The sequence below is a fragment of the Neoarius graeffei genome, chromosome 14, assembly GCF_027579695.1.
Source record: "Neoarius graeffei isolate fNeoGra1 chromosome 14, fNeoGra1.pri, whole genome shotgun sequence".
In the NCBI taxonomy this organism is placed as follows: Eukaryota; Metazoa; Chordata; class Actinopteri; order Siluriformes; family Ariidae; genus Neoarius; species Neoarius graeffei.
Window position 1 is genome coordinate 22525822 of NC_083582.1, and position 144179 is coordinate 22670000.

The following is a 144179-nucleotide window of genomic DNA, read 5'->3' on the forward strand; positions in this document are numbered from 1 at the left end:
TTAATGAAAAAAAAAATGAAAAAACATTGAATTAGGTGTGTCCAAACTCTTGACTGGTACTGTAAGTCACCACAATATATTTTCCCTGGTCTAGGGTTTTTAGTTGTATACCATCCACTGCCATTCAGAGAAAAAAATCTCAGGACCGTATCAGTCCCAAACTATGACAGACAGGATGCTGTGCCTACTCCTCACATCCAAACAAGGCCTCCTGAATACCCCCCATAAATGTAAGAAGACAGTGTGTGTTATATGACCCCAAGGTGGTATGACAATAGAGAACCCCATGAATATTTATGGCTGCACAAAGTACCATGTTGCCACCACACTGGCCAGGAACTTTGACAATGGCCAATTATGTTCCAGCCTCTCCTCCTCCACATCAAATTGAACCCAGCTTCAAACACAAAAAATGTATTCATGGAGTTTTTCCATCCATCCATTATACTGCTTAGCCATCAGGGTCACAGGTGAAGTTGAAGTCAATCCCAGCTGACTTCATGTGGGGGTACACCCTGGGCAGGTACACCCTGGGCAGGTTGCCAATCTATCACAGGGCTAACACACTCACATTCACACCTATGGACAATTTAGAGTAGCCAGATGCTCTAATCCGCATGTCTTTAGACTGTGGGAGGAAACCAGAGCACCTGTAGGCATGGGAAGCACATGCAAACTCAGCACAGAAAAGCCTCAGTTGGCTGCAAGGTTTTAACCCAAAACTTTCTTGCTGTGAGTTGACAGTACTAACCACTGCATCACCATGTCATTCCATGGGGTATTTCCATGGAATCTAATTCAGAGAATGGATATGGATATAGTTTTGTTACAGAATGCTCCAGAAAGACAGACCTATGTTGTAGTGTATGCACTCCTGATTTACATACATTACAATGTAATGCAGCTTGACAGTAGTATATGGTATAGTATTGTACTGTAAAACAATCAGCACTGACTGTCTGTTTGAATGTACAATTACTGTACTTCTGCATAATAACATCCTTGATCTTTGACCCTTTATGACTTGCGCTCAAAGGGTATTCTGTACACTTGCTTCATGCACACCCTGTTGTATTGGAAAGGTGGTCAATGATGGAAAGTCTGATACAGTTGAGTCCTTATTTGCATTGTCTTCAATAAACCTGTGCTGGATTTCATGCATTATAATGGCATTGTTTTGAAGGACCATTTCAACTATGAGAGCCTCTTGCTCTGTTGGGAGAACACAGGAGTCCTTCTACCCTCACATGGCAGTCTTGCAGTTCTGTAAGAAGGGAATGTGCAGTTACAAAAATATATATGCAGTAAAAACAGTGATTGACTCCCTGCCCTGCCCCAACTGGTCTCCTTTATTGGCAAGGTGATGTCCTGATGTCTGTATATCGTAAACTTTCAATGGCCAAAAAAAAATCTGTTCCATTCTCTGAATCCCTTGAGATTGGGTTGTACTCTTTGTCCTGCTTCCTTCATTGTTATTCCATGAACAAGAACATGGTCTGTTACAGTTGCTCGAATTTCATCTGAAATTACTGTTCTTGATCTTCATCTTCCTCTGCTTCGCAGATAGTTTCCATCTATTGTTGGTATCAACCTTCAACTCACCCATTCCACCTGTGCACTCTGCACTGGCTTATATTGGTTTCATCACATCATTAGGAACAAGTGTGAACAATTTTGTAAGCTGTGACGTCTGTTCTGTAATTGCGTTTAACTTCTGCCACCTGTAGTTACCATTATGCATCACAAGAGCATCACTGTGCAAAATGTGTTTGTGAGTAAGAGTTTGGAGTTTTGCTAAAAAGAGTAAATAAGATCTGCAAATTGTTTCTAACTAGGTGAAAATTGTTTACAGCTTTGCCAAAAGAGTAATTGATTCAATAAATGGGTTCAGGCCACTGAGCAGTTGGTTCAAAGAACGTGTTTTATCAATACAGACAAACTGTAAAAGACAAAATTCTTCTTTATTTATGATCTTTTGTAAGATTTTATTTCCACCTCTGCTTATTTGACTGTTACTTTGGAATCACTATCCATCCATTATCCATAACCGCTTATCCTGTGCAGGGTCACGGGCAAGCTGGAGCCTGGAATCACTATAATGAATATTAATTGGACAAGAGCATGGCCTTTACCTTACAAATCCTCACTATAGCCAGAAAGTTTCGTTTGGAGATTCAACATAATATAAGCCACACAAATGAGGTTTAAAAAAAAACCTTCTGCGGCTTTTGTCAAGTGGAGTACAAGTCAGTGCATCATTTGTTTGTTGTTTATCCTTTTGTTTTCTTTGCAAGCAAATATGAAATTTGGTTGTATAACAGTATTACTATGTTAGATGGACACAAGTGTTTTATTGGGAAACACGCCACTCATATTTTTCATCCGAGCTCTATCCGGGACATGGAAAACCAAAACCATGACATAAATCTCTATATATCACTCGTCAGGAAATCAATGAATTGTTTAGATAAATTTGGATACATTTTGTTGGTGAAATGTGTCGATATAATAAAAAGAAAATCACATGTTGGCTTGAAGATATGAAGTTTATCTTCTCGTGTTGACAAATTCATACGAAATACATTGCAGATCCAAGTGACCTATTTCACTCCAATAATGTCACTCTCAGCGTTTTACCTGCTAACTAGACATGAGTTGTCAAAATGGCGAACTGGTTCAAAATTAAAATTCTTTTGATTAACTGGCATATTTTTCTTTTGTGGATGTATCCATATAATATAAAGAACATTACATGGTGGCATGAAGATATGAAGTTTATCTTCTCATGTTGAAAATATTTTTACTCATTTGCATTGCTCACTTGTGAATATATTCACCACTTGAAGAGAAACTTAATATCTTTGCACAACCCTGTAATATCATATAAAATCTGCTTTGCAGACAGCTACAGTCTGCATGCATATCAAGCACTTGGTTTATCATTGGTGTGGTCTGGTAAAATAAAACAAAATCTGATCAGTCCAATCAGATTTGAACTGACAGGTTTTCTGGTCAACACTCACTCACTATCCGTTTTGAGTCAGTTGACACGTCAGATGTGCGTATCTTTTTAAATGTTGCACTTTTTCATGCAGGTCATGTTCTTGGTTCAGGACAGTTAATGATTATCTGTTACTTATTAGTAATAACAGGTGGAGATGACAGGTGGCTTTAGTTTGCTAATCAAGGACCATAGAGAGCACACACATCTTCCGATGTCTATACATGTGTAACGAATCCTGATGTGGGTGGAGCACAGAAGCACAGCAGGCGAGAGTTGTTCATGCAGAGACTTTATTTTCTTTAGCTTTTCAGCTTTTCTCAGTCACACACACAACACACACACATGTTCTGGTGAGGAGTGACTCTTCTTTGCTCTCCCCCTCCTTTTATGCTCCAGCCCCGCAACACACACACACACACACACACACACAAATTGACACCAGGTGTAATGACTTGGCCACTTACCTTCCCTGACCCTGCCCTCCATTCACAAACTGCTGCTTGGCCACGCCCCCGTCGCTACATACCCCCCCCGGACGGGACAGGAAGTCCGTCACCACCATCTGTGCCCCCAGCCTGTGGACCACCTCGAACTTAAATGGCTGGAGGGTGAGATACCAACAGGTGATACCATCCTTCATGCGGTGGAGCCACTGGAGGGACACATGGTCTGAACAGAGGGTGAAAAGGCTCCCCAGCAGGTAGTATCAGAGGGTGAGGACCACCCACTTGATGGCAAGGCACTCTTTTGATGGTGCTGTATTTGCTTTCACGCATTGAGAGTTTATGGCTGAGGTACAGCACAAGGCGCTCCTCGCCCTCCACCTTGTGGGACAAAACGGCCCCCAGCCCTCTGTCCGATGTGTCAGTCTGCAAAATAAAGGGGAGAGAGAAGTCAGGGGAGTGTAAAAGTGGCCCCACACACAGTGCAGCTTTTACCTTCGAGAACACCTATTGGCACTACTCCGTCCACTGGATCGGATCTGGAGCCCCCTTTTTAGTGAGATCGGTTAATGGGTTGGTGACATCCGAATAATTAGGTATAAACCTATGATAATAGCCAGCCCCAGGAACTGTCTCACCCCCTTTTTGGTCTTGGGCCTCGGGCAGGCCGCAATCACTGCAGTCTTGTTAATTTGGGGACGCACCTGCCCATGACCCAAGTGGATCCCCAGATACCGTACTTCCACCTGCCCAATTGCACACTTTTTTTGGGGGGGGGTTAGCTGTGAGGCCTGCACACCTCAGTGACTTTAGAACTCAGATATTCCAGGTGCTGCGGCCAATCATGGCTATAGATATCATCGAGGTAGGTGAAGGCAGAGGATCCTGTCCATGAGCCGCTGGAATGTAGCGGGAGCCCCAAACAACCCGAAAGGAAGCATGACACACCAAACGGTGTGGAAAAGGCCGTTTTTGCTCGGGATAGAGGAGTCAGGGGGATCTGCCAATATCCCTTCATTAAATCCAGTGTCGAATAAAAGTGAGCAGAGACTAACCAATTGAGCAACTCATCAATGCAAGGCATTGGGTATGCATCAAATTTAGACACTGCAATGACCTTTCTATAGTCCACACCGAATCGACCCATCGGTCTTGGGGAAACAGGATCACTGGGCTGCTCCAGTCACTGTGGGACTCCTCAATTATGCCCATCTCGAGCATGGCCTTGAGTTCGTCCTGAACCACCTTTTTTTTGTGTGTGTTTTCAGGCAGGCGGTAAGGGTGGCTATGCACTACCACCCCTTGGGGCATCTCAATGTGGTGTTCTATGAGGTGGGTGCGGCCGGGTAGGGGTTCGAGAACACGTCGGAAAATTCCTCCTGCAATTTGGCTACCTCCGTGAGTTGGGTCGGTGAGAGGTGGTCTCCACAATGGACTGGAGTGCTTTGAGATGTTGCTTTTTTTACCTCCAGGCCCAGCTCCGCCTTCTCTGGAACTACTGACATCAATGCCACGGGGACCCCTCATTCCAACATTTTAAAAGGTTGAGGTGGTAGATTTGCAATGCCCCGCCCCATCCATTCACCTCACCTCATAGTCGACATCCCCGACTAGCTGTGTGACCTCGAAGGGCCCTTGCCACTTGGCGATTAATTTAGAACTCAACGTGGGCAATAATACGAGTACTTTGTCTCCCGGCGTGAACTCTCTAAGGCGTGTCCCCGTTATACAGCCGGATTTGACATTCTTGTGCCTGCCGCAAATTCTCCTGGGTTAAGTGTGTGAGGGTGTGGAGTTTTGCACGCAAGTCAAGAACGTATTGAATTTTGGTTTTGCTCGGCGAAGGTTCCTCCTCCCAATTTTCTCGTAGCACATCCAAAATGCCACGTGGCTTATGCCCATATAATAATTCAAATGGAGAAAACCCCGTGGAGGCTTGCGGGACCTCTCGTACTGCAAATAACAGGGGCTCAAACCACTTATTCCAATTACGTGCATCCTCTCTTAGAAATTTCTGAATTGTTTGAGTGTTTGATATTAAAACACTCCACTAAGCCATCTGTTTGTGGTTGATGGACACTGGTGCGGATAGACTTAATTCCCTGTAACCCATACAGTTCGTGCAGTGCATGTGACATAAATGTAGTGCCTTGGCCTGTCAGGATTTCTTTTGGAATCCTAACCCGGGAGATAATACAGAAGAGCGCTTCTGCAATACTGCATGCTGAGATATTGCAGAGAGGCACTGCTTCTGGATATCGTGTTGCATAGTCCACCAGAACTAAAAGTGATATCCCCATGCTGACCGATCTAATGGCCCAACAAGATCCATCCGAATTCGCTCAAACGGGGTCTCGATTAAAGGGAGAGGGCGCAAAGGTGCTTTTAGAGTGGCTGCAGGATTTACTAGTTGGCATTTGCGGCACGCTGCACACCACCGACCGACATCCCTGCGAATCCCTGGCCAATAGAACTGGACCATTATTCGGGCTAGTGTTTTATCCTGCCCTAAGTGTCCAGCCATGGGATTAAAGTGAGCTGCATGGAATACGAGTTCCCTACGGCTCTTTGGAATTAATAATTGGGTTATTCGTTCACCAGTTTGAGTGTCCTGCATCACTTGGTTCAATCTATCTTTATTAATAGCAAAATAAGGGAAGGCTGGTGTCGCGCTTGGCTGAAGAGTTTGCCCATTGATTACTCTCACTTGGTCAAACGCATGCCACAGAGTCTCGTCTTGCGACTGCTCTAACAGGAAATCCTCAAGGGAATCCCCGAGAGAGGGAGGAGGAGCGGGCTGCTCCTCACTCCTTGTGTCGCTCTGATGCAGTGCTAACGTAGACGGCTCTGTGATAGCTTCTCCAGTCAACACCACACCAGGATCTTCCTGTGACATACTAGTGCAGGACCCACTATGTGTTAAATGTTCCATCAGCTTTTTAAACCCTGGCCAATCAATTCCCAAAATCGAGTGGGTGAGACGAGGATTAACCGCTGCCTTTATTCTATGCATTTGGCCCCAGAATAGAATACGGACAGACACTAAGGGATCATTGTGAACATCCCTGTGCACACACAACACTTTCACCGTTTGTGCTCTCCCCAATGCCTCACCTTGCACCAGGCGTTGGTGAATTGGGGTCTGATTACAACCGAAATCCACCAACGTGTGATATGTATCCCTTTGAACACTTATGCGATACGTTCCTGCCCGATCGGGGGCGGTCACTGGCGAGTCGGGGTTCCGGATCACAGCTCCCACCTCCCTTGCGGAGCTCCGACTCTGGAGATGCTCCGACTCCCCACCGCACTGCACCCAGGCTTTCCCTCTGCACTGGCGTTATGGGAGTCACTCACCTGAGGAGGAGACAACACAGACACGGAAGAGGGAGATGGGCAGACACCACGGATGCGACGGGCCGGCTGGGGAGGAGACGGCCACCGCCTCCATGGTGGGGGAACGGGGTGGGGAGGGGAAAGAGAGACAGAGGGGGGAAAGGGGAGAGAGAGAGAAGAGCGAAGAGAGATGCCTCATCTGCCTGCTGTCGGAGCTGCCTCCAGATGGTCCTCTGCCAACTCGATGGCTTGTTCTAGCGACACCGGGCGATGACACTGGACCCATTCTGCCATTCCTTCTGGAAGTCAAGATGGACTGTTCCATTGCCACCAGATCGATGATCTCGTCGGCGTCGCAATCATCCACCCTCAGCTACCACCGGCAGGCGTCCCGGAGTTGTTGGCCGAATGCAAACAACCGACCGGCCGACCTCCTCCAATGCCAGCGTCCGGAAGTGCTGGCGATTTGTTGTTCTGGGGAGCAGCTGACGCACTGCAAGGATGGCTTTCTTCAAGTCAGCATCCACCAGTCAGCTGTCAGCAGGGAGCTGATGCACCGTGAGCTGCGCCTCACCAGTCAGGAGCGGGAGGAGGTGTGCCGCACACTACTCAAGCGGCCACCCCCACGTCTCGGCTGCTTGTTCGAAGAGGGCAAGGAATGCTTCCGGATCATCCTGCGTGCCCATCTTCATGAGGGTGCCGGCTGCAGTGATGGTCATCGTCCGTGCTGACGCGAGCAGATGCCAGAACACCTGGCAATCTTCCTGCTGGGCCAGCATCAAGGCTTCAAAGCGTTGTTCTTGTTCCTTTTGGAGGGCGATCAGCGCTTGATGCTGGTTCTGCTGGGTGGTAACGAGGGCAAGGATGAGCTCTTCGAATGAGGAGGACTCCATGGGGTGGTTCCCTTCTGTGCTCCCGGGTTTTGGCACCACTGTAACGAATCCTGATGTGGGTGAAGCACAGAATCACGGCAGGCGAGAGTTGGTGTTCACACAGAGATTATTTTACTTATTTTCTTTCGCTTTTCAGCTTTTCTCAGTCACACATGCGACACACACGTGTTCTGGTCAGGAGTGACTCTACTCTGCTCTCCCCCTCCTTTTATGCTCCATCCCTGCAACAAACAAAAACAAACACACACACACACACACACACACACACACACACACATTAATTGACACCAGGTGTAATGACTTAACCACTTACCTTCCCTGACCCCGCCCTCCATTCCCAAACTGCCACTTGGCCACGCCCCTGTTGCAACAGCATGCTTTGCAGCATAGGTCAAGTGTGAAGTCAAGATGAGGTCAAAATAAATTAGAGCAGTGCACACTTTATTTAAAGGGCTGATGACACGAACATGACTCTATGCAATTTCTTAAATAAACTATACAACATGGCAAACATGTTAGATTTCTGTTATAATTACGTGAAAAGAAGCTGTTGTTACACAAATATCCAACTTTTAATTGCACAGCGCAAGAAAACTGGGTCCGTGGCTCGCGGTCATGTTGTGACGTCAGCGGGAGAACACACTGCAGTTCACTGGCTGTTCTACTCTGGTTCTACTCAATGGAAATGGCGCATGAAAACGCCGGTGAACTCTCTAGTGCTAGCTCTTCCTCTTCTGGGAGTCTAGAATTGTGTTGATCTCTTCCGAATAGAATCTATGATAGCCTACCCTCTTTACCCTTTGCCTCTCGTTGCTAGGCGGCAGTTACATGAAAGCCGCAAGCTTTCATAAGCAAATACATGACTGATATCATGCCGACTTTATGATTACATTTATGATTATCATGTAGAATCTATAGCTCTACGTACCTTTATCTTATGTCGTTTCACAACACATGTTCTGACAGGAGGACTGTCTTTGGATCCGGCATAGCTACTAGTAGAGCCCCTCCGGAATACTGGCAGTGTTGCCAGATTGGGAGGAATCCCGCCCAGTTGGGCGGTTTCAAGTGCATTTTGGTGGGTTTTGAACATATTTTGGGCTGGAAAACTTCAGCAGTATCAGATACTGCTGAAGTTTTCCAGCCCAAAATATGTTCAAAACCCACCAAAATGCACTTGAAACTGCTCAACTGGGCGGGAAACCTCCCAATCTGGCAACACTGTGTAGGCACTGCTGATGGTAGTAACACACGTTTGTGATGAACTGAACACCCAAGAGACTCTTTTAAGCTGGGAAGGGTGTCAAAACAATCCAAATCGAAGTGTTCAGAGCACAGGAAGGATGTTGGTGAGGGCTCCCACTTGTCACGAGTGCGCCTGACTTGCTTCACCCACTTCGCATGCAGCTCGGGATCTCTGGGAAACTTGAATAAACTTACCCCATCCTTGTGGGTTTTGGAGCAAAAGCTGGCAACACAACGCGAAGGCATAATAACTAATATATATATATATATATATATATATATATATATATATATATATATATATATATATATATATATATATATATATATAATGTATAATAATAATACTAATAATGACAAACTGAACACCTGTCGCATCAACAACAAACTGGTAAGTTAGGAAGAAGGTTCTTTCGCTGACGTCATATAGCTCCTCCTCCTCTTTCGTCTCCTGGGTGCTGCAGCCCTGTCAAATTTGCCCAAATAGCCACGTTTTTTATCATAACTTGTAAAATAGGCGCCTTCGTGAATTAATATATGGATCATCGGGAATTACTTTTTATGTTATAAAACATCGCCAAAGATGTCAAAAACGTGTCATCAGCACTTTAATGTGTTGTTATAGATGTGTTGGTGCCAATGGGTCAACATGGGCCAGACATTTGGTTCTTGTGGATCGGACCTGGTCTGCGGGCCGCCATTTAGGGTTCAGGGGTTTAAAGGTTAAATATTATAGACATAGTGTAAATTTTTCACAGTGATAAATATTGTTAAAATAATTTGCTTCACTAATAAACACAAAATGAATACCAATGTAGTCTGGTAAACAACAAGAAATGCCTAAAAATGGACATACTGTCACATGGTTTTGTTTTTCTTTTATGTTTAAAAAATGTTTATATAGTTATGCATGTTTTAACTTCTTAATTGAATGTGTTTGAACTATTGCATGGCTACAAGTAGAGGCTTATATAATTTTCATCTCATGTCAAATGGGTTTTTCTCATTCCTCTATATAACTTGTATAAATTGGAACGAAATGTTCCAGGCCCATTGTGCAACACAGCAGCGCACACACCTACATAATGTAGTCATATACAACAGTGTGAGATAGGAATAGAACAGTAAATCTACAGAGGGGCAATTCCATGTAAATGTCAACCTCACCATGCAAAAATAAAGCAACATGTAATACATCAAAACCACTCCCAGAGATATCACCTAGGCCTGTATTTTACAGATGTGAATAAGTTGAACCAATTTGTAACCAACCTAATATGTCACTGTCAGTCTTTCTTTCTTATAATATAAACCCCAAGCTAAAATCAACTTTGATCATGTATTATTGCCACAAGCCACAGAAACATATGCTAAAATCCACAAAACAGCAAAACAATAGCCATCCTAAATATTATTTAAGAACTTTGATAGTTTTAGCTGATATTTAGAGAGTTTTTCAAAGGGTTATGGTGGTTAAATTGCTGATTTTCTAAACATATGCCATGTCTATTTCAGACGCGTCACATCCATAACGCTGACTTTTCCTTCCGAAACTCTGCATGAAATACAAAATATTTTAAACAAAGATTTTTTAATATTCACCTTGGACCCCTCTATCAAATGGATATCTCCATTTCGACATTAGGTTTACAATTTCACAGAGTTTGATAAAAATGTACAGTCACCCAAGAAAAGTGATACTTTTTCTGTCACATCCATAACGCATCTTTTATTGGCATTTTCTGGCATGCCCTAGATGTACTATGGGAATTGTTCTTGTTCTATCACTTCTCCAGTATGGTACAGCCTTAAAATATGCAACACCTGTTTAAATACTGGGAGACAATAAAACATGCACTGGGTCATTTGTTGCCATTTTGAGTTCAAGTGTCACGTCCATAACGCTGGAATTGCTCAGAACAATAAGTGCATAGGAGAATAACTACACAGAACATGGGCTGTAACTGTAAACTATTGTGTAGTGTAGCAGCTATAAATATAACAGCAATATTGGCTGCCAAACGAATTCCATAAATATAAAGTGATTAATGCGGCTTTGTAAAATGCAGGTGTGCAATGTTTTTGAGCCATACTGTGTTAGGTGTTTGACTAGCCCAGGTGAGTGTTGAGAGGCAGCCAGATGTTGAGTAATCTGACTGCCTCAGGGAAGAAACTGTTGCAGAGTCTGGTGGTGGTGGCACTGATGATCCTGTACCCTTTGGCAGATGGCAAGATGGTGACAAGTCCACGGGGATGGATTAGAGGGGTCGTCCGCAATGCTGATAGCTTCTTGTCCTTACTAAAGAGCCAGTGTGGGTTTTTTGTTTTTTACTGTGGACAAAAAAATTCCATTGAATTTCACTTCATGGTGTCTTCAACCACTTCCTTATTTTTAAATAAATTTCTGAGTGGATAGTATCTCCATCCTTGACTCTTGTATGCTGCATAAATGGGAATAAAATAAATATATTTTTGAGAATAAAAATCAACCGCAAAGTTGTCATTCGAGCTGCCCCGCTGAGCCAGCCAGCCCTGAGTGTGTGATGTCACAGCGATAACCGGTTTTAAGACCAAGGCCTTTTACAGCTATCGACCAAAGTCTCATAAATAAAAAACTTATGGTGAAAGTAAGAAATACCATTACCAACTTCTTCAACTAAGACTGATTTGACTTCATTGATTGTGGGTTGACTCTCATTAAAACAGGATAGGTGTTATAACTTGTGCAACATACATGTACATGCATGCATTTTCACTGATAAAATGTAAAAGGCTAATTAAATAATCAGATGAACCAAGACAATCACATTCTGAAGTAAATTAAATAATCTTATACCGGTAACTTAAACACACAATACAAGTTACATGTATTAATCTAAATGCAGGTCAACAACGTGGTGTTTTGGGGTTTTTTTGTTGTTGTTTTTTTAATCCAAATGAGAGGTCAGAGCTTACCCATCTGTGTTCTCGCTTCTTGAAGGCCAATTGTTTTTGAAACAATCTGACTTTCAGTTGTTTGTTTGGTTCTCCATTTGTTTGCTTCTTCCATGTAAGGGCGAGATGGCAGCAATATCCAGTTTAGAAATCAGACAGCTGCTCCACTCATTCACTTTTCTTCATACTGTATAGACCCCTTTCACATGACGTCACCGCGCCGCGAGATTTTGTTAGGCGCCATATTGGAAGACCAAGTACATGCACTCACAATATAAAACAAAGTACGAGCGAGAGTAAAGTGACACGATGGCTGATAATTCTGGTTATGTGAGTACATTACCAGTTGCAGAAAGGGCACGGTATGTGGAGAAACTGGCTGTGATTGATGGGTTTGACCCATATGATAAGACTCGGGGCAAGGGAGAATGGAAACATAAGGAGGACCTGACACCAATTCTGCCATCTGTTTGCTACCCAGACATTGTAAACTATTTGTTGTTTACACCCAGTGCCTACACTCAGTGTTTGAACTATGCCGATATTTTCGGGGGGCCCCTTTTTTTCCCTTGGGGGTGTGTGTGCTTGCTCTTGTCTCGGAGCGCGGATCTCCAAACACATGAAAAGCCTATCTTACGCACATATCACGCGGACTCCACACCTCCACACACGCATCGCGTCTGAAGTCATAACTCATCAGGGGAAATCGTGTCCGCATTGGCATGTTCAAAAAACAACCTCGCATCAACAATGATACCACACGCAAGGAAAAAAAAAAAACAGTCAGGCTACTCAACAACCAACCTGGCAGCAGCGAGCAAGCCCCAAACCATCCTAAATTATTATTATTATTAAATTGTAGAAGTCTGGGAGGCTTGCTCCTCATACAGTTATCAACTTGGGGCCACTTTAGCATGTTTTAAATCTGAATTTCTTGCGTTTGCTTACCTCAAAGTGTCCGCAGATCATGCACAGACTTATCCATTATATCCACAGTTTTTTGCCAAGTCTCACACAGGTTTCTTTCAAGTCTACTGTTGGGCCAATAAATCATAAATAAAACAGCTCAGATTTGTTTGTTTAAGTCATTTGCCACTCCACTTTATTCTCGTGGGTTCACATACCGCTGCCGTTATTATCCCCTTATCACGAGTTTGTTGGTCTTCCAAAATGGTGCAGGGTCTGTTTACTTCCGGTTTCGGGTGACGTCAGTGAAAGGGGTCTATAGTCCACCATTACTGCTGGGCTCAGGCAATTACTAAAACCTGGGACGGAACAGGATGTCACTGGTTTTAGCAACAACTGCAGGGAGGTCACTGCCCGAGCGATATTCCCTTCCCGTTCCATCCCAAGTTTTAGCAACAACCCTCGGCTCACTCCAGGAGGACTGGTGCAACTGAACTCACTTTCCTTTTTTAAATAAATAAATAAATAAATAAAATGCTTTCCTTTTCTTGTAGTTTTATTTAATTGTTGGTACAACACCCTCTTTCAATACGGGCTTATAGCCAATGCTGCTCAACAGATCAGAGGTCTCATATGAGTCTTCAGTAAAATGTGCAGAGCAGAGGAGAGACCACTTTGTAGGTGCCCAACGTGCCCATGAATTTCTTGCAAAACGCGTCCAAATCTTTGCAGTTTGAACATTCTTGGTCCATGAATGCAATGTAAGACTACATTCAGACTGCACCCTGAAACGACCCATATCCGATTTTTTTGCCCATACGCGACCTGTATCCGATTTGTTATTGACAATCTGAACAACACAGATCCGATTTTTTTCACATGCGACCCAGGCCGCTTGGATATGTGGTCCTAATTCCGATGCATATCCGTTATTTTCACATGCGACTACAGTCTGACCGGACAGGTCGCATTCATGCGACCTACATGTCATCAACAAGAGACAAACGTCACTATTCTATGTTGGCTAATCCCGCCTCTTTGGTGGAAAACAACAACATTTGTACAGTTTTCAGAATTTAAATAGACTTTTATAGAATTGATCAAGCTAATCAGGGCTTAATTTGAGGGGGAGCAAGCCGGAGCGCGCTCCGGAACCTCGGACGTTGGCTCCGGCAGCTATTTACACTGGATCCGGTGATCCGCCACCTCTCTTGACTATGTAACAAAATAAAAAAATAATAATAATTAAATAAATAAATGCAAGTTTATTTAGTGTTAATGTCTGATTTTGATATCTGTCTTATTGGTGATTTCTCTCATGAAACGACATCCACAAAATATCTGTTTGTATATTACGGAAAAGGAGGGTGCACACTTCCGTGGCCGCGGGAGGAAGACGCGCTGTTCGGGGAAAAAGAAGTGGAAGCGCTCTGCCAGCAGTTTTGCATCAATGACCCACAACATGTCATCAGGGCATTCAGGGAATTCAGGGAAAGTAATGGAGAATTCATCCCAGATGAACTGAAGAGCCTCTTGGCCGCAATCAACACTGTCCCTATCTCAAGTGTAGAGTGTGAGCGGGGTTTTTCGCAGATGAACTTCAGTGTTATTACAATACATGCCCAGAAGCGCCCCCCTTCTTCTTTTTTTTCGCACCGGAGCCACTCATCCTCTGCGCTCCGGGACCTCCCACTTTACAAATTAAGCACTGAAGCTAATGGTGGATTTGGTAGGGACCTGGATGTTAAACCATCCTGTATTACAAGATTATAAGATTGTTCTGGAAATTTCCAGTAATTTGACACCTTCGGTCTCATTAGTCTGCTGCCCACATTAATCAGATTATTCTGTGAGTTCCGCTGCCGCCACAAAAACCACATCGCCAGGTCTTGCCTCATCTCCATGCTTTAATTGCAAACTTGAAGAGTGCGCTTTTTTTTTGTTTACGTATTATGTAGATGTGCTTATATTATGTGTCAATTTGCGCATGCGGGACACTTTTGGGTCGTTTTCCGTTCATATTGGAGATCGCATACAAGTCTCATATAATTGGTAATGTGAACGGCCTAACAAAAAAATCAGATTTCACAACAAATCGGATATGGGTCGTTTCAGGTTGCAGTCTGAACGTAGTGTAAATCCAGCTTCTGTTGTGTTGCTGCACCGGCCAAAAACACATCTACGTGGCATGGTGATAAATTAGCTCAAAATGGAGGATCAGAGTTGCAGTCAGCTCTGTGTTTTAGTATATCGGAAATGGCGATGAGACCGATAGACTTCCTGCTGTGATGTTACGGACGTCAAGGTCATTCACTCAGACCGCTACCTATATAAATCACTTTAATCATAAAAATTACTATATTAGATTTATTGTTAACGCTTAAAACTATTCCTGTGCCATTCTTGAGGTCTCAAGGCATTTATAAACGAAAGTGAGGTCATGGCTATGCGTATATGCTTTAAATAAGGAAGTGGTTGAAGACACCCTGAAGTGAAATTCAGTGGAATTTTTAAACAAGTCCACAGAGCAGTATTACTAAATAAGATGTGTTGATACAATGGCATCATTTCCACCAAACTTAAGATAAAGGCCACCCTAAAACACATTAAGTTTATATATAAATTTTAATGAGTAAAGATTGTGATGCTTATATGTTCCCATGACAAGATAACTAATGTGTCTCACACTGATGTCACATGTGAACATTGCTAGTGCAGTGTAGCGGTTCAGTATGGGTGGGTGGAGCACAGAGGACGGCAGGACAGAGATCAGGTTCAAAATAGCGTTTATTGCTATACTTTTCAGTTAACAATCTTTAACATAAATCAACACGCACACCCGACTGGCGTCTTGTTCAGGGATGAGCTCTCTGCTCTCTGCTCTCCCTCCTTATATAGGGCGTGGTCACTGGGAAGACACACAAACACAGGTTAATTGCTCTCAGGTGTCGTGATTCTGCCACTTACCTTCCCTGACTCCGCCCTCCTGTCACAGACCGGCGCTTGACCACGCCCCCACTGCCACATGCAGTTATAATGGAATTTCATAAGTCAACAATCACAAACATTGGGGATAACAATCAGGGCTCTCTTTTAGGTCCTAAAAAGAAAAGTGCAAGAGCTTCTTGTCTTACCTACCATTTTCCAGACCTGTCCAGTGGGAAGTTAAATGTAGAAGTAATGAAAACAGCAAATGTTGGACTCAGAGTTCCAGATGCAATGCAGCCATATGATGCTGAGCTTCTGAGTTACAGTTGGGATTCGGCTAGCTAGTGATCTAAAAGCAGACCACTGTCATGACATTGATGGAAAGCATTGTAGGTAATGTAGGAAAATGTTATCCAATGTTTAAGCCAAAAGAAGTAAAATTTTATGAATTTAATCATAGAATAAATCTTTTGCACTACTGGATATCAGGTATCAGTTATAAATATGGATATGCAAGTCATTCAAGGTGTATTTGTCCTTTAAGCTATTACTCAGTCGATCTACAAACACTTACAATGCAGTCAATCAATGAAGAAAACTAACATAGATCAACTCAATGTTTTCTTCTGATATGTGTTGTAACATTATGCAATTCCTTTGTTTCGAAGTGCTGGTTTGGATGTAAGTGATGTTTAATTACCTTTCCCTGTGTCTGTCTTCTGCCTCCTAGTATTTCCCTCAGAGATATCTGTGCATCTGAGCTCCTCTGTTTCCTTGCCATGTTCGTTCCATCTTCCAGACAATGATGAACTTCTCAACATCACCTGGTCTTTCAACAGATCTGTCATTGCATCCAGTAATCAAACAGAAAGTTTGAAGAAACATTACTTGACCACATCAGCCAGTGGACTCAATGGATTTTTCCCCCTGATGTTGTATAATACCACTCCACACAGTCAAGGGGTGTATGAGTGCCATGTAAAGAGCAATCTAACCAATTACTTCAGCAATGTCACACTGATAATTTTGGGTAAGTTACATATCACCATGAAAATGATTTGTGGTGCCTTGTAACACTTTTAAAAAAAATGTTTATTTTATTAAGTCATGTTCAATATTGAACATAATGATTGCTGAGAAGCCAGCAATCATTTGCCAAGGTGACAGTGGCTGCATTTTGCTCTTAAATGAGTAAAACTTGATTTTTTTTTCCTTGCAAATACACCAAATAACCAAAATGTGGTTAACTAGCATCCATGCTACTAGCATGATGGCATTAAGGGCATTCTAATAAGCTACTTGAAATGTTTAATAATAATAATAATCTCATCTCATTATCTCTAGCCGTGGCGGCACGGTGGTGTAGTGGTTAGCGCTGTTGCCTCACAGTAACAAGGTCCGGGTTCGAGCCCCGTGGCCGGCGAGGGCCTTTCTGTGCAGAGTTTGCATGTTCTCCCCGTGTCCACGTGGGTTTCCTCCGGGTGCTCCGGTTTCCCCCACAGTCCAAAGACATGCAGGTTATGTTAACTGGTGACTCTAAATTGACCGTAGGTGTGAATGGTTGTCTGTGTCTATGTGTCAGCCCTGTGATGATCTGGCGACTTGTCCAGGGTGTACCCCGCCTTTCGCCCGTAGTCAGCTGGGATAGGCTCCAGCTTGCCTGTGACCCTGTAGAACAGGATAAAGCGGCTAGAGATAATGAGATGAGATGAGATGAGATCTCTAGCCATTTTATCCTGTTCTACAGGGTCGCAGGCAAGCTGGAGATGCAAACAAGATAGCAGAGGCAGAGCGAAAATGGGAACATGGAGCAGGTACAGGATTCAGGAAACCAGGACCTCAACCTCAAGTAGAAAGGCTCGGTAATGCGTACTGACATCGCATAATACTTCGCACCGATAGGGTGTCTGAACTAGCCTGGGCCCGCCCATCCTAAGCGTGATGCAACACGAGGGCCTGTTCCGAGCTTACACGGAGTGCAGAATTATTAGGCAAGTTGTATTTTTGAGGATTAGTTTTATTATTGAACAACAACTATGTTCTCAATCAAACAGAAAGACTCATAAATATCAAAGCTGAATATGTATGGAAGTTAGAGTGGGGTGTTTTTAGTTTTGGCCATTTTAGGAGAATATGTATGTGTTCAGGTAACTTTCACTGTGCAGAATTATTAGGCAACTTAATAAAAACCAAATATGTAGCCATTTCACTTATTTATTTTCACCAGGTACACTGATATGACAACTCCAGATTTGCAAATAAACATATCTGACATTCAAACACAAAACAAAAACAAATCAGTGACCAATATAGCCACCCTTCTTCATGAGGACACTCAAAAGCCTTCCATCCATAGATTCTGTCAATTTCTTTATCTGTTCACGACCAACATTGTGTGCAGCAGCAACCACGGCCTCCCAGACGCTGTTCAGAGAGGTGTACTGTTTTCCCTCTTTGTAGACCTCACGTTTTATAATGGACCACAGGTTCTCTATGGGGTTTAGGTCAGGTGAACAAGGGGCCAATGTCATTATTTTTTTCACCTTTCAGACCTTTACTGGCTAGCCACGCAGTGGAGTATTTGGACGCATGAGATGGAGCATTATCCTGCATGAAAATCATGTTCTTCTTGAAAGATGCTGACTTTTTCCTATACCACTGCTTGAAGAAGGTTTCTTCCAGGAACTGGCAGTAGGTCTGGGAGTTGAGTTTGAGTCCATCCTCAACTCGAAAAGGTCCAACAAGCTCGTCTTTGATGATACCAGCCCATAGCAGTACTCCACCTCCACCTTGCTGGCGTCTGAGTTGGAGTGGAGCTCTGTGCCCATTACTGATCCAGCCACAGGCCCATCCATCTGGTCCATCAAGAGTCACTCTCATCTCATCAGACCACAGCACCTTAGAAAAATCAGTCTTAAGATATTTCTTGGCCCAGTCTTGACGTTTTATCTTGTGTGCCTTACTCAGTGGTGGTCGTTTTTCAGCCTTCCTTACCTTGGCCATGTCCCTCAGTATTGCACACCTTGTACTCTTTGACACTCCAGGAATGTTGCAACTCTGGAATATGGCAGAACTGGATGCTAATGGCTGCTTGTTAGCTTCACGCTTGATTTTCCGCAGATCATGTGCAGTTATTTTGCGCCTTTTTTTTCCCCACATGCTTCTTTCGACCCTGTTGACTATTTGCAATGAAACGCTTGATTGTTCGGTGATCACGTTTCAACATCTTCACAATTTCAAGAGTGCTGCATCCGTCTGCAAGACATCTCACAATTTTATACTTTTCAAAGTCTGTCAGATCTCTCTTCTGACCCATTTTGCCAGAGGAAAAGAGGGTGCCTAATAATTATGCACACCTGATATAGTGTGTTGATGTCATTAGACCACACCCCCTCTCATTACACAGATGCACAGCACCTGATATACTTAATTGGTAGTAGGCTTTCAAGCCTAAACAGCTTGGAGTGGGACAACATGCATTAAAAGGATGTTGTGGTCAAAATACTCACTTGCCTAATAATTCTGCACTCAGTGTAGTCTGGCCAGGCAAGCTATCTACAGCATTTCCAAGCTCCCGAAAAATCGGGAACCAATCAACTTTGAGCATCTCCAACGGCCCTGGGTAGAGGCATGTTCAAGGCACTGAGGTAGTAGAACTGCGACCGGAAGCCATAGATTGTTTACAGTGGTAGATACTGTATTGAAAGCATTCAATGGGAAGTTCTCATTGAAAACAGAGCAAAGAGCAGCCCTGGAGGTATTTATTGAAAGGAAGGACGTTTTCGCCTTGCTCCCGACTGGCTTTGGTAAGAGTTTAATCTACCAGTTACTCAAGCAGTTTCCGTCGCGTCACATACGTCAGAGGAAAGAGTGATGTGATTGGTTTAAGCTTCGTCACAGCCTTTTCTGGCTTCGACCAGTAGCAAACTGAGGCATTTCAGGGAGGCAGGTCAACCACGGGCTCTGGGAAACGGTTTGGCTTAATAGCTTGGCCAGACCAAATGCTCGCAGAGCTTTGAAGTCGCGTTAGCCAGGCTATGTCTGAACAGTCCTTATGTAGGTGCACTTAATTATGTTCGGGTGCGTGTCGTTAATAGCACACATGCTAGAGTCCACTCAATGCGCGCAGCCCAGGGCACGCCTTCAGGTGCATGTGCCACAGCATGCAAGACTGACACAATTTCGTAACATCTTATCATATGGCAGCCAAAGAACACGTTCCCCTCAAGAAAAAATAAAAACAATGAATCCCTTGGGAAAATGATGAAATAAACAGTAAGAGATCTTGATGGATGGATCGTGATGATGGATCGTGATGGATGGCATTGGACGGGTCAAGTTAATCCAAGTTCACTTGACCAATGATGATTCCATAGGGGTGAATGTGTTCAAGTAACGGTTGAGTGAATTTTGTGGGACATCAAAAAATAATTACATCTTTTTCATAAACTATAATGGATGACTCATGGAAAAAAAATATTTTTACATACATATTTGTGACAAGTCATGGAATCCAAGGACACATGTCAGCCAAAACGAATTAATTAATTAATTAATTAATTAATTAATTAATTAATTAATTAATTAAAAGAAATAATTAATTTCTCGGATTCGTTTCGGCCAACATGTGCCCGTGGATTCCATGGCTCGTCACATATGTAAATTTACTTTCAGCGGTACATAAATGTAACCTCAACTGTGGAATCAGCTCGGAAATCTATATTCCTGTAAACTACCTATAAGCACTGGGAAGAAGAACAGATATAACATAATGTCTAGCAGCAGAAAGTAATGGCAATTTAACTTCTGGTAGAATTTTGAAATTGCTTCATTACTCAACTGATCCGTTCAGCTTCAATAGTTCTAGATTATTCTCTACCACAAGTCCATACATCCATCCATTATCTGTAGCCGCTTATCCTGTCCTACAGGGTCGCAGGCAAGCTGGAGCCTATCCCAGCTGACTATGGGCGAGAGGCAGGGTACACCCTGGACAAGTCCCCAGGTCATCGCAGGGCTATCTACCACAAGTCCAGTCACTTAAAATGATTTGAACAATTAAATACCTTCATGTGGCAGTTCCGTTGAGTGGGTGGAGCACAGAGGACGGCAGGACAGAGATCAGGTTTGCGTACAGGCTTTATTGCCACACTTTTCAGTCTAACAATAACTTTCCCAATAGAGAGAGACACACACACACACAGCGTCTCGTCCAGGGATGAGCTCCCCTCTGCTCTCACTCTCCCTCCTTAAATAGGGTGCGGTTTACTGGGGAGAACATACACAAAACATAGGTTAATCACACTCAGGTGAAGCGATTCTGCCACTTACCTTCCCCAACTCCGCCCTCCTGTCACAGACCGGCGCTTGGCCACGCCCCCGCTGCCACATACCCCCACCGCCCGACTCAGGCTGGGCGCCCGTCCGGCCCGCAGCCGACTCCCCCCCCCCTTGACGGGAGAAGAAGTCCGCCACAACCATCTGTGCCCCCGGCCTGTGGACCACCTTGAAGTTGAAAGGTTGGAGCGCTAGATACCAACAGGTGATCCGCGCGATGGCATCCTTCATGCGGTGGAGCCACTGGAGGGGCGCGTGGTCCGAACAGAGGGTGAAAGAGCGCCCCAGCAGGTAGTAACGGAGGGCGAGGACCGCCCACTTGATCGCCAGACACTCTTTCTCGATGGTGCTGTAGCGCCCCTCACGCACCGACAGCTTTCGGCTGATGTATAATACTGGGCGGTCCTCTCCCCCCACCTGCTGGGACAAAACGGCACCCAGCCCTCTGTCCGACGCATCCGTCTGTAACAAAAAAGGGAGAGAGAAGTCAGGGGAGTGCAAAAGTGGCCCCCCACACAGTGCAGCCTTTACCTCAGAGAAAGCCCGCTGGCACTGCTCTGTCCACTGGACCGGATCTGGCGCCCCCTTTTTAGTGAGGTCAGTCAGCGGGCTGGTGACGTCCGAATAATTAGGTATAAACCTACGATAATCGCCAGCCAGCCCCAGGAACTGTCTCACCCCCTTTTTGGTCTTGGGCCTCGGGCAGGCCGCAATCGCTGCTGTCTTGTTAATTTGGGGATGCACCTGCCCGTTACCCAAGTGGAAGCCCAGATACCGTACTTCCACCCGCCCAATCGCACACTTCTTTGGGTTGGCAGTGAGCCCCGCCTGCCTCAGCGACCTAAGGACGGCCCTCAGGTGTTGCAGGTGCCGCTGCTAGTCATTACTATAAATGATGATGTCATCTAAGTAAGCGGCCGCATAGGTGGCGTGGGGCCAGAGGATCCGGTCCATCAGCCGCTGAAACGTAGCGGGCGCCCCAAACAGCCCAAACGGAAGTGTGACAAACTGGTGTAAGCCGAACGGTGTGGAAAAGGCCGTTTTTTCCCGGGATAATGGAGTCAAGGGGATCTGCCAATATCCCTTCGTCAAATCCAGTGTCGAGTAAAAGCGAGCCGTGCCTAGTCGATCGAGCAGCTCATCAATACGAGGCATTGGGTACGCATCGAATTTAGACACCGCGTTGACTTTTCTATAGTCCACACAGAACCGGACCGAGCCGTCGGCCTTGGGAACCAAGACCACCAGGCTGCTCCAGTCACTGTGGGACTCCTTGACGATGCCCATTTCGAGCATGGCCTGAAGTTCTTCCCGAACCACCTTTTTTTTGTGTTCGGGTAATCTATAAGGACGGTTACGCACTACCACCCCCGGGGGCGTCTCTATGTGGTGTTCTATGAGGTTGGTGCGACCGGGCAGGGGCGAGAACACATCCGAAAACTCAGCCTGCAACTGGGCGACCTCCGTGAGTTGGGTCAGGGAGAGGTGGTCTCCACAGGGGACCAGAGAGGTGCGAGATGCCAATGACCCTTTTTGGACCTCCGGCCCCAGCTCCGCCTTCTCCGGAACTACCGACACCAACGCCACGGGGACCTCCTCGTTCCAGAGCTTCAGCAGATTGAGGTGGTAGATCTGTAGCGCCCCCTCCCTGTCCGTTCGCCTAACCTCATAGTCGACGTCCCCGACTCGCCGTGTGACCTCGAAGGGCCCTTGCCACTTGGCGATTAATTTGGAGCTTGACGTGGGCAACAGGACGAGTACCTTATCTCCCGGAGTGAATTCTCTAAGGCGCGTGCCCTTGTTGTACAGGCGGGTTTGCCATTCCTGGGTCTGCCGCAAATTCTCCTGAGTTAAGTGGGTGAGCGTGTGGAGTTTTGCGCGCAGATCCATAACGTATTGAATTTCATTTTTGCTCTGCGAAGGTCCCTCCTCCCAATTTTCCCGCAGTACATCTAAGATGCCGTGCGGCTTACGCCCATACAATAATTCAAATGGGGAGAATCCCGTGGAGGCTTGGGGGACCTCTCGCACTGCAAACAACAAGGGTTCAAGCCACTTATCCCAGTTACGTGCGTCCTCACTTACTAATTTTTTGATAATATTCTTGAGGGTGTGGTTGAACCGTTCGACTAAACCGTCCGTCTGTGGGTGATACACGCTGGTGCGGATCGGCTTAATCCCCAATAACCCATACAGTTCGCGCAGTGTCCATGACATGAATGTAGTGCCTTGATCAGTCAGAATCTCTTTTGGGATTCCGACTCGGGAGATAACGCGGAAGAGTGCCTCTGCAATACTACGTGCGGAGATATTGCGAAGAGGCACCGCTTCCAGGTATCACGTTGCATAGTCCACCAGAACCAATATAAAGCGGTACCCTCGTGTTGACCGATCTAATGGCCCGACGAGATCCATCCCAATTCTTTCAAACGGGGTCTCGATTAGTGGTAGGGGGCGCAAGGGCGCTTTTGGAATGGCCACTGGATTTACTAACTGGCATTCGCGGCACGCCATACACCACTTACGGACGTCGCCGCGAATCCCCGGCCAATAGAATCGGGCCATTATCCGGGCGAGTGTTTTATCCTGCCCGAGGTGTCCCGCCATGGGATTAAAGTGAGCCGCCTGGAATACCAATTCCCGGCGGCTCTTTGGAATTAACAACTGGGTGACACGCTCCTTCGTCTGAGTGTCCTGCGTCACTCGGTATAACCTATCCTTTAAAATGGAAAAATAGGGGAAGGTCGGGGTGGCATTCGGCTGGAGCGTTTGACCATCGATTACTCTCACTTGGTCAAACGCGTGTCGCAGAGTTTCGTCTCACGATTGTTCCAGTGGGAAATCCGCGAGGGATTCCCCAATAGAAAGAGGAGGGGCCGGGGGCTCCTCACTCTGTCGCGGAGATGACGTAGACGGCTCTGCGACCGCAGCTCCAGCCAAAACAACACCGGGACCCCCCCCGCTAACCGGCAGGACCCACTCTTTACTAGGTGTGCCATCAGCCCCCGGAATCCCGGCCAATCAGTCCCCAAGATTAAAGAGTGGGTAAGGCAAGGATTAACCGCCGCCTTTACTATGGATTTGTCCCCTCTGAAATGTATGTGGACCGACACCAACGGGTAGCAGTGAACATCCCCGTGCACACACAACCCCTTCACCCCTTGTGCTCCCCCCAATGCCTCGTCTTGCACCAGGCTTTGGCGGATCGAGGTCTGGTTGCAACCCGAATCCACCAACGCCAGATATGTCGCCCCTTGTACACTTACCGGTATGCGATACGCTCCGGCCTGATCGAGGGCAGCCTCTGGCGCGTCGGGGATCCGCACCACCGCCCCCACCTCCATCGCGGCACACTGTTGCTGCAGGTGGCCCGGTTCCCCGCAGCGCCAGCAAACCGGCCCGGGCCTCCCCTCTGCAGCTGTGGTTTGAGGGTCACTCACCTGAGGGGGGGGGAGAGACAGACACAGAAGGGAGAAACGGGAGGGCGCCACGGATGCGGCGGGCCGGCTGGGGTGGAGCCGGCCCCCGCCTCCGTGGTGGGGGAATGGGGCGAGGACAAGACACGGGAGGAGGGGGAAGAGAGAGAGAGAGAGAAGAGGAGAGAGAAGATGATGACATCCGTTGTCCTGCCGCCGGGACAGCCGCCAGATGATCCTCCGCCAGTCCTACGGCCTGATCCAGCGACGCCGGGCGGTGGCACTGGACCCACTCGCGGTTCCGGCGGGTAGGCGGGCGATGAACTGTTCCAGCGCCACCTGGTCAATGATCCCCTCGGGGTCGCGATCTTCGGCCCTCCGCCACCGCCAGCAGGCGTCCCGGAGCTGCTGGCCGAACGCGAACGGGCTGCCGACTTCCTCCATTCGCAGTGCGCGGAAGCGCTGCCGCTGCTGCTCCGGCGTGTGCCCCACGCGCTGGAGGACAGCCCGGTGAAGGTCGGCGTAGGCCAGCCGGTGGTCAGCGGGGAGCTGTAGTGCGGCTAACTGCGCCTCTCCCGTCAGGAGGGGGAGGAGGCGCGCTGCGTGCTGCTCCATCGGCCACCCCGAGGCTTCGGAGACCTGTTCGAACAACGCGATGAACGCCTCGGGGTCGTCCTGCGGGCCCATCTTAGTCAAGGTGATGGGAGATGGGCCCGCAGCCGGGGCGCTGGTGGACCCCGCCGACGCGAGGAGGCGCCGGAACGCCTCTCGGTCTTCCTGTTGAGCCAGCACCAGGGCTTCGAAGCGGCGCTCCTGCTCTTTCCGGAGCATGACGAGTGCCTGGTGCTGGCTCTGCTGAGCCGTGGCGAGGGCGTGGACCAAGTCCGCGAACGGGGAGGATTCCATGGGGCTGCAGGACAGGTGCTCCACTTTCCCGGGTTTCGGCACCACTGTGGCAGTTCCGTTGAGTGGGTGGAGCACAGAGGACGGCAGGACAGAGATCAGGTTTGCGTACAGGCTTTATTGCCACACTTTTCAGTCTAACAATAACTTTCCCAATAGAGAGAGACACACACACACACAGCGTCTCGTCCGGGGATGAGCTCCCCTTTGCTCTCACTCTCCCTCCTTAAATAGGGTGCGGTTTACTGGGAGAACACACACAAAACATAGGTTAATCACACTCAGGTGAAGCGATTCTGCCACTTACCTTCCCCAACTCCGCCCTCCTGTCACAGACCGGCGCTTGACCACGCCCCCGCTGCCACACTTCATTAACAAACAAAGGATTTCTGTTTAGCATTTACTTTCTCATCTAGTGAGTGGCAATTCTATGGGTGGAAAATCTTTGCTGATCAGAGAATAATGTCTAGACTTGCTGTCAGCTTGAGCAAGTCTGTAGTGACTCAAATAATCTTTTCCAATCTTCAGCTGCCTAGTTTTAGCTAACCTGTGCCAAATATAGCCTCAGATTCCTGTTGTTGGCACACAGGAGTAGAATCTGGTGTAGTTTTCTGCTGTTGTAGAGCATCACCTAAATGTTTGACATGTTGAGCATTCATGGGGCAGCAATGGGCCCAAAGCGTTGCCAGTTCGATTCCTAGGACTGGTAGGAAAAATGTAAGGGGAGTTGAGTGAATGAGCAGCACTTAGCCCTCCCTCTGTATTATGACTGAAATGCCCTTGAGCAAGGCACCTAACCCCCAACTGCTCCCCGGGTGCTGTAGCATAGCTGCCCACTGCTCTGGGTATGTGTGTGCTCATTGCTCACTTGGGTGTGCTTGCGTGGTCACTGCTTCAGATGGGTTAAATGCAGAGGAGGAATTTCACTGTGCTTGAGTCTGTACTTGAGTGTAGGTGTGATAAATAAAGTATTCTTCTTCTTCACGAGATGCTTTTCTGCTCATGCAGAAAGTATAAACAGAGTGGTTATTTGAGCTACTGTAGCCCTGTCCGTTTGAATCCACTGCCCATTCTCCTTATGGACATATCTCATAAAAAAGATGTTTCCAATCAAAGAAAAGTTCACTACTTGGATAATTTGTTCTAATGGTGTGAAAAACAAGCAATGTCAACTGTAGAGACTGTTGTGTGTAAAAATCCCAGGATATGGCACCAACAGCCATGCCACAGTTAAAATGGCTGATTGGATAAATACATGAATGTACAGTATTCATGTTTTCCTAAATCTCATTCTTCATTCACAGCGCCACCATCCATATTCGTGCCTTCTTCAGAGGTGGTGTTGGGGCGAGAGAGTGCAGTAGAGTGTTGGGCGAAAGGCTTCAGCCCTCCAAACATCACATTCTCCTGGACACGAGCAGGCAAAGAGATCAGAGCTCCTCAAAACTCCCAAACAAACCACACAAAGGATGGTTTATACGAAGGTCTCAGCCAGCTGGTGTTCATTCCTGAACTTGCTGATCGAAACACTATATATGCCTGTGTGGTGAAGCATGAAACTCTGGAAAAACCACTTGTGAGAGAGTTCAGACTAAACATCACCAGTGAGTTTCTTGTATTACTGATAGCCCAGGGAGTAGTTCCTGGAGTCTGTTTTTTTTTTTCCCTTAGGTTTTTTTTTTTATTCATATCTTTTGCAGAAACATTGAAAAAGGGAACCTTAACAACATTCTAATGATTATTTTTTTCTCTTGTACATTGCTAATGTCTCAAAATGTATGTACTTAATAATGGAGCTCTCCACATGATTTATGAGTAGAGTGGAGCCCCATACTTCAGAGAATGCATCAACCTGATTTTTGATGGTTTGACCGTGCAACATCTGTACATACAAATGTGTACCACTACAGGGTACCTGACTGTAAGTGCAAGGCAATATATCTTATAAACATGAAAAAATAACATGGGATAATTTACTAACCTATTTTACTTATTTTTCTGTCATGTAAGGGCAACAAATGGAAGTAAGTGCAAGAAGAGTTTTGTTTAAAGCATGCAAACAAACAGATCCAAAATGTAGACAAAGGCACAGTTGAAAAACAGGTAGTGGTTGAACGAGGCAAAGACAGGATATCAGAGGTAATACAATACTCAAAGTCCAAAAACACAAACAGGGTCAAAACCAGAAAAGCAATATAAAATACAAGGATTAGTAATGTCAGACGCAGGGCACAGAGCATATACTTCACAAAGTCTGTGTGTTACTGGGAGTCCTTATATGTATGTGCTGTGATTGCACTCTAATCAAGAACAGGTACATGGCAATTAGTCCTAATGGTGCTGTGCAAAATCAGGCTGATTGTGTGCCCTTGCAAATATTTTGCTCATATGCTCATCAGGAGCTCCACTTTTAGGCAGTGCCGAAATAAATAAATTAATTAATTAATTAATTAATTAATTAATTAATTATATTTCAGCTGGATAGTACAGTGGTAATGCTTACTGACTACGACGCGGGAGATCGGGGTTCGAATCCCAGTCGGGGCAAAACATCATCCAGTAAGGGTCCTTAGGCAAGACCCCTCATGATATATCAGCCTACCTCAGGAATGAGTGAAGACATAACTGATAGAGTCATACCAGCTCAGACGTCACCCGGGTCAACAAGGTCTGCGTCAGTTGCTAGGGAACCAGGGCAAACTGATGAGAAATGGGCTACTGGAACAAGACATCGATGGACGAGGACAGAAAATACGGAATTGCTGGAATGCTACTATACAAGCAATCCCAGAGAGAGGGGATACATGCAGCAAATGTGGGACCATTGGATACTTCGAAACCCACAAGCAAGGCTAACAAAGAAACAGCTATTAGCCCAGTGTTCCAACATCCATAATCGAAATCTACTATCACAACTAGAGATTAATGAAATACAACAATGATGCTACAGCAAGGGGGAGCCAGGAAGACAGGTCAGTGGGGAGATGTCATCATCATCCCCACAACTAGAGAATGGGTACCAAGCCCCAACAGCTAACAGCCTCAACACAAGAGCTGCTGACCTGAGAAGGAAGATCGTGACCCAACTGGAAACCTGGAGCCCCCGACGAATACCGAAGCTGAGTTGCCAAGTACCTTCAGAAGATCTACTAGTAGATGTGAATGCTGCTCTGAAGACAATCTCCACAAGAACCATCACTGAGACCAACAAGCTGATACACAGTACAGCAACAGTAATCATGGAGATGCTTGGACACAAGGTGGGCTCGGGACATAACAAACAGTATCCACCATGGAAGAGACGATTAGAGGCCAAGATAAAGGCAGCACAGAGAGAAGTTAGCCAGCTAGCTGAACTACAGAAAGGGAACATGGTGAATAAAGGGGCACCCAGGAAGTACAACTCACTCTCCATACCAGAGGCACTCGAAACTGCCAAACAGCGACTAACAGCTCTGGCCACCTGGTTGAAGAGATACACCAAGGAGGGAGAGGCCAGGAGAATAAACAAGCTGTTCTCCACTGAACCAGCCAAGGTGTACTCTCAGTGGCAGGGAAACAACAACCGGTCAGACCCACCAAGAGCTGAGGTGGAAAAATACTGGAAAGACATATGGGAAAGAAAGGCATCACACAACACCGATGCCCAATGGTTAGTGGACCTAAGAGCTGACCACAGCAACCTCCCAGAACAAGAACCAGTAACCATCTCAATGGCAGATGTCCAAGAAAGAGTGTCAAAGATGAAGAGCTGGACAGCACCAGGCCCCGATATGATCCATACGTACTGGCTGAAGAAGCTAACTGCACTCCATGAACGCCTAGCAGCACAGATGAACCAGCTGCTGAGGGATGGGACCCACCCAGAATGGCTAACCCAAGGCAGGACAGTCCTAATCATGAAGGACCCCCAGAAGGGACCCATCCCATCCAACTACCGGCCAATTACCTGTCTCTGCACAACATGGAAGGCCCTGTCAGGCATCATTGCGGCAAAAATGAGTAAGCATGTGGCTCAATACATGAGTGAGGCACAGAAAGGAATTGGCAGTAACACCAGAGGAGCCAAGCACCAGCTACTGGTCGATAGAACAGTCGCCCGAGACTGTAAGAAGAGACAGACCAACCTGTGCACTGCCTGGATTGACTACAAGAAAGCCTATGACTCAATGCCACACACATGGATACTGGAATGTCTGGAACTGTATAAGATCAACAGGAACCTAAGGACCTTCATCCAGAACTCAATGGAAATGTGGAAGACAACCCTAGAGGCCAACTCAAAACCCATTGCCCAAGTCAACATCAAGTGCGGCATATACCAAGGAGATGCGCTATCACCACTGCTGTTCTGCATAGGCCTGAACCCCCTCAGTCAGATCATCACGAAGAGCGGCTACGGGTAACGATTCCGTAGTGGGGCAACAATCGGCCACCTGCTCTACATGGATGACATCAAGCTGTATGCCAGGAACGAGCGAGAAATAGACTCGCTGATTCACACCACCCGGATCTACAGCGATGACATAGGGATGTCATTCGGATTGGACAAGTGTGGCCGGATGGTCTCAAAGAGAGGCAAGATGATCCGGACTGAGGGGATTGACCTACCAGAGGGCAACATAGGTGATATCCAAGACAGCTACAAGTACCTTGGCATCCCACAGGCTAATGGAAACCATGAAGAGGCCACAAGGAAGTCAACCACAGCCAAATACCTCCAGAGAGTAAGGCAGGTCCTGAAAAGTCAGCTGAATGGTAAGAACAAGGTCCGAGCCATCAACATGTACGCACTACCAGTCGTCAGATACCCCGCTGGTATCATAAACTGGCCAAAGGAGGAGATAGAAGCCACAGATATCAAGACTAGAAAGCTCCTCACCATGCATGGAGGGTTCCACCCCAAGTCCAGCACCCTGAGACTATACACTAAGCGGAAAGAGGGAGGCCGAGGGCTAGTGAACATCAAGACCACGGTCCAGGATGAAACATCGAAAATCCGAGAATACATCAGAAAGATGGCCCCAAAGGATGAACTGCTAAGTGAATGTCTCAGGCAGCAGAACCCTGATGAGAGTGCAGAGGAGGAGGAGGAACAGACAACCTGGAGGGACAAACCCCTACATGGCATGTACCACCGTCAGATAGAGGAAGTGGCTGATATCAAGAAATCCTACCAGTGGCTGGATAATGCAGGACTGACAGACAGCACAGAGGCACTAATCATGGCAGCACAAGAACAGGCCATAAGCACAAGAGCCATAGAGGCCAGGATCTACCAGAGTAGATCAGACCCAAGATGCAGACTGTGCAAAGAAGCCCCTGAAACAGTCCAGCACATAGTAGCAGGGTGTAAGATGCTAGCTGGATCAGTGTACATGGAGAGGCACAACCAAGTGGCTGGGATAGTATACAGGAACATCTGCAACCAGTATGGAATAGAAGTACCCAAGTCCCAAGGTGGCTGAGAACAACAGGGCCAAGGTTCTGTGGGACTTCAGCTTCCAGACTGACAAACAGATCCTGGCTAACCAACCAGACATAGTGGTGGTGGACAAAGAGCAGAAGAGGGTGGTGGTGATAGATGTGGCGATCCCAGCTGACGCCAACATCAGGAAGAAGGAACATGAGAAGCTTGAGAATTATCAAGGGTTGAAAGAGCAGCTGGAACGGATGTGGAAGGTCAAGGGTTGCGTGGTCCCCGTGGTAGTGGGAGCACTTGGGGCAGTAACCCCCAAACTGGGAGAGTGGCTCCAGCAAATCCCAGGAACAACATCTGAAGCCTCAGTCCAGAAGAGCGCAGTCCTAGGAACATCAAAGATACTGCGCAGAACCCTCAAACTCCCAGGCCTCTGGTAGAGGACCCAAGCTTGAGGATGACATGGATACCATTGATTTACACAGCATGCTTACCACTTTAAAGGTGGAAATTGTTTTTAATTGTGACACAAACAATAATTAAAATGTTTTTTTTTAAACAGAAATGTGGAGTGTGCATAGGTATTCACCCCCTTTTGTATGAAACCCCTCAATAAGAGCTGGTCCAACCAATCATAAGTAACAGAATTAGTTAATTTAGATCCATATGTGTGCACTCAAAGTGTCACATGATCTGTCACATGATGTCTGCTTAAATCAACCTGTTCTGGAAGGACCCTGGCTCTGCAACACATCTAAGCAAGCAACATGAATACCAAGGAGCACTCCAAACAGGTCAGAGACAAAGTTGTGGAGAAGTATAGATCAGGGTTGGGTTATAATCTCATCTCATTATCTCTAGCCGCTTTATCCTTCTACAGGGTCGCAGGCAAGCTGGAGCCTATCCCAGCTGACTACGGGTGAAAGGCGGGGTACACCCTGGACAAGTCACCAGGTCATCACAGGGCTGACACATAGACACAGACAACCATTCACACTCACATTCACACCTACGGCCAATTTAGAGTCACCAGTTAACCTAACCTGCATGTCTTTGGACTGTGGGGGAAACCGGAGCTGGGTTATAATATATATATATATATATATATATATATATATATATATATATATATATATATATATATATATATATATATCCCAAGCTTTGACTATCCCAGGGATCACCATTAAAGCAAATTGGAAAAAGTATGGCACCACTACAAACCTGACAAGAGAAGGCTACCCACCAAAACTCACAGACCGGGCAAGGAGGACATTAATCAGAGATGCAACAAAGACACCAAAGAAAACACTGAAGGAGCTGCAAAGATCCACAGCAGATATGGCAGTATCTGTCTATAGGACCACTTTAAGCTGTACACTCTACAGAGTGGGGCGTTATGGAAAATTGGCCAGAAAAAAGCCATTGCTTAAAGAAAAAAAATAAGAAAGCACTTTTGGAGTTTGCGCAACAGCATTTGGCCGACTCCCCAAATACATGGAAGAAGATTCTCTGGTCAGATGAGACTAAAATTGAACTTTTTGGCCATCATGGGAAACGCCATGTGTGGCACAAACCCAACACTTCCCATCACCCTGACAACACCATTCCTACAGTGAAGCATGATTGTGGCAGCATCATGCTGTGGGGGTGTTTTTCATCTGCAGGGACAGGAAAGCTGGTCAGAATTGAAGGAAAGATGGATGGCACTAAATACAGGGCAATTCTGGAGGAAAACCTCTTTGAGTCAGCCAGAGGTTTGAGACTGGGACAAAGGTTCACATTCCAGCAGCACAATGACCCTAAACATGCTGCTAAAGCTCCGCTGGAGTGGTTTAAAGGGAAACATTTAAATGTCTTGGAATAGCCAGACCCAGACCTCAATCCAATTGAGAATCTGTGGCCTAACTTGAAGATTGCTGTACACCAATGCTGTACACCATCTAACTTGAAGGATTTGAAGCAGTTTTGCCTCGAGGAATGGGCAAAAATCGCAGTGGCTAGATGTGCTAAGCTAATAGAGACCTACTCCAAGAAACTTGCAGCTGTAATTGCAGCAAAAGGTGGCTCTACAAAGTATTGACTTTTTTTTTTGGGGGGGGGGGGGGGGTGAATACCTATGCACACTCCAGATTTGTTTTTCCATTGTAATTACTGTTTGTGTCACAATTTTTAAAAAATCGCACCTTTAAAGTTGTAGGCATGTTGTGTAAATTAAATGGTGCTAACCCTCCTCCCTCAACGAGCTTGTAATGTGAAAAAACAGGACAAACAACAAGGGGGATGAATACTTTTGCAAGCCACTGTATCACAGCACTGGGGAATTCTCTGTTCTGAGTGTCAGAAGGTCTGAACAACACACCTGACACTTGTGAACAGCAGCTCTGACAGTATCAGTCTCGGCTGTGAGACAAATCATTTCTAGGACATGTCACTATAAACAGACATAAAAACATACATAGATAAAGCAGTTTCTTTAAGTTTTTTTGTTTGTTTTTTTGTTTTGGGTTTGTTTGTTTGTTTGTTTGTTTGTTTGTTTGTTTGTTTGTTTGTTTGTTTGTTTGTTTGTTTGTTTACATCGGAGAGTCTTCAGAACAGACGGCTTTGCTTTTTCCAGTTTCTGGGTAACATGCTAAGTCTGAATATCTTTTGACTTTCTAACTTCGAGAGATGAAAATGAGTAAAGTACTATTTATAGCTGTTATAACAAGCGATGACAGGAACAGACTTGTTTCATGGATATTCCACAACATTAAAGTAACTATAAACAGATTTTAAAAAAGCAATTTTTTAAAATGCTCTGGTATAAGACAAATACAATATGCTGTTATTGGAATGTTATTGAACAAGCATGCCCTCTTCTGTTTTATTTGCCAATGCTAACAGGTTTTATTTTTTAAATTTATTAAAACGTCATAATTTTTAAAATCTATTTAGAGTTAAATGTAATGTTGCAGAATACTCTTGAAACAAGTTAGTTCCTGCTATCAGCAATCAGCTTTATCTTCATGTGTATAGTATCAGCCACCTATCAGTACACCTACTCATTCATAGGTTTTTCTTTATTTTGACTATTTTCTACATTGTAGAACAATATTGAAGACATCAAAACTATGAAATTACATCTGGAATTATGTGGTAAACAAAAAAAAGTGTTAAATAAACAAAATATGTTTCATATTCTAGATTCTTCAAAGTAGCCATTGTTTACCGGTACCTTGATGACGCTTGCACACTATTGGCATTATCTTAGGCTACGTTTACATTACGTCGAATCAGCGGATCATCAGATTAACGTTCTTAAAACGATTCGCGTTTACACTAAAACCGTTAGCCGTGCACACAGCAACACCAATACGCGGATACGCTCGGCTCCGCAGGCATCCTGCGCTCCAAATCACTCCGCCCTGAACAGCGAGTGCCCTCTGGAGGGTGCGCACTCCGGCCTTGCGCAGCTCACAGAGCACGCGAGTGAAGTGAACAAGCCACGATTCGGGACTGAGCCGCTGTGTGTGAGATCCCAGCGCATATCACTTATTACTTGCAAGTGGAAGGATGGCAAGCCTAAAGACAATCATAACTACACAATGGGCAGTATTTGCATCAGTATTTGCAGTATTTTCATACTTTTATACTCTTTAATGAAAGGTGATACAAGGCGGAAGTCTGCGCCGTTTTTCAGCAGTCGCGTCACATGACCAACGCCAGCGAATCAGGAAGGTGGATGTCACAGTGACGTTGTCCAATGAGACGCCAGCTAGAGCTCAGCACAGCGTATTCGCGTATTCTCAATGTTTACACAGCACCGGAGCTGATACGATCTAGATTGAATACGTGGACGCTGGCGGATTCCCGTTTCCCCGCTTTTTCAGGGGGGTTAATGTAAACGGACAGTGCATCCGCGAAGAAAACGAGACAGATACGGTCTAGTGTAAACGTAGCCTTAAGCAGCTTCATGAGGTAGTCACCTCGAATGCTTTTTAGTTAACAGGTGTGCCTCGTCAAAAGTTAATGAGTGGAATTTCTTGCCATCTTAATGTGTTTGACATAATCAAATAGTAAATAATAAAAATACAGAAAATAGCCCTATTCTTCAACTGTAGTAATCCATGTTATGCCCCATATCAGGCTGCACAGTGGTGTAGTGTCACCTCCCAGCAAGAAGGTTCTGGGTTCGAACCACACAGCCAACGGGGGTCTTTCTGTGTGGAGTTTGCATGTTCTCCCAGTCAGGGGTGCCGCCAGAAATTTTGGGCCCCATGAAAGATTAGAATTTTGGGCCCCCCAACTTTGCCCACCCTCGTCACAATTGCACTATTGTCATTATTTGACTTTTGATAGCCCATGGACCTTGAGTTTGTGACTTTGTTATTACGTTTTATGTATTAGCCTACCAGGGACTAGATGAAAACTGGTCAGTGACTAATTCTGGTGCATTTACAATCACAAATGAAAATTCAAGATTTTGCCACATGCCTTCTTGTGCTAGGACAATTGGTAGTGAAATGTGTGATGTGACTGCTAATAAATCATAGCAAAAGTTTTCTACCCAGCATCAAATGGAAATCCCATGGAAATCCCATGGATTGTTATGTGTTAGGTAGAAAGCTGTGTGTACTGTTCTGCAAAAAGGGAATATGTTCAATTTGAAACCAATGGTTTAGAACGTGTGAACATTCCACACATAACCATGTCAAACACTTGACTGGTGTCCGTTATTAGCAACACTTTAATCTAGCAAACTGTATATGGCGCTCGCTCATTAAAAACTTCAATCCTAAAGCATTTATGGGTTGTATTGCTGCTTACCTCCTTCTCCAAAGGGGGGTTCAGTGGTTTGGTAGGGCGGAGGTCCCCCTGAGGCTGAATCTGTGCTTATTTAGGGCACCCCATTAGTTATGAAACTGGTTATTAACACTAGTTATTAGCACCAGCATAACGTAATATTTCATCTTGTTTATCACACAAGTCAGTTCAGTTATTAAAATGGAAAAAATGTCACTGTACAAACTGTAAAAGTGTTCTCTTGATAGGCTAATCCAACCACGTTCATACTGTTCATTTACCATTCGCTAATATTTTGAACACACGTGAGCGATAGCTACCTTTCTTTGGGAAAAACTGAGTGACCAGTTGCCTGCCTCTCCGGTCCCTCTCAGCTTTCAGCTGCCTTTCTTTACGTTTTTGACAGCCACTCTTCATATTTAGCGATCATAGACTGTACGCACTCCACTGCTGGCTGGCTGGCTCCTGCACCGCGACACAGCAGCAAGTAGCGTTGCACTGATCAGCACACAGATTTAACGCATCGCACTTCTACCAGAACTGGACCGTACCATTTCACAAAAGGGGGAGGGTTAAATGACAATATGTTGAAGAACTCAGACAACCTTGTTCAATTAGCTCATTTTACCAAATGGAATATTGCATTGTTGTTATTTCAAAAGTCTTATTAAAATCATTAAAAGCATATTATCAGCCCCTTAAAGGGCCCCATGGCAGTGCTGGCCCCTAGAATTGTTCTAACCTTTCCACCCCTGGCGGCGCCCATGCTCCCAGTGTCTAAGTAGGTTTCTTCTGGGTGCTCTGGTTTCCCCCACAGTTCAAAGACATGCAGATTAGGTAAAATACCCAGCCACTGGGGTTGTACAAGACAGTGCATACTTCGTGCTGGTCCTAAGCCCAGATAGATTGGGGAGGGTTGCATTAGGAAAGACATCTGGTGGGGGAAAAAATAACCTATGCCAAATCAAATATATGGAACAGATCCAATATGGCAACCCCTAATGGGAGCAGCCGAAAGAAGAAGAGTAATCCATATTATATCAAGAACATCTCAACTAAGTAAAGAGAAACAACAGTCCATCATTACCTTAACTCATCTCATCTCATCTCATTATCTCTAGCCGCTTTATCCTGTTCTACAGGGTCGCAGGCAAGCTGGAGCCTATCCCAGCTGACTACGGGCGAAAGGCGGGGTACACCCTGGACAAGTCGCCAGGTCATCACAGGGCTGACACATAGACACAGACAACCATTCACACTCACATTCACACCTACAGTCAATTTAGAGTCACCAGTTAACCTAACCTCCATGTCTTTGGACTGTGGGGGAAACCGGAGCACCCGGAGGGAACCCACGCGGACACGGGGAGAACATGCAAACTCCGCACAGAAAGGCCCTTGCCGGCCACAGGGCTCGAACCCGGGCCTTCTTGCTGTGAGGCGACAGCGCTAACCACTACACCACCGTGCCGCCCTTACCTTAACTCTTTACCCCTTAATGATGACATATGACGACCCCGTGTATGCACCATAATGACGACATTTGATGACTTTTTTTTTGTAAATATGTTCTAAGGGTGAAGAGTATATACATATACAAGGGTGGCTGTAGCAACTGCTTTAAGGTGTAAAGAGTTAAGAAGCGTCTTTTAATTAATAAAAATAAAGAAAAAACATTGAATTAGAAGGTGTGTTCAAAATTTTGTCTGGTACTATATGTGTGTGGGTGTAAAAATTGGATAGAAATTGGACTGACTGCCTTTGTTTCACTTTACCTGCTTTTCCTATTTTTCAGTCCTCCCCAAAGTCACTGTGTCTGTCGTGCCATCCTCTTCACATTCATCCCCCCTCACTTTAGCGTGTGAAATCAATGGATTCTACCCACAGAATGTGTCTGTGCTGTGGATCAGGAATGGCACTGTCCTACCTGAGTCTCCTCAGATCCAACAGAACAATGATGGAACATATAGAATGCTCTATTTTCACACTCTCAGTCTGGAGGAAAGAGAGCAAGCTGAACAAGTGCAGTGTGTGGCTCAACAACCTCATGTATCCCAACCAGCTTTGAGTTCCATCAACCCATCAGCGGCTGATTCATTGGGTAAATTTCATAAATATATTGCATGTTAAATGATTTTCACCTAATGATCTTTGTCTCTGATTCTTGAAGAACATCAGCAATTTTGAACAATGTTAATACTGAATTTGGGAAAAATTTACCTTTTCCATTTTTTATTATCTTGTGTTATCTTTAATAAGTAAAAAGGGCTACTGGCATCTCATCAGCGTTTATTGTCCTTTCTCAGTGCAGAAGCTTGTTCTGACTAAATCTGCAAAAGCCTCAGTGGCAATGATGATAATCTCCCTGGTACTCGTCCTTCTGCTTTGCTTTGGCTTCTCCTGGAAGAGGAAAGATGGTGAGACAGCATAGAGAAACAAACACACCTGAACAATAATGTTCCTAGTTTTTCATACCATTATAGATTTTGTGTCGCCACTGTTTAATTGGGACATCAGATATGTGAGGGTGGACTGCTATGAATCTCTATACCAGGGACTAGGGGTGTTTTAAACTCATTTTAGGCAATGGTCCACATTACACTTAGTTCAATGTCAAGTGGGCCTGACCAAAAAAAAAAGTTTAGTACACCAATAACACATCAAAAACCACCTCAAGGTTTGTTGAGATGCTTTTATGCTCACTGGAATTGTATAGAGTGGTTATTTGAGTTGCTATAGCCTTCCTGTCTGTTCAAACTATTCTTCCAGTGTTGCAGACTCAAGTCACTTGGAATTGGCTTGGACTCAAGGCACAAATTTTGACTTGCCTTAATATTATCAAAGAAGACTTGCAACTAGGTGGCATGTTGGTGTAGTGGTTAGCACTGTCACCTCACAGCAAGAAAGTTCTGGGTTTGAGCTCAGTGGTCGACGGGGGCCTTTCTGTATGGAATTTACATGTTCTCCCCGTGTCTGCATGGGTTTCCTCCAGGTGCTCCAGTTTCCCCCACAATCCAAAGACATGCAGATTAGGCTAATTGGGGGCTCTAAATTGACCATAGGTGTGAATGGTTGTTTGTCTCTGTGTGTCAGCCCTGCGATGACCTGGCGACTTATCCGGGGTGTACCCCACCTCTTGCCCATAGTCAGCTAGGATAGGCTCCAGCTTGCCCATGACCCTGCACAGGATAAGCAGTTACAGATAATGGATGGACGGCTGGACTTGCAACTAAACTATGACTTGTGACTTCACTTCGACTCAGGCTCTTTGACTTGGAAAGACTTTATACATTTTCAAAACCAAAGATTAAAAATGATACATTTAATAGTGTGCAGTGAATCAGCTATTCTCTTTCTAATTTTCTAATATTAATAACTATTCTAATTTTCAGCAAATCAGCACTATTCTTTATTTCCAAGGTCAGCATTCAACTAGCCAGTCAGCTTTCACTAGACTGTGACAAAGTTAAAAGACTGCTCATTCACTGACAAAAGAAGCACTTTTGCAGGAGCCATGCTCCTGAAAATAGTTGTCAGGAAACAGGTGTGGACACCATTGCAGGTAAAAGAGAGCCTTATTAAAGCTGGCAAACAAATCCAAATCAGCAGGCAGAAAAACAAACAATCAATGGACAGGTAGAATTCAGGCAATGAACAAATAACATGAACTAGGCAACTAATCAGAAAACCAGTAAATCAGAACAAGGATCATAAACCAAACTAACAAGACTATGAACAAGGCTTGGTAATAACAGGTATGGACAGAGGTGGAAAAACTGGATTGACAAAGTAAAAGTCCTGCTTAGGTTTTCCTTCTGCCTGTGCTCTCAACACAGGTGATTTCACCAATTAGCTCATCAACCTGGCTTAGGGGATGTGGTAATTAGGATCAGCTGGTTCATTGAATTGGCTGGAACAAAAATGTGGCAGGGTTTTTACTTTCTGCACCCGGGTTTTTCCACCTCTGGGTATGGAACACTGAGTGTATACTTCACATTGAGTGAGTGAAGTGAATGTCCTTTTATACTGTAGCTGTGTGACTGTCAAATTATTGAGTCCAGGTCTGTGTAATCAGTAAGCTGGGGAATGTGAACATGAGAGGGTTTTGGTGCTGTAGTTCTTGGCAGCCATGTTTGTAGACCATGCTGTGTGCTGGGAGTTGTAGTTTGATGCAGATTCCAGAATGAACATGACAGGACCCCCCGAAGCATTACCTCTAGGAGCAAGGTTTCTTCTAGGCCTCCACCTAATCCATGAACCTGAGCAATTCAGGTTGCGTCCACTAAAATCTTGGCAGAGTAAGAGGTTGAGCACTTCATGAGCTGGGGCCCAGCATCTTTCATCTGGCTTGTAGTCTTCCCACTTGATTCAATTAAATTGTAGCCTTCCCACTTGATTCAATTAAATTTTATATATAGTGCTTTTAACAATGGACATTGTCACAGATCAGCTTTGCAGAAATATATAAATAAATAATGAGGTACTGAAGCTTACCTTGCCTGCACTGTGAATCAAGAATTTCTTTGAGAGTAATGATGCTTTGCCTTCTATGTCACTGGGTGCTGGGGGATGGAGGAAGGAATGCCTTCTGTGAGGGGACCTGGCGTGACTGATTCCATGCAGGAAATGTGAAAGAAGGGGGATAGGTGGGTGTGGCGTGTTAAGTCCAGCTTGTATGTTACCTCGTTTGTGTGCTGGAGGACTCTGAAAAGGCCAGTATAATTGAGTGGCAACTTTCGGCATCCTTCAGTGACTCATATGTCTTGAGTAGAGAGCCATACCTGGTCTCCTCGTTAATAGCTAGGTGTTTCTCCATCTGCAAATTCTTTAGTTACCTGGGCAAAGTGCTCTAGATGTTGATGTGCCTGTTCCCACACTTCTTTGCTTCTTCAGAACCAGCTGTCCATTGCCAGTAGGTCTGTGGAGTTGATATTCCAGGGGAACAGAGGTGGTTGATACCCAGGAAGCAGTGGAAAGCTGTGAACCTGATGGAAGAGTGCTTGAGGGAATTCTGAGTGGATTCTGCCCATGGGAGAAATTGTGGCCAGTCCTCCTAGTTATCAGCAAAGAAAGTACACAGGAAATACCTAGTCCCTTTGTTTGCTCTCTCCACTTGCCTATTAGCCTCTGGGTGGTAACCTGAGGTTAGGGTCATTGAAATGCCTAGCTTCTCCAGGAAACCTCTCCAAATTTGAGATGTGAACTGAGCTACCCAGTCACTCACAATGTCCAGTGCCAAAATACCTGAATATGTGGTTGAACATTAGCTTAGTGGTTTCAAAGGCATATGGCAAACTAGGGAGTGGTATGAGGCATAGTGATTTGGAGAAATAATCCATGATGATGATGGTGATGAAGATGATGAAAACTGTTTTGCCTTGAGATGGGGGAAGGCCAGTGATGAAATCAAGGACAATGTCTGACCAAGGTCATTGTGGTAGAGGGAGGAGTTTGCAGGATGCAAGGGAATTTGGCATGGGTGCATGTAGAGCAGGAGGATGCAAATCTATGGATCTTCTGAAGCATGTAGTGCTACTAGAATTTGCTTTGCAGAGGTTGATGGGTTTTGTGAGTGCCGGGAAATCCTGTCACTGGGGAGGTGTGAGCCCACATGATCAGCTTGTCTCTGAGAGGAGGTGGCACAAACCTTTTCCCCATTGGGCACTGTGAAGAAATTCTCATTGCTGAAGAGTTGCCCATCTCCCAATGTTCCAAGTGAAGGTACCTATGAAGTGAGAGTCAGAATACTTTCCTCTGAGGGCTTACTAGGTGAGGCTGGATACAAATGGGAAAGGGAGTCAGCTTTGTTATTCTTGGATCCTGGGCTATAAGATATGGTGAAGTCAAACTTCTAGAAAAACAAGGCCCAGTGAAACTGACAGGAGTCTAGTCTCTTGGCAGCTTTGAGGTATTTTAAGTTTTTGTGATTGGTATAAATCATGAAAGGGTAAAGGGCCCCCTTCAACCAGTGACTCCATTCTTCCAGAGCCAAAAAGTCCAGTTGCCAATGTCGTAGAAAAATCTCAGGCAGTGGACTTCTTAGAAAAGAAAGTGTAGCTTGGGCTTTTCTCCCAACAGCTGAGAGAGAACAGCTCCAACACCAGTTTCAGAGGCAGCTGCCTCCACAGTGAAGGGCTTGGGGAGATCAGGGTGCTTTAATATCAGTGCTGTGATGGAAGCCTTTTTGAGGTGTGAGAATGGTGCAAGGCTCCATTTGGTTCCTTTCATGAGGAGAGCAGTAAGGGGCAATGCTAAGGTGCTGAAACCTTGCATGAAAACACTGATAGAAGTTGGTGAATCCCAAGAACCACAGCAATTCCTTAACTGTATTGGAAACAGACCAGGTTGTGACTGCAGTGACCTTGTTCTGGTGTATAAGACCCCCCTCTGGTCCTATGATGTATCCAAGGAAAGCCACATTGTGAATATGGAACTTACAGTTGTGGTCAGAAGTTTACATACAGTGACATGAATGTCATCTTGGATATGCAATATCCAGCAATATTTGGGCTTTCAGTAATTTCTTTGAACTGTTCTTTTTCTGTGGCAGAATGATTGTACAGCATACATCTTTAATAAAAAAAAAACACTAGAATTTGGTGCACAAGTTTTAATTTTCTTTGGGTTTACTGAAATCAACACAGGGTCAAAATTATACATATATGGTCAAAAATTTACATATGCTCACTTAGATTATTAATTCAGAGGTGCTGAAACTTCCAAAATGTCTTATCTTGCCAAAGCTGAGGTCTCTTAACTTCCTGTTAGTGATAATGATTGACTACAGCTGGTAGCATCTCTTTGCTTTCATAAAAAGGGTTTGTTTACAGCACTTGTTGGATTGACCAACACACAGAAAAATGGGAAAGTCCAAAGAGCTCAGTGCAGATCTGAGAAAGAGGATTGCAGATATACACAACTCTGGAATGTCTTCTGGAGCCATTACTAAACAACTGCAAATTCCAAGATCAGTTCAAACAATTGTATCCAAGTTATTGTGAGGTGTAGTCACTTTGCCAAGCCACTTTGCTTCAAGAAAACCCAAACTGTCATCCTCAGCTGAAAGGAAATTGGTTTGGATGCTCAGGAACAACCTGGGAACCGCCATGGCACAGCCCTGCCATGAACTGGAAGCTGATGGATCACTGTCTACAGTTCAGATCACCATGGACTAAGAGGCTGCTATCCAAGAAATAACCCCCTGTTCCAAAATTGATACCTTCAAGCTTAACTAAAGTTTGAAGCTGACCACACAAAGACAAAGCCTTCTGGAGGATAGGTGTATGGTCAGATGAGACAAAGATTGAGTTGTTTGGCCACAATGACCACCATGTACAGAGGGACACTGTAACAGCTGATGGTGGTGGTAGGATCATCATGCTCTGGGGCTGTTTTGCTGCCAGTGGAACTGGTTCATTGCACAAAGTGGATGGAATAATGAAAAAGGAGGATTATCTCAGAATTCTTCAGCATAAACTATCAGAAACTTGAACACAGCTTGGGACTTGGGAATTACAACAGGACAGTGAACCCAAACACGCATCAGAGCTGGTTGTGGATGATAAAGCAGACTAATATTAAGCTTAAAACAAGTCCTGACTTCAACCCTATTGAAAATATATGGATCATGCTTATCAAATCAAATCAAGTTTATTTGTACAGCACTTTTAACAATAAACATTGTCGCAAAGCAGCTTTACAGAATTTGAACGACTTAAAACATGAGCTAATTTTATCCCTAATCTATCCCCAATGAGCAAGCCTGTGGCGACGGTGGCAAGGAAAAACTCCCTCAGACGACATTAGGAAGAAACCTCGAGAGGAACCAGACTCAAAAGGGAACCCATCCTCATTTGGGCAACAACAGACAGCCTGACTATAATATTAACAGTTTTAACAGGTATAACCCTCAACTGTCCTCATGGGGCCGTCCTTCACAGGAGTGGGGCGATAAAACTCCGACCAGACACAGGGCACCAGGATGGATCAAGCAGGTCCGAGGGGCAGAAGAGGCCAGCATCTCAATCCCAGGATCAACATGTAACTCAGAGGGACAGATGGGGGGGGGGAGAGAGAGAGAGAGAAAACACGTTGTTAGGTATGCCCTAAAAATGACAAGTATTAAATCTGTGTGGTAGGCTCGCAGAGACGAGAGTCTTTACATCAGGCATAACACACAATGGCATGTTAATATGGTAAAAAATATATCATGACCTGCTCTGGCTGGATGCTTGATTGGGTGATGGGAGCACACTCCTCAGCAATGATGAGATGCAGATGGGACCCTTAGGCCTGGCCAAGACAATTCAGTTACATTTCACCGGGTCTGGGATATGCGACAGAATATCTGACGGCCGATTCCCTGCAGGCTACGATAGCCAGTCGAGGTCCCCACCGTCTCCACCAAAAGATTTCCTGTTGACTCCATGTAACTCAGAGGGACAGATTTGGGGTGGGGGGGAGAGAAAGAAAACACAGGTGGTTAGGTATGCCCAATGTCACCTGAATAAGTAGGAACAGTATACATATTGCACCGAGTACAAGCAGGGACTCTGGCAACTAACTAAGACAGCATAACTAAAAGGAGAGAGCCAGAAGGTAACACAGGCATGAGGGAGCCCCGGGACATAAAGCAGCCAGCCACTACACCGTCAACAAACTCGAGTGAGCAAGCGAGTGGGGACTGACAGCATCCATACATCCCAGTTTACCAAAACACTCTATGTCTGAGGACCCTCCAGATCTACTCCTTTACCTCATAAACACCATTAACAAAAGGCTTGACTAAACAGATATGTTTTCAGCCTAGACTTAAATGCTGAGACTGTGTCTGATTCCCAAACATTACTTGGAAGGCTGTTCCATAACAGTGGGGCTTTGTAAGAAAAGGCTCTGCCCCCTAATGTAGCCTTCACTATACGAGGTACCAGCAGATAGCCTGCACCAGAGGTGGAAAAACTGGATTGACAAAGTAAAAGTCCTGCTTAGGTTTTCCTTCTGCCTGTGCTCTCAACACAGGTGATTTCACCAATTAGCTCATCAACCTGGCTTAGGGGATGTGGTAATTAGGATCAGCTGGTTCATTGAATTGGCTGGAACAAAAATGTGGCAGGGTTTTTACTGTCTGCACCCGGGTTTATCCACCTCTGGCCTGCACCTTTTGATCTAAGTAGGCGTGGCGGGTCATAGAGGAGCAGAAGTTCACTCAGGTACTGTGGTGCGAGACCATTTAGTGCTTTAAAGGTCAATAGTAGTATTTTATAATCAATACGAAATTTGATTGGGAGCCAATGCAGTGTGGATAAGACAGGCGTGATGTGGTCATATTTTCTAGTTCTAGTAAGGACTCTTGCTGCTGCATTTTGAACTAACCGGAGCTTGTTTATGCACTTATTGGAACATCCAGACAGTAAGGCATTACAATAATCCAACCTGGAGGTAACGAAAGCATGGACTAGTTTTTCTGCATCATGCAATGACATTAAATTTCTTATCTTTGCAATATTTCTGAGATGAAAGAAAGCTGTCCGGGTGATGTTATCAATGTGAGTTTTGAATGAAAGACTGGGGTCAATAATCACTCCGAGGTCTTTTACTGCTGCACGTGAAGAAACAGAAAGGCCATAAGTAGAGTCCATGCCAAGAAAAAATAATAATAATTGAACTCTACCAATTCCACCATAAAGAATCATGAAATATGGTAAACAAAAATGTTTGGTCAAGGTGAATCTTGCGAAGAGACATTTTACCCAAATATTAGGTGTGCTGTAGGTATATTTTTGACCCTGTAAGTATAATTTTGACCCGCTGTTGATTTCAGAAAACCAAAAGAAATTTAAAACTTGTGCACCAAATTCTAGTGGGTTTTTTTTTAATTAAAGATGTATGCTGTACATTCTGCAACAGAAAAAGAACGGTTCAAAGAAATTTCTGAAAGCCCAAATATTGCCATGACATTCATGTCGCTGTATGTAAACTTCTGACCACAACTGTGCACGTTTCTCCTTTTATGTAGAGTTGGTTTTCAAGCAGTTTAGCCAGTACCTTCTTGACATGTTGGACGTGCATGGGCTTGTTGGGGGAATAGATCAAGATATCAATGTAAGCTATGACAAATTTCCACAGCATGTCCTAGGATGTCATTAATGAGACACTGGAAGACTGATGGTGCTGAAAATAGCCTATATGGCATCACACACTACTCTACATGATCAGACCTGGTGCTAAAGGCCATTTTTCACTCGTCTCCCTCCCTAATGCTCACCAGGTTGTATGTGCTCCGAAGGTCAAGTTTGGTGAAAATTCTGGCCCCTTGTAGTTGTTCCAGAGCTGCCAAAACTAGAGGCATTTGTTAGGACAGTACGAGGGCCAGCATTTAATCTCTCATTCTTTCCAGGAAATCTGTAGGTCATGGGTCTGCATCCCTGTAAAGCCCAGTTTGGTTGTGACAGTAACTCGGATGGAAATGTCCTCTTGATGCAAGGCACTAACTTGGAGATAGACAGGCTCAGTGCAAAGGGTGATTGCCCCATCTCCGATGAGGCCTTTGTCTAGAGCAGGGGTGGGGAATGTCTGGCCTCCGGGCCATATATGGCCCGCGAGACCGTTTGATCTGGCCCACAAGATGATTCATAATTACTCACACACAAAAAAAATTAAATCTGAAAAAAATGAGACCGCAATTAATAAAATAGGCGAGTGGTTATCTTTCCGGGCCAAGGACAGGGTCCTGAACCCCACATGAGCAGAGTGTGGTCATGTGCGGTCACGTCACATCATTTAGCGGGCATAGACAGACTATTTAACGATTTCACCAAAACACACCATAGCAAGTACGAAGAAGGGAAAGGTAGATGCGGAATGTCACACTTTTCAGGAAAAATTGACAAATGATTATTTTTTCATACAAGTAAAAAGCAAGCCAGTTTGCTTAGTTTGTGGGGATGCCCTTGCAGTGATAAAAAAGGCTAATCTGGAGCATCATTACAGCACCAAATATGTCAAGTAGCAAAGCAGTTCATGGAGATGAAGGGCAAACCAGTCATTGAACTCAGTGATAGCAAGTGGCTGTGTGATTTGGGCTTCATGGTGGACATTACCAAGTACCTCTCAGAACTGAATGTCAAGCTTCAAGTGTCAGAAATGGCGAGCTGAGGTGAAGTGAGGACCCAAGAGCAGACTCAAGACAGGCAGAGTACAGAGAAAAGCTTCTTTAATGAAGTAGAGGGCAGAGGTACAGTAGAGCTCAGGCAAAAATCAGTGGTCAAAAAACAGGCCAGAAGGTCAAAAACACAGAGGAGCAGGTAAACACGGTCAGGGACAAAAACAGATCAGAAAAATCTTAACAAAAATCAAAGAACACAGGGACAAGGGAGATCCAGGCAGAAGAAGCAAAAACACAATCCAAAGGAACAAGCAGGTAAAACGAGCAAAAAAAACTAGGCAGAAGACTAGACAAAAAAACAATTCAGGCAGGGGGAATCAAGAAGACCCAATACCAAAGGGTTGTAGCAAGACAAGGAGAGTCTATGAGAGACAATCTGGCAACTGGAGTAGCTCCAAACAGTTCTTAAGAAGGCCCTGGCTGATGGGACAGGAGTGGTAGCAGGTGTGCGAGTGTCGCTTCAGGGAAAATGGCCTTCAGCAGGGCAAGACTGAATTCCTGTCCCGGATCCAGCCTGGAGCCGGCATGGAAGTCCCACAAACTCAGGCATGGATGGACTGGACCAGATTGTGACACCAAGGTCCCAACCAGCTTTTCAGCTCACTGTTTTCAAATGTGAAATCATTGGAAGTTAAACTGAAGCTGTGGCAAGTGCAACTGGAAAGGGGAAACACTGTGCACTTTCCTACTTTGCAAGAACAAAAGCCTACTGTGACATCTGAATTAGAGCCCTGCACTCCCGCGGGAGTCCCGCGGGACCCGATGCAAAGCAGTGCGGCGCGGGACAAATTTTGAAAGCTCATTGCGGGCGCAGGCGGGAGGAGGAGTGCACAATGCGGGAGCGGGCGGGAGAGGTGATAAGCTGCAGTCCCGCTAACTAAAAACGTGTTTAAAATAAAATGTATAAATTATTAATTTATGTCTATCATATATAATTTGTGCTGGATATTTTATTTGGCATTAATAAAAACATTTTAAGATGCCTAAATTTGCGGATGTGGTCTAATCTCGCGTACGTTTCCAATTCCTTTACGCACATGTTTTTTCAGAGGGGACACACACACACACACACACACAATGCTAATGCACTACTGCCAGTGTGCAATTTTAATATTTTTGCCTGTGTGTGTGTGCGTGCGTACATAAGTGTGTGTGTGTATGTATGTGTTTGCATGTGTGTGTGTGTGTGTGTGTGCGTGCATGTGCATAAATGTGTGTGTGTGTGTGTGTGTGTGTGTGTGTGTGTGTGTGTGTGTGTGTGCGTGTGTGTAAAGTCTTATTTTTTATTTTGTTCATACACTGACACTCTCATTCTCTCTCTTCTCTCTCTCATGCACTCATTTTATTTGTTCTTTCATTTGTTGTTTTTTCTCTTCTTTCTTCCTCAATGTCATAGTCTCGCTTTCTTCTTTTTCACTTTCAAACTCCTTTCTTTCTTTCTTTCTTTCTTTCTTTCTATTTATTTTTTCTTATTCCTTTTTATTTTCTTCATTTCCTGTGTGTGTGTGTGTGTGTGTGTGTGTGTGCGTGTGTGTGTGAGAGAGAGAGAGAGAGAGAGAGAGAGAGAGAGAGAATAGCCTCAGTGTAATATGACACTCTGGCCAAACGCTGTCAGGGTTTTGCCCCAAGACTAATTCTCACCTTTGGATTTGTTTCACACACACACACACACACACACACACACACAACATGTGGACAGATAGAGAAAGATTGAGAGAGAGAGAGAGAGAGAGAGAGAGAGAGAGAGAGAGACAGACATACAGATAGACACAGACAGACAGACAGACAGACAGATAGATAGATAGATAGATAGATAGATAGATAGATAGATAGATAGATAGATAGATAGATAGATAGATGTACATGTAAAGCCTCAGCTGCGCATGCCACCTGGCAACGTGCACCCTCGCTATGTGCGCTAGGTGAAGGATCGGTCAGTGGAGAGCTCAGCTAAGCTCAGCATGTTTAATTCCCCAAGCCAATGACAAGAACTTTCGTGAGAAATAACGCGAACGTCTGCATCATGCGGGATTTGCAGGCGGGAGCGGGACAAAATATGGCAGGCGCGGGCGGGAGCGGGACTGAAAATCATAATTCTTTGCGGGAGCAGGCGGGAGCGGGACTGCACAATGTGGGAGCGGGCTGGAGCAGGACTGAAAATTCTGTCCCGCGCAGACCTCTAATCTGAATATACTGGGGAGTGTGCAAAACTACTCCAGGCCTTTGGAGAGAGGTTCCAGCTGATGAGAAGTTATGAGAAGGACCTGAACATACAGTATTTGTAACACCATTCAATGTGGAATCAGCTGATGTGCCTGAAAACCTACAGCATGAAATCATTGAGCTGCAAAGCAATGATAAGCTCAAAGCTAGGTACAACAACCTTCCTCTGCTTGAGTTCTACAAACTGTATGTACATCCTGAGGATTTTCCCACTCTGAGGAGACATGCACTGAAGTTTGCATCACTGTTTGGAACAACCTACTGCTGTGAGCAGTTCTTCTCAAAACTGACCCTTGCAAAGAATCAGTTCCACTCAAGACTGACTGACCCAAACCTGGAAAACCAGCTGCGAGTAGCATCATCATGTAAACTGCAACATTTAATATTTGGAGATTCTAAATATATTACTTAGATTCTATAAATTAACAGTTCATAGACATTTGGGTGTGTTAGGATTTTATTGATGTCGGGGATTGATGATTGGATGTGGGTATCACCTGACCGATGAATGTATGTATGACGAAAACGGAAGCGGGAAAGTATTAATTAAACAGTTGAGTTGTTCAAGAGCACCAGTCTCGTTCTCAGCTCCTAACCACCTGTAGACAAACCCAGAAAGTTTACATTTTGGTGGCAGCGGCGGCGCTCTATAGGTGGATCTTGTCTTTGTTTTTTTTTCACAGATCAGACTGCCTCGAATTCAGCAAGTTGATCCACGCGTTGCCACCTGTAACTTTCACATCGATTGCTCGAGACAGGATAACGAGTTTTTTTTTCTCTTCCCCCCTCGAATCATCTCACCACCACCTTGCCAAAAGGGAATGTATGCAGTGTGATACCCTGACGTCGGTTTTTGGTGAGTTGTGTGCACTTTCGTTGAATATGTCCCAAGAACAAGACGTTCCTTGCGATGGGGCTTCAGCCCAAGCCATAGCCCCAGCTCCAGCCCAACGTACGTTACTTACTGACAATACCAACAGAACTGTAAACAGTTTGAAAATCGAGCTTCTGCCAGTTTTTAAATGTGATGACACGGAGTTTTTCACAAATTGGTCTCGCCGTTTTGAAGTGGCAGTGCAGGCTATGCATAACCCTGCTGATGCCAGAATTGATGATGTTTTGGCAGCAGTTTTACCAACTCAGCTGGCAGATGCTGCATTTTTGTATTGGGACAGTTTAACACCCGCAATCCAGACGAACTATGTGGAGGTGAAGAAACAACTTCTGGATGTTTTTGGCCCTAAACACACACTCCCATTTTTTCAAACATATGTCAATGCCCGCCCACGCTGACATGGCGAGTCCTTAGAAGTGTGCTGTGCAGACATCACACGGCTGGTGCTGGAGGCTTTTCCTGACTATGATACCAATGCCATTGAGGGTGAGAAATTTCGCCGGTTTGTGGCTGGCCTGGACCAAGAGCTACAAACTAAGATTCACGAAATGGGTGCAAAGACCATGGCTAAAGCACTTCAGTTTGCCAGCCGCTGTGAAAGAGCGCACACTGCACTAAAGTTGAGTGCTACTTCTCTGCCACCGCCTACAACAACAGATAAAGTGGCCATGGTTCATTCCCACTCCACCGAGGACCGTCTGCTTAAAGCTGTGGAACAGCTCACCCTCGCAGTGAACAGTCTGAAAGGTGATGTGCAACAACTACAGGAGAAGAATACATACCTCACTCAACGCCTTGATTCCTGGCATGATAGGCCCGCGGTCCATGACGGTCCACCACACAGAACACGCAGCCCCTCACCTCACTCCTACCATGCACGGTGCCATTCTGTGCACCAAAGCTCACCTGATCAATATGCCCGTGGTGCTTCACCTTATGCATCACAGCGACATGTGTCACCTGAGGCAAGGGGTGCACAGGAAGCATACTATACCAGGGGCCGACATTTCTCCCCAGACCGTTTCTCCCATCAGGCTGTCAGAAATAGCCCAAGCTCAGACTCAGCAGATGGCGATGCAGCCCCAGTCCCTCTTCCTGGCAGGCCAGGGATACAAGCCCACACTACAGACGCAGTGTTCGATTCCAGTCCCCTGAACATTACCCAGGATCAAATCGGCGGGGAAACTACAATTAGCTGCTGTTGAGGGGCAAGCATCAGCTACTACTCCCAAGCCTCTTTCATCTTCACCCTGCCACACCAGTGTAGTCACTCCCCCATCTGCACAAGTCCTAATAATCATTGAAGGCATCGAAGTACCTGTGTTGCTTGACACGGGCTCTAGCATATCCATTGTGAGTGAAGAATTCAGGGTTTCCCACCCAGCTTTGAAGAGATGGCCCATGAAGGCCTCTTTTGTGCTCGCTCGCTCAGTTAATGGACAATGTTTGGATATTTTGGGCAATTTGACACTTGGGATGAGAGTTGGAAAGGAGTAATTGCAACATGACTTTAATGTAGTATGAGGAGCCTTTCACCCTGTAATTCTTGGATGGGACTTCTTACAACAACACCATGCTCTACTTGACCTCCATGAAAACAGCTTGCAGCTATGGTCCACACAGCTTCCCCTCTTGCCCAACTCACATGATACAGCATGCTGTAATGTCACTGTGCTAACACCCACTAAACTTCCTGCCACAAGTGAATCAATAATCATGGCATGCGTCACTGGAATGACAGCTGCTGTGCCTGTCCCATCCGACTATGTAGGGGTGCTTGTGCCAAACCCTGTTGGTGATGTTGTGGTGGCACACTCTGTCAGTGAAGTCCAGAATGGCTTAATTGTGGCCCGGGTTCTGAATACCACCGATGATGACATCGAACTTCACCCAGGCCAGCATTTGGGTGAGTTTTTATCTCTGTCTCCCTGTGAGTCCACACTTATCGATGAGGCATGTTGCACCACCTTTCCCATGACTGACACAGACACACCCCCAGTACAGATAGACGAATCAAATTTGTCCAGCTCTCAGGCCCAGTCTTTGAAAGGGTTATTGCAAAAATACTCTTCAGTGTTTAGCAAAAATTCACAGGATAGAGGTCGTATGGGAGTTATTAAGCACCACATTCGTACAGGAGATGCTACCCCAATCAAACAAAGAGCATATCGAGTAACACCAGAACAAAGAGCTGAAATAGAAACATAGGTTGACTCACTGTTGAAAGGAGACATTATTGAGGAAAGCTACAGCCCATGGGCAGCCCCAGTAGTGTTAGTACACAAAAAGGATGGCACCTGGCGTTTTTGCTTAGATTACAGAAAGCTCAATGCTGTTACTGTTAAAGATTCACACCCGTTGCCAAGGGTTGATGACACATTGGATGCCCTAGCGGGAGCTGCATGGTTCTCTACCATTGACCTGCAGCATGGCTATTGGCAAGTTGAACTAGCGGAACAGGACCGTGAAAAAACAGCCTTTACTATGGGCACTGGGCTGTATCAATTTAAGGTTATGCCCATGGGACTTACCAATGCACCAGCCACATTTCAACGACTCATGGAGATGGTTTTCCGTGGGTTGCCATGGAAAATATGTCTGGTGTATTTGGATGATGTCCTTATATACAGTCGCTCCTTTGATGAGCATCTTAGGCACCTGGAGGAAGTCTTTATGCGATTTCAAGCAAGTGATCTGAAATTGAACCCTGTGAAATGCTGCCTTGCCAAAGATCATGTTCGATTTTTAGGTCACGTTGTCTCCAAACATGGCATTGAACCAGACCCTAAGAATGTTGAAAGTGTTAGGAATTGGCCAACTCCTCGCACTCCAACAGAGGTCAGAGCTTTCCTGGGTCTTTGCTCCTATTATCAGAAATTCATCAGGGGCTTTGCACATCATGCTGCTCCTCTGCATGCACTAACAGAGAAGAATGTTCCTTTCCAATGGACATCTCACTGTCAGGATGCATTCACTTACCTGCAACAGGCTCTCTCCAATCCACCTGTAGTAGCCTTCCTGGATTTTGCATTGCCATTTTATCTGTATACTGATGCCTCATGCTCTGCAATCGGAGCTGTGCTAGCCCAAAAGCATGGCCAGTGTGAGACGGTGGTTGAATATGCTAGTCATGTTCTGACAAAAGCAGAGAGGAAGTGGTCAACATACGATAGAAAGCTCTGGGCAATTGTCTGGTCAGTAAGACATTTTAGGCACTACTTATACAAACAGCCTTTACAATCATTACTGACCATAAACCACTCGTGGGACTCCGCAAAATCCCCATTGACAATGACGGAACAGGAAGACGTGCACACTGGGTGCTTGAGCTGGACCCGTTTGAATGGACAGTGATGCACAGGGAGGGTCATAGCCACAGTAATGCAGATGCATTGTCGCATCGCCCAGATGACATGTCCCAGCAGAGCCCCTCTCCTAGGTGTCCAATTGTCCCTGAACCAACTTCGAAAGGACGTTGCCTTTCCTCTCAGGAGAATTCTCCTAGACACCCACACAGCACACGTGTCGACCCCCCAGTTGTTTCTGAAACAGCCCCTCAGTCCAAGCTTGATTTGCAGGGTCCTGCTGAGTTCACTCTATCCACATTTGTCCTTCCTGTGTCTGAACGTGACCTGAAAAATGAACAACAGAAAGACAGTGTCCTGTCCGAGGTCATTAGCTGGAAAACTGCAGGCCGTAGACCACCATACTGGTGTATGAAAAAGCGGTCACCTGTGGAGAAAGCATACTGGCAGGATTTTGACAGGCTTAACTTTCACAATGAGGTACTTTGTCATCAAATCTACCAACCATCGTCCCAGTCAGTATTACACCAGATAATTGTGCCCCCATCATTGCAAGAGAGTGTACTTAGGATTAGGGATGTCCGATATTGGCTTTTTTGCCGATATCCGATATGCCGATATTGTCCAACTCTCAATTTTCAATTCCGATATCAGCTGATACCGATGTCGATATGTGGGTTATTTTTCCTCAGAACTAATTTAGGTAACATCACACATCTACTGTTGTGGAATTAACACAACATGCTTAATGTTATTGTGATGCCCCACTGGATGCATTCTTGAATGCAACAAGGCTTTCCAAATGTTAACATTGTCTGTGCAAAATAAGAAAAATACTTCAACTTAATTTAGGGAAAACGTGCCATGTTTATTATTTTTTTTAATTGTCTCAAACAACAGTTTGGATTACACTCTCCCTGAGATAATCTTGACAATGCCCACAACAAATAGGGCAAATTTGACTTCTTCACAAATGATAAAACATTGTACCTGAACAACTATGTGCAACATAGCAGCATCTAAAGTCAACTAAAATAACAGGCATAGTGTATGACAGGCTACTCTTTTTTCTGTGTTAAATGAGCCTGCGTTTGTAGGATGCCTCATGAACTGTTTCTTTAACTAAAACTCAATCACCTTAATTGAATGAATGCACAAATATGAGTCAATTACAATGTGGCAACTATACTGCACAATTTTGAAAACTGCACATTTGTTTGAGCTACAAAAAATACTTCAGGCTTGAGGTGAAGTACAAAAAATGAAACATTTTAAGGTGTAAGCAGCCTGTGTCCCTAGCCCATTACTTGGGCTAATGCAATCATTGAAATTATAAACTGGGCTCAATCAGCACTGCTCTACATGAGCAACAACAAAGATATGCAACATTAAGGTAGTGTGCAATAAGAACAAGGAAGGCACAAAGTTTCAGTCCAGACCTTCCAGAGTAGTAAACAAAGTCCTCCTTAATGTTGAAACAGAGCGAGCAAGTTTGTCACTGCAGCCATCCACGCTTGTTTGTACGCTTCAAGACGCAGCTTGATGAGGTCATCATCTTTGCACCGGTAAATGCTTCAGGAGCGCATAGGCACTATTTGGGTGTAACGCAAGCATTATTTTATCGGTTTTGAGGCAAAAAAAATCCGATAACGATATTAACAGATATTACATTTTTATGTTAATATTGGGCCGATAATATCTGTCGGCCAATAATATCGGACATCTCTACTTAGGATGCCTCACGGACACACTCTAGCTGGTCACCTGTCTGCAGAGAAAGTTTTGAAGCGCGCCCAGCAAATATGCTACTGGCCTTTCATGGCCCATGATATCAGGGAGTGGTGTCAGAGGTGTATTCCATGTGATGCTCAACGCAGTCTGACACCTCACCTAAGAGCGCCAATGAGAACCATTGCTGCTTCAGAGCCACTGCAAAAAGTAGCAGCTGATATACTGGAACTACCCATGACTAGAGGAGGCAACAGATACATATTAGTGGTGCAGGATTACTTTTTCAAGTATGTCAACCTGTATGCTATGCCTGACCAGCGTGCTGTAACTGTAGCAGAGTGTCTGTTTGACAAATACATCTGTGAGCATGGCATTCCCGAAAGCTTACACACGGACCAAGGACGCCAGTTTGAGTCTGATCTCATTCACCACCTTTGCAAGCTACTTGGTGTGCAGAAAACTCACACAAGTCCATACCACCCACAAAGTGATGGTATGGTGGAGAGATTTAATCAAATTCTCATTGACCAGCTAGCCAAGACCCTTCTTCAGCAGCCGGGAGAATGGGATGAGTCCCTTAACCAAGTTGCATTAGCTTATAATACCAGTCCTCATTCAACAACAGGTTACACCCCATTCTTTCTCATATATGGAAGAGAAGCCAAAATGCCAGTTAACTTGCTGTTGCCAAACAACACACCATCAGATTCCACTCAGGGTTCATCTGATGCTTATGCAATGCAGATAACTAGTAAACTTCAGTCGGCCTTTACACTAGCGAATCAAAACAGAGATCAAGCCCATTTAACACAGAAACTTCAGTATGACAGGCGTGTCAGATACAGCCCGTATAACCCAGGTGACCTTGTGTGGTTAAATGACCCCACCTCATCTAGACAGAAGCTAGCACCACATTGGAAAGGCCCCTTTGAAATTGTTGAGTGTTTAGGACTTGATGAAGAAAATATGGGAGTAACTTACAAAATACACTATTTACTTGACCGAGATGATAAATCTCAAATTGTCCATCACAATTGTCTTAGGCCTTATACTTCACCACCACCCAATCAGCCATACAAACCCCCTGAGCATGAGCATAATGTGTCTTTGCAGACTCCAGTCCCTTGTTCCGCTGCACTCTCGGGAGCCTTGCCTTTTCATCAGCAGACATGGACACAAGTCACAAGGCCTGCTCCTGCATCAGAACGTCAAGATTTGTGTTCCAGGTCTACTACTACTCCAGCTTCAGTGTCCCAGCTTCAGTCACCTGTAGCACAGCACTCTGGGATCTCTGGTCGTCTTCCTTGCTTGCAGTCCCAAGCTTCCACTGGCCCACAACTGGCCCTTCAGCCCCCTGCTTCTCCTCCTCTTCCCATCCTCACCTCTAACCCGACTGTGACCCGGCTGCGACGGCAGGTCAGGCCCCCCAGCTATTTGTCGGACTATGTACAGGAGTAGGACAGTTCTCTCTTTTTTTTCTGGTTTTCTTGTTCTGTTTTATTGTACCACTCAGGAGTGTTCAGTTCGTACCTCCAGTTTGGATAGTCATACTCATATGCTGCATTTGTTAAAACATCTTTTGAAATGTGGACATTTCTTTTTGGGGAGGGGGAGTAAATGTAAACTGCAGCATTTAATATTTGGAGATTCTAAATATATTACTTAGATTTTATAAATTAACAGTTCATAGATATTTGGGTGTGTTAGGATTTTATTGATGTCGGGGATTGATGATTGGATGTGGGTATCACCTGACCGATGAATGTATGTATGACGAAAATGGAAGCGGGAAAGTATTAATTAAACAGTTGAGTTGTTCAAGAGCACCTATCTCGTTCTCAGCTCCTTGTGTGTACCTAACCACCTGTAGACGAACCCATAAAGTTTACAATCATCTGTACCATCTGACATCAGACACCTTGCCAAAGAGAAGCAGTTCCAGCCTTCACATTAGGTTGGCCAGATATAATAATAATTGGTAAAATATTATTATATTGTAGCATTTTCATTACATAAAATACTCAGTGCTTTACATCAGTACATATAAAATCAATAAGAACACAAGACTAAAAACAGAGCATTAAAACAATAAGAGGTGGATATAATTTAAAAAGAAAATGGGAAGATTAAAAAGGGATAAAACAGAAAGCTACACCAATAAAATTGCTTTTTTTTATTTGAATAGCATGAAAGAAAGCTAAAATAAACAGGCTGCATCTTAAAATTTTCAGCAGAGGTTATGGGTTTAAAAATTTAGTTTGGCCCCCATAGGATGTTATAAAACTTGAAATGGCCCTTGATAGGAAAAAGGTTCCCCACCCCTGGTCTAGAGCTTGGACATTCAGGGAATGATCCAGTGACAGTCTGTGAAGTTCCCAGCTGCACCAGAATCAATCAGCGCTAGGGTGGCAAATACATTTCCTGAGTGTGCTATCTGAACTGGTATTATGAAATTAGAATGAGAGAGAAAATGACTTGGACTCACTATAGTGGAGCAAGAGGTTAAGGGAGCTCACTCAGGAGTGGACCGTGGAACAGGAGATCACAAAGAGCCCTGGGCTACTTGGTGTTCAAGGCTACCACAGTAGCCTTGAACAAAGCTGCATATGTTAACTAGTCTGGATTTCTGGAGTAGGAGTGCTGGTTATTTTAATGTTTTTTTTTCTGCTCTTTATTAAGATGTGTCAATCATGGAGTTTAGTGTAGCTTGATCATCTTGGCACACCATTTCTATAAGAAGCCCCTTGTTGGACCCTTGACTGTATGCCACTTTGAGTGCTGGCTCATTCCAACTGCTACTGATGGTTACATGCAGAAGCAGAGGGTGTACTCAGCAGTGTCCTGGGCATCCTGCTTCAGGGAGAGTAGCTGTTCTCACATCTCTTGTCCCTCTGGAGAATGGTTGAAAACCCTCTGGAAAAGGTGCAGGAAGATTTTATAGGAGGCAGTATGCTCACCTCCCTGGGTCCATATGGCCATAGCTCATGCTAGTGCCTTGTTAAAATGGACTATCTTTATATGCTCCAGAAGCTCCTCTTTGTCTGCAAAATAAAACAAACTTTGATGCATGAACCCTAAGTAACTAGATGGGTCACCACCATACTTATTGGAGCAAGTGATGAGCAAAGATTTGAAGACATGGCCATTGATGGAGGGAGTGTGGCTAAGGCGGCGGCTTATAGCTGGGATACCCGCTTGCTGAGGATCTTTATTTGCTGCTGCATCTCTCTGATGACAGGTTCTTGTGCCACTAACACCTGGCACCACTCAGCATTCCCTGCTATGCCCATGGGATGCAGGTAAAACAAAGCTTTATTAAAGCCAGCAAACAATTCCAAATTGGCAGGCAGAAAATCAAAACCAATTAACAGGCAGAATTCAGGCAATTAACAAATAGCATAGACTAGGCAAGTCAATAATTAGAATACAAGTAAAGCAAAACAATGATCACAAAACAGGCAAGTAAGACAATGAACAAGGTTTGGCAATGACAGGTATGTAACACTGAGCATATACTTCACACTGAGTAAGTAAACTGAATGTCTGTCTTTTTTACTTGACTCTGTGACCTGTGAAGTTACTGAGTTCTGGTGTGTGTAATCAGTAATCTGGGGTTATGTGAGCCTGAGATAGTTTGGATGTTCTAGTTCTCAGCGACCATGATTGTAGGCTGCACTGTGTTCTGTTGATGCAGATTGACATAACAATAGTAGCATTCAAAGATTATGATGCTTGCAACAACAAAAGGGTTGCAACATGTAGAACCTGTGGTTCAAGAATATCAGATGCAAAGAGAACTTAAAAAAGAATGATAAGTTGAGGTTGAGAATTAATTTTTTTAGTCAAGGTTTATTTATTCATTTTTAAAGCACAAATATAAAATTTTACAGGACAAATATTCGTATGAAAGTCAAAGAGCACAAACTCCCACCACCCCACCCACCCACCCAACCAACCATTCCCATCCGTTCATAAAACAGGCATACAATACATCACAGGCACACAAATCACAAGTAAGGACATCTAAAACATTAACAGTAAAGAAGAACAAAAAAAAGAACAAAGCAAAAACAAGACAAATAAACTGTAAAGAATAAATACACACACACACAAAAAAAGAGGTTGAGGATTTATGTTAGCTGTGCTTGATATTTAATTGCTGCCTACTTCCAGTGCTCTGGTGGAGCATGTTTTCTGCTATGGTGACATCATATTACAGCCCCATTGTGTACAAATGAATAACACACTTTTGGCAAATTTGTTTTTTTGTAAAAACAAAGCAACCAAGTTAGTTCCTCTTATGCCACACTCATACATTCATTCCCTTGTACACATTCTCTGTCTCTCTCTATCTATCTATCTCACCTATCTCTCACACACAAATGTGAATCTGTATAAGTACCTGGGATCTGCAAAGTGTTTCGCTGATGTACTCTCGAGTTCCGAATAATAGCGCAGTTGGGAATAAGAGTGTAGGGCGGCAAAATGGGCAAAAATTAATAAGAGTGTAGGGTGGAAATAAGCATGCAGGCCGGAAAATTCTCGAGTTTCGAATAATAGTGCAGTTGGGAATAAGAGTATAGGATGGCACATTAGGACAAATATAATAAGCGATAAGCACACTTGTAGTCTAGAAAATTATGCTGAACAGATCTTGGAGACCAAATATCAATTCAGTAAACAGACAAGGCTGTCAAAATTTCTTGTTCGTGTTCTTTTTATCTAAAACAAAAAGAATATCTGGATACTAGTAGAGTACTTTTGCTTGAGAAACTCAAGTATGCAAATTGCTTTAATTTACCTTTATTTAAGGTCTTAAAACATCAAAATTCTAATTTAAATGTCAAAATTCTATTACAGAGGCAGAGGAAGACTTTATTGCACCATTTGAATCCAGCAGGTGAAAGAGCATGAACCATTAAGTCTTCATCCGATTCTTCAACAATATCACAATTAGAATATGAAGGGATGATCAGCCAATAGATACAAACGCCTCTTAATTCCAATTAATACAATATGACTTAAGGAAAAAGGCTATATCGTAATGCTTTATTACTTCACTTCTGTGTTTAGTCCCAATCAGTGATGTACGGGGGATTTGGAGAAAATTTTTTGACATGACCATGTCAAAAAATTTTGTCCGGATCCCCCGTACATCACTGATTGGGACTATTCTGTGTGCAGATATGCACTACAAAATATATGTACATAGCCAATGGACATACACACTGTTTTTAGTCGGCACACATCATTGCATTGTAATTCACTTCTATGCTATTATATCTCAAGAATATGCTACCTTATGGAACTGGATGGGTGAAATTCATGTCAATTTTCAGTGGATTGAAATCGATCATAGATACCATTGTTTACCACCGGCAGTGTTGTTGGTGAATCGGCGGTGCTTCGTTGTGTCTGCGCATGTGCGTAGTGAGTCATCTGTGTTCAGGCGTTATTTTCGCTCATTCGTCACACGTGCTTGTATTGACAAATAGAATAAGCGTGTAGGCCCAAATAAGACCGTGCAGGCGGGAATTTTTCGCAAAAATAAATAGCCGTGCATGCACGGTTATTCGGAACTCGAGAGTACAGGCCAAAGTTCAAATTGTTGGCCTTTTTCAATTTGGTAACAATTTGGTAACATCCATCCATTATCCATAGCTGCGGGCAAGCTGGAGCCTATCCCAGCTGACTATGGGCAAGAGGCAGGGTACACCCTGGACAAGTCGCCAGATCATCACAGGGCTGACACATAGAGAGACACAACCATTCACACTCACACCTACAGTCAATTTAGAGCCACCAATTATCCTAACCTGCATGTCTTTGGACTGTGGGGGAAACCGGAGCACCCGGAGGAAACCCATGCAGACACAGGGAGAACATGCAAACTCCACACAGAAAGGCCCCCGTCGGCCACTGGGCTCAAACCCAGAACTTTCTTGTTGTGAGGCAACAGTGCTAACCACTACACCACTGTACACCATTGTGTACATTATTTTAAAAATTTTAGAAATGATTTTGCATTCATGGCAAGGTTTTTTTTCTTCTATGTTCTTTTCAGGTATCTCAGTGTATCAGTAGACAAAACTAGACAGAAAATAGAGGAACTGAGAGCTCTGGTGTGAATGAAGATACTTTTCCATCATACAATATGTGACGAGTCATGGAATCCACGGACACATGTCGGCCGAAACGAATTCGTTTTGGCCGACATGTGTCCGTGGATTCCATGACTCGTCACATATTGTAGAGTTCAGAGCGGGTGGGTGGAGCACAGAAGTATGGCAGGCCAGAACTGAGTTCCAAAAACTCTGTTTATTTTCAGCTTTAAACACTCTCCCAGCCACGCATGCACGCACGCACACACACAAGTCTTCTGGTTGGGGAGAGAGCTCCTTTCCTCTGCTCTCTCTCTCCTTTTATAGGGCGCGGTCACTGGGGAAGACACACAAACACAGGTTAACTAACATCAGGTGCAGTGATTCTGCCACTTACCTTCCCTGACTCCGCCCTCCGTTCACAGACAGATGCTTGACCACACCCCCGCTGCCACAAATATATATATATATATATATATATATACTGTATATATATATATATATATATATATATATATATATATATATACTGTGTATATATATATATATATATATATATATATATATATATATATATATATGTGTGTGTGTGTAACAGTTCAGTACATGTGGGTGGAGCACAGAGGACGGCAGGACAGAGATCAGGTGTAAACAGGGCTTTATTGCCACACTTTTCAGTCTAACAATGTATATATCGAACGCACAGAGACACATACATCAGCGTCTCGTCCAGGGATCCGCTCCTCTGCTCTCGCTCTCCCTCCTTACATAGGGTGCGGTCACTGGGAAGACACACACAAACGCAGGTTAATTGCCGTCAGGTGTACTGATTCTGCCACTTACCTTCCCTGACTCCGCCCTCCTGTCACAGACCGGCGCTTGACCACACCCCTGCTGCCACATACCCCCACCGCCCAACTCAGGCCGGGCGGCCATCCGGCCTGCAGCCAACTCCCCCCGGACGGGAGAGGAAGTCCGCCACGACCATCTGCGCCCCCGGCCTGTGGACCACCTTGAAATTGAAGGGTTGGAGTGCCAGATACCCACGGGTGATCCGCGCATTGGCATCTTTCATGCGGTGGAGCCACTGGAGGGGCGCGTGGTCTGAACAGAGGGTGAAAGGGCGCCCCAGCAGGTAGTAACGGAGGGCGAGGACCGCCCACTTGATCTCCAGACACTCTTTCTCGATCGTGCTGTAGCGCCGCTCACGCACTGACAGCTTCCTGCTAATGTACAGGACGGGGCGGTCCTCCCCCTCCACCTCCTGGGACAAAACCGCCCCCAGCCCCCTGTCCGACGCATCGGTCTGCAACACAAAGGGGAGAGAAAAGTCAGGGGAATGTAAAAGTGGCCCCCCACACAGTGCAGCCTTCACTTCAGAAAAAGCCCGCTGGCATTGCTCTGTCCACTGGACCGGATCTGGTGCCCCCTTTTTAGTGAGGTCAGTCAGCGGGCTGGCGATGTCCGAATAATTAGGTATAAACCTACGGTAATAGCCAGCCAGCCCCAGGAACTGTCTCACCCCCTTTTTGGTCTTGGGCCTCGGGCAGGCCGCAATCGCTGCCATCTTATTAATTTGGGGACGCACCTGCCCGTTGCCCAAGTGGAAGCCCAGATACCGTACTTCCACCCGCCCAATCGCACACTTCTTTGGGTTGGCTGTGAGCCTCGCTTGTCTCAGCGACCTAAGGACGGCCCTCAGATGTTCAAGGTGCCTCTGCCAGTCATTACTATAGATGATAATATCATCCAGATAGGCGGCCACATAAGTGGTGTGAGGGCGGAGGACTCTGTCCATCAGCCGCTGAAACGTAGCGGGTGCCAAAACAGCCCAAACGGAAGGGTGACGAATTGGTGTAAACCAAACGGTGTGGAAAAGGCCGTTTTCTCTCGGGATAGTGGAGTCAAGGGGATCTGCCAATATCCCTTTGTCAGATCCAGCGTCGAATAAAAGCGAGCAGTGCCGAGTGGATCGAGCAACTCATCAATATGAGGCATTGGGTACGCATCAAACTTAGACACCGCGTTGACTTTTCTGTAGTCCACACAGAACCGGACCGACCCGTCGGCCTTGGGTACCAAGACCACCGGGCTGCTCCAGTCACTGTGGGACTCCTCGACGATGCCCATTTCGAGCATGGTCTCAAGTTCTTCCCGAACCACCTTTTTTTGTGTTCGGGTAACCTGTAAGGGCGGCTATGCACTACTACCCCCGGGGGCGTCTCTATGTGGTGCTCTATGAGGTCGGTGCGACCGGGCAGGGGCGAGAACACATCCGAAAACTCGGTCTGCAACTGGGCGACCTCCGTGAGTTGGGTCGGGGAGAGGTGGTCTCCACAGGGGACCGGAGAGGTGCGTGATGCCAATGCCCTCTTTTGAACCTCCGGTCCCAGCTCCGCCTTCTCCGGAACCACCAACACCAACACCACGGGGACCTCCTCGTTTCAGAGTTTAAGCAGGTTGAGGTGGTAAATTTGTAGTGCCCCACCCCTGTCCGTTCACCTCACCTCATAGTCGACGTCCCCGACTCGCCGTGTGACCTCAAAGGGCCCTTGCCACTTGGCGATCAATTTGGAGCTCGAAGTGGGCAACAGTACGAGTACTTTATCTCCCTGGGTGAACTCCCTAAGGCGCGTACCCTTGTTGTACAGGTGGGCTTGCCGTTCCTGGGCCTGCCGCAAATTCTCCTGAGTTAGGTGGGTGAGCGTGTGGAGTTTTGCACGCAGGTCCATAACGTATTGAATTTCGTCCTTGCTTTGTGAAGGTCCCTCCTCCCAATTTTCCCGCAGCACGTCTAGGATGCCGCGCGGCTTACGCCCATATAATAATTCGAACGGGGAGAACCCCGTGGAGGCTTGGGGAACCTCTTGCACTGAGAACAACAAGGGCTCAAGCCACTTATCCCAATTACGTGCATCCTCACTTACGAATTTTTAATGATATTTTTGAGGGTGCGATTGAACCGTTCCACTAAACCGTCCGTTTGTGGGTGATACACACTGGTGCGGATAGGCTTAATCCCCAATAACCCATACAGTTCGCGCAGTGTCCATGACATGAATGTAGTGCCTTGATCAGTCAGAATCTCTTTTGGGATTCCGACTCGGGAGATAATGCGGAAGAGTGCCTCTGCAATACTACGTGCTGAGATATTGCGCAGAGGCACCGCTTCCGGGTATTGCGTTGCATAGTCCACCAGAACTAATATAAAGCGGTACCCTCGTGCTGACTGATCTAATGGCCCGACGAGATCCATCCCAATTCTCTCAAACGGGGTCTCGATCAATGGAAGAGGGCGCAAAGGCGCTTTTGGAATGGCTGCTGGATTTACTAACTGGCATTCGTGGCATGCTGTACACCACCTACGAACATCGCCGCGAATCCCCGGCCAACAGAATCAGGCCATTATTCGGGCTAGTGTCTTATCCTGCCCTAAGTGTCCAGCCATGGGATTAAAGTGAGCTGCCTGGAATACCAATTCCCGGCGGCTCTTCGGAATCAAAAGCTGCGTGACTTGCTCTTTAGTTTGAGTGTCCTGCATCACTCGGTATAACCTATCCTTCATAATTGCGAAGTAGGGGAAGGACAGGGTGGCGTTCGGCTGGAGCTTTTGACCATCGATTACTCTCACTTGGTCAAACGCATGTCGCAGAGTCTCATCTCGTGATTGTTCTAATGGGAAAACTGCGAGGGATTCCCCAATAGAGAGAGGAGGAGCCGGCGGCTCCTCACTCTGACGCGGAGATGACGTAGACGGCTCTGTGACAGCTGCTCCCACCAAAGCAACACCGGGACCTCCCCCTGTCAAATGGCAGGACCCACTCTTTACTAAGCGTGTCATTAACCCCCGAAATCCCAGCCAATCAGTCCCCAAAACTAAAGAGTGGGTAAGGCGAGGATTAACCGCCGCCTTCACTATAAATTTTTCCCCTCTGAAAAAAATGTGGACCAACACCAAAGGGTAGCTGTGAACATCCCCATGCACACACAACACCTTCACCCCCTGTGCTCCCCCCAATGCCTCTTTTTGAACCAGGCTTTGGCGAATTGAGGTCTGATTACAACCCGAATCCACCAACGCCTGATATGTAGCCCCTTGGATACTCACCGGTATGCGATACACTCCGGCCTGATCGAGGGTGGCCTCTGGTGCGTCGGGGATCTGAACCACCGCACCCACTTCCATTGCCGTGCACTGTTGTTGAAGGTGGCCCGGCTCCCCACAGCACCAGCAAACCAGCCCGGGCTTTCCCTCTGCGCCGGTGTTCTGGGGATCACTCACCTGAGGGGGGGAGAGACAGACACAGAAGGGAGAAACGGGAGGGCACCTCGGGTGCGGCGGGCCAGCTGGGGTGGTGCCGGCCCCCGTCTCCACGGTGGGGGGATGGGGCGAGGACGGGACACTAGAGGAGGGGGAGAGAGAGAAGAGGAGAGAAGAGTAGACACCGTCTGCTGTCCTGCCGCCGGAACAGCCGCCAAATGATCCTCCGCCAGCTCGACTGCCTGATCCAGCGACGCCGGGCGTTGGCACTGGACCCACTCCGCGGTTCCTGCGGGTAAGTGAGCGATGAACTGTTCCAGCACCACCTGGTCGATGATCCCCTTGGCGTCGCGGTCGTCGGCCCTCAGCCACCGCCAGCAGGCGTCCCGGAGCTGCTGGCCGAACGCAAACGGCCGGCCGACTTCCTCCAAGCGCAGAGCGCGGAAGCGCTGGCGCTGTTGCTCTGGAGTGCGCCCCACGCGCTCGAGGACGACCCGGCGGAGGTCCGCATAGGCCAGCCGGCGGTCGGCGGGGAGCTGTAGCACGGCCAGCTGTGCCTCTCCCGTTAGGAGGGGGAGGAGGCGCCCCACGCGCTGCTCCATCGGCCACCCCGAGGCTTCTGCGACCTGTTCGAATAGCGTGATGAACGCCTCGGGGTCGTCCTGTGGGCCCATCTTGGTGATGGTGAGGGGAGACAGGCCCGCGGCCGGAGCGCTGGTGGACCCCGCCGACGCGAGGAGGTGCCGGAATGCCTCGCGGTCTTCCTGCTGGGCCAGCACCAGGGCTTCGAAGCGCCGCTCTTGTTCCTTCCGGAGGGTGACGAGCGCCTGGTGCTGGCTTTGCTGGGCCGTGGCGAGGGCGTGGACCACGTCGGTGAACGGGGAGGACTCCATGGGGCTGATCGGTTGGTGCTCCACTCTGGATCCCAGGTTTCAGCACCACTGTAACAGTTCAGTACGTGTGGGTGGAGCACAGAGGACGGCAGGACAGAGATCAGGTGTAAACAGGGCTTTATTGCCACACTTTTCAGTCTAACAATGTATATATCGAACGCACAGAGACACACACATCAGCGTCTCGTCCAGGGATCCACTCCTCTGCTCTCGCTGTCCCTCCTTACATAGGGTGCGGTCACTGGGAAGACACACACAAATGCAGGTTAATTGCCATCAGATGTAGTGATTCTGCCATTTACCTTCCCTGACTCCGCCCTCCTGTCACAGACCGGTGCTTGACCACGCTCCCGCTGCCACAATATATATATATATATATATATATATATATATATATATATATATATATATATATAATGTGTATGTACAGTGGTGCTTGAAAGTTTGTGAACCCTTTAGAATTTTCTATATTTCTGCATAAATATGACCTATAACATCATCAGATTTTCACACAAGTCCTAAAAGTGGATAAAGAGAACCCAGTTAAACAAATGAGACAAAAATATTATACTTGGTCATTTATTTATTGAGGAAAATGATCCAATATTACATATCTGTGAGTGGCAAAAGTATGTGAACCTTTAGGATTAGCAGTTAATTTGAAGGTGAAATTAGAGTCAGGTGTTTTCAATCAATGGGATGACAATCAGGTGTGAGTGAGCACCCTGTTTTATTTAAAGAACAGGGATCTATCAAAGTCTGATCTTCACAACACATGTTTGTGGAAGTGTATCATGGCACGAACAAAGGAGATTTCTGAGGACCTCAGAGAAAGCGTTGTTGATGCTCATCAGGCTGGAAAAGGTTACAAAACCATCTCTAAAGAGTTTGGACTCCACCAATCCACAGTCAGACAGATTGTGTACAAATGGAGGAAATTCAAAACCATTGTTACCCTCCCCAGGAGTGGTCGACCAACAAAGATCACTCCAAGAGCAAGGCATGTAATAGTCAGCGAGGTCACAAAGGACCCTAGGGTAACTTCTAAGCAACCAAAGGCCTCTCTCACATTGGCTAATGTTCATGAGTCCACCATCAGGAGAACACTGAACAACAATGGTTCAACATGGCAGGGTTGCAAGGAGAAAGCCACTGCACTCCAAAAAGAACATTGCTGCTCGTCTGCAGTTTGCTAAAGATCACATGGACAAGCCAGAAGGCCACTGGAAAAATGTTTTGTGGACGGATGAGACCAAAATAGAACTTTTTGGTTTAAATGAGAAGTGTCATGTTTGGAGAAAGGAAAACACTGCATTCCAGCATAAGAACCTTATCCCATCTGTGAAACATGCTGGTAGTAGTATCATGGTTTGGGCCTGTTTTGCTGCATCTGGGTCAGGATGGCTTGCTATCATTGATGGAACAATGAATTCTGAATTATACCAACGAATTTTAAAGGAAAATGTCAGGACATCTGTCCATGAACTGAATCTCAAGAGAAGGTGGGTCATACAGCAAGACAACGACCCTAAGTACACAAGTTGTTCTACCAAAGAATGGTTAAAGAAGAATAAAATTAATGTTTTGGAATGGCCAAGTCAACGTCCTGACCTTAATCCAATCGAAATGTTGTGGAAGGACCTGAAGCGAGCAGTTCATGTGAGGAAACCCATCAACATCCCAGAGTTTAAGCTGTTCTATATGGAGGAATGGGCTAAAATTCCTCCAAGCCGGTGTGCAGGACTGATCAACAGTTACCGGAAACGTTTAGTTGCAGTTATTGCTGTACAAGGGGGTCACACCAGGTACTGAAAGCAAAGGTTCACATACTTTTGCCACTCACAGATATGTAATATTGGATCATTTTCTTCAATAAATAAATGACCAAGTATCATATTTTTGTCTCATTTGTTTAACTGGGTTCTCTTTATCTACTTTTAGGATTTGTGTGAAAATCTGATGATGTTTTAGGAAATTGGGGTTGTATGCAGAAATATAGAAAATTCTGAAGGGTTCACAAACTTTCAAGCACCACTGTATGTGAAGAGCACATTATGAATTGTTTAGGACTCAAAACCTAAGATAACGAATTGTAACCTGACTTGTGCTTATTATTCTTGACTTGGGAATTGATTTGGGGGAAGCCATGGCCTAAAGATTAGGGAAGCAGCTTTGGGACTAAAAGGTCACTGATTTAATTCCCTGGACCAGCAGGAATGATTGGAGTGCCCTTGCACCTAACCCCCAACTGCTCCCCAGTCTGCTCTGGGTATGTTGTATTTCGCTCTGGATAACAGCATCTGCTAAATGCCATTAATGTAATGTAATTTTGGACTTAAATTGCAAGGCTTTGAGACATACTTGGTTCCACCTCTGCACTCTCTGACCTCTTACATTTGCAGAATTGCAGCTCATTGGATTTTTTTTTGTACCATACAGTATAAACACTAGACTTGAGTATATCAGAAACTGGATTTTTCATGCACAAGTTCTTTTGGAAAGATGTTTACAGAGTCACACCTTTAGCCTGCTAATGAAGACATAACACATTTCGTCAGTACTAGGGTTTAGGGTCCTGAGTTCATTGCTATCTTTTGCCCCTATTGGAATAACAACGGCTAACTCCTTTTTAATCTTTCAATTCAATTACGGTTCACAAGATGATTTTAATTTAGAACATGGATGAACCATATGTTTGACACCCCAGCTACACAAAAAAATTCACCTTGACTTAACTCTGAAAAAGCTATAATATCTCCAAATATCTCTCTTTTCCTTGTAGAGAAGCAGAAAAGTTTAAGCGTGTCATGCATCATTCTTCCCCCAAGGGTGGTGGTGGGACAGAAAGGTCGGGTCACCATCAGTATAGAAGGCAGAAGAGCAGATCAAGTTCAAACTGTCTGGTTTCTCAACGATGTCCCCATAGTAGATACGTCTTACACAGGTAACTCTCCTCACTGCAAACTTTTAGCAGTAGAGCTAAAAAATATTTAATATGTGATTTTTTTAACATGTGGTTTTTCATGTATAAGGAGTATGTACATGTAAATTAGCATACAACCTCTCCTCCATACACACACATACAAACATGCATTCTACCAAGACGAGCATCAGTGTAGTGAGATCCTTAGTCACACCCAGATGAGAGTTGAATGTGTTTACATTATTGCTAGAACTCTAGACATTGATTATTTACTGTATATGATTAACCATTTAAAAAATTGTAAATGCAGAATATTGATTCATTTTCATGGATTCATGGCAACCCTGACCAGAATTAAGCAGCTACTGAAGATAAATGAATGAATTATGAAAATACCCAAAGTGTGAAAAAACATTAGCGAAATAGTATGGTATGAAAATTGTATACTGGGAATAACAATGGACCATTATTCACCTTTTCTGTCTGTTTCTCTTCCTGTGGAGAAGAAAACAATGGCTCAAAAAGTCACACTCCAAGGACATCTCGTGTATCAGTGTTGTCAGAAAGAGCCCCTCTACTGGCCTCTACTGCACTAGGTTATTACAAACTGCACACGCGGAAGCCCCTGCATTCGACCGGCCCCACCAAACAGCTCCTTTCCTCCTTCACTTTCATCCCTAACCTGTCTGTTCATAAGGGGGCTGTCTTCAAATGCCAGATTTCCTATAAAGGGAAAGACAAGATTGTGATGGAGAGAGTGTCGGAGAAGTTTACTGTTCTGTGTAAGGAAGCAACTTACGACATTTTAGATTTTTTTTTCCTTTCAGCAAAAAAAGCTATTTTTAATATTATTTTTCTTTTATGTTGTTTTCATTTACACATTCTCTTGCTATTATTTTTTTAATGTGTGCATTACTGTTCATTAATTAACTAATCCATTTTGTATAGCACCACCGGAGGTTTCAGAAATTCAACTCTCAGAGCCAAATGAGGAGACAGGTATGAGACGTGCAAACACACACACACACACACACACACACACACACACACACACACACACACCAAAAAAATGTCAGTAACAGAGAATTCTTTCTCCAGGGATTGTCATAATGACTGTTAAGGCCTCCCACTTCCACCCAGACGTCATCACCTTCCGGTGGTTCTGTGAGGGGGGAGAGCTGTGCCCCGTGGCTGTGCCCTCAGCCCTGGCAGCACCACGTCCTGATGCCCAAGGCTTCTTCTCAGCCCGGAGCCAGTGCAGGTTACCCAAGACCAAGCTGGAAAGAGGAAAAACTGCAGTGTGGGTCACCGTCCATCACATGTCTCTCAAACAGCCTATCACACGAAAGACCAGAGGTGAGAGCATCCAAGCTAATGGTGTATGTAATGTAAATGTAAACATATACTGTACATTATATTACAGTAGATTTTATTTATTTGTGTACATTTAATTAATATTTAGGTGTAGACCCTCTTACATATATTCATGATGAGGTCTAAATTACACTTTATCTATCTATCTATCTATCTATCTATCTATCTATCTATCTATCTATCTATCTATCTATCTATCTTTAAAATGTATATTTATATTAAGGTGTGAAACCTCTTGAATATATCCAGTGGTGTAAGAGTAGCACCATTATTTTTTCTTTCTTTCTTGTTTGTTTAAGGGTTTGATTCCTTAATCATTTAAATATTTATTTATATTTAACTTGAGGTGTAAAACCTCTTACATGCTGGATATTCATTGGTGTATTCATAACATTTTGTTTATTTGTTTGTTTTGTTTGCTTGCTTTTAATATTTGTGTAAAACTTCTTACGTATATTCAGTGACATGTAAATAACCCTTTCTTCCTTTCTTCTTTAATTATTTATTTATTTTTATTTATATTTATATTATATTTATATATGTAAAACAGTTTCCATTTATATTCAGTAGTGTGTAAACAACACTGTTTGTTTGTTTGTTTGTTTGTTTGTTTGTTTGTTTGCTTGCTTTTAATATTTAGGCATAATATTTCTTACATATATTCAGTGGCATGTAATTCACATATTATGAATTTTTATTTTTATTAATATTCTAGTGGGGCGGCACGGTGGTGTAGTGGTTAGCGCTGTCGCCTCACAGCAATGTTATTATGATATTACTGCGCTTGACTGGCCAGCCAACTCGCTTGACCTGAACCCCAGAGAGAATCTGTAGGGTATTGTCAAGACGAAGATAAGAAACACCCAACCCAAAAATACAGACGAGCTGAAGGCCGCTATCAAAACAACCTGGGCTTCAATAACATCTCAGCAGTGCCACAGGTTGATCACCTCCATGCCACACTGCATTGATGCAGTAATTCGTGGTAAAGGAGCCCTAACCAAGTATTGACATAAATGAACATACTTTTCAGAAGTTGGATATTTCTGTAAATCCTTTTTTTCACAAATCTGTGAATCCTTTTTTAATTGACCTTAGGAAATATCCTAATAAATTGAGATACTGCATTTCTGATTTTCATAAGCTACTGTATAAGCCATAATCCTCAAAATTAAAAAAAAAGTCTTGAAATATTTCACTTTACCTGTAATGATTATAAAGTATATGAAAGGTTACCTTTTTGAATTAAATTACAAAACAAATGTACTTTTTCATTATATTCTAATTGTTTGAGATGTGAAAAGTTTGGCTCCAAAACACAATAAATCCATGGTGATAAACTTTAGAAAAATTTTATTTTCTTTACCAAAAGAAAATTGGGAGCATAAAAACCACTATTTTCTGTTTGAAACTTTAATATAACACTATGAGGTTGTAATAACATTAAAAATGCAAATCTACATGATGTAAATCCATTACATCATTAAAACTGTGTGTGTGTGTGTGTGTGTGTGTGTGTGTGTGTGTGTGTGTGTGTGTGTGTGTGTGAGAGAGAGAGAGAGAGAGAGAGAGAGAGAGAAATATAACTAGAAATGAGAAGTAAAGTTGATCTACACATATCACAGCCTCTGAACTTGGACCACCTTATATTAGACCACAGATTTTCCCAAATTATATTTATCTTGTCATCTACAAGCCCCAATCAATTTTACACACAAAGCTGTGAGAAATGTTAATAGGCCCAGTCAGATGGAAACTTTTTAAAGGACAAACTTTTTATTCTGAACAATAAATTTAGAAGTTTATTGTTCAGAATAAAATTATTGTACACTGTGTACAGTTAAATTAATAGTAAAGGAGAGCAAAGCTCCATACTGAAGAAAATATGGTAAAGCATCGACCTGATTTTTGATGGCTTTTGCAACCACAGGGAACCCGATTATGAGTGCAATGCAACGTATCTCATAAACACTTAACCACCAGACAACGAAATTTGTAACTTTATTTACATAAGGTAGATGGGTTTTGATCCAGAAGAAAATGTGTGTGTGTGTGTGTGTGTGTGTGTGTGATATCTAGATCCCGAGAGGAATCAGGTGTACTCAGAGTAGAAAATAACATTGGGCCACGTTCTCTACTATAATAATAATAATAATAATAATACATTAAGGTAATAAAGAGTCCCTCCATACACATCAAAGTTATTAATTTATTTCGTTCAAAATCTCACTAAAAGACAGGGACTCTCCATGATGTTGGCAGTCAGTGCTATTTAAGTAAGATATATATATATATATATATATATATATATATATATATATAATATATATATATATATATATATATATGGAATAACTAATTGAAAACTGAGGAATGTGCAATAGAATGTTGAAAGTAAATGGAGCTAATGACAGAAATAAATATTCTTTTGTATTCTTTGGCTTCTGTTGTTTTATAACCATGCTCTATAAATAAACTTTGACTTGATCTGACTTGAATATGGCTGATAATTTAGTTTCTTTCCTTGTCCTTGTACCAGGGTTCATAAAGATGCCCACTGTATCAGAAATCAACTTTGCTCACTACCCAGCAAGCCTACAACAGGGACATTTAACACTGACATGCAGCATTACAACCTTCTATCCTCCTGACATAACAGTGAAATGGCTGAAGCGATGCAACAATGCGGAGGTGGAAGTTAAGAAAGAGGAAGGGCTGGTGGAAGTATGGGGGCCAATCCAGACACAGCTGAGGACGTTTAGAGCCACAGCTGTGCTAAAGGAAGTGGAGAATGGGCTGAAGGATGTAGATAAAGATGGAGAGATTGTGTGCAGAGTTGAGCACTGCTCCCTCCTTGGGCCCATAGAACGAATCTGGACAAACTCTTACTTTGGTAAGGCAGTCTCAATGTACATTAATTCAATGTGTCATGTACAGTAGGAATGGTTAAGAGTCCAAAAAATGTGTGACAATAATGTTATTTCATCAGTTATGAAAACACAAACCGAGCATGAATTTGAGTTATCAAACATGAATACCTGGTTCTTCATTAATGTACATCAAAATAGGTATTGGCTCATATCAGCAGCTATGATCCTGTATCATATATTGATGTATCGTATACATCAATATATGATATATAATGTATAATATACAATATTATATACATCATATACATGCATCGTGTTGTAGTCAAGTCACTAAACCTCGAGTCCAAGTCCAGTCTTGAGTCCTCAATGTTCAAGTCCGAGTCAAATCCAAGTCATTAAAGAAAATTTCGAGTCGAATCCACTGCTGATCTGAGTCAAGTACGAGAACAAGACTCTGACCACACCATTTGATGGTGGCTGTTGCTGCCTTTATGTGAAACTGTCTCTGCTTCTGTGTTGGATTAACATTACTGTTTGACTGCCCCATTTTAGTTAATAAGCTACAGATAAAAAGCTTGTTCATCGCTCAGCAAGCCCCGCTATCAACAGAGCAAATAACATGAGGGTTAACACTAGCTAGTTCATTGGTCAGCAAGCAAGCCCCACTATCAACAAAGCAATGAACATGGCATGTCATTTACTTCTCTGGATGTAGTCTTGCCAAATGATGATTGAAGTTCAAGGTTGTCCCCTTCATCTCCTCGATAATTCTTCTACATATGGAACACAGAGCAGTGCATTTTTTTCCCACTGCACGAGAAGTCTGTATAAGCAAAGTGGACAATTCTAGGGGCATTCTCTCCAGGCATTTTAGCGCCATTAACATTAGTTTGTTCCTGAACATGATGTATGAACAGGTGAATGTGCATTCCCTTGTACGAAATTAGTATAAAAATTAATGTAGATGTAAATATGTCAAATTATTATGGCATGTTACAAAAAATAAAGAAAAAATCTGAGTCCTCATCTCCAGTTTATGAGTCCAAATGTAGTTAATGCACTAGTCCGAGTCCGAGTCATCAGTGCTCAGTTCCAAGTCAAGTCATGAGTCAGACTTGAATCCGAGTCCTGGACTTGAGTACTACAAGCCTGTCGTATGCTAAAGAAATCAAGAACTAAGACAAAATGTAATACTCTGTATGATGAGAGTACAAGTAATGCAAATGGTGTAAAGTAAAAGGTGTATAAACAGGACATTTAGCTATACAGTGGCTTTCATATATGTATTTTCACCCTCCATGAACCTTTCCGCATTTTGTGTTGTTACACCTAAGACTGAAATGTACTTAATTGGAATTATGGCTGACTACAGGAGGCCATCCACTAAAAGCCAGTACCTGGGAAAAGAGGAGATTAGTCATAGAAGCAAGGCTAATGGTAACACTCAGCATGATGCTACCACCACCATACTTCACCATGTAGATGATGTTCTCAGATTGCAACTGTGTTTTATACAACTTTTTTTTCAGAGCCAAAAATAGATTTGTCTCAGTTTTAAATAATGTAGTCTTGAGTAACATGGTGACTAAATTAATTCTTCTACTGGTTTTTAATACATGATATTCCTACCATATTGGAATTATTCTTTCAGCCTGAAGTGGAGTCTTAGTGAATATGGCTGTATGACACAACCATGTTCATTTACTATGTTTTTTTTTATTTCTTTACAAAAATAGTTTTGATAACTTTTTTCATGTACAGTATTTCATGATCTTTCTTATCTATCCAGTGGCTCCCTCCATCCCTGAGTCCTTGTCTGTTAACTGGAATAATGGTGGTGTAGGGGTGTTTTCCTTGTGCCTATCTGGTGGTGTTCCACATCCTGAACTGCAGTGGGCTGCAGGTGGATCCACTCTCACTCCACTCATCTCCAGAGAGACAGAGAAACTAACAGACAAAGGAAAAAGTGAGCTACACAGTGTCTGTGCTTTGGTGAAGTCTGCAGAACTACAAGGATGCGAAGCCAACTTTCAAAATTTATACAGTGAGTAAGCTGTACATGTGATAAACTATGAGAGTTGATGGGGTTAATTATATCCATTAAAGTCCTTTTCTTTTTTAAAGATATCTAGTAATAGTAAGTGAAGAAAACTGGACTTGTTTCAAGTCAAACATACTGTAGTGCAACATATAAGATAACTCCTGCACACCTTTTGTAGCCATATCAAAATTCTCTCAATCATCTTTTTCATCTTAAAGACCATGCCAGAATTTCGTTACTTCATGAACTTTGTAAGATGAAGCCAAATGGATCAAGTGGACAGTGCTGTAGACTTCAAATTTGAATTTCATCACTTTCACTGCCATCACCGCTAACATATTTCTAGCTGTTTCATGAGTTTTGCATCATCCTGTGCCATTCCCCTATTGAGGGCTTTCAGATGAGTGTCACAGCAGCACAAATAATGATTTGATTGTGTGCAAAGATGGTCTAAGAACATGAGACACAACCATGTGAGTCAACATGTTCAAACCATCTCATCTCATCTCATTATCTGTAGCTGCTTTATCCTGTTCTACAGGGTCGCAGGCAAGCTGGAGCCTATCCCAGCTGACTACGGGCGAAAGGCGGGGTACACCCTGGACAAGTCACCAGGTCATCACAGGGCTGACACATAGACACAGACAACCATTCACACTCACATTCACACCTACAGTCAATTTAGAGTCACCAGTTAACCTAACCTGCATGTCTTTGGACTGTGGGGGAAACCGGAGCACCCGGAGGAAACCCACGTGGACACGGGGAGAACATGCAAACTCCGCACAGAAAGGCCCTCACCAGCCACGGGGCTCAAACCCAAACCTTCTTGCTGTGAGGCGACAGCGCTAACCACTACACCACCGTGCCGCTCATGTTCAAACCAATTGGAGCAAAATACAATAACCACTCAGGACAGTACGAGTGGGAGTACGAGTTACTGCTTTGATGTCTGGTTTGAGTCCCACATTCAGGTTCCCCAGAATAAATTGGTCCTGTGCACTGTATTTCAGCCTCAGTTTGTTGCATGAGTTAATAGAAAAGATAGGAAGGGGTCGTACAGTGGTGCTTGAAAGTTTGTGAACCCTTTAGAATTTTCTATAGTTCTGCATAAATATGACCTAAAACATCATCAGATTTTTACACAAGTCCTAAAAGTAGATAAAGAGAACCCAGTTAAACAAATGAGACAAAAATATTATACTTGGTCATTTATTTATTGAGGAAAATTATCCAATATTACATATCTATGAGTGGCAAAAGTGTGTGAACCTTTGCTTTCAGTATCTGGTGTGACCCCCTTGTGCAGCAATAACTGCAACTAAACATTTCCGGTAACTGTTGATCAGTCCTGCACACCGGCTTGGAGGAATTTTAGCCCATTCCTCCATACAGAACAGCTTCAACTCTGGGATGTTGGTGGGTTTCCTCACATGAACTGCTCGCTTCAGGTCCTTCCACAACATTTCAATTGGATTAAGGTCAGGACTTTGACTTGGCCATTCCAAAACATTAACTTTATTCTTCTTTAACCATTCTTTGGTAGAACGACTTGTGTGCTTAGGATCGTTGTCTTGCTGCATGACCCACCTTCTCTTGAGATTCAGTTCATGGACAGATGTCCTGATATTTTCCTTTAGAATTTGCTGGTATAATTCAGAATTCATTGTTCCATCAATGATGGCAAGCCGTCCTGACCCAGATGCAGCAAAACAGGCCCAAACTATGATACTACCACCACCATGTTTCACAGATGGGATAAGGTTCTTATGCTGGAATGCAGTGTTTTCCTTTCACCAAACATAACGCTTCTCATTTAAACCAAAAAGTTCTATTTTGGTCTCATCCGTCCACAAAACATTTTTCCAATAGCCTTCTGGCTTGTCCAGGTGATCTTTAGCAAACTGCAGATGACCAGCAATGTTCTTTTTGGAGAGTAGTGGCTTTCTCCTTGCAACCCTGCCATGCACACCATTGTTGTTCAGTGTTCTCCTGATGGTGGACTCATGAACATTAACATTAGCCAATGTGAGAGAGGCCTTCAGTTGCTTAGAAGTTACCCTGGGGTCCTTTGTGACCTCACCGACTATTACATGCCTTGCTCTTGGAGTGATCTTTGTTGGTCAACCACTCCTGGGGTGGGTAACAATGGTCTTGAATTTCCTCCATTTGTACACAATCTGTCTGACTGTGGATTGGTGGAGTCCAAATTTTTTAGAGATGGTTTTGTAACCTTTTCCAGCCTGATGAGCATCAACAACGCTTTTTCTGAGGTCCTCAGAAATCTCCTTTATTCGTGCCATGATACTTCCACAAACATGTGTTGTGAAGATTAGACTTTGATAAATCCCTGTTCTTTAAATAAAACAGGGTGCCCACTCACACCTGATTGTCATCCCATTGATTGAAAACACCTGACTCTAATTTCACCTTCAGAATAACTGCTAATCCTAGAGATTCACATACTTTTGCCACTCACAGATATGTAATATTGAATCATTTTCCTCAATAAATAAATAACCAAGTATAATATTTTGTCTCATTTGTTTAACTGGGTTCTCTTTTTTTCACTTGTGTGAAAATCTGATGATGTTTTAGGTTATATTTACAACCCCAATTCCAAAAAAGTTGGGACACTGTGTAAAACATAATACAGAATATGACAATTTACAAATCATGGAAACCCTTTATTTCATTGAAAATAGTACAAAGAAACTGAGAAATTTCATTGTTTTTTGAAAAATATATGCTCATTTTGACATTTATGTCAGCAACACATTTCAAAAAAGTTGGGACAGGGGCAACAAAAGAGTGAAAAAGTTGTGTAATGATAAAAAAAAAAATAATAATTTGGTTAATTGGCAACAGGTCAGTAACATGATTGGGGAAGAACATCCCAGAGAGGCTGAATCTCTCAGAAGTAAAGATGGGGATGGGTTCACTACTCAGTGAAAAACTGCATGGGCAAACAGTGCAACAATTTAAGAATAACGTTCCTCAATGTAAAATTGCAAAGAATTTGGGGATCACATCATCTATGGTACATAATATCATGAAAAGATTCAGAGAATCTGGAGAAATCTCTGTAGACAAGAGACAAGGGTGAAAACTGACATTGGATGCCTGTGATCTTCAGGCCCTCAGGAGACACTGCATTAAAAGCAGACACATGTCTGCATTCGAAATCACTGCATGGGGTCAGGAATGCTTGAGGAAACCATCGTCTGTGAAAACAGTTTATTACTGCATCCACAAATGCAAGTTAAAACCAGATATAAACAATGTCCAGAAATATTGCCACCTTCTCTTGACCTGAGCTCCTTTATGATGGACTGAGGCAAAGTGGAAAATTGTCCCGAGGTCTGATGAATCAAAAGTAGAAATTCTATTTAGAAATCATGGACACCACATCCTCCAGGCTAAAGAGGAGAGGGACCATCCAGCTTGTTATCAGTGTACAGTTCAAAAGCCAGCATCTGTGATGGTATGAGGGTGCATTAGTGCACATGCCATGGGTAGCTTGTACATCTGGGAAGGCATCATTAATGCTGAATGATATATACACATTTCAGAATAATATGCTGCCATCCAGACAAAATCTTTTTCAGGGAAGGCCTTCCTTCTTTCAGCAAGACAATGTCAAACTGCTTTCTGCACATATTAAAACCTCATGGCTCCATAGTAAAAGAGTCAGAGTGCTAAAATGGCCTGCCTGAAATCCAGACCTGTCTCCCATTTAAAACATTTGGCACATTATGAAGTGCAAAATACAACAAAGGAGACCCCGAACTGTTGAGCAACTGAAATTGTATATGAGGCAAGAATGGGACATTTCTCTTTCAAAACTACAGCAATTGGTCTCCTCAGTTCCCAAACATTTACAGAGTGTTGTTAAAAGTAGAGGTGATGAAACACAGTGGTAAACATGCCCCTGTCCCAACTTTTTTAAAGCGTGTTGCTGACATCAAATTCAAAATGAGCATATATTTTTCAAAAAACAATAAAATTTCTCAGCTTCAACATGTGCTATGTTATCTTTTTTACTATTTTCAATGAAATATAGGGTTTCCATGATTTGCAAATTATTGCATTCTGTTTTTCTTTACAGTTTACACAGCATGCCAACTTTTTTGAAATTGGGGTTGTATGCAGAAATATAGAAAATTCTAAAGGGTTCACAAACTTTCAAGCACCACTGTACACTAACCGGGAGCCGAGAAGCCACTGCACCACTGCGCAATGCCATCACCTATGTGAGGCTGCTCTTCCTGGACTTTAGCTCAGCGTTCAACATGATCGACCCGCAGACTTTAGTCAACAAACTGCTGCCGCTTGGATTACCACCATCCCTCTGAAACTGGGTACTGGATTTCCTGACACACAGGCCACAGATGGTGTGGATCCATGGCGTCTCTTCTTCTACCATCATCCTCAACACTGGCTCCCCCCAGGGTTGCGTCCTTAGCCCCCTGCTCTACACTCTGCTCACATATGACTGCTCTGCTAAACATCCAGGCAGTTGTATTGTGAAATTCGTGGACGACACGGCAGTGGTGGGACAGATATCCTACGGCGATGAGTCAGTGTACAGACAGGAGGTGGAGGATCTGGTGTACTGGTGCAGGGAAAACAATCTCTGCATCAATGTGGGGAAAACAAAGGAGATGGTTGTGGACTTCAGGAGAGGTCACCACGCCCCCTCCCCCCTCTACATCAGAGGAGAAGCTGTAGAGATGGTCCACAGTATCAAGTACCTGGGGGTCTACATCTCTAGCGACTTGAAGTGGACCACGAACACAGCCAGCATGGTCAAGAAGGCCCACCAACGCCTCTACTTTTTGAGGAGGCTAAGGCAGGCCGGACTGAGCCCTGCGGTCCTCAGAGCCTTCTACAGGTGTGTGGTGGAGAGCACACTGACCTCCTCCATCACCTCCTGGTATGGAAACTGCTCGGCTGTGGACAGGAAGGCTCTGCAGAGGCAGATTATCACACATTGCAGCCTGCCATCCATAGAAGACATCTACAACAGCTGGTGCAGGAGCAGAGCGGCCCACATTATGGGTAACTACACTCACCCAGCATACAGACTATTCAGCCTCCTCTCCTCAGGAAAAAGACTTTGCAGCATCAAGGCCAAAACATCAAGGCTCCAGCGCAGCTTCTTCCCAGAAGTTGTGAGACTAATGAACACTAAGCCTAAGCTCTGATGCTGCCCCCCCACTCCCCTCATTTTGCATTTTTGCACATATTGAAGGTTTTACTGTTCACCTGAGCACTTTTAAATCACGGTTGCACTATTTTTTTTTCTCTATTCTATTTTTATTTTTTATTTTAATTCTTCTATTTACAACCCCGATTCCAAAAAAGTTGGGACAAAGTACAAATTGTAAATAAAAATGGAATGCAATAATTTACAAATCTCAAAAACTGATATTATATTCACAATAGAACATAGACAACATATCAAATGTCAAAAGTGAGACATTTTGAAATTTTATGCCAAATATTGGCTCATTTGAAATTTCATGAGAGCAACACATCTCAAAAAAGTTGGGACAGGGGCAATAAGAGGCTGGAAAAGTTAAAGGTACAAAAAAGGGACAGCTGGAGGACCAAATTGCAACTCATTAGGTCAATTGGCAATTGGCAATCATTAACATGACTGGGTATAAAAAGAGCATCTTGGAGTGGCAGCGGCTCTCAGAAGTAAAGATGGGAAGAGGATCACCAATCCCCCTAATTCTGCACTGACAAATAGTGGAGCAATATCAGAAAGGAGTTCAACAGTGTAAAATTGCAAAGAGTTTGAACATATCATCTACAGTGCATAATATCATCAGAAGATTCAGAGAATCTGGAAGAATCTCTGTGCGTAAGGGTCAAGGCCGGAAAACCATACTGGGTGCCCATGATCTTCGGGCCCTTAGACGGCACTGCATCACATACAGGCATGCTTCTGTATTGGAAATCACAAAATGGGCTCAGGAATATTTCCAGAGAACATTATCTGTGAACATAATTCACCGTGCCATCCGCCGTTGCCAGCTAAAACTCTACAGTTCAAAGAAGAAGCCATATCTAAACATGATTCAGAAGCGCAGACGTCTTCTCTGGGCCAAGGCTCATTTAAAATGGACTCTGCCAAAGTGGAAAACTGTTCTGTGGTCAGACGAATCAAAATTTGAAGTTCTTTATGGAAATCAGGGACGCCGTGTCATTCGGACTAAAGAGGAGAAGGACGATCCAAGTTGTTATCAGCGCTCAGTTCAGAAGCCTGCATCTCTGATGGTATGGGGTTGCATTAGTGCGTGTGGCATGGACAGCTTACACATCTGGAAAGACACCATCAGTGCTGAAAGGTATATCCAGGTTCTAGAGCAACATATGCTCCCATCCAGACGATGTCTCTTTCAGGGAAGACCTTGCATTTTCCAACATGACAATGCCAAACCACATACTGCATCAATTACAGCATCATGGCTGCGTAGAAGAAGGGTCTGGGTACTGAACTGGCCAGCCTGCAGTCCAGATCTTTCACCCATAGAAAACATTTGGCACATCATAAAACGGAAGATATGACAAAAAAGACCTAAGACAGTTGAGCAACTAGAATCCTACATTCGACAAGAATGGGTTAACATTCCTATCCCTAAACTTGAGCAACTTGTCTCCTCAGTCCTCAGACGTTTACAGACTGTTGTAAAGAGAAAAGGGGATGTCGCACAGTGGTAAATATGGCCTTGTCCCAACTTTTTTGAGATGTGTTGCTGTCATGAAATTTTAAATCACCTAATTTTTCTCTTTAATGATACCTTTTCTCAGTTTAAATATTTGATATGTCATCTATGTTCTATTCTGAATAAAATATGGAATTTTGAAACTTCCACATCATTGCATTCCGTTTTTATTTACAATTTGTACTTTGTCCCAACTTTTTTGGAATCGGGGTTGTATATACACTGCTGGCCCTGAGGCACAAATTTCGTTTACATGTTGAACATGCAAATGACAATAAAGAACCTTGATCTACGAGTAACTCCACAATACACACTAACTATACAGAACAAAAGAAACAGCATCAGTTTAACCCTAACTGCGCAAAAAAGCAAAGCTGACTTCTAGTATATCATTCTTTAATCATCTTCAGTAATGCAGTAGTAATATAAGACCTAAGAAATAAGGCTACCAAATAAGTGCCACCCATAAGAGAAACAAGTCCAGTCATTTCAAATTTCTACTATTAGATTTGTATTTTATACTTCACAGAAATGTTAGACAGTAGGGAAATAATGTGCATTAAGAAGAAGCAAAGCTAGGAACAATTTGTAGATAAAAGAACAGAGAGTGTTGTGTTCTCTAGCCTAATATAATCAAGCCATACTGAAAAGATATGTTTGTTTAACAGAGTCTCAATTTCCACTATCGCAAAGTGAAGTAATGGATGAGACAACAGACAGTGAACAAGGACAAGAAAGAGCTTCAATGACATCAGACTTCAGAGCGACCACAAGAGAAGCTGGACAGACCGAACTTGAGTCTTTGTACATAAACACAGTATATATGGGGAAAGAAGGAAAACTGGTGGAGAGAAAGTGTTTGAGAGTCACAGTGGAAATTACCCATCCTGCACTTCACCTGCCTGTTTACCGTACTTGGACAGGTAACTGACACATGTCTAACACGAGCATCATTTCATTACCAGTATCTATTAAACTGGGCTGTTTCTTTGGAATTTATCACAAATTAAACTCACCCAATATATTAAATTTTTTCTAGATTATTATAATATAAATTATATTTAAAAAAACAAAAAAGTTGCATCTTGCTTGAAGAATCTTCTTGAAAACAGGAAGAATAAATAAGAAATGTGACAGGGTATAAAGTCTCCTTTTTGTTCATGATTTGAATTGTACAAAATGACCTGAATATCATGTCTGTAATATATTATCTTTCAACCAATCTCATACATTTTTCTAACATTTTTAGTGACAAATTTCTTAATCATTTGTTTCTTTTTGTACATATCCAAAAAATTTTCCTAAATATGTAATTTATGCTTTTGTTATTCTTTCAGAGCCTAAAGAGGAAGTACAATTCTAATAATGAATTAAGATTATCTTTAAAAAAAAAACTTTTGCCTTTTTTCCTCATTACATTTACAACTTGCAGCATGTATTATTTTCATTTATATGTTAATTCTTGTTAATATGACATGACATGTTGAAGATTTTCATCTGTATCTGTTGTATCAATACTGTATATTGGTGCCATGTACTAATGTGTAACACTCTGAAGTGCGATGGGCTCTGGCATGTTTGTTAGAATAAAGTTTTATAATTTGCAAAAGAGGTGACACAGTGGTGTCGTGGTTAGCACTGTCTCCTCACAGCAAGAAGGTTCTGGGTTTGAGCCCAGTGGCCGACGAGGGCCTTTCTGTGTGGAGTTTGCATCTTCTCCCCATGTCTGCATGGGTTTCCCCCACAGTCCAAAGACATGCAGGTTAGGCTAATTGGTGGCTCTAAATTGACTGTAGGTGTGCATGTGAGTGTGAATGGTTGTTTCTCTCTGTGTATTAGCCCTGTGATGACCTGGCGACTTGTACAGGGTGTACCCCGCCTCTCGCCCATAGTCAACTGGGACAGGCTCCAGCTTGCCCACAACCCTGTACAAGATAAGCAGTTACGGATAATGGACGAATGGATGGATAGAATTTGCAAAAGAGAAGAAATTTGGTTTACAGTGCCATTCTCAGATCTTGAAGAACTGGACAGTGACAGTTGTTCTGTAGTATGAACCTGAATGAATGTAACATAACTGATAAAAATAGTTTTGGTAAATGTGCATGTGACTAGAGATGGCGTTTATTAAAATGCTTTGTTAAAAAAATGATTAAATTTAAAAATGCAGATTTTTATTCTAACGAAATCAGGTTTAAAATTTAGCTCCATGTTCTATCTTTCATTATCATTCATGCCACAAAATTATATCAATAACATGCAATGTGGGCCTACATAAAAGTAGAAGTAACAAATATTCATTCAAAAGAAAGGTAAAAAGATGACAATTTTACTGGGGTATTTTTACAGTTACGTCTTTATCCTTCACACCTTTCACAGATCCACATTGAAGCTAGCCTAGTAAACTAGACCTAGCGGCCAAAAATATTTTTGCCTAGCGAGTGGGTCTAGCCTCGCACCATATCAACAAAAACACCCTGGGCATCAAATCGTGCCCGCCAATCACAACGCAAGGTTTTTGTTTGGATTCTTTGGACGGGCTTTTGCAGGAGTGACGACAAAGCTGCGCGATGCTGGAGAAAGCACAGCAGGAAAGATGGCTACGGCTAGAGAACAGCGCTCGTTTGACTCTGCTTTGGAATCAGTTTTAGAAGAATTAGACTTGGAGTTTTCATTGAAACATGAGCAGGAAGAGGCTCTCCGCTCATTCCTTTTCAAGAAGGACGTTTTCGCTGTTTAGCCTGGCAAGCCAGACTAAATGTGAATATTTAGTCTGGCCTCACTCGTAGACATTTCTGAAGGGGGTGGGAGGAACAACCCGCTGTCTTTCAAACTGTCTCTGTGCCAACGCTCTGACCAATCAGCGCAACAGTGGCTGTGACGTAGTCAGAGCGACAGAAAGCAGTGGGGGAGGCCTTGAAATAAATAATTTTTCAAAATGCGTATTAATTAATAAACAGGTTCTAGATATTAAGAAGTTTGGAGATAATGACCACAAGTTTGGAGTCTGTACCACATACTTAACATACACTTTTTTTTTTCAAGTGTTTTCATGGGTTTGCTTAAACTGTTTTTGAGAGTTTTTATTTTTATTTAGTGGTGTTTGGTGAAATAATTTCCCTTAAATTTAAAATAATGGGAAAATAAACAATCAAAAAGTAATGTTTCAAAGCTGTTTATTAATTCTTCGTACTGCACAAACTAGCCCCATCCTTTTGGCTACCAGCGGAGCCAGCTGGTAGATCAGACTTTTGCCATAGCCGGTCGGCAAAACAGCGAAAACGTCCTTCTTGAAAAGGAATGAGCGGAGAGCCTCTTCCTGCTCATGTTTCAACGAAAACTCCAAGTCTAATTCTTCTAAAACTGATTCCAAAGCAGAGTCAAACGAGCGCTGTTCTCTAGCCGTAGCCATCTTTCCTGTTGTGCTTTCTCCAGCGTCGCGCAGCCTTGACGTCACTCCTGCAAAAGCCCGCCCAAAGAATCCAAACAAAAACCTTGCGTTGTGATTGGCGGGCACGATTTGATGCCCAGGGTGTTTTGTTGATATGGTGCGAGGCTAGGCAAAAATATTTTTGGCCGCTAGGCGGGTGGGTCTAGTTTACTAGGCTAGCTTGCCAGGCTACATTGAAGCACCTTGAAGTGTCGTTTGTGAATGAGTCGACTCTTTGAGCTGGCTATGTTTGGTGAGCTGAGCCAGTTGACCTGATTCACTGAAAAGAGCTGGAATTCACATTGAAAGTGGCTTCAGACAAGTTGTCACTAGATTTGGTGACTTTTTAAGATCCCTTTAGTGACTTTAATTTTAAAAAAAAAAGAGCCTAGCCAAAAATCTAGGACTTTTTTAGCACATTAGTGACTGTCTCAAACACTCTTCAGCTTGCATCACAGTCACTGTTATACAAGTTTAGAAAGCAAGTTCACTCGACTCACCACCAGTGTATAATGTCTGAATGTGTTGCACTTGTGTTATGACCATTGTTCCCCAACAATGAATTACTGCTCATCACTGTTTGTCCAACCCTCTCACTTTGTTCATTTTAAACCCTCTTTTTGGAAATATCATTTCCAAAAGTGAAAAAAAACCCATTTTATCAGCGCTAAATGTGAATAAACATTTTCCTTCACGGCTTCTTTTTATCTGCATTCTTGAAGAACGTTTATTATCCTGTAAATGGGTAAAAATTTCATTCATATAGTGCCATGATCAAACATGATTTCTTTCTATAAGAAATACATTATTTAAGAAATAAGCAATTATCTATTATTTTCTATTCAAATAAAACTCTATTATAATTTAAGAGAACATCTTCCTTCATGTACGCTTATTTGGAATGTTGTCACGTGAGTAGGTGATAGACTAATGCAAGTGCAGGAAGGGTTGATTAAAAGCAAACTGTTAGCCTCTGGAAGGAGCTCTGGAGCAGAAGCGTCCTTGTGAGTTGCCTTGATGTCCATTGGAGGGAGTTCTGAAGCGAAAGCCTCCCTGTCGGCTGTGGTGTTGGCCCTGAAAGCATCAGCTCCCTGCCAAAAATTTCTAGGGGTTTTCCCTTCCTTAGAGCTTGGTATTGCACAGCATGCCTGCTCTCTTCCTCTACATCCATTTTGTAGGTGAAGTATTCTGTCATGTGAGTTGGCAACAGAGAGATGTAAGTGCAGGAAGAATTAATTAAAAGCATGCTGGAAAACAATACCAAAATTTGAGGCAAACAGCATAAAGCAGGACAGGGAATGATCAGGCGAGGCACAAACAGGATGTCAAAGGTAATATCAAAAGATGAAGTCCAAAAGCACAAAGTCAAAATACCAGAATAAAAGTATGATTATCAAAAGGCTTGGTCCCATCAAAAACAAGGAACAGAGAGTATACTTCCCAAAGTCTGTGTGAACTATTGCTTAGTTTACACGTACCCGGGTATGTATAGAAACGGATAACCCCGCCTCACCGTTTTCAAAAATATCCACGATTACACCAGACCGTTCTCCAAAATATCTGCATTTACACGGACCCGCATAGATACGTGGCTAAGCACTATTATGAGCATGCCAAACATATAGGTGGCAGTATAAGGAGAAGTATAAAGCCATATTAGCCTATCAGAATCATGAAAATACAAATGACATGACGGCGGCGACGTTGGTAAGCAGCAAGCCTTTGTCTTGGTGGGAGGAAAAGTGCCTGAAAAACTGCGACCCTCCTCGCACTCCTTCTCCTCTGCTCCTCATAAAGCAGTTGTAGTCCTATTTGCAAATGCAAACAAACCAAAAGTGTTTGCAAATATGTAAAAAGGACGACCACCCGTGTTGCATCCATGAGACCATCAAACCAAAATATTGAGCGCCTGACACAAATATTGTTCTGTGACGCATATCATGATGTCGGGAAAACCTAAAACTAGATTTTCCACTATTTACACGCAGGCATGAAAACGGAGTTTTCAGAAATCTCCACTTTGCCCGGAGTTTTCAAAGATATCCATTTTCAGTGACTGAAACCTCCGTTTACGTGTAAATGAGAGGTGCAACCGCATAAATAAATATGTGTCTTCATAGATATCCGGCTACGTGTAAACGGAGCATAAGAGTCCTTATATACGCAAGACTTGATTGCACTGTCATCAGGAACAGGGACTCGGCATCAATAAGTCTTAACGAGCATGAGTGCAGCGTGAACATGCAGTCTGAGGACGGACATGGCAAATTTGATATACCATTGATCATGATGAATAACTAATATGCAAATTAGCATGTGACATCACCTAGTGACTTCTAGCGACATTCTGAGCTTGCTTTGGATACTTTCCCCTGAAGAGTTGGCAACAGTCTGTCAGTACCAGTGAATAAAGCATGGTTTCACACTTTTCACAAAAGTTCAAAACAATTTCCCAACTAAAACTGTATAGATTCTTTTTTTTCCCTACAACTAAAACTGAAATATTTATGCAGTAGCTGCTGACACACACTGTATCACCTTGTTTGCAACTTTACTACGACAAACCCTGGGTTGCAGCAGGCTATGTCACGTGCAGTACATTTCTACATCCAGCTCATTTCCTGGTTTGTTATACTAATATTAAAAGTTTAGGGAAGTGGATATTACAGCAACAGTCCGTTTAGAGAAGTGCTTATCAGCAAAGCGACATGTAGATCATCTAATAGAGTTTCTTAGTTATACTTTTTTTTTTTAATTTACCACAAACCCACACACATCCTGTTCTATGTATGTGCTGCTATTGTGATTGGTTTCTTTTTAACCAAACCTGATGTATTCTGCTCCTTCCTCTTTAAAACACCAACTTTTCAACCTCAGGAGCTGAAGACCTGTATGTAGTTCATAGATATAAAAGATCTAAACGACTCGCATCATTGTTTTTGAGTGTTTAATTGAACAACTTATTTCATGGTTCTCAGAGATGGAACACTCCGAAAGTGCAATAAACAGAGTTGGTCGTGCTATGTGGACTGTTTGGGTGAGTGGTTGTCTTTGTTTGCTTGTTTGTTTGGTTTTTCCAGAAGTTTCATAGGTTTTTCAGCCAGTTAATTATGTGACCTATGTTCAGGAGGGTAAATCCTGCTTCCTGACGGCATGTGAAACTATTAACTTTACCTCAGATATGTTTAAATGAGGGTGGCACGGTGGTATAGTGGTTAGCGCTGTCATCTCACAGCAAGAAGGTCCGGGTTCGAGCCCCGTGGCCGGCGAAGGCCTTTCTGTGTGGAGTTTGCATGTTGTCCATGTGGGTTTCCTCCGGTTTCCTCCGGGTACTCCAGTTTCCTCCACAGTCCAAAGACATGCAGGTTAGGTTAACTGGTGACTAAATTGAGCATGAATGGTTGTCTGTGTCTATGTGTCAGCCCTGTGATGACTTGTCCAGGGTGTACCCCATCTTTCGCCCGTAGTCAGCTGGGATAGGCTCCAGCTTGCCTGCGACCCTGTAGAACAGGATAAAGCAGCTAGAGATAATGAGATATGTAGTTTATCTAAAGTAATGAAGCTTGTCTTGTTTGCTGACAATACAAATATCCTCTTTTCTGGTGATAATTTAATGGAACTATTGGAGGAGATCACAACAGAAATAAATAAATTAATAATATGATTCAACAGTAACAAATTATCATTAAACTTGAACAAATCCAAAGTAATATTATTTGGTAACAACAAAACAAACACAAATAAATATTCAAATAGATGGGGTTATTATAGAAAGAGTTAAGGAAATCAAATTTCTTGGAACAACTATTGATGAAAAACTCAGCTGGAAACCACATATAAAAAACATACATTCCAAAGTATCAAGAAGTATTGCAATATTAAACAAAGTCAGACAGTTTCTAGATCACAATTCACTCCGGATTCTTTACTGTTCCCTGGTTTCACCTTATTTAAGTTACTGTGCAGAGGTATGGGGCAATAATTACAAAAATACAATACATTCATTATTCATTCTCCAAAAAAGAGCAATAAGGATTATACACAAGGCTGGTTATCGGGATCATGCAAATACATTATTCTTACAGTCAGAAATACTGAAATTTGCAGATCTGGTGGACTATCAAATGGCACAAATATTATTTAAAGCAAACAATAATCAACTACCACATAATATTCAAAAACTGTTCACTGAAAGAGAAGGGAGTTATCATTTAAGGGGTTTATTTAAATTAAATTATAGGGTGCGCACAACCAAGAAAAGTTTTTGTATTTCTGTTTGTGGGGTGAAGCGGTGGAACAGTTTAAATGAGGAGCTCAAGGGATGTCCAGACATGAAGCGGTTTAAAAAGATGTACAAAAATTTGATTTTCACAAGGTACAGTTAGGTCCATAAATATTTGGACAGAAACAACATTTTTCTAATTTTGGTTCTGTACATAACCACAATGAATTTTGAACAAAACAATTCAGATGCAGTTGAAGTTCAGACTTTCAGCTTTAATTCAGTGGGTTGAACAAAATGATTGCATAAAAATGTGAGGAACTAAAGCATTTTTTAAACACAATCCCTTCATTTCAGGGGCTCAAAAGTAATTGGACAAATTAAATAATTGTAAATAAAATGTTCATTTCTATTACTTGGTTGAAAACCCTTTGTTGGCAATGATTGCCTGAAGTCTTGAACTCATGGACATCGCCAGATGCTGTGTTTCCTCCTTTTTAATGCTGTGACAGGCCTTTACTGCAGCAGTTTTCAGTTGCTGTCTGTTTGTGGACCCTTCTGTCTGAAGTTTAGTCTTTAACAAGTGAAATGCATGCTCAATTGGGTTGAGATCAGGTGGCTGACTTGGCCATTCAAGAATATTCCACTTCTTTGCTTTTAAAACTCCTGGGTTGCTTTGGCTTTATGTTTTGGGTTATTGTCCATCTGTATTATGAAATGCTGACCAATCAGTTTGGCTGCATTTGGCTGGATTTGAGCACACAGTATGTCTCTGAATACCTCAGAATTCATCTGGCTGCTTATGTCCTGTGTCACATCATCAATAAACACTAGTGACCCAGTGCCACTGGCAGCCATGCATGCCCAAGCCATCACACTGCCTCTGCCGTGTTTTACAGATGATGTGGTATGCTTTGGATCATGAGCTGTACCACGCCTTCACCGTACTTTGAGTACATGAGTGGCTTGCACCGTGCAGTGAACCCTCTGTATTTACTTTCATACAGTCTTCTCTTTATGGTAGATTTGGATATTGAGACGCCTACCTCCTGGAAAGTGTTGTTCACTTGGTTGGCTGTTGTGAAGGGGTTTCTCTTCACCATGGAAATTATTCTGCGATCATCCGCCACTGTTGTCTTCTGTGGGTGTCCAGGTCTTTTTGCATTGATGAGTTCACCAGTGCTTGCTTTCTTTCTCAGGATGTACCAAACTGTAGATTTTGCCACTCCTAATATTGTAGCAATTTCTCGGATGGGTTTTTTCTGTTTTCGCAGCTTAAGGATGGCTTGTTTCACCTGCATGGAGAGCTCCTTCCACCGCATGTTTTCTTCACAGCAAAATCTTCCAAATGCAAGCATCACACCTCAAATCAACTCCAGGCCTTTTATCTGCTTAATTGAGAATGACATAACGAAGGAATTGCCCACACCTGCCCATGAAATAGCCTTTGAGTCAATTGTCCAATTACTTTTGGTTCCTTTAAAAACAGGGTGGCACATGTTAAGGAGCCGAAACTCCTAAACCCTTCATCCAATTTTAATGTGGATACCCTCAAATGAAAGCTGAAAGTCTGGACTTTATGTCCATGTCCATTATATAACTATAACCTGAATATGTTTCAGTAAACAGGTAAAAAAACTAAATTTGTGTCAGTGTCCAAATATATATGGACCTAACTGTGTGTGTGTATATATATATATATATATATATATATATATATATATATATATATATATATATATGTGTGTGTGTGTGTGTGTGTGTGTGTGTGAGGAAGCTAGATAATCAATTTATATTGACTAAAGAAGAGGGGTGGGATTAAATAAGTTTTTACTTCAGCCCACTCCTTTTCGGACATGTAAACTCAAAACTGCTTAGTGTGTCCTTGTTTGTATTTTTGTTTTGTTTTCTTTTGTTTTGATTTTGATATTATATTATTATTACCTATATTATTTATGGTTTATTTTCTAATTTAGTGGCTTTTTACATATTCTTGTGCAAATGCTGTTTTGCTTTTCTTGTTTTCTGCTTATTTATTCATTGTTTGTTTACATGTTCGAAATAAACTATCATCATCATCAACATAAAGTTAAAGACAAGCAGGCGATAAATGCAGACTGTTAGGACTAGGACTGTTTTGGCCTCTAGAGGCCGCTGTTATTTCCTTTTCATGTCGTGTTTATTTTGGCCTCTAGAGGCCGCCACTGTTCCTGTGTTTTTGTGTTTGTGTTAATTGCCTAATTATCTTCACCTGTGTCCTTAATTAGTTTGTCTATTTATACCCCTGAGTTCAGTCCTCTTGTCACGGAGTCTTTGTGCTGTTATGTTTATCTCCAGTTTCCTTTGTACTGTGTTTTTTGATCTTCTTAGCTTTTGTATTTTTGCACTTTGCTTTTCTTTTGGATTATACTCTTTGGTTTTTTTTTGTCTTTTGTTTTGCCCTGTATATAGTGTATATAGTTTAAATAAACCTTTTGATTCTTTTTCTACTTCCGCCTCACGCCTCTGCATTTGAGTCATCCCCCTGGTGGCCTAGTGGGGGTTTGCTGGATTATCACACCAACGAACCAGGTTCGAATCCCAGCAAAACCCTAACAGAAAGACTCCGTCATGACCGACTCAGCAGAGGCTGCTTCAACTGTCTACCCGGCCAACCTTCAGGGAATTATGGCAGCTTTGACACGCTTCGGAGCGACCATGGACGCTCATGGACGTACGCTCACCAGCCAACGTGAGGCCCTCGCTCGCCACGAGGAACTGCTTCAGCAAATTGGGAAAACCCTGGCACAGCTGACATCTCTGCCTGCATCTCCTGCTCCTGATCCAGTTCCTGCTCCTGATCCAGCTCCCACTCCTGCTCCAGTGCCTCCTGCAATGCTGCCTTCTTCACCTCGCGAACCCAGCCTTCCTGCACCACAGAGGTATGACGGCAAGCACAGTGAGTGCCGAGAGTTCCTTACCCAGTGTCAACTCACCTTTGAGCTTCAGCCTACCACCTACACTACGGATCGCCGCAAGATTGCCTTTGTGATCACCTTATTAGCTGGTAAGGCGCGAGCCTGGGCTACTGCTATCTGGCAAAGACAGGGACCTGAGTGCTTTGATTTCCAGCTGTTTTCTGAAGAGATGCTTCGGGTCTTCGATCAGGCAGACATCAGTACCGACGCAGCCCGAAAGCTCATGTCCATCCGGCAAGGAGGAAGCGTCGCAGATTACGCCATCTCGTTCCGAACACTCGCAGCAGTAAGTGGATGGAACGAGACTGCCCTGGTGTCAGCCTTCCACCATGGTCTGTCTGACCCCATCAAGGACGGTCTGGCCTCTATTGGATGCCCAAGTGACCTCGAAACCCTCATCTCACATGCTATTCGTCTGGACAACAGGATGAGAGAACGCCACCAAGCCTTGAGCCCCCCCAGCCTCCCTACCTCTACCTGGAGACCGTCTACCTCCTTCAGTGACTGTCCAGAACCCATGCAAGTGGGTCGTACTCGCCTCTCCGCATCTGAGAGGGAGCGCAGAAGGAGGGACAAGTGCTGCATCTACTGTGGCAAGCCTGGTCACTTCCGAGCATCATGTCCCGAACTCTTGGGAAAAGGACCGCCCCGTCCAGCCGAGGGAGGGTTGTGACGGGGCCTACCCTCTCTCCCGGACTCCCTGGCCAAGGAATCTACATCCCGGTCTCCATCTCCTGGGGTGAGTCTGTCCACTCTTGTCAAGCTTTGATAGACTCAGGGGCGGCTGGGAACTTTATGGATATTCACTTCGCCCAAAGCATCAATATTCCGACTGCACCTCTTGAAGTCCCACTGTCTGTGTCTGCCCTCGATGGCCAAGCGTTAGGTGATGGAAGAGTCACCCAAGTTACTTCTCCAGTTTTCCTCCAGTCTCAAGGTCACAAGGAAGAAATATCCCTGCACCTGATTCCTTCACCTGAGTTCCCAGTTATTCTAGGCCTTCCTTGGCTTACTCGCCACAACCCTCGCATAGACTGGGTAACAAGCCAGGTTGTGGAATGGGGCCCTGCATGCCATGCCTCTTGTCTGCTCTCTAGCTCTCCTGTGTCTCCTGCCGAGCCCCCTGATCTCACCGAGTTATCTCAAGTTCCCACAGAGTACTGGGATCTCAAGGAGGTATTCAGCAAGAGCAGGGCTGCCGTTCTTCCTCCGCACCGGGCCTACGACTGTGCCATCGACTTGCTCCCTGGGACTACCCCTCCTCGTGGCAGACTGTTTTCACTCTCTCAGCCAGAACGCAAGGCCATGGAGGAATACCTCAAAGATGCCCTGGTCTCTGGGTTTATTCGACCCTCCACTTCACCTGCTGGAGCCGGCTTCTTCTTTGTCGGCAAGAAGGATGGGGGGCTCCGACCATGTATTGATTACAGGGGCCTGAATAAGATCACTGTGCGCAACCGATATCCCCTTCCGCTGATGTCCACAGCTTTCGACCTGCTCCAAGGCGCCACCGTCTTCACCAAGTTGGACCTACGGAACGCATACCACCTCATCCGTATCCGACAGGGAGACGAGTGGAAGACTGCCTTTAACACCCCGTCTGGGCACTACGAATACCAGGTGATGCCCTTCGGACTCACCAACGCACCAGCTGTTTTTCAGGCCCTAATCAACGACGTCTTAAGGGACATGATTAACCTATACGTTTTTGTCTACCTCGACGACATCCTTATCTTTTCCAAGACCGTGCAGGAGCACCGCCACCATGTCCGCCAGGTTCTCCAGAGGCTGCTACAGAACAATCTGTTCGCCAAGGCCCAGAAATGCGAATTTCATGTTCCCGAGGTCTCCTTTCTGGGATTTATTGTACGGACAGGCCAACTCCAAATGGACCCTGCCAAGACCCTGGCCGTCCGGGATTGGCCTACTCCCAAGTCCGTTAAGGAGGTTCAGCGGTTCTTAGGATTCGCTAACTTCTACCGCAAGTTCATCAGGAACTTCAGTTCTGTGGCAGCACCCATGTCTGACCTCACCAAAGGGACAGGTGGATCTTATGGCTGGTCTCCTCAGGCAGAAAAGGCGTTCAAAGACCTCAAGGACCGCTTCTGCACGGCACCCATTCTGGTTCTCCCGGACACCTCCCAACCATTCATCGTGGAGGTGGACGCCTCGGACAGTGGTGTCGGCGCGGTGCTCTCTCAACGTTCGGAAGGAAAGCTGCACCCCTGCGCTTACTTCTCCCACCGCCTGAGTCCTGCTGAGTCCCGGTACTATGTGGGGGATCGAGAACTGCTAGCGGTCAAACTGGCCCTTGAGGAGTGGAGGCACTGGCTGGAGGGAGCACAACATCCATTCCTGGTTTGGACTGACCACAAGAACCTGGAGTACCTCCAGCAAGCCAAGAGACTGAACCCTCGACAGGCTAGGTGGGCCCTGTTTTTCAGTCGGTTTGACTTCACCCTCTCATACCGCCCCGGCTCCAAGAACACCAAACCTGACGCACTGTCCAGACTGTTCTCTGCCACTAACAGGGAGAATGAAGTCGGGCCTATTATCCCTGTGTCCCGGATTGTGGCCCCTGTCCGCTGGGGTATTGAGGAGGCTGTCCGACGAGCCCAACGCCAGGACCCCGGTCCTGGGACGGGGCCACCAGGCCTCTTGTACGTCCCACATCAAGCCCGGGCCAAGGTTCTCCAGTGGGGTCACTCTTCCCCTCTCACCGCCCACCCGGGAGCTCGGAGGACCCTGGACTTCCTGAAAAGACGCTTCTGGTGGCCTAACATGGAGAAGGAAGTAAGGTCATTTGTCCTGTCCTGTGAGGTTTGCACCAGAACCAAGAACCCACGACAGCGTCCCCAGGGTCTCCTGCATCCTCTGACCATTCCCCGGCGTCCCTGGTCCCACGTGGCAGTCGACTTTATCACGGGTCTCCCTGAGTCACAAGGTAACACGGTCATTTTGGTCTTAGTTGACAGATTCTCCAAGGCCTGCCGCTTCATACCACTGTGCAAACTCCCCTCTGCTCTTGAAACTGCGAAACTTTTGTTTAATCATGTCTTCCGAGTCTTTGGTCTTCCACAGGACATCGTCTCAGACCGAGGGCCCCAGTTCTCCTCCCGAGTGTGGCACGGGTTCTGCAAGGTCATCGGAGCCACTGCCAGCCTCTCCTCTGGGTTTCACCCACAGTCCAATGGTCAGACGGAGAGGCTCAACCAGGACCTGGAAACCACCCTGCGAGGCCTGGCTATGGATAACCCGACATCGTGGAGCACCTGGCTGCCATGGGCGGAGTACGCCCACAACACCCTGCAGTCATCGGCCACCAAGCTGTCGCCATTCCAGTGCCAATTCGGGTTCCAGCCACCTCTGTTCCCGGACCAGGAGGAGGACGCGGGGGTGCCCTCGGTCAACCAATATGTGAGACGGTGTCGCAAGACCTGGAGCAAGGTCAGGAAGACCCTCATACAGACCTCCAGAACCAACCAGACTCAGGCCAACCGCCATAGAAGACCTGCACACGCTTTCCGCCCTGGGCAGCGTGTTTGGCTGTCCACTAAGGACCTTCCACTGCGGGTGGAGAACCGCAAGCTTGCTCCTCGCTACATTGGCCCCTTCAAGGTGGTGCGCAGGGTGAACCCTGTCTCCTACCGGCTCCAGTTGCCCCGGACTCTGAGGATCAACCCCACTTTCCATGTTTCCCTGTTACGGCCCGTACTGACGTCTACGTATGCCCCTGCCCCTAGGAACCCCCCACCCCCCCGCATCTTCCAGGGGCAGACTGTGTTCACTGTGAATCGCCTGCTTGACTCCCGCCGGGTCCGCGGCGGGTTGCAATATCTGGTGGACTGGGAGGGCTATGGTCCTGAGGAGCGCTGCTGGGTTCCTGCTCGGGATGTCCTTGATAAAGAACTATGTCGGGACTTCCATTCGGCCCATCCGGATCGCCCTGGGAACGTCAGGAGACGCTCCTAGAGGGGGGGGTCCTGTTAGGACTAGGACTGTTTTGGCCTCTAGAGGCCGCTGTTATTTCCTTTTCATGTCGTGTTTATTTTGGCCTCTAGAGGCCGCCACTGTTCCTGTGTTTTTGTGTTTGTGTTAATTGCCTAATTATCTTCACCTGTGTCCTTAATTAGTTTGTCTATTTATACCCCTGAGTTCAGTCCTCTTGTCACGGAGTCTTTGTGCTGTTATGTTTATCTCCAGTTTCCTTTGTACTGTGTTTTTTGATCTTCTTAGCTTTTGTATTTTTGCACTTTGCTTTTCTTTTGGATTATACTCTTTGGTTTTTTTTTGTCTTTTGTTTTGCCCTGTATATAGTGTATATAGTTTAAATAAACCTTTTGATTCTTTTTCTACTTCCGCCTCACGCCTCTGCATTTGAGTCATCCCCCTGGTGGCCTAGTGGGGGTTTGCTGGATTATCACACCAACGAACCAGGTTCGAATCCCAGCAAAACCCTAACACAGACGAAATGCAGACGTAAAAAAACAAGCAAAATGGTTGAGTGTTGCGGATTTTCTCGTTCTCTCGCGCGTATCATTAATAGCGCCATCTGTATGCTTTATCGGTAACTGCTAAGACATTGGGTGGCTCAGTGTGACTCCGTGGTGTACCGAATTCCGCTTGATTCATATGCGCGCTTGATCTGATTGCGCATGCATCCGGCATTCACTCCAATCCCCCCGTTACGCCGATCGGTGTACCGACCGGGGAATTGGCATATACCGTGGGGTACACACTTGAGTCCACCCATACAATGTCAGACATGCGAAAAGCGGAAAGTCAACTATTAATTTTCGTCAACATAAACATCAAGTTATATATTTTTTAACTAATCATGTGTAGTAAGGGCAGGCAGGAGATTTTTATGTTGTCAGCGGGAGGTCGGGAGGATTTTCTAAATGTTCCCTAAAGCGGGAGATCTCCCGCCCACAGCGGGAGAGTTGGAGCCTCTGCTATATGGCCCCAACTCTCCCGCATGTAAGTGGACACCTGACCATCACACCCATATGCATTCCATCCAAAAATGTTGGAAATGCACAATTGTATACAATGCTGTAGGATTGCATTTTCCCTTCACTGGAATGTTCCATCATGACAATCCTCTTGTGCACAAAGCGATCTCCATGAAGACATGATATGTTAAGGTTGGAGAGGAAGAACTTGACTGTCCTACACAGAGTTCTGACCTCAATCTCACTGAACACCTTTGGGATGAACTGGAACATTGACTGCACCCCAGACCTCCTCACTCAACATCAGTGCCTGAGCTCACTCATGGTCTTGTAATTGAATGAACACAAATCCCCACAGCCACACCCCAAAATCTAGTGGAAAGCCTTAGCAGAAGAATGAAGATTATTATAACAGCAAAAAGGGACTAAATCTGTAATCAAACATTCAAAAAAAACACAAATGCATGTGATATTCGGGTGTCCACAATTTCTTGGCCATATAGTGTATATGAACAAGTAAGACAGGGCAAAGAGAAATGAGTGATTATGTGCAAAAATATACTGTAATGTAATAAGGTGCAAAAATCCAGGGTGCAGAATGACTGCATCAGAATATTTGAATAAGTGCACAACTATCTCAACACCAACCATGATAATGCACTTATTGAAAGTGAGTGAGTGACTTAAATACCTCTAAAAAGTTTGTTGTAGGCTAGCTATGTGATTATGTAATATGTAATATTATGTAAATGTTGATTATGTAATCAACATTTTGCTTAGTTTCATGTAAAAGGTCTTTGTTGGAATATTTCTGGATTGCTGAAAATAATATGAACCAATACGTGGTCAACACTCCACTCAAGATTTCCATTTGTATAAAGACCTACACTTGGATACTGCATAATGATTTCATAATATCACTATCCAGTATCACCCAGAAGAAGATAGGGTCCGTTTTGAGTCTGGCTCCTCTCAAGGTTCTTCCTCATGTTGTGCCATAAAGATTTTCCATGGCACTGTTACCTCTGGCTTGCTCACTGGGGATCAATATCTGGATTTCTGCAAAGAAAATTGAGAGAAAATCATGGTGTTGACATGATGGACAACATACACAGTGTACAGCAAGAAAATCAAAGAACAACTTTTTACATATGTAGGCTGTTTTGGAGGTGATGAAGCATGTTTAGATGCTAAAAGGATCAGAAGCAGGGAAGAAATATACAACCCCAATTCCGAAAAAGTTGGGACACTGTGTAAAACATAAAAATAAAAAAAAACCAGAATGTGAAGACTTGCAAATCATGGAAACTCTATATTTAATTGAAAATAGTACAAAGACAACATATCAAATGTTGAAACTGAGAAATTCTATTGTTTTTTGAAAAATATATTTGATGTCAGCAACACATTTCAAAAAAGTTGGGACGGGGCAACAAAAGACTGAAAAAGTTGTGTAATGCTAAAAAAAAAACTTATTTGGTTAACTGGCAACAGGTCAGTAACATAATTGGGTATAAAAAGAGCATCCCAGAGAGGCGGAGTCTCTCAGAGGTCAAGATGGGGAGGGGTTCACCGCTCTGTAAAAGACTGTGTGGGCAAACAGTCCAACAATTTAAGAATAACATTCCTCAATGTAAAACTGGAAAAAATTGGGGGATCATATCATCTATGGTACATAATATCATTAAAAGATTCAGAGAATCTGGAGAAATGGCGGCATGGTGGTGTAGTGGTTAGCATTGTCACCTCACAGCAAGAAGGTTCTGGGCTGAAGCCCAGCGGCTGAAGGGGGCCTTTCTGTGTGGAGTTTGCATGTTCTCTCCGTGTCTGTGTAGGTTTCCTCCGGGTGCTACAGTTTCCCCCACAGTTCAAAAACATGTGGTTAGGTTACCATGGGTGGCCTTACGCTGAGGTGCCCTTGAGTGAGGCACCTAACCCCCAACTGTTCCCCGGGCACTGTTAGCATGGCTGCTCACTGTTCTGGGTATGTGCGTGTGCTCATTGCTCACATGTGTGTGCATGTGTGTATTCACTGCTTCAGATGGGTTAAATGCAGAGAGGAATTTCACAAGTGTACATGTGATGAATAAAGTTCTTTTTAAAAATCTCAGTATGCAAGGGACAAGGCTGAAAACTGACATTGGATGCCTATGATCTTTAGGCCCTCAGGCGACACTGCATTAAAAGTAGGCATGTGTCTGTAGCAGAAATCACTGTATGGACTCTGGAACACTTCAGAAAACCATCATCTGTGAAAACAGTTCATTACTGCATACACAAATGCAATTTAAAACCAGATATAAACAATATCCAAAAACACCGCCACCTTCTCTGGGCCCGAGCTCTTTTATGATGGACTGAGGTGAAGTGGAAAACTGTCCCAAGGTCTGACGAATCAAAAGTAGAAATTCTTTTTAGAAATCATGGACACTACATACTCCAGGCTAAAGAGGAGAGGGACCATCCGGCTTGTTTATCAGCGCACAGTTCAAAAGCCAGCATCTGTGATGGTATGAGGGTGCATTAGTGCACATTACATGGGTAGCTTACATATCTGGGCAGGTATCATTAATGCTGAAAGATATAGTACACATGTTTCAGAGCAATATGCTGCCATCTAGACAAAATCTTTTTCAGGGAAGGCTTTCCTTCTTTCAGCAAGACAATGCCAAACTGCTTTCTGCACATATTAAAACTTCCTAGCTCCGTAGTAAAAGAGTCCGGGTGCTAAATTGGCCTGCCTGCAATCCAGACCTGTCTCCCATTTAAAACATGTGGTGCATTACGAAGCTCAAAATATGACAAAGAAGACCCCGAACTGTTGAGCAACTGACATTGTATATCAGGCAAGAATGGGACAACATTTCTCTTTCAAAACTACAGCAACTGGTCTCCTTAGTTTACAAACATTTACAGAGTGTTGTTAAAAGTAGAGGTGATGCAGCACAGTGGTAAACATGCCCCTGTTCCAACTTTTTTGAAACGTGTTGCTGACATCAAATTCAAAATGATCATGTGTTTTTCAAAAAACAATAAAATTGTTCAGTTTCAACATTTGATATGCTCTGTTTGTACTATTTTCAATGAAATATAGTGTTTCCATGATTTGCAAATGATCACATTCTGTTTTTATTTACAGTTTACACAGTGTTCCATCTTTTTTGGAATTGGGGTTGTCGAAGGAAACATAGATATGTTTAGGCATGTACAGGTGTGCAATACCCAGGTTTGTAGTCCAGCAACACCAGCCTACTCAGCACGTATCCTTGCACAGTTAATTCAGTTCCTCATATTCATATTTATAACAAGTTTTAAAAATTGTTGATAAAATGGTAGCATGTGTCAGGATGTTTTCACACTTGCTTCCTTTCAGCCCTCAAACTAAAACCGCAAGTGATTAGTCAGCCTTTTTTGCACATACAGTTAGGTCCATAAATATTTGGACAGAGACAACATTTTTCTAGTTTTGGTTCTGTACATTACCACAATGAATTTTGAACAAAACAATTCAGCTGCAGTTGAAGTTCAGACTTTCAGCTTTAATTCAGTGGGTTGAACAAAATGAGTGCATAAAAATGTGAGGAACTAAAGCATTTTTTAAACACAATCCCTTCATTTCAGGGGCTCAAAAGTAATTGGACACATTAAATAATTGTAAATAAAATGTTCATTTCTAATACTTGGTTGAAAACCCTTTGTTGGCAATGACTGCCTGAAGTCTTGAACTCATGGACATCACCAGATGCTGTTTCCTCCTTTTTAATGCTCTGCCAGGCCTTTACTGCAGCAGTTTTCAGTTGCTGTTTGTTTGTGGGCCTTTCTCTCTGAAGTTTAGTCTTTAACAAGTGAAATGTATGCTCAATTGGGTTGAGATCAGGTGGCTGACTTGGCCATTCAAGAATATTCCACTTCTTTGCTTTTATAAACTCCTGAGTTGCTTTGGCTTTATGTTTTGGGTCATTGTCCATCTGTATTATGAAACGCCGACCAATCAGTTTGGCTGCATTTGAGCACACAGTATGTCTCTGAATACCTCAGAATTCATCCGGCTGCTTCTGTCCTGTGTCACATCATCAATAAACACTAGTGATCCAGTGCCGCTAGCAGCCATGCATGCCCAAGCCATCACACTGCCTCTGCCATGTTTTACAGATGATGTGGTATGCTTTGGATCATGAGCTGTACCATGCCTTCACCATACTTTTTTCTTTCCATCATTCTGATAGAGGTTGATCTTGATTTCATCTGTCCAAAGAATGTTCTTCCAGAACTGTGCTGGCTTTTTTAGATGTTTTTTAGCAAAGTCCAATCTAGCCTTTTGATTCTTGAGGCTTATGAGTGGCTTGCACCGTGCAGTGAACCCTCTGTATTTACTTTCATACAGTCTTCTCTTTATGGTAGATTTGGTTATTGCGACACCTACCTCCTGGAGAGTGTTGTTCACTTGGTTGCCTGTTGTGAAGGGGTTTCTCTTCACTATGGAAATTATTCTGCGATCATCCGCCATTGTTGTCTTCTGTGGGCGTCCAGGTCTTTTTGCATTGATGAGTTCACCAGTGCTTGCTTTCTTTCTCAGGATGTACCAAACTGTAGATTTTGCCACTCCTAATATTGTAGCAATTTCTCGGATGGGTTTTTTCTGTTTTCGCAGCTTAAGGATGGCTTGTTTCACCTGCATGGGGAGCTCCTTTGACCGCATGTTTTCTTCACAGCAAAATCTTCCAAATGCAAGCATCACACCTCAAATCAACTCCAGGCCTTTTATCTGCTTAATTGAGAATGACATAACGAAGGAATTGCCCACACCTGCCCATGAAATAGCCTTTGAGTCAATTGTCCAATTACTTTTGGTTCCTTTAAAAACAGGGTGGCACATGTTAAGGAGCTGAAACTCCTAAACCCTTCATCCAATTTTAATGTGGATACCCTCAAATGAAAGCTGAAAGTCTGGACTTTATGTCCATGTCCATTATATAACTATAACCTGAATATGTTTCAGTAAACAGGTAAAAAAACTAAATTTGTGTCAGTGTCCAAATATATATGGACCTAACTGTATATGAACACTCCAAACAAATTCAGACCCCTCTGAAACGCTTTAAGCCCATGTTGTGGTTTGCTGAACCTTTGCATTGTGATCACAAAGCACTCCACGTTCTCTTTGCCTTTTGCCCTTGCATATTAGCCCTCTAGGCTTGCCATTGTCAGATGAAATGCGCCAACTGAAAGCTACCAGTAAAGATCTGAGAGCTCCAGAGAAAGTATAGTGTGGACAGAAAGAGGACTGAGGCTCCATCAGGGCTGAAGTGAACCAGAAAGAGAACTTAATCATCTTTCAAATGAAGTCCCTTTTCTGTTGGTCCACTTTAAGAGGGCTGAGTTTGGTTTGTTTAGTAAGGACTGTATGTGAAAACATCTTCAGTTACAAAGTCATTTCCGCACTCTTCAGGTCAACACCTAACCTATCATTTTGCAGTATTTCTTTGAATACAGAGGTGAACAAAGTACCCAATTTCATTACTTAAGTCAAAGTACAGATCCCACTGGTCAAATGTTACTCCAATACAAGTGAAAGTTGTCCAGTCAAATTTTTACTTAAGTTAAAGTACTGAAGTACTTGCTTTTAAAAATACTTAAGTATTAAAAGTAAATTTTTTGTCAACACATTGTTGTATTATTGACACAACGCTTATAATACCTCATGCCTCTGAAGCAACCTACTGGATTATTTTGTGAATTTACAAAATTAATGCATGCTGTGCATCATGGTGGTTTAATGTTAAGTTAGCTAGCCAGTGAAGCTCCACCTGACATGCTAGCAAACTCTTTTCACACTCAAAATCATATTGGGTATCTAATGTTACTAGAAAAGAAAGATTTCTACATTGTTTATTTGGCAAGATTATGCTAAAACATATTTCTGAAATGACATCAGATAAGTTAACGTTATTCATGTTAGTGTAACTCTGTTTTTACATGCTAACTAACAGTGTCCAAGTTAAAGGAGATACGCAGAACTTTTATTTTTAAATACATTTCTGAGTGGATAGTATCTCCATCCATGACTCTTGTATGCTGCATAAATGGGAATAAAAAATATATATTTTTGAGAGTTAAAATCGACTGCAAAGTTGGCATTTGAGCTGCCCGGCTGAGCCAGCCAGCCCTGAGTGTGTGACGTCACAGCAGGAACCGGTTTTAAGGCTGAGGCCTTTGACAGCTATAGACCAAAACCAGACTCACCAGGCAAGAGTGGTTGCAATGACCACGTTGTTCGGATTTACTGGAGATTCTTTGGATTCCTCAGATGCATCTGACTGTGATAGTCCTGAAATTGGAGTGTGTGTACATGCTACTGCTATACACGTAGAACCGTATCAGTTCGAACCATCGGAAAGTGAATCCGATAGTAACACATCGGTCACGGAGGCCCCCACCATATGAAATAAAGCCAGAGAACAAAGCCATCTAGAGAATTGGATGGAATTGAACTGACAGTCTCATGTGACTCTCATTAAAACAGGATAGGCGTTATACCCGTAACTTATGGAACATGCATGTACTTGCATGCATTTTCACTGATAAGATGTAAAAGGCTAATTAAATAATCAGATGAACTGAGAAAATCACATTCTGAAGCAAATTAAATCAACTTATACAGGTAACTGTCACGCTCCCGGGCTCACCTAACACTCTGGACTCCACTTCCCACAATCCCACTCACACACCTGACACTCCCATGTGCACTCCATCAGCCAACCCTGCGCCACTTCCTAGGAGTGGCTCCCCTGAGTTCTAATTGTCATCACCTGTAACTTTTTGTTTATGTCTGTATTTACAGTGGTACTTGAAAGTTTGTGAACCCTTTAGAATTTTCTATATTTCTGCATAAATATGACCTAAAACATCATCAGATTTTCACACAAGTCCTGAAAGTAGATAAAGAGAACCCAGTTAAACAAATGAGACAAAAATATGATATTTGGTCATTTATTTATTGAGGAAAATGATCCAATATTACATATCTGTGAGTAGCAAAAGGATGTGAACCTCTATGATTATCAGTTAATTTGAAGGTGAAATGAGAGTCAGGTGTTTTCAATCAATGGGATGACAATCAGGTGTGAGTGGGCACCCTGTTTTATTTAAAGAACAGGGATCTATCAAAGTCTGATCTTCACAGCACATGTTTGTGGAAGTGTATCATGGTACGAACAAAGGAGATTTCTGAGGACCTCATAAAAAGCATTGTTGATGCTCATCAGGTTGGAAAAGGTTACAAAACCATCTCTAAAGAGTTTGGACTCCACCAATCCACAGTCAGACAGATTGTGTACAAATGGAGGAAATTCAAGACCATTACCACCCTCCCCAGGAGTGGTTGACCAACAAAGATCACTCCAAGAGCAAGGCGTGTAATAGTCGGCGAGGTCACAAAGGACCCCAGGGTAACTTCTAAGCAACTGAAGGCCTCTCTCACATTGGCTAATATTAATGTTCATGAGTCCACCATCAGGAGAACACTGAACAACAATGGTGTGCATGGCAGGGTTGCAAGGAGAAAGCTACTACTCTCCAAAAAGAGCAATGCTGCTTGTCTGCAGTTTGCTAAAGATCATGTGGAGAAGCCAGAAGGCTATTGGAAAATTTTTTTGTGGATGGATGAGACCAAAATAGAACTTTTTGGTTTAAATGAGAAGCATTATGTTTGGAGAAAGGAAAACACTGCATTCCAGCATAAGAACCTTATCCCATCTGTGAAACATGGTGGTGGTAGTATTATGGTTTGGGCCTATTTTGCTGCATCTGGGCCAAGATAGCTTGCCATCATTGATGGAACAATGAATTCTGAATTATACCAGCGAAATTTAAAGGAAAATGTCAGTACATCTGTCCATGAACTGAATCCCAAGAGAAGATGCAGCAAGACAACGACCCTAAGCACACAAGTCATTCTACCAAAGAATGGTTAAAGAAGAATAAAGTTAATGTTTTGGAATGGCCAAGTCAAAGTCCTGACCTTAATCCAATCGAAATATTGTGGAAGGACCTGAAGCGAGCAGTTCATGTGAGGAAACCCACCAACATCCCAGAGTTGCAGGTGTTCTGTATGGAGGAATGGGCTAAAATTCCTCCAAGCCGGTGTGCATGACTGATCAAGAGTTACCGGAAACGTTTAGTTGCAGTTATTGCTGCACAAGGGGGTCACACCAGATACTGAAAGCAAAGGTTCACATACTTTTGCTACTCACAGATATGTAATATTGGATAATTTTCCTCAATAAATAAATGACCAAGTATAAAGATCGTCTCTCACATAAACACACGCATGTCCTCCTTTTTTTTCTTCCCGGCCTCTGATGTACGGTCCGCTCTGTAGATGCTGTGCCCCTGTAGTTCCACAGCTGCATCTAGGATGTTTCTGTGTAGCCATGTCTCGGAAATTGTTATACAGCTGTTATACAGCTGTTGTAACCTATCGGTTATTCACAAATCGGAGTCTCAAGTCATCCATTTTGTTGACAAGAGAGCGAGCGTTGATGAGGAGTAAGCTGGGAATGGCCGGTCGGTGTGGAGCGCGGCACAGCCTCGCTCAGCAGCCTGCCCTGTTGCCTCGCTTTCTCTGTCTGTGTCTCTGTGGTCTGGGTCCCACTGTCGCTCGGATTAATTCCAGGCATTTCCGTGAAATGAATAATCCATTTTGGAAAGGATTTTATGTCCTCTGGAACAAAGTCTGAACAGTGTTTTTGTATTTCAATAAGTTTTGAGTGAGTATACTTAAAAAAAATGCTGTGAGTGGTAGAGCCTCGGGCCGCTGCGACTCCTCTTGCCGCCAGCTTGCCTCCAAGATGGGTGCCATGCCCCCACTGCCACATACTCCCACCGCCCAACTGAGGCCAGGGAGCCTGCAGTGGACTCCCCCCCCTCCCCGATGAGACAGGAAGTCCGCCACTACCATTTGCGCCCCCGGCCTCTGGACCACCTCGAATTTAAATGGCTGGAGGGCGAGATACCAATGGGTGATTGTGGCAGCAGGGACGTGGTCAAGCATCGGTCTGTGACAGGAGGGTGGAGTCGGGGAAGTTAAGTGGCAGAATCACTACACCTGTTGTTAATTAATGTGTTTGTGTGTCTTCCCAGTGACCGCGCCCTATTTAAGGAGAGAGAGCGAGAGCAGAGGGAGCTCTCTCTCTCCCTAACCAGATGACTTATTTGTGTGTATGCGTGTGGCTGGGAGAGTGTGGTTTTGCGACTGAAAAGTGCAAATAAAAAGAGTTTTTGGAACTCGGCTCTGTCCTGCCGTCCTTCTGTGCTCCACCCACCTACATGGACTGCTACAGTGGTGCCAAAACCCGGGAACCGAGCACAGAAGACAACAGCCCCATGGAATCCTCCACCTTCGCCGACCTGATCCACGCCCTTGCCACGGCCCAACAGAGCCAGCACCAGGCGCTGCTCACCCTCCGAAAGGAGCAAGAACAACGGTTCGAGGCCCTGGTGCTGGCGCAACAGGAAGATCGTTGGGCGTTCCGGCACCGCCTCGCGTCAGTGGGGTCCACCATCTCCACCACCGTGGGCCCTTCCCCCCTCACCCTCACAAAGATGGACCCGCAGGACGACCCCGAGGCATTCGTCACGCTCTTTGAGCAGGTAGCAGAGACCTCGGGGTGGCCGGTGGAACAGCGCGCGGAGCGCCTCCTCCCCCTGCTAACGGGAGAGGTGCAGCTGGCCGCGCTACAGCTCCCCGCCGACCGCCGGCTGGCCTACGCGGACCTTTGCGGGGCTGGCCTCCAGCGGGTGGGATGCACCCCGGAGCAACAACATCAGTGTTTCCGCGCTCTGCGCTTGGAGGAAGTCGGCCGGCCGTTTGCGTTTGGCCAGCAACTCCGGGATGCCTGCTGGCAGTGGTTGAGGGCCGACAGTTGCGACGCCGAGGGACTCATCGACCAGGTGGTACTGGAACAGTTCGTCGTGCGTTTACCAGCAGGAACCGCAGAGTGGGTCCAGTGCCACCGCCCGGCGTCGCTGGATCAGGCAATCGAGCTGGCGGAGGATCATCTGGCGGCTGTCCCGGCGGCAGGACAGCAGATGGCATCTTCTCTCCTCTTCTCTCCTCTTCTCTCTCTCTCTCTCTCTCTCTCCCCCTCCTCCTGTGTCCCGTCCTCTCCCCATTCCCCCACCGCGGAGGCGGGGGCCGGCACCACCCCAGCCGGCCCGCTGCACCCGTGGTGCCCTCCCGTTTCTCCCTTCTGTGTCTGTCTCTCCCCCACCTCAGGTGAGTGAGCCCCAGATCACCGGCGCAGAGGGAAAGCCCGGGCCGGTTTGCTGGCGCTGCGGGGAGCCGCGCTACCTTCAACAGCAGTGCACGGTGATGGAGGTGGGCGCGGTGGTTCAGATCCCCAACGCGCCAGAGGCCGCCCTCGATCGGGCCGGAGCGTATCGTATACCGGTGAGTATCCAAGGGGCTACATATCAGGCGTTGGTGGATTCTGGTTGTAATCAGACCTCAATTCGCCAAAGCCTGGTTCAAGATGAGGCATTGGGGGGAGCACAAGGGGTGAAGGTGTTGTGTGTGCATGGGGATGTTTACTGCTACCCTTTGGTGTCGGTCCACATTATTTTCAGAGGGGAAAAATTTATAGTGAAGGTGGCGGTTAATCCTCGCCTTACCCACTCTTTAATTTTGGGGACTGATTGGCCGGGATTTCGGGGTTTAATGACACACCTAGTCAAGAGTGGGTCCTGCCATTTGACAGGGGGAGGTCCCGGTGTCGCTTCGGCGGGAGCAGCTGTCACAGAGCCGTCTACGTCATCTCCGCGTCAGAGTGAGGAGCCGCCGGCTCCTCCTCTCTCTATTGGGGAATCCCTCGCGGATTTTCCATTAGAGCAGTCACGAGACGAGACTCTGTGGCATGCGTTTGACCAAGTGAGAGTAATCGATGGTCAAACGCTCCCGCTGAACGCCACCCCGTCCTTCCCTTACTTCGCGATTATGAAGGATAGATTATACCGAGTGACGCAGGACACTCAAACTAAAGAGCGAGTCACGCAGCTTTTAATTCCGAAGAGCCGCCGGGAATTGGTATTCCAGGCAGCTCACTTTAATCCCACGGCTGGACACTTAGGGCAGGATAAAACACTAGCCCGAATAATGGCCCGATTCTATTGGCCGGGGATTCGCGGCGATGTCTGTAGGTGGTGTACGGCGTGCCGTGAATGCCAGTTAGTAAATCCAGCGGCCATTCCAAAAGCGCCTTTGCGCCCTCTACTGTTAATCGAGACCCCGTTCGAAAGAATTGGGATGGATCTCGTCGGGCCATTAGATCGGTCAACACGAGGGTACCGCCTTATATTAGTTCTAGTGGACTATGCAACGCGATACCCGGAAGCAGTGCCTCTTCGCAATATCTCAGCACGCAGTATTGCGGAGGCGCTCTTCCGCGTCATCTCCCGAGATGGAATCCCGAAAGAGATTCTGACTGATCAAGGCACCTCGTTTATGTCACGAACACTGAACGAACTATATGGGTTATGAGGTATTAAGCCGATCCACACCAGCGTGTATCACCCAGAAACGGACGGTTTAGTGGAATGGTTTAATCGCACCCTTAAAAGCATAATTAAAAAATTTGTAAGTGAGGATGCACGTAACTGGGATAAATGGCTCGAACCCTTGCTCTTTGCAGTGCGAGAGGTCCCCCAAGCCTCCACGGGGTTCTCCCCGTTTGAATTATTATATGGGCGTAAGCCGCGCGGCATTTTAGACGTGCTGCGAGAAAATTGGGAGGAGGGACCTTCACCAAGCAAAAATGAAATTCAATACGTTATTGACCTGCGCGCAAAACTCCACACACTCACACACCTAACCCAGGAGAATTTGCGGCAGGCCCAAGAACGGCAAACCCGCCTGTACGACAAGGGTACATGCCTTAGAGAGTTTGCACCGGGAGAGAAAGTACTCATACTGTTGCCCACATCGAGCTCTAAATTAGTCGCCAAGTGGCAAGGACCCTTTGAGGTCACACGGCTAGTCGGGGACGTCGACTACGAGGTGAAGCGAACGGACAGGGGTAGGGCGCTACAGATTTACCACCTCAACCTACTCAAACTCTGGAACGAGGAGGTCCCCGTGGCGTTGGTGTCGGTGGTTCCGGAGAAGGTGGAGCTGGGGCCGGAGGTTCAAAAAGGAACATTAGGATCACATCCCTCTCTGGTCCCCTGTGGAGACCACCTCTCCCCGACCCAACTCGCGGAGGTCGCCCAGTTGCAGACCGAGTTTTCGGACGTGTTCTCACCCCTGCCCGGCCGCACTAACCTCATAGAGCACCACATTGAGATGCCCCCGGGGATGGTAGTGCGTAGCCGCCCTTACAGGTTACCCGAACACAAGAAAAAGGTGGTTCGGGAAGAACTCGAGGCCATGCTCGAAATGGGCATCGTCGAGGAGTCCCACAGTGACTGGAGCAGCCCGGTGGTCTTGGTACCCAAGGCCGATGGGTCGGTCCGGTTCTGTGTGGACTATAGAAAAGTCAACGCGGTGTCTAAATTTGATGCGTACCCAATGCCTCGTATTGATGAGTTGCTCGATCGGCTAGGCACGGCTCGTTTTTACTCGACACTGGATTTAACAAAGGGTTATTGGCAGATCCCCTTGACTCCATTATCCCGTGAAAAAACGGCCTTTTCCACACCGTTCGGCTTACAGCAATTCGTCACACTTCCTTTTGGGCTGTTTGGGGCGCCCGCTACATTTCAGCAGCTGATGGACAGGGTCCTCCACCCCCATGCCACCTATGCGGCCGCGTACTTAGACGATATCATTATTTATAGTAATGACTGGCCGCGGCACCTACAACACCTGAGGGCCGTCCTTAGGTCGCTGAGGCGGACGGGTCTCACGGCCAACCCGAAGAAGTGTGCGATTGGGCGGGTGGAAGTACGGTATCTGGGCTTCCACTTGGGCAACGGGCAGGTGCGTCCCCAAATTAACAAGACTGCAGCAATTGTGGCCTGCCCGAGGCCCAAGACCAAAAAGGGGGTGAGACAGTTCCTGGGGCTGGCTGGCTATTATCGTAGGTTTATACCTAATTATTCGGACGTCACCAGCCCGCTGACTGATCTGACTAAAAAGAGGGCACCAGATCCGGTCCAGTGGACAGAGCAATGCCAGTGGGCTTTTTCTAAGGTTAAGGCTGCACTGTGTGGGGGGCCACTTGTACACTCCCCTGACTTTTCTCTCCCCTTTATGTTGAAGACGGATGCGTCGGACAGAGGGCTGGGGGCCGTATTGTCCCAGCAGGTGGAGGGGGAGGATCGCCCCATCTTGTACATTAGTCACAAGCTGTCGGTGCGTGAGGGGCGCTACAGTACCATCGAGAAAGAGTGCCTGGCGATCAAGTGGGTGGTCCTCGCCCTCCGGTACTACCTGCTGGGACGCCCTTTCACCCTCTGTTCGGACCACGCGCCCCTCCAGTGGCTCCACCGCATGAAGGATGCCAATGCGCGGATCACCCGTTGGTATCTGGCACTCCAACCCTTTAACTTCAAGGTGATCCACAGGCCGGGGGCGCAGATGGTTGTGGCGGACTTCCTCTCCCGTCAGGGGGGGGGAGTCGGCTGCGGGCCGGACGGCTGCCCGGCCTGAGTCGGGCAGTGGGGGTATGTGGCAGCGGGGGCATGGTCAAGCATCGGTCTGTGACAGGAGGGCGGAGTCGGGGAAGTTAAGTGGCAGAATCACTACACCTGTTGTTAATTAATGTGTTTGTGTGTCTTCCCAGTGACCGCGCCCTATTTAAGGAGAGAGAGCGAGAGCAGAGGGAGCTCTCTCTCTCCCTAACCAGATGACTTATGTGTGTGTATGTGTGTGGCTGGGAGAGTGTGGTTTTGCGACTGAAAAGTGCAAATAAAAAGAGTTTTTGGAACTCAGTTCTGTCCTGCCGTCCTTCTGTGCTCCACCCACCTACATGGACTGCTACAGTGATCCATGCATTGGCATCCTTCATGTGGTGGAGCCACTGGAGGGGTGCATGGTCCGAACAGAGGGTGAAAGGGTACCGCAGCAGGTAGTATCGGAGGGTGAGGATTGCCCACTTGATGGCCAAGCACTCCTTTTTGATGGTGCTGTACTTACTTTCATGCATTGAGAGCTTGCAGCTGGTGTACAGCATGGGACATTTCTCGCCCTCCATCTCCTGGGACAAAACAGCCCCCAGCCCTCTGTCTTGCCCCTTTTCCACCAAAGCAGTTCCAGGGCTGGTTCAGAGCCAGTGCTTAGTTTGAAACCGGGTTTTCTGTTTCCACTGACAAAGAACTGGCTCTGGGGCCAGAAAAACCGGTTCCAGGCTAGCACCAACTCTCTGCTGGGCCAGAGGAAAGAACCGCTTACGTCAGCGGGGGGGCAGAGTTGTTAAGACCGACAACAATAACAAGACTGCGAAAGATCGCCATTTTTAAGCGACGAGAAGCCGCAGCTGTACAAACACGAAGTAATTTATAATTATTGTTGTTGTTGTTGCCGCTGCTGCTTCTTCCGTGTTGTTTTTGCTTTGATATTCGCGCCAAGGTTTATGCAAACGTAGCGCCGTAACTTCCGTACACAGCGACGTAACTGACGTATACAGCGATGTAATGACGTATGCAGCGACGTAATGACGTGGCTCTGCTTAGCCCCGCGAGCTATGGAAAAGCAAACTCGTTCTCAGCTGGCTCGCAAGTTGAACGAGTTGTGAACCAGCACCAGCACTGGCTCCGAACCAGCCCTGGAACTGATTTGGTGGAAAAGGGGTATCTGATGCATCTGTCTGCAAAATAAAGGGGAGAGAGAAGTCAGGGGAGTAGAAAAGTGGCCCCCCACACAGTGCAGCTTTTACTTTGGTGAAAGCCTGTTGGCACTGCTCCATCTACTGGACCAGATCTGGTGCTCCCTTTTTTGTGAGATCAGTCAGTGGGCTGGTGACATCCGAAAAATTAGGTATGAACCTACAGTGGTGCTTGAAAGTTTGTGAACCCTTTAGAATTTTCTATAGTTCTGCATAAATATGACCTAAAACATCATCAGAGTTTCACACAAGTCCTAAAAGTAGATAAAGAGAACCCAGTTAAACAAATGAGAGAAAAATATTATACTTGGCCATTTATTTATTGAGGAAAATGATCCAATATTACATATCTGTGAGTGGCAAAAGTATGTGAACCTTTGCTTTCAATATCTGGTGTGACCCCCTTGTGCAGCAATAACTGCAACTAAACGTTTCCGGTAACTGTTAATCAGTCCTGCAAACCGGCTTGGAGGAATTTTAGCCCATTCCTCCGTACAGAACAGCTTCAACTTTGGGATGTGGGTGGGTTTCCTCACATGAACTGCTCGCTTCAGGTCCTTCCACAACATTTCAATTGGATTAAGGTCAGGACTTTGACTTGGCCATTCCAAAACATTAACTTTATTCTTCTTTAACCATTCTTTGGTAGAATGACTTGTGTGCTTAGGGTCGTTGTCTTGCTGCATGACCCACCTTCTCTTGAAATTCAGTTTATGGACAAATGTCCTGGCATTTTCCTTTAGAATTCGCTGGTATAATTCAGACTTCATTGTTCCATCAATGATGGCAAACCGTCCTGGCCCAGATGCAGCAAAACAGGCCCAAACCATGATACTACCACCACCATGTTTCGCAGATGGGATAAGGTTCTTATGCTGGAGTGCAGTGTTTTTCCTTTCTCCAAACATAACTCTTCTCATTTAAACCAAAAAGTTCTATTTTGGTCTCATCCATCCACAAAACATTTTTCCAATAGTCTTCTGGTTTGTCCATGTGATCTTTAGCAAACTGCAGATGAGCAGCAATGTTCTTTTTGGAGAGCAGTGGCTCTCTCCTTGCAACCCTGCCATGCACACCATTGTTGTTCAGTGTTCTCCTGATGGTGGACTCATGAATGTTAACATTAGCCAATGTGAGAGAGGCCTTCAGTTGCTTAAAAGTTACCCTGGGGTCCTTTGTGACCTCGCCGACTATTACACGCCTTGCTCTTGGAGTGATCTTTGTTGGTCGACCACTCCTGGGGAGGGTAACAATGGTCTTGAATTTCCTCCATTTGTACACAATCTGTCTGACTGTGGATTGGTGGAGTCCAAATTCTTTAGAGATGGTTTTGTAACCTTTTCCAGCCTGATGAGCATCAACAACACTTTTTCTGAGGTCCTCAGAAATCTCCTTTGTTTGCGCCATGACACACTTCCACAAACATGTGTTGTGAAGATCAGACTTTGATAGATCCCTGTTCTTTAAATAAAACAGTGTGCCTACTCACACCTGATTGTCATCCCATTGATTGAAAACACCTGACTCTCATTTCACCTTCAAATTTACTGCTAATCCTAGAGGTTCACATACTTTTGCTACTCACAGATGTGTAATATTAGATCATTTTCCTCAATAAATAAATGACCAAGTATAATATTTTTGTCTCATTTGTTTAACTGGGTTCTCTTTATCTACTTTTAAGACTTGTGTGAAAATCTGATGATGTTTTAGGTCATATTTATGCAGAAATATAGAAAATTCTAAAGGTTTCACAAATTTTCAAGCACCACTGTACGATAGTAGCCAGCCAACCCCAGGAACTGTCTCACCCCCTTTTTGGTCTTGGGCCTTGGGCAGGCCGCAATTGCTGCAGTCTTGTCAATTTGGGGACGCACCTGCCCATGACCCAAGTGGAAACCCAGATACCATACTTCCACCCGTCCAATTGCACACTTTTATGGGTTAGCTGTGAGTCCCAAACACCTCAGTGACTCTAGGATGGCCCTAAAGTGTTCCAAGTGCCGCAGCCAGTCATTGCTGTATATACTGTAATAATGTCATCAAGATATGCTGCCGCATACGTGGCATGGGGACAGAGGATCTTGTCCATGAGCCACTGGAGCGTAACAGGAGCCCCAAATAACCCAAAAGGAAGTGTAACAAACTGATGTAATCCTAACTGTGTGGAAAAGGCCATTTTTACTCGGGATAGAGGAGTCAAGGGGATCTGCCAATATCCCTTCATTAAGTCCAGTGACAAATAAAAGCGAGCAGCACCTAACTGATTGAGCAACTCAATGTGAGGCATTGGGTATGCGTCGAATTTAGACACTGCATTGACTTTCCTGTAGTCCACAGAGAAGCAGACCAATCCATCAGTCTTGTGTACCAGGACCACCAGGCTGCTCCAGTCACTGTGTGACTCCTCAATTATGCCCATGTTGAGCATAGCCTTGAGTTCATCCCAAACCACCTTTTTTTGTGTTTGGGTAAGTGGTTAGGACAGCTATGCACCATCACTCCCTGGGGCGTTTCAAGGTGGTGTTCTATGAGGTGGGTGCAGCCGGGAAGGGGTGAGAACACGTCGGAAAATTCCTCTTGCAACTTGACAACCTCTGTGAATTGGGCCAGTGAGAGGTGGTCTCCACAAGGGACCGGAGTGGTTTAAGTTGTTGCTTTTGTCGTTTTTACCTCTGGCCCCAGCTCTGCCTTCTCCGGAACTACCAATGCCACAGAGACCCCCTCATTCCAACATTTTAATAGGTTGAGGTGGTATATTTGCAGAGCCCCACCCCTATCCATTCGCCTCACCTCATAGTCGATGTTCCCAATTCGCCGTGTGACCTCGAAGGGCCCTTGCCACTTGGCGACTAATTTGGAACTTGGCGTGGGCAATAACATGAGTACTTTGTCTCTCAGAGTGAACTCCCTAAGGCGCGCACCCCTGTCGTACAGCCGGGCTTGACATTCATGTGCCTGCTGTAAATTCTCCTGGGTTAAGTGCGTGAGGGTGTGGAGCTTTGCACACAGGTCGAGAAAGTATTGAATTTTGTTCTTACTAGTTGAAGGTCCCTCCTCCCAATTTTCCTGCAGCATGTCTAAAATGCAGCACCGCTTTGGCCCATATAATAATTAAAATGGTGAAAACCCTGTGCAGGCTTGCATGACCTCTCGTACTGCGAATAACAGGGGTTCGAGCCATTTATCCCAATTACGTGCATCTTCACTTACAAATTTCTGAATTAAAATTTTCAGTGTCTGATCAGTGATGCTATTACGCACTTCCTGTTTCCTGAGTTGTTCGCGCCGAGTCCTTTTTCCCGCGAGTGCCGGCGTTAATTACTAATCCTTTTTTAACTTTTTTTCTATAAATAAATTTCCAGTATCGTCTTCATTTTTATTATACTGTCGCTTTCATTTTTGTACTTTTCACTTTCGCTTTCCTTTTCCGGTTTTTTTTTCCGGTTTTTTCTCTTTCTTTTTTCAGAAGAACGCCGAGACCGGAAGCTTTCTTTTTTTCTCCTCCTGTGTAAAGTCCACAAGCGGAGGCCATCTGATCTGCTTTAATATCAACAGATCTTCATTTAAGGTACGTGAATCTTTTCATCATGGCACCCCTTCAGCCTGTTCAGTGTGCTGAGTGCAGGATGTTTAGTCATTCTTCCTCCGTCACTAGCGATAGCTCTATTAGCTTTACTTGTGATAAGTGCAGATTAGTTAGCTCTCTGACGGAGAAGATTTCAGTGCTAGAAGCGCATGTCCAGGCTTTAGAGCAGGTTAGTGAGCGTGAGAACAGTGTAGTTTCTGTTAGGGAAAGTCTGGACGCCCTAGGTGGAGTTAGCAATCCCCCAACTCCGGCATTAGAGCCCTTACAGCGGGGCGAATGGGTGACGGCTCGGCGGCATAAGCGTAGAGCCAAAGCTACCGCTGAGGCTCGCCCACGGGAGCACCACTCCTCTCCGCGTCACGTGTCGAACAGGTTTGCTCTCCTTAGTGATGCACCCACTGAGAAACCTGAAAGAGCTCTGGTTATAGGGGACTCTATCATACGGCACGTGAAATTAGCTCAGCCTTTAGGGGCACCAGCAGCTTTAGTCAGGTGTATACCGGGAGCCAGGGTGCCGGACATAGCAGGTAATCTTAGGGTCCTAGGCAAGCACAGGTTCTCAAAGATAGTTATCCATGCAGGAGCTAATGATATACGCCTTCGTCAGTCTGAGGTTACTAAGAGTAACTTTGTAGAGGTGTTTAAATTAGCGAAGGCGATGTCCGATGCTGTAGTATGCTCTGGCCCCATCCCAATGCGGCGTGGCGATGTAGCTTACAGCAGGTTATGGTCGCTGAACTGCTGGCTGTCCAGGTGGTGCTCTGAAAACAGTGTGGGCTTTATAGATAATTGGGCTAATTTTGAGGGCACTGCTGGCCTGTTAGGGTGGGACGGTATCCATCCCACTCGGGAAGGTGCTGCTCTCATTTCCTGCAGCATAGGTCATAGTCTCAGAACAGGCCTAGTTAATTTCTGACAATCCAGAGCCAAGGCCAGGGAGCAGACGAACAGGCTAAACCGACTGTCTGCTAGCTGCACAGAGTCGTCACTCAGGGCCCACTACATCGAGACTGTGTCTGTTCCCCGAGCTCAACAAAAAGGTAGAAATTTTCAGAGAGTTTGTTCCAGTAACCTAATCAATATAAAATTAGATCAGACTGACTGTACAGCTGCTGCCAGCACCTTTGATCTAAAGGTGGGGCTATTAAATATTAGATCTCTTACATCTAAAGCGCTAATGGTTAATGAACTCATTACTGATCAGGAGTTTAATGTACTGTGTTTAACAGAAACATGGATTAAGCCAAATGAATATATAGCATTAAATGAAGCGAGTCCTCCTGGATACAGTTATATACACCAGCCTCGTCTAACTGGCAGAGGAGGAGGCGTCGCGGTTATTTATAATGATTATCTAGGTGTAACACACAAACCTGGTTATAAATTTAATACATTTGAAGTTCTTCATACTCATATAATGTATGTAGCCTCGAAAAATAAGTCTACCCAGTTAATTCCATTGCTTATTATTTACAGGCCCCCGGGGCCATATTCTGAGTTTCTTTCTGAATTTGCAGATTTTATCTCAGATCTGGTTATTTCCTTAGACAAAGTTTTAGTTGTCGGAGATTTTAATATTCACTTTGATAACCCAGAAGACCCTTTAAAAACAGCGTTTGTGTCCATCTTAGGTTCAGTCGGGATTAAGCAGAATGTCATAGGACCGACCCATAATGGTGGTCACACCCTTGATCTAATACTAACATTCAGATTAAACGTAGACAATATAGTCATACTTCCACAGTCTGAAGTTATCTCAGATCATTGTCTCATCTCATTCAAAATATGTCTGAGTAATAATATATGCACCTCACCACGCTACTGTATTAAACGTACTTTCACGTCAACTACTGCACAGAGCTTTATAAATGATCTCCCAGAGCTGTCAACTTTGATTGGGTCACTGTCAGCCCCTGCAGAACTCGATCAGGCAACTGAATGCTTAGAGTCAACATTCCGCCATACTTTAGATAATGTAGCTCCTCTAAAAAGGAAAATGGTCAGAGACAAAAAATTAGCACCCTGGTATAATGATGACACTCGCACATTAAAACAGACCACTCGAAAATTGGAACGTAAATGGCGTCAAACAAAATTGGTAGTGTTCAAATTGGCGTGGAAGGAGAGCTTCCTGAAGTATAGAAAAGCTCTTAGTGCTGCGAGATCAACATATCTCTCCTCCCTAATAGAAGATAACAAAAATAATCCTAGATTCCTATTTAATACTGTAGCAAAATTAACCAGGAATAAGTCCACTATCAACACATGCACACCTGCAGTATGTAGTAGCAACGACTTCATGAATTTTTTTAATGACAAAATTGAGAATATCCGACAAAAAATTCAAACTACTAATTTAAGGTTAGACAATGAAAGTGACCTTGTAGTTAACAATATAACTGTATCAGATCATCAGTTAGAATGTTTTACTCCCCTAAAAGAAACTGAATTACTTTCATTAATCTCTACATCAAAAGCCTCAACTTGCGTACTAGATCCCTTACCGACACATCTATTCAAACAGATAATGCCTGGAGTAATTGAACTGCTTCTAAAAATAATAAATTCTTCTCTTATGATTGGCTATGTACCCAAATCCTTTAAACTAGCAGTTATCAAACCCCTGATTAAAAAACCTGACCTTGATCCCTGTCAGCTGTCCAATTATCGGCCAATATCAAACCTCCCCTTTATCTCCAAGATCCTTGAAAAAGCTGTGGCACAGCAGTTATGCTCATATTTACATAGGAATAACATCCATGAAATGTATCAGTCAGGATTTAGACCTCATCATAGCACAGAGACAGCACTGGTTAAAGTAGTAAACGACCTACTGTTGGCGTCTGATCAGGGCTGTGTCTCGCTACTTGTGTTGCTTGACCTTAGTGCAGCATTTGATACCATTGATCATTCCATTCTTCTGGATAGACTAGAAAATGTTGTGGGAGTTAAGGGAATGGCCCTCTCCTGGCTCAGGTCTTATCTAACTGATCGTTATCAGTATGTCGATATAAATGGTGATATTTCTAGACGTACCGAGGTAAAGTTTGGTGTTCCACAAGGTTCTGTCTTGGGTCCACTGCTTTTTTCTCTATATATGTTACCTCTGGGCGATATTATTCATAAACATTGTATTAGTTTCCACTGTTATGCTGATGACACACAGTTGTATGTCTCTGCAAAACCTGATGAGAGACACCAGCTTAATAAAATTGAGGAATGTGTTAAGGACATTAGACACTGGATGCTTATAAATTTCCTTCTGCTTAACTCTGACAAGACTGAAGTACTTGTGCTAGGACCACATACAGCTAGAAGTAAGTTTTCTGATTACACAGTAACTCTGGATGGCCTTTCTGTTTCTTCACGTGCAGCAGTAAAAGACCTCGGAGTGATTATTGACCCCAGTCTTTCATTCGAAACTCACATTGATAACATCACCCGGATAGCTTTCTTTCATCTCAGAAATATTGCAAAGATAAGAAATTTAATGTCATTGCATGATGCAGAAAAACTAGTCCATGCTTTCGTTACCTCCAGGTTGGATTATTGTAATGCCTTACTGTCTGGATGTTCCAATAAGTGCATAAACAAGCTCCAGTTAGTTCAAAATGCCGCAGCAAGAGTCCTTACTAGAACTAGAAAATATGACCACATCACGCCTGTCTTATCCACACTGCATTGGCTCCCAATCAAATTTCGTATTGATTATAAAATACTACTATTGACCTTTAAAGCACTAAATGGTCTCGCACCACAGTACCTGAGTGAACTTCTGCTCCTCTATGACCCGCCACGCCTACTTAGATCAAAAGGTGCAGGCTATCTGCTGGTACCTTGTATAGTGAAGGCTACATCAGGGGGCAGAGCCTTTTCTTACAAAGCCCCACTGTTATGGAACAGCCTTCCAAGTAATGTTCGGGAATCAGACACAGTCTCAGCATTTAAGTCTAGGCTGAAAACATATCTGTTTAGTCAAGCCTTTTGTTAATGGTGTTTATGAGGTAAAGGAGTAGATCTGGAGGGTCCTCAGACATAGAGTGTTTTGGTAAACTGGGATGTATGGATGCTGTCAGTCCCCACTCGCTTGCTCACTCGAGTTTGTTGACGGTGCAGTGGCTGGCTGCTTTATGTCCCGGGGCTCCCTCATGCCTGTGTTACCTTCTGGCTCTCTCCTTTTAGTTATGCTGTCATAGTTAGTTGCCGGAGTCCCTGCTTGTACTCGGTGCAATATGTATACTGTTCCTACTTATTCAGGTGACATTGGGCATACCTAACCACCTGTGTTTTCTTTCTCTCCCCCCCCCCCCACCCCAAATCTGTCCCTCTGAGTTACATGGAGTCAACAGGAAATCTTTTGGTGGAGACGGTGGGGACCTCGACTGGCTATCGTAGCCTGCAGGGAATCGGCCGTCAGACATTCTGTCGCATGTCCCAGACCCGGTGAAATGTAACTGAATTGTCTTGGCCAGGCCTAAGGGTCCCATCTGCATCTCATCATTGCTGAGGAGTGTGCTCCCATCACCCAATCAAGCATCCAGCCAGAGCAGGTCATGATATATTTTTTACCATATTAACATGCCATTGTGCGTCATGCCTGATGTAAAGACTCTCGTCTCTGCGAGCCTACCACACAGATTTAATACTTGTCATTTTTAGGGCATACCTAACAACGTGTTTTCTTTCTCTCTCTCTCTCTCTCCCCCCCCCATCTGTCCCTCTGAGTTACATGTTGATCCTGGGATTGAGATGCTGGCCTCTTCTGCCCCTCGGACCTGCTTGATCCATCCTGGTGCCCTGTGTCTGGTCGGAGTTTTATCGCCCCACTCCTGTGAAGGACGGCCCCATGAGGACAGTTGAGGGTTATACCTGTTAAAACTGTTAATATTATAGTCAGGCTGTCTGTTGTTGCCCAAATGAGGATGGGTTCCCTTTTGAGTCTGGTTCCTCTCGAGGTTTCTTCCTCATGTCGTCTGAGGGAGTTTTTCCTTGCCACCGTCGCCACAGGCTTGCTCATTGGGGATAGATTAGGGATAAAATTAGCTCATGTTTTAAGTCATTCAAATTCTGTAAAGCTGCTTTGCGACAATGTTTATTGTTAAAAGCGCTGTACAAATAAACTTGATTTGATTTGATTAAAGTGCTCTACTAAACCATCTGTTTGTGGGTAATAGACACTGGTGTGGATAGTTTTAATCCCCAACAACTCATACAGTTCACGCAGTGTGTGTGACATAAAGGTAGTGCTTTGGTCTGTCAGGATTTCTTTCAGAATCCCGACCCGGGAGATAACACAGAAGAGCGCTTCCACAATATTGCAGGCAGAGATATTACAGAGAGGCACCGCTTCTGGATATCGCATTGCATAGTCCACCAGAACTAAAATAAAGTGATATCCTCGTGCTGACCGATCTAATGGCCCGACGAGATCCATACCAATTCTCTCGAAGGGGGTGTTGATTAGGGGGAGCAGGCACAAAGGCACTTTTGGAGTGGCCGCGGGATTTACTAATTGGCATTTATGGTATGCCACACACCACTGATGAATGTCCCCACGAATCCCTGGCCAGTAGAACTAGCCATTATTCGAACTAGTGTTTTATCCTGCCCTAAGTGTCCAGCCATGGGATTAAAGTGAGCCGCATGGAACACGAGTTCTCTACGGCTCTTAGGGATTAACAATTGTGTTAGCTGTTTACCAGTTTGAGTGTCCTGTGTCACTTGATACAACCTATCCTTAATAATAGTGAAGTATGGGAAGGCGGGTGCCGCATTTTTTTAATTTCCCTGAGGGAACCCTCTCAAAGGGATCAATAAAGTTCTATCTATTCTAATCTAATCTAATTTGGTTGGAGAGTTTGACCACCAATTACTCTCACTTGGTCAAATGCATGACGCAGAGTCTTGTCTTATGACTGCTCTAATGGGAAATTCTTGAGGGAATCCCTGAGAGAGAGAGGATGGGCGAGCTGCTCCTCATTCCTTGCATCACCCTGACGTGGTGCTGATGTAGATGGCTCTGTGACAGCTTCCCCAGTCAGTGCCACACCAGGATCTCCCCGTGATGCATTATTGCAAGACCCACGCCCTACTATATGCTCCATTAATCCCCTGAACCCTGGTCAATCAGTCCCCAAAATCAGTGGGTGGGTAAGACACGGATTAACCGCAGCTTTTAAACTACATTTTTGTCCCCAAAATAGAATGTGAATGGACACTCATGGATAATTAGTGGTGATAATTAGTGTCCCCACAGACACGGAAGGGGAAGACAAGAGGATACTGGCTGGGGGGGGAGCTGGCCCCCATCTCCGTGGTGGGGGAACAGGATGGGGATGAGAACAAAACTGTGCACACACACAACCTTCACTTGTGCTCTCCCCAATCCCTTACCTTGCATCAAGCTTTGGTGGACTGAGGTCTGATTACAACTGGAATCCACCAACGTGTGATGCGTATCCACTTGGACACTCACCGGTATACGATATGCTCTGGCTTGATCAGGGGCAGTCTCTGACGCATCTGAGATCTGGACCATGGCTCCCACCTCCATCGCAGAGCACTGACTCTGGAGATGTCCCAGCTCCCTGCAGCGCCAGCATACTAGCCCAGACTTCACCTCTGCACCTGTGTTATGGGCGTCACTCACCTGGGAGGGAGAAAACACAGACACAGAAGAGGAAGATGGGAGGACACCGCAAGTGCAGCAGGCCGGCTGGGGGGGAGTCGATCTCTGTGGTGGGGGAACGGGGTGGGGACAAGAAGAGGAGGGAGGAAGGAGAATGAGAGAGAAAAAGAGAAGAGGCAACACTTCCGCCTGCCACTGTAACCGCTGCTAGATGGTCCTCCACCAACTTGATGGCTTGATCCAGCAATGCCGGGCAATGACACTGGACCCACTCCACCATTCCTTCTGGAAGACACGTGATGAACTGCTCCAGTGTCACCAGATCAATGATCCCCTCAGCGTCACGGTTGTCCGCCCTCAGCCACTACTGGCAGGCATCCTGGAGCTGTTGGCCAAATGCAAACAGCTGGCTGACCTCCTCCAATGTCAGTGTCCAGAAGAGTTGACGATGTTGTTCCAGGGAGCTGCTGACATGCTGCAGGATGGCTCGCTTCAGGTTCACGTGTATGAGCTGGCTGTCGGCAGGGAGCTGCTGTGTGGCAAGCTGCACCTCGCCAGTCAGTAATGGAAGTAGGTGCATCGCGTGCTGCTCGACTGGCCACCCCCACGCTTTGGCCGCTTGCTCGAAGAGAGCAATGAAGGCTTCTGGATCATCATGCGGCCCCATCTTCATGAGGGTCACATGGGGAGGGTCTGCTGTGGTGGCAGTCAAGGACCCCGCCAACGCAAGCAGGTGCCGGAATGCCTGGCGATCTTCCTGCTGGGCCAGCATCAAGGCTTCAAAGCATTGCTTCTGCTCCATTTGGAGGGCGATCAGCACTTGATGCTGGTTTTGTTGGGCGGTGGCAAGGGCATGGATGAGGTCCTTGAATGGGGAGGACTCCATGGGTGGTGCCCTTCAGTATCCCGGCTTTTGGCACCACTGTAATAAGCCCTGATGTGGGTGGAGTACTGAAGTACGGCAGGTGTGAGATGATGTTCACGCACACTTTATTTTCAAGATTATCACTTTTCAGCTTCATTCATTCACTTGCTTGCTCACTCACTCACTATCCAGACACACAAGCACATGCATTTGTTCTGGTCGGGAGAGCTCCCTTCTCTTTGCTCTCTCCCTCCTTTTCTACCTTCCGCCATCACTGCAAAAACACACACACAAAACATTAATTGACAACAGGTGCATTGACTTTGCCACTCACCTTCCCCGACCCCGCCCTCCATTCACTAATCAACGCTTGGCCACGCCCCTGCTGCCACAACAAACAATAAGTAATCAAGTCCACAGTCAAGTTAACAATATGTGTTAACGCCATAAAACAAACGCTTGACGAGCCTTGTCAATCACTAACAATTATTGTGAACGGTGATCAAAGGATCAATAAAAGGACAAAATGACTGTTGATATCACTAAACTTAACACCTAGTTAAAGCACACCAGCAGCATTTTTATGTCCCCTGCCCAGCTCCTTAGCCCATGTTTAGATTAGACCGTATCAGCGGATCATCAGATTAACGTTTTTAAAATGATTAGTGTGCACACAGCAACACCAATACACGATTTGCGTGCACACAGCAATACCAATACACGGATACGCTCGGCTCCGCAGGCATCCTGCGCTCCAAATCACTCCGCCCTGAACAGCGAGTGCCCTCTGGAGGGTGCGCACTCTTGCCTTGCACAGCTCACAGAGCACGCGAGTGAAGTGAACAAGCTGTGATTCGGGACTGAGCCGCTGTGTGTGTGATCCCAGCGCACATCACTTACCACTTGCAAGTGGAAGGATGGCAAGCCTAAAGACAATCATAACTACACAATGGGCAGTATTTGCATCAGTATTTGCAGTATTTTCATACTTTTATACTCTTTAATGAAAGGTGATACAAGGCGGAAGTCCGCGCCGTTTTTCAGCAGTCGCGTCACATGACCAACGCCAGCGAATCAGGAAGGTGGATGTCACAGTGACGTTGTCCAATGAGATGCCAGCTAGAGCTCAGCACAACGTATCTGCGTATTCTGAATGTTTACACAGCACCGGAGCTGACACGATCTGGATTGAATACGTGGACGCTGGCGGATTCCCGTTTCCCGGCGTTTCCAGGCGGTTTAATGTAAACGGACAGTGCATCCGCGAAGAAAATGAGACAGATACGGTCTAATGTAAACGTAGCCTCAGCATGACATAAAATGACATCATCTGCGATTTGTAACACATGAATGAACTGGATGGTAAAGATTTAGAAAACATACTGTAGCCAGTCAGTGGGTGGACACTGACAATGATACACTGGTATCTTTCCATAACAGATGAAGAAATAATCACCTACGTTTGTGATCCTTTAACTCACTCAATGAACTGCAATAGTGACTCTGAAGGAGAAATTTATGATAAGAAGAATGTGCCTAAAATTTTGCATATAACATGAGTGTTTGGTGTGACAAGTTCAGTATTATGAACTTTTCAGTATAACAAACTATTTGGATGTTTCCCAAGGAGTTTGTTAAAGCAGCGTTGCAGTGTATCTCCAAAAGTGAAAAGAAAGAAATTTGCATTTAAAAATTGGATTGTGACTGCAGCACGAGTGTGGCAGATAAAATTACAAGCTGAATTTTATCAGACTGGAAACTTGGCTATCTCAGAGCTTGATCAATGTGAAATCAGTTAGCTTGCAAGATTTTAGAAATTTTGAGCCAGGTTGATTGTTTCTTACCCAATATGATGTCTGCAGGAACTTAGTCTTGGTAAGACTAAAAAGTAAATAAAAACATTTTACACTTTTTATTTGTTGAAATATATTTATGGTTCTTTAAAATTAAAATGTCAAAATATGTTATAGATGGAAGAACCTTTGAGTGGAAAAAAATGTTGATCAAAACCTGTTTTTTCTTGGGCTGTTTTTGACATCTGATGGGTTTTCCCATGTCATAAGCAAATATATTTAATTTTCAGTGTTTTTTTTAATAAATATATGCCATACTGATTATAGCAACTTAAAGTAACAAAATAAAGTCACTAAAAGACACTGTGTGACAGGCATATGAAAATGTTGTACTAAATTCCAACATAATAAAAGCACAAGCAAGAAATACACAAGAAATAAATACATGTGCCAAGCAATTTCCAGTATGCACTATACACAGTTATGCAAGGTTATGAGATCAACAAAAAGTATGTGGCCCCTATTCATGCCCTCTCCATGTTGCCATGCAAGTGATTATATTCCCTTTTAGCTTCAATCAACCGTAAACATGTGGCCAGACATCTTACACTAAACACAAAATACATGGCTCTAACACTGACTTTGTTGTTTGCTGATTTTTCACGGTTGTGTCTGTACAGGGTTACCTCACAGGCACTGTAGGAAGATATCTCAGACCAGAGGTCACAAACAAAGAGGCCCAAACTGTGCAACACATTGCACCAATCAGTAAGGATTATAAGGAGTTAAACATCAAGGAAGAAGAAAAAACTGAAATAAAACCAAGTGAGAGAAAGACAAAAGAAGATCTGCAGTATCCCAGGATTAGAGTGCGCACCGCTGCTGTTCAGTGGGAAAAGGGGAACATTGCTCATGATCATCATGAGGTAAAAGACAAGAGCAAACACACTTGTGCTAGCTCAGAGGGCATAGACAAGAAATCGCAGACAAAGAATGATGATGAAGAAACATTGGATAATAAAAGTGAGTCAAGAAGAACTCATGGTACCCAATTTACTGAACAAAAAGATTCACCTGCTTATATTGATACAGATGTAAAGAACCGAGAAAGAACATTTTCTGGAAGTGAGGAAGCTGATCTAAATGTTGAGAGGAGTGAAACCAATCAGGAAAAGACAAAGCAACCATTAGAGGAAGAAGAAGAGATTATCATGAGGAGACAGTTTGATGAAACTGAAGAAGAACCAATTAAATGTGAGTTTATTGACCAGGGTTTATTAATAAAGGAAGATTATCTAAATGTTGAGAGGAGGGCAAACAGCCAGGAGGAGAGAAGGAAATCCAAAGAGGAAGAGGAAGGTGTTGAAATTATGAAAAGAGAGAATGATGAACCTGAAGAAGAACCATTTAAAAATGACTCTATTGACCAAGGTTTACTGACAAAGGAATTTGATCTAAATGTTGCGAGGAGTGAAAACATCCAGGAACAGAGAAGAAAACAGGAAGAGGAAGGTGTTGATGAAATTATGAGGAGTGAGAATGATGAAACTGGAGAAGAACTGACTAAAAGCAAGTTTACTGAGCAAGGCTTAGTGGCCAGGGAAGCTGATTTAAATGTTGAGAGGAATGAAAATGATCAGGAGCAGGTAAGGAAATCTGAAGAGGAACAGGAAGGTGTTGATGAAGTTGTGAGGAGAAAGGATGATGAAACTAAGGAAGAACCAATTGAAGAAGGCTTACTGGCCAAGGAAGCTGGTCTAAATGTTGAGAAGAGGGCAAACACCCAGAAAGAGAGAAGGAAACCTGATGAAGAAGAAGAGGAAAGTGTCAACGAAATCTCAAGAAAAGAGTATGATGAAATTGAAGAACCAACTAAAAGTGAGTTCATTGAAGAAGGCTTACTGGCCAAGGAAGTTGATCTAAATGTTGAGATGGATGAAGACAGTCAGGAACTGAGAAGGGAATCCAAAGAGGAAGAGGAAGGTGTTGATGACATTAGGAGAAGAGAGAATGATGAAAGTGATGAACCAATTAAAAGTGAGTCTATTGACCAAGGCTTATTGACAAAGGAATTTAATCTAAATGTTGAGAGAAATGAAAACAGTCAGGAGCAGAGAAGGAAATCTGATGAAGAAGAGGAAGGTGTTGATAAAATCTCAAAAAGAAAGTATGATGAAACTGAAGAACCAATTAAAAGTGAGTTCATGGAAGAAGGCTTATTGGCCAAGGAAGCTGATCTAAATCTTCAGAAGGATGAAAACATTCAGGAGCAGAGAAGGAAACAGGAAGGGGAAGGTATTCAAATTGTGAAGAGAAAGGATGATGAAACTGAAGAACTGATTAAAAGTGAGTTTATTGAAGAAAGCTTACTGGCCAAGGAAATTGATCTAAAGGCTGAGATGGATGAAAACAGTCAACATTTGAAGAGGAAATCCAAAGAGGAAGAGGAAGGTGTTGATGAAATTAGGAGAAGAGAGAATGACGAAAGTGATGAAGAACCAATTAAAAGTGAGTTTATTGACCAAAGCTTATTGACAAAGGAATTTGATCTAAATGTTGAGAGGAGTGAAAACATCCAGGAGCAGAGAAGAAAACAGGAACGTGTTGATGAAATTGTGAAGAGAATGGATTATGAAACTGAAGAACTGATTAAAAGTGAGTTTATTAAAGAAGACTTATTGGCCAAGGAAGCTGATCTAAATGTTGAGAGAAATGAAAATGGTCAGGAACAGAGAAGGAAATCTGAAGAAGAAGAAGAAGAAGAAGAAGAAGAAGAAGAAGAAGAAGAAGAAGAAGGTGTTGATGAAATCTCAAGAAAAGAGTATGATGAAATTGAAGAACCAACTAAAAGTGAGTTCACTGAAGAAGGCTTAGCCAAGGAAGCTGATCTAAATGTTGAAATGGATGAAAACAGTCAGGAACTGAGAAGGGAATCCAAAGAGGAAGAGGAAGGTGTTACTGAAATTAGGAGAGGAGAGAATGATGAAAGTGATGAGCCAATTAAAAGTCAGTCTATTGACCAAGGGTTATTGACAAAGGAATTTGATCTAAATGTTAAGAGAAATGAAAACAGTCAGGAGCAGAGAAGGAAATCTGATAAAGAAGAAGAAAAAAAAGAAGGTGTTGATGAAATCTTGAAAAGAAAGTATGATGAAACTGAAGAACCAATTAAAAGTGAGTTCATGGAAGAAGGCTTATTGGCCAAGGAAGCTGATCTAAATATTGAGAGGGATGAAAACATTCAGGAGCAGAGAAGGAAACAGGAAGGGGAAGGTATTCAAACTGTGAAGAGAAAGATTGATGAAATTGAAGAAGAACTGATTAAAAGTGAGTTTATTGAAGAAGGCTTACTGGACAAGGAAACTGATCTAAAGGCTGAGATGGATGAAAATTGTCAGCAGTTGAAGAGGAAATCCAAAGAGGAAGAGGAAGGCGTGGATGAAATTAGGAGAACAGAGAATGCCGAAAGTGATGAAGAACCAATTAAAAGTGAGTTTATTGACCAAGGCTTATTGACAAAGGAATTTGATCTAAATGTTGAGAGGAGTGAAAACATCCAGGAGCAGAGAAGAAAACAGGAAAGTGTTGATGAAATTGTGAAGAGAATGGATTATGAAACTGAGGAACTGATTAAAAGTGAGTTTATTAAAGAAGACTTATTGGCTAAGGAAGCTGATCTAAATGTTGAGAGAAATGAAAATGGTCAGGAACAGAGAAGGAAATCTGAAGAAAAAGAAGAGGAGGAGGGTGTTGATGAAATCTCAAGGAGAGAATATCATGAAACTGAAGAAGAACCAATTAAATACAAGTTTGTTGACCAAGACCCTAAAGAACAGGCAAATATGCGTGATATGGGAGATACAGCAGTGGTCCAGGTGGTCTCGGTGGAGAAGATAATGGACTGTATTTATGATCAGGATATAAATGAGCCAAATGTGGTAGAACAGAGCAATCAGGGAAGGACTGAGCATGAAAATGAAGGGAGAAAATCACAAATTGTAGATGAAGTTTTGTTGATGGAGTTGGCTTCAACATGGGAAGGGAGGGATCCTTTAAAAGACAGCCTCAAACTGGAGGTAGAAATGACTAAAAATGCCACACTGTTCCAAGGAAAGGAAGTGACTGAAGTCAACAATGAGGAAACAAAGACTGTGGGAAAAATGAAAGATGGATATCATGAAGAGTTCTCAGCATGGAAGCAGTTCACAGGCACTGACATTGTTGAAGAACAGAAAGTTTGTGACACAGGAATGAAAGAAACTTTGAAACAAATTGAAGTTATTGATAAAAATGTGGAGACTGAATGTGAACTACAGGAGATGGAACATATAGAAAATGCAGAAATGGACAAAAATGAGTCTGAACCCAGCAGGATGGTTGAAGATGAGGGTAATAATTTGACTGTTACAATGGAATTGCAGCAGTTAGAACAAAGTAAAGAGGAAAAAGCCACATCAGAGGTGACCCTGAATGTAGATCTCGGGCAGTTAGATGATAAAGCTCATGATCACAATAGTTCACAACGACAAGTGATGGTGACTAAACAAGAAGTTGAGGGCCTCATTACACAACCAGAAACAAGGACAGGAAACCAACTGGAAACTGTTGAAACCACATCAAAATTCAGAGCAGAAGTTGCTGCAGTGGATGTGAAGAAATCAGCTGAGAGCGAGACTAGCTCGCATAAGCAGCCCATCGATAGAGAAGAGGTGGCTGGACAGGAAATAATGGGCCAGTGCTTCCTTGAACAAGGGTTTTTACTAGAAGAATCGGCAAATCCACGGATAAATGAATTAAGTTTCCTGGAAGCACCTTTTAGTGAAATAAAGTCAGTTCCTCTCGAGCAAGTAGATGAAACTGCAGTTGAGTCTGTTGATGAAATGCAAAGTAAAGAGGAAAAAGCCACATCAGAGGTGGCCCTGAATGTAGATCTCAGGCAGTTAGATGATAAAGCTCATGATCACAATAGTTCACAACAGGAACTGGATGAGTGCTCCAGTGAAGCTGAATTAAATGTGGCAGCAAAGTCCAGCTCACCAAGTAAAGTAACAGGAATGAGCAAAGGTGAACTGAAATGTGAGCAAGCTCAACCTGAATGTGAAATATCTCTTGTCGAGAACACTTGTGATCAGTCAATTCTCAGTGAGATCCCATTAGAGAAACAGATAAATCAGAGTGAGTACACAGCGCAAGATTCAGCTGCTGAAGCTTCATCACATAGACTTCAGATCGGACTCTCACAAACTTTGTACTTACCAGAGAGGCAATCAGAACAGGAAACGCTGGAGATGCAGAGAGATTCACAGAAACATACAGAGGAACAACAGAGGACTGATGAGGCAGAGACTGGATTATTAAATGAAATAAAGGATGCCACATCCTCTTCAGGAATCTTGGAGGAAATAATGAGTGGGTTGACAAAAGAATCAGAGGATAGTGAGTGGGAATTACTGAGAGAAATGGAGGATCATGAAAGAAAAGAGCAAAAAAGTGAACTTGAAAGCCATGAGGAAACGTCAGAAGGCAACATGAATGTGGAGTTACTGAATGACACATGGGAATGTGAAAAAGAATCAGTAGCAGAAACGACAGGTATTGAAACCATGGTAGTTTCAACAGGTGGGGAGATGGAGTCTGTGAAAAAAATGGAAGAACTTATCACAGAGGACGAAAAAGCTAAGTGTCATCTAGTCTTTTTTGAATCGGAAGCATCAAAGGAAATTAGCAAAGAACATGAAGAAGAAGATGAACATGGAGAATCAGTAGTAGACAGTAAGGAGGACTTAAAAGAAAGAGGCAGACCCGGACTGAAGAGAGGGTTCGAAAAGATGGCAGAAGACAATGACAAGGATAAACCATCTGTATTAACAGAGCTTTTACTTCCATTACAGGTAAAATACTGATTAACGCACTTGAAGTAACATGTATTGATCATTTCTGGAATTTGTATTTGAGTTCAATGCAGCTGGGGTTTTTTTGTTTGTTTGTTTGTTTGTTTGTTTGTTTGTTTGTTTGTTTGTTTGTTTGTTTGTTTGTTTTTTTAAATTTCACCACTGTAGACTTCATCTTTGGACTTTACAGTCCAGAAGTCGAAGATCGCTGTGAAAAACCCTCTTGTTCGACCCCCTAAAGACCATCGTACACATATAAACATGGCTTCTCTAGAACCTTTGACTCCTCCTCATCCTTCACAGAATCGTATAGAAGGTGCATGTGGACCAAGCAAAAGTGTGATTGGATTCAAACTCCCTGGTGAGTTGATAAATATAAAGTCAGGCGAATTAACAGTTATTCCACGAAATTGAGTCATACATGAGCTGACAGCCAACGAGGTGCGTAGCCCCAAGTTGGCTATAAGTCATGTACAACTAGATTGAGTGGAATAACTTTTATTATATCTACATTCACTGGATTTTGAGAAACAGAGCATTTTTATTTTTATTTTTGCAAATTCGATAAATAAAAACTTTATACAAAATGTCAGACAAAAATCATTTCCGCTTAAGCAGACTTCTTAAAAACCTATCGACGGCTACACTTTTAGTGTTGTTTTTCGTAGAAAGTGCCGTCTTGCTGTCATGCCGAGGTATAGAATAGCTTTAGACATTTATTTAATTCTTCCTTGGACATTTCAGTTATGTAATTTTCAAATATCTTTGAGCTTTTGAACCAGTCTAAAAAAAACTCAACAAATTTGAATGCTTAAAGATTAAGAATCCAAACAAACCGGCGAAATGACAGTAGCAATTTGTGAAAAATGCTTTGATAATAATTATTAAAAAATAAAAAAGATATGTTCTTCCCATCAAATACTTTCATTCCATATTTTGTTGCTTTTTTATTTTTTGAGGTTTTATTTTCAAGTAGAGTTTTTATTTCATCCTCGGTTGGTTCAGCAACACACGCCGTCATTTTATTTTTCTCTACTCATGGTATATGAGCTGACAGCCTAGTAGTAGAGTAGCCAATCATAGCGTGTGATTGCTCGTATCCAGTGAATGTGGATAGAATAATTATTTTTATCCAAAGACTTTTATCCAAAGTGAGAATGTTCTGTTCAAGCACAGATCATTTGAATTGTTAAAAGGCTTTACTTCCACTGATTGTCTAGAAGCAATTTTTTGTGTGTGTGTTTTCTCTGACCTACTGTATGTAAAGCGACCTTGAGTTTGAGAAAGGCGTTATATAAATGTAACATCTCATCTCATTATCTCTAGGCGCTTTATCCTGCTCTACAGGGTTGCAGGCAAGCTGGAGCCTATCCCAGCTGACTACGGGCGAAAGGCGGGGCACACCCTGGACAAGTCGCCAGGTCATCACAGGGCTGACACACAGACACAGACAGCCATTCACACTCACACCTACAGTCAATTTAGGTGGGGTTTACATTAGACCGTATCAGCGGATCATCAGATTAACGTTTTTAAAACGATTAGTGTGCACACAGCAACACCAATACACGATTTGCGTGCACACAGCAACACCAATACACGGATACGCTCGGCTCCGCAGGCATCCTGCGCTCCAAATCACTCCGCCCTGAACAGCGAGTGCCCTCTGGAGGGTGCGCACTCCGGCCCTGCGCAGCTCACAGAGCGCGCGAGTGGAGTGCACAAGCGGTGATTCGGGACTGAGCCACTGTGTGTGTGATCCCAGCACAAGTCACTTACCACTTGCAAGTGGAAGGATGGCAAACCTAAAGACAATCATAACTACACAATGGGCAGTATTTGCATCAGTATTTGCAGTATTTTCATACTTTTATACTCTTTAATGAAAGGTGATACAAGGCGGAAGTCCGCGCCGTTTTTCAGCAGTCGCGTCACATGACCAACGCCAGCGAATCAGGAAGGTGGATGTCACAGTGACGTTGTCCAATGACGACGCCAGCTAGAGCTCAGCACAGCGTATCCGCGTATTCTCAATGTTTACACAGCACCGGAGCTGACACGATCTGGATTGAATACGTGGACCCTGGCGGATTCCCGTTTCCCGGCATTTCCAGGCGGTTTAATGTAAACGGACAGTGCATCCGCAAAGAAAATGAGACAGATATGGTCTAATGTAAACTTGGCCTTAGAGTCGCCAGTTAACCTAACCTGCATGTCTTTGGACTGTGGGGGAAACCGGAGCACCCGGAGGAAACCCACGCAGACACGGGGAGAACATGCAAACTCCACACAGAAAGGCCCTCGCTGGCCACGGGGCTCGAACCCGGACCTTTTTGCTGTAAGGCGACAGCGCTAACCATGACACCACCATGCCACCCTAAATGTAACATAATAATAATAATTATTATTATTAAATGCAAAAGTTATAGGGAGAACACATTGACACTAAACACAACCATTCATAAAACACAACCATTTCTTTATAGAAAATAAATAATAAAAACAACTAACCATGAGGACTGGAATAAGTGTACATACAATAATATCCATCCATCCGTTACCTATAGCCGCTTATCCTGTATAGGGTCACAGGCAAGCTGGAGGCTATCCCAGCTGACTATGGGCAAGAGGCGGGGTACACCCTGGACAAGTCGCCAGGTCATCGCAGGGCTCATACAGTAATACAATTTTACAAATTAAAAAGAACAACCAAAGATAACAAACCTTGTCAGATAACCGCTGATTGGCCATTTTAATAGGAACCTGTACTCCTGAATACAGGCATGTGTACATCTCATCTCATTATCTCTAGCCGCTTTATCCTTCTACAGGGTCGCAGGCAAGCTGGAGCCTATCCCAGCTGACTACGGGCGAAAGGCGGGGTACACCCTGGACAAGTCGCCAGGTCATCACACGGCTGACACATAGACAGGCATGTGTACATATAGTGTGAAAAAAGACTTGGGTATGCAGACGTATTTTAGTTATTGCTCCATCTCGTGTGGCTGAACACCACTTGTCCCTCTAAGAAGTTTGGGACGCCGGCCGCAAGGGGCCGCGTAACTATTTAGCATGCCAGAGTCTCGTTTGTTATCAGAATTAACCAGACAAATCGCTCCACCAGCTAAGAATGCCCATGCACAACCACCCACAGAATCGAGAAAGAGCTATCAATCTGTCAATCCTTTCCGGGCGGTGTGTACCCTCAGACCTGCCTGATCCATCCTGATGCCCTATGTTTGGTTGGAGTCTCATCACATCACTCCTGTGGAGGATGGCCCCATATGGACAGTTGAAAGTCACACTTGGAAGACACTCTGGACACTTACAGTGAGGATTGGTTCCCTTTTGCGTCTGGTTCCTCTTGAGGTTTCTTCATCATGTCGTCTGGGGGGAGTTTTTCCTTGCCACCATCGCCATGGGCTTGCTCATTGGGGATGGATTAGGGATAAAATGGCTCATGTCTTGGGTAATTCAGATTCTGTAAAGCTGCTTTGGGACAATGTCTATTGTTAAAAGTGCTATACAAACAAACTTGACTTGACATATTTTAGTGTTGTGAAATATTTAGTGTTAAAAATTGACTCATTCTGTTGTTGAGGTCTGGGTGCTGGTTTTCCGGCACTGAGAAAAACAGAAGCTGGAAGAAAAATAAGAGATGGGGAAGATTCAGAGAGTGTAACACCACAGGTACAGGCATAAAAATAATCAGAAAAAGCTGAAATTTCAGCATAAAGTATGTATGACATGCTCACAAAGAGTAATTAGACTATTGGAATTAATGTTAATATATTGCTGGATTTTAATTAGTAGAAGTATAACTACAATACCTATTGTGTATCATGCAGAAATCCAACTCAGGCTCACAGTCAGCAGACAATAATGTCAAGCAAGAGACATCACCTCACAAACCAAGATGGACACCACCAAGACAACCTGGGTACAGTTGTCTATTTTACTGTGTATAGATGGGTTGACAAATGAAAGGAAACCCAACATACAGTGCTTAACAAATTTATTAGACCACCACCTGATTTAAGGTTTATGCCACAGCAACCATAAATATACAGTAATGGTGATCACCAAAATAGTTTGTCATGTTTCTGAAATGGTTAATCCACCAGTATGTGCATATTCTTGAACTGAAATGACATTTTTAATGCTAAAATAAAATTAGTGTTGTGATCTGAATTTTTTTAATTTACTGGGTTTTTTTTAAATAGCAAAGTACAGTGTTATTTTTTATTAAAATGTCAAATTATAGTGATTTACTTGCATTCCTAAGTAGAAAAATTAGTTTCAATTTTCAAATATTATGCTTGATTAATTTCTGACTTGTCAAAGACGTCCTGGTTGTCAGCTCACATTTGGGTATAAAAACTGTGAATTCAGTTTGAAATTCCTCACTTCTGTTCAAAATGGCAAAACGCAGAGAACTGACTGAAAAGGAAAGAGTGCGCATTAAAGCACTCCGTGATGCTGGATGGTCTTTGAGACAAATAGGGCAAGACATTAAGTGTTTTCACAGTGTGGTCAAGTATGTTTTGGATTCCATTGGCGAGACGGATACCTACAAAATGCGCAAAGGAAGAGGCAAAAAATGAAAGCTGACTGAAGCAGATGTCAGGCACCTCAAGATTTTAAGTACTAGAGACAGAAGGAAGACCTCTGCTGATCTTCAGGCGGAGATGGATAGGTCTAGATCAGAGTCCGAAAAAGTCTCCAGAATGACCATAAGCAGATGACTGCGGGAACAAGGCTTACAGGGAAGAATAGCTGCTAAGAAGCCATTATTGAGGACTGCAAACATCCAGAAACGTCTCAGATTTGCCAGGGAGCATAAACACTGGACTGCAAATGACTGGAAGAAGGTACTCTGGACGGATGAGTCCAAGTTTGAACTCTTTGGTCAGCATCATCGTGTTTATGTCCGTAGAAAAGCTGGAGAACGTTTTGATGCTAGATGTATTGCACCCACAGTGAAACACGGTGGAGGTTCTGTTATGGTATGGGGTTCAATTTCTGGAAACAGCATGGGCAAATTAATGAAAATCGATGGTATCATGAACAAGACCCAGATAGCAAAAATCAGTTGAATCAACATTGAAATAGCGTTTGGCAGAAAACATTGAAATAATGTTGAAATGATATTGAAAGTGTCCCCTTGAATTTGGGTTGAATCAACGTTGAATTTTCAACCCTGTCAGCATTGAATCAATAGTGATTCAACCATCATCTCATTATCTCTAGCCGCTTTATCCTTCTACAGGGTCGCAGGCAAGCTGGAGCCTATCCCAGCTGACTACGGGCGAAAGGCGGGGTACACCCTGGACAAGTCGCCAGGTCATCACAGGGCTGACACATAGACAACCATTCACACCTACGGTCAATTTAGAGTCACCAGTTAACCTAACCTGCATGTCTTTGGACTGTGGGGGAAACTGGAGCACCCGGAGGAAACCCACGCGGACACGGGGAGAACATGCAAACTCCACACAGAAAGGCCCTCGCCGGCCCCGGGGCTCGAACCCAGGACCTTCTTGCTGTGAGGCGACAGCGCTAACCACTACACCACCGTGCCGCCCCTCAACCATCATCTAAATAGAAACTTACATTTAAATTTCCGTTGATTTCATGTTGAAATAATATATTGAATCAATGGTGATTCAACCATCATCTAAATAGAAACTTACATTTAAATTTCCGTTGATTTCATGTTGAAATAATATACTGAATCAATGGTGATTCAACCATCATCTAAATGGAAATCGACATATCATGACACTGACTCGATATCTGTTTGACCATTATCTAAAAAGGTACATATGCTAATAGAGTATAATTACTTTTATTATTCATTCAGAGTTACTTCATGGGTGTCTATCAGCCTACACAGACAGATCAAACACTGCATACAACCACATACATTCATACATATTTGTCAATTACTGAATGAAATAACAGAAGAGGGATTGTTTGTTATTGCTGTTTTATTGTGTCAGTAACAACAGAAAAAAAAAGACTTCAATCCTGAAGTGGAGGCTGTGGGAGAAGCAGAGGCAACATTTATGTCAGTGCTCATGATAGAACGTTTTGCAGACAGCAAATACTACAAATCACCGCTTACTTTTACAAAACAGCAATTTAGGAATATCAAGTTCACTTACATCTAGTTCCTTTTCTTTCCCCCGACACGCCAAGGGGCATACCGAAGCCAATTTTTCACCAATTCACTGAAGGCCTGCTGGGTAAGCCGCGGAGCTCGAGCTCTTCTGAAAGTTCTTCGGAGAGACGGTTATTTGGACCATTCCAAATAGCGTCCGGTACGGTAGAAAACGGAGATGTTTGTTTTTCTGTTCGTTTTTTCCTTACATGTTGCACACACGAGATTTGCACATAACCATAAATAATAATCTATTCTTCATAGTTCCTTGTGCTCTATTAAAATTCTAAATTAAATAAATGAAATTCAATGAAATATAGGAAACCCCCCTCCCACAAAATGGTCTCACCCAGAGTGCACCCCAGGCTCCCGTCCAGTAGTGCAGTGTATGATGACAACAAAATCAACATATATTCAACATTGATCAAATGTTTCCTTCAACCATTACATTGATTCGAACACATTTTTTCAACTTTTTATTTTATCAGTGGTTGATTAATGGTTGATCCACCATCAGTGTTCAACTATAACTGTAAATCAACCATCTTGACCAAATATCAACATTGAAATAACATAATTTGCTATCTGGGGAAGGTCTACCACAACATCTTGGTGCATCATGGAATCCCTTCTGGACTGATACTAATGACCCTAAGCACACTGCAAAACTGTGCAGAGACTATTTGACCAAGAAAAGGGAATCTGGAGTACTGAAACTGATGGATTGGCCAAGTCAAAGTCCCGACTTGAATCCTATTGAACAGATTTGGGATTTAGTGGATTCAAAAATAGATCGAACAAAAGTTTCATCCAAAGCAAGTCTCTGGGAACAGTTACAAAATATTTGGAACACGATAGCAAAAGAGACTGTTGAAAAGTACATAAAAACAATGCCAGCAAGCAGGGCCGTAACTACCATTGAGGACACCGAGGTCATGTCCTCGGCATTTTTTTCCCACGGTATTTTTTTTTCACTCAGAAATGTGAAATTAATATATGATGAAAATCGTTCTGACTTTGATCGGTGGAAAATCCTAAATTCAGCTTGCATCCCCCTGTTCTCATTTGTTTGTCTAAAAATAAAGTCCACATAATCATTTTTAAACGAAGCTGAAATATCCGACATTGGAAACATTTCATATTCGGCAGCCTCGCGATAGTCAGCTAAGCACCACGGGATATACAAGAGCTGAGAAGTGTTCTCATCAAGGTCCGACTCCGCAGCCAGTCAGTTTGTCAATTAGTCGTGGAATCTGAAAATTGACATAAGATGAAGAAGTCTACTACACTAAAACAAAACAAACTCAGCTTTGGAAAGTCAACAAGTGAGAGAAAAAGAAAGAGGGAAGAAGGTGAGTTAATTTTGCCAGTGACTGACAGTTATGTGCCGGAATGCTTATGATCATTAACAGTGCAATTTTAATTAGCATTTCAAGCAACAACAGTCGAAGCCACTTAGCTAGATAGGATTTTCGTTTTCCAGGCGGCACAAACTCTTTTATTCTCTCTCGTCTCGATTTGATTTGGTGCGTTTCAGATCAGAAAAGGCTGGACAGTCGTGACCTGTTGTTTATGAAGTTATTGGGTACTGACGAGACTTGAGCTATTTTGCTAACTTACCAGACTATAGGCTAACGTGAACCCAAGACACTATTATTTTGATCATTGGTTGTATTTTCGAACGGAAATGAAAACGGGTAGCAAACTTATGTTCACATTTTATTTACAACATGATGTACCACCTCTGACTGCTTTCTGTCAATCATGAAGAGCCCAGCCGCGTTCACAGCTCCTCCTCCAATCACCAGCTGGAGATGAGCCTCCTCTCGGGAAGTCTTGTCCCGCCCCTCTTATTGACTCCCATCTCCAGTGAGTGAGTGTGAGTGAGAGAGTGTGAGTGAGAGTGACAACGCAATCTAGCCGAGCCTGAATGGACTTCAATTGCTTTTTAAAAAATATATGCCCTTTTCAATAGCAAAATACTAGACGGTTATTGGACAAAACCGACTAAAACGCCACATTCGGAGACTGATGCTGCGTTCATGTGCTATGGGAAGATGATATTTTCCAGTTGGGAAGTGGTATTTACCAGTGTGTTGTGTTCACATGCTTTTGTTGTTGTTGACAAATTAAAGATGGTGGACCAGATTCAGAATCAGGCCTGTTATTTGGCTAAAACAATTATAGATTGCCTTGTTCATCAGCTGCAGCAGGAATATGAGTTATCAGAAGTCAAAAGGTAAATAATGCTGAATATTTCCTGATCATGACAAGTAGAGATTTTCTTAACACATTGAATGCCACGCAGTTTTTGGAAATTTGGCTGTAGCCACAGTGAGAGTAGCCAGTATCTAGATCATTGTTGGCGTTTTTTGGACAGCCACAGAATATTTAGTATTAGGCTATAATATACATATTATAATAATATAATATCCATAACATGACTTGTTTAAAAGGTGAGAGTCAGCTTTCCGGAGGTGAAAACCATTTCTTTCTTGGTTCATAAGCTAGTCTTGTACCGCTCGCCGCCATGTTGAAAAGGTTAAAGTTCTGGTGCGTTCATGTGCTATGGGAATTATGGTAAATACCAAACGCCGACATGGAAAGCACACAATGAACGCCCCCTCTTGTGGTATTTTCCACTGGGCAACTCGTAGAAAATTTTGATACACGAGTTGCCATGATGAGATGAACTTTAACCTTTTCAACATGGCGGCGAGCGGTACAAGACTAGCTTATGAACCAAGAAAGAAGTGGTTTTCACCTACAGAAAGCTGACTCTCACCTTTTAAACAAGTCATGTTATGTGTATTATATTATTATAATATGTATATTACATCCTAATACAAAATATTCTGTGGCTGTCCAAAAAACGCCAACAATAATCTAGATACTGGCTACTCTCAGTGGCTACAGCCAAATTTCCAAAAACTGCGTGGCATTCAATGTGTTAAGAAAATCTCTACTTGTCATGATCAGGAAATATTCAGCATTATTTACCTTTTGACTTCTGATAACTCATATTCCTGCTACAGCTGATGAACAAGGCAATCTATAATTGTTTTAGCCAAATAACAGGCCTGATTCTGAATCTGGTCCACCATCTTTAATTTGTCAACAACAACAAAAGCATGTGAACACAACACACTGGTAAATACCACTTCCCAACTGGAAAATATCATCTTCCCATAGCACATGAACGCAGCATCAGTCTCCGAATGTGGCGTTTTAGTCGGTTTTGTCCAATAACCGTCTAGTATTTTGCTATTGAAAAGGGCATATATTTTTTAAAAAGCAATTGAAGTCCATTCAGGCTCGGCTAGATTGCGTTGTCACTCTCACTCACTCTCACTCACTCTCACTCACTCACACTAACTCACTCACTCTCACTCACTCACACTAACTCACCCACTCACACTCTCATTCTCACTCACTCACTCACTCACTCACTCACTCACTCACTCACACTCTCATTCTCACTCACTCTCACTCACACTCCATCACTCACTCAAACTCTCACTCACTCAATCACCCACACTCACTCACTCACTCACTCACTCACTCACTCACTCACTCACTCACTCACTCACTCACACTAACTCATTCACTCACAATCTCATTCTCACTCACTCACTCACTCACTCACTCACTCACTCACACTCACTCACTCACTCACTCACTCACTCACTCACTCATTCTCACTCACTCACTCTCACTCACTCACACTAACTCACTCACTCACACTCTCATTCTCACTCACTCACACTCACTCACTCACTCTCACACTAACTCACTCACTCACACTCTCATTCTCACTCACTCACACTCTCTCACTCACTCTCACTCACACTCCATCACTCACTCAAACTCTCACTCACTCAATCACCCACACTCACTCACTCACTCACTCACTCACTCACTCACACTAACTCATTCACTCACACTCTCATTCTCACTCACTCACTCACTCACTCACTCACACACTCACTCACTCACTCACTCACACTCTCATTCTCACTCACTCACACTCTCATTCTCTCTCACTCACTCACTCACTCACTCACTCACTCACTCACTCACTCACTCACTCACTCACTCACACTCTCATTCTCACTCACTCACACTCTCTCTCTCTCTCTCACTCACTCACACTCCATCACTCACTCAAACTCTCACTCACTCACCTACACTCACTCACTCACTCACTCACGCACACACACACACACAAAATACTTTTGTGGTCGTGCAGTTTTGAAATTGTTAAAATAAACATGTTCACCTACATGTTCATCTTGTTGGGCTTGTGATTTTGACTCATTTCCAAAATGTATGAAAAGTCACCATATTAGGACATTTTGTTTTGGCAAATAAGATGTATCGCAATGTTTGACCTCGGGATTTGAAAAATCCTGGTTACGGCCCTGCCAGCAAGAATGCAAGCCGTTATCAAGGCCAAAGGAGGCCATACAAAATATTAAGTTTTTTTGGTTATTATATATAAACAAAAACTATTTAGTTGTTTCATTTTGTTATTTTCCTAATAAATAACCATTAACTTTTTAGTTTTAAACAAATTTTTGAGAGATTTCTAAAATATTTGTGTTTTCTTGCTTTTATGACAGGTGGTCTAATAAATTTGTTAAGCACTGTAAATTGTGTTCGTAAGGTGTTGCACCACAACAAGCCACCAGAACAGCTTCAATGCACACTGGCATTGATTCTCCATACCTCACATCCACACTCTGACTGCAAGGTCAGAGTGTATGATTAACATTATTTTCATCCTCATTAAACCATTTCCTGATACCCTGTTAAAGGGGGCAGAGTCATCCAACATAGGATAAAGGGGATCACTCAGAAGAACTTCGTACTCATCTGCAGTAAACTTTTCATTTAAGGGGACCAGTGGAACCATACTGTGGCACAAAAAATTAATTCTGTGCCCCCCCCCCCCCCCCCCCCCCGCATAACAGAGCCCCTGTTTTCCCCCCTTTAATTTGTCACCTGTCTGAAAAAAATGCATAGTGAGATAAAATTAGACATTAATACTACTGAAAAGCAGACCAGAGTTTCTTGTGATTATGCAAAACATCTTTCTGTCTCAACAAATGTTTTGTGTTGTGCTGTGTGTATGCAGGATGGGCAGTCCCCTGATGATGGCAGAGCTGAAGAGCAAACTGAAAAAACCTGTAAAAGAATAAAAGAAACGTACCAGAAGATGAATTACATTTTTTTATATCTTAAATGAGCTCTTATGTATGTTTATAATTAAAATATGTATGTTTAAAATGAGACACCTTACTGTGGTATAAGTTTTTATTATAATTAGAAAGACATAGATACTATAGATATATACAGTGCCCTGCATGATTATTGGCACCTGCATTGTAAAGATTAGTTAAAAGACGAGAGAGCACAAGAGAGGGCTGAGGACCCTGGATGATCTGGAGAGATTGTGTAAAGAGGAATGGTCTCAGATGCCCTGCTCTGTATCTCCAACATGTTATAGGAGAGACTCAGTGCTGTTTAACTGCAGTGCTATTTTACCTTGTGGTGAAGTTCCCTCATGTCACTGAAAAAATGAGAACTCATTTAACTGAAATAATTTTTTTCAAAGTAAAACAAATCCCTCATCAAGAAATAATTATTTTCAACAAAAACACATGTTCCACAATTATTGCCACTTCTGCATTTAATACTTTTGTACAACCTTCCTTCGGCAGTAAAACAACACTGAGTCTCTCCTATAACATGTTATAAGGTTGGAGATACAGAGCAGGGCATCTGAGACCATTCCTCTTTACACAGTCTCTCCAGATCATCCAGAGTCCTCGGCCTTCTCTTGTGCTCTCTCCTCTTCAGCTCACCCCACAGGTTTTCACTGGGGTTCAGGTCAGGGGACTGAGATGGCCATAGCAGAAGCTTGATTCTGTGGTCAGCAAAACATTTTTATGTTGATTTTGACACATGTTTTGGATCATTGTCCTGCTGGAAGATCCAATGATGACCGAGTTTTAGTCTCCTGGCAGAGGCGGCCAGATTTTGATTTAAAATGTCCTGGTATTTCATAGAGTCCGTGATGCCATGTACCCTAACAAGGTTTCCAGGGTCTTTGGAGGACAAACAGCCCCAAAACATCACAGAACTTCCACCATATTTTACAGTTGGAATCGACTTCTTTTCATTATAGCCATCCTTCTTTTTACGCCAAACCCACCTTGAGTGTTTATTGCCAAAAAGCTCCATTTTTATTCCATCAGACCACAGAACACAGTTCCAGTCAAAGTTGTAGTAGCGTTTCACAAACTTTAGGTGCTTACATTTGTGATTAACTGACAGAAAAGTATTTTTTTTCTGACAGACCTTCCAAATAATCTGTTGGCATGGAGGCAGAGTCTGATGGTTGTTTTGGAGACTTGGAAACCCCAAGATTTTTACTTTTTCTTGTAATTCACCTACAGTGATACTTGGGATTTTTTTTTGCCTCTGTTACCCTCCTCCTCATTGTACGTTGGGGCAAAATAAACTTGTTTCCTCTTCCAGGCGAGTTCGTAACAGTTCCAGTTGATGTCCACTAATTTATTATTGCCCTAACAGTAGAAATGGACATTTTCAGGTGAATAGCTATTTTTTATAACCATTCCCTAACTTATGAAGGTCAACACACTTCTCCCTCATTTTGTTTGTGTGTTCTCTTATCTTTCCTATGTTGATGGATGACTAAAGGAATTTGGCCTTTGTGTCACCTCATATTTGTTCCCCAGTTAATCAGGAAGCCGTTGATTACAGCTTGAAAGTTC

General features: G+C 44.1%; 3 protein-coding genes across 4 annotated transcripts; all 3 read left to right on the forward strand.

The window, feature by feature from the left end:
* The first annotated feature begins 11061 nt into the window (after nt 1–11061).
* Nucleotides 11062–83131, forward strand: si:ch211-180a12.2 (uncharacterized). The gene is made up of 11 exons (XM_060938822.1): nt 11062–11164; nt 26650–26949; nt 37345–37650; nt 37856–37966; nt 68905–69066; nt 69600–69827; nt 69994–70044; nt 70144–70401; nt 72959–73312; nt 75079–75333; nt 82736–83131. The coding sequence occupies exons 1-11, from the start codon at nt 11062–11064 to the stop codon at nt 82996–82998; spliced, it is 2391 nt and encodes a 796-aa protein (XP_060794805.1). The 3' UTR covers nt 82999–83131.
* A 5050-nt stretch (nt 83132–88181) lies between these two features.
* Nucleotides 88182–142671, forward strand: si:ch211-136m16.8 (trichohyalin). The gene is made up of 7 exons (XM_060939422.1): nt 88182–88387; nt 88476–88534; nt 126006–131216; nt 131385–131577; nt 134818–134906; nt 135065–135156; nt 142517–142671. Exons 2-7 carry the CDS (start codon nt 88478–88480, stop codon nt 142578–142580), a joined length of 5706 nt encoding a protein of 1901 aa, XP_060795405.1. The 5' UTR covers nt 88182–88387; nt 88476–88477; the 3' UTR covers nt 142581–142671.
* LOC132898054 (zinc finger protein with KRAB and SCAN domains 5-like) lies at nt 106632–125999 on the forward strand. Of its 2 annotated transcripts, XM_060939424.1 has the most exons (3): nt 106632–108081; nt 115920–116021; nt 120389–125999. In XM_060939424.1, exon 1 carries the CDS (start codon nt 106959–106961, stop codon nt 107913–107915), a length of 957 nt encoding a protein of 318 aa, XP_060795407.1. In that variant the 5' UTR covers nt 106632–106958; the 3' UTR covers nt 107916–108081; nt 115920–116021; nt 120389–125999. The 2 variants fall into 2 exon arrangements, with proteins under 2 accessions (XP_060795407.1, XP_060795406.1); XM_060939423.1 differs by lacking the exon at nt 120389–125999 and having other exon boundaries at nt 115920–117374.
* Nucleotides 142672–144179: the final 1508 nt, after the last annotated feature.

Bases quoted from the DNA above. Each gene is read 5' to 3' on its own strand.
- si:ch211-180a12.2 (XM_060938822.1), top strand. From the start codon at position 11,062: ATGTTGAGTAATCTGACTGCCTCAGGGAAGAAACTGTTGCAGAGTCTG. The intron at 37,651-37,855 runs GTAAATTTCATA...GTCCTTTCTCAG, and splicing joins ATCAGCGGCTGATTCATTGG to TGCAGAAGCTTGTTCTGACT. The intron at 69,828-69,993 runs GTAAGGAAGCAA...CATTTTGTATAG, and splicing joins GGAGAAGTTTACTGTTCTGT to CACCACCGGAGGTTTCAGAA.
- si:ch211-136m16.8 (XM_060939422.1), top strand. From the start codon at position 88,478: ATGGAACACTCCGAAAGTGCAATAAACAGAGTTGGTCGTGCTATGTGG. The intron at 131,217-131,384 runs GTAAAATACTGA...TCACCACTGTAG, and splicing joins AGCTTTTACTTCCATTACAG to ACTTCATCTTTGGACTTTAC. The intron at 135,157-142,516 runs GTACAGTTGTCT...GTGTGTATGCAG, and splicing joins ACACCACCAAGACAACCTGG to GATGGGCAGTCCCCTGATGA.
- LOC132898054 (XM_060939424.1), top strand. From the start codon at position 106,959: ATGGACTGCTACAGTGGTGCCAAAACCCGGGAACCGAGCACAGAAGAC.